This window comes from Chiloscyllium plagiosum, unplaced genomic scaffold, assembly GCF_037043375.1.
Source record: "Chiloscyllium plagiosum isolate Xiang-an unplaced genomic scaffold, Cpla_swu_hap1 HiC_scaffold_15, whole genome shotgun sequence".
Classification (NCBI taxonomy): domain Eukaryota; kingdom Metazoa; phylum Chordata; class Chondrichthyes; order Orectolobiformes; family Hemiscylliidae; genus Chiloscyllium; species Chiloscyllium plagiosum.
Window position 1 is genome coordinate 10639429 of NW_028270153.1, and position 144179 is coordinate 10783607.

General features: G+C 43.6%; 1 protein-coding gene across 1 annotated transcript; it reads left to right on the forward strand.

Moving 5' to 3' along the window:
• Positions 1-48796: 48796 nt before the first annotated feature.
• On the forward strand, positions 48797-73708 carry sdc4 (syndecan 4). The gene is made up of 5 exons (XM_043710859.2): positions 48797-49176; positions 66258-66387; positions 68134-68162; positions 68820-69000; positions 69884-73708. The coding sequence occupies exons 1-5, from the start codon at positions 49108-49110 to the stop codon at positions 70033-70035; spliced, it is 561 nt and encodes a 186-aa protein (XP_043566794.1). The 5' UTR covers positions 48797-49107; the 3' UTR covers positions 70036-73708.
• The last annotated feature ends 70471 nt before the right edge of the window (positions 73709-144179 follow it).

Here is a 144179-nt window from a genome sequence, read left to right on the forward strand (position 1 = left end):
TATTTACAGGAGCTGCTGGCTTCATATTCATTGCTTTTGAACAACATCTTATTGTCAATAGATGCTTCTGATTGGCTGGTCATGATGTAATCTGCAATGATATAATTGCCCACTTTTTCCTGTTCTAAAGGCAAGATGCCTGCCAAAAGATTAAAAGGCAGTCACAAGATCCAAAACTATTTTCTTATTTCTCAATAAAAAGGAACCATATACGAATCTTAGGAACAGGAGTAGGCTGCTCAGCCCCTCAATGACCTGTTCAATGAGGTCATGGCTAATTTGTGGCATTATTCCATGAACCTGCTTTTAGCCATTAATACCTTCGCTTAACAAAAATTTATCAATCACAGGATTAAAATTAACAACTGATCCGACATCTGCTGCCATTATTGAAGAGAGTTCCAAACATCTCCCAAGTGTTTTCTAACTTCTCTCCTGAACGGTCTGGCCCTAATTCTTAGACTACACCCCTACTTCTAAAATCCCCAACCATTGGAACGTTTTTCTTTATCTACCATGACTTTTCCTGTTAATATCTCAAGGCCTTGGTCAGGTCACCCTTTAACCTACTAAGTTTTACAGAAAAGGGGGCCTAATGTGTGCAATTTCTCCTCATAACTGAAGCCGAGGTATCATTCTATATTGTATGCCCTCCAAGGCCTATTTAACCTTCATAATATGGAGATAGACTATTGGACTGGGGTGTACAAAGTTAAAAATCACACAATACCAGGTTATAGTACAACAGGTTTAATTGGAAGCACTAGCTTTCAGAGCGCTGCTCTTTGGCAACCACCTGATGAAGGAGCAGCGCTCCGAAAACTAGTGCTTTCAATTAAGCCTGTTGCACTATAACCTGGTATTGTGTGATTTTTAACTTTATCCTTCCTAAGGTATGGTGCCCGGATCTGCTTACAGTATTCTAAGCTGAGGGGTGACCTTATAGAGGTTTATAAAATCAGGAGGGGCATGGATAGGGTGAATAGACAAGGTCTTTTCTCCAGGGCAGGGGAGTCCAAAATTAGAGAGCATAGGTTTAAGGTGAGAGGGGAAAGATTCATAAGGGACATAAGGGGCAACGTTTTCACACAGAGGGTGGTCTATGTATGGAATAAGCTGTCAGAGGAAATGATGGAGTCTGATACAATTACTGCATTTAAAAGACATCTGGATGGGTACATAAATATGAAGGGTTGAGAGGGATATAGGCAAAATACTGGCAAATGGGACTAGATTAGTTTAGAATATCTGGTTGGCATGGATGAGTTATACTGAAGGGTGTGTTTCCATGCTGTACAGCTCTATGACTTTATGATTCTATAACAGTGATAGGGAGATCTAGAACCACACCCTCCCCCCATGTTCTCAGTCAATAATAAACCTTTAATTAACATCAGTTAAAAAAAAAAATTGGTTATCATTATATTGCTGTCTGTGGGATCTTACTGTGTGGAAATCAGTTGTTGTGTTTTCCTGTATTGCAAAATGGACACTTCAAAATACTTCATTGGTTGTGAAACCATTTTGGGGTCTCAAGTTGTTATGAAAGGTGCTATTTAAATACAAGTTTTTTCTTTCTTCCTGATGCAATTGTTGTCTTCCCATTAGCTATGGTCACATTGGGATATCTGGTCGGTGCTAAGAGTTGGACCAAAATGTCTTTTTCTGTGCTGTATAACTCTATGACTCTAAGAGGGGACGGACCATTTAGTTTCACAGCTGGTGAAATTTTGGGCCCCCTTTAAATGTGAAGCCTTTTAGAATTTCATCTTTATTACCTGCTGTGGAGCATGAACCCTCATTTACAACAATAACAAGTCTTCACCAAAGGCAAACAAAGATTTATTGGATACCATGATTCTAGATGATCAAGGTCAGAGGCAAAAAAAACCTGCAGATGCTGGAATCCAAGGTAGCCAAGCAGGAGGCTGGAAGAACACAGCAAGCCAGATCCTGAAGAAGGGTTATTCCCAAAACATTGACTTCTCCACCTCCTGATGCAGCCTGACTCTTTATGATCTCAGCAATTTTTGAGAAAATTGCATGTTTCAGTCTCAGAAGGAATGGAAACTAACCCACAAATGAAGAGGGCCAATGCTCATTTTGACATCATGAGACACTGCCCTATGATCATTGGCCAAGCGGTTTCAGAAAATTGATTGACATGGCGTAAGCTACCTCCCCCTAGAAATAAAGGAAATCGACAGAGGAGTAGAGGAGGGCCCACATCAGGTAGCCCTTATAAGTAGTAGTCCATCAGGGAGCAGTCTTATCCAGATGGTAAGTGGAGCAGAAAAGTAGGAGAAAAACTCAAGGATGAGTTCCTTACCACATCAGCTAGAGAGTAGGATGTTGCTTTCACAACTTGTTGTCACAATTATATCGCTTCTTGTCCAATTAACTGATGTGCCCTATCTATACTGCTGCTTCCTACGCTGAACAATCTGAAAGTTGCTCACAAATGGTTGCTGATAGAAACATGGAAAATAGGAGCAGGATTAGGCCATTTGTCATTCAATATGATCATGGCTGGTCATCCAAGTCAATAGCCTATTCCTGCGTTTCTCCCATATTCTTTGATACATGTGGCTCCAAGTGTTATATTGAACTTCTTCGTGAAATCATGCAATGTTTTGACTTCCAAACAAAAAATTTGGAAGAACTGCAGATGCTGGAAATCAGAAACAAAGACAAAAAAATCAGAACTGAAGATGGGTCACTGGACCTGAAACATTAACATTGCTTTCTCGCCACGGATGCTGCCACAGCATTTAAAATTGGTCTATCGCATTCACTGTACCCATTGTAGCCTACTCTACATTGGAGAAACCAAACACAGGTTGGGCAACCGCTTTGCAGAAAACCCCCAGCCCATGCACTCACATGGCCCTGCCCTTCCCGTAGCCAGTCATTTTAACACAGTGTCCTGCTCGCATTCCCACGTGTCTGTCCTCAGCATGCTGCAATGTTCCAGGGAATCACGTTGCAAAGTGGAGGGACAACATCTCATCTTCAGACTAGGCACTTTACAACCTTCTGGACTTATTATCGAGTTCAACACCTTCAGATTGTGAACCCACTCCAATACCTTCCCTTTCTTTTAGCTTTACTTATTACATTCCCTGTCACCATGTCCTCTCTCCCCTCCCCCTACTCCAGTGGGATTTTCTGTTCTTTCCAGTCTGGCAGTGAGACACGCTATTGTTCTACCATTCTCACATTCCAATCACATAATCTGCTCTACCAACATCCCTCCCCTCCCACCCCACGACTATTGGATAGATATTGTTCTCTGCACACTTCACATCAGCTCTGATGAAGAGTCATCTCAATTCAAAACATTAGCTTGCTCTCTCTCCATGGATGTGGCCTGACCCGCTGGGATTTCCAGCATTTGTTGTTTGCAGTACAGATTCCAACATGTGCAGTTATCTGCTCCTACATTTAAAATTCCAAAAGGATTCAGTTTTAAAGGAGCCCCAAATTTTCACCAGTTTTAAATGCAACTTGTTAGACCCCTTACTGTTGAGTTTCTGATTTCCAATTTTGTTTCTGTTTCTGATTTCCAGCATGAGCAGCACAGTGGCCCAGTGGTTAGCACTGTTGCCTCACAGCGCCAGGGACCTGGGTTCGATTCTAGCCTTCAGTGACTGTACATTCTCCCTATGTCAATGTAGGTTTCATCTGGGTGCTCTGGTTTCCTCCCAATGGTATGTGAGTTAGCTGGATTGGCCATGGGGAAGGCAGGGTCACAGGGACAGTTTGGGTGGGATGCTCTTCAGAGGGTTAGTGTGAACTTGATGGGCCAAATGGTCTGTTTCCACACTGGAGGGGTTACGTGATTGTAAAGAGGCAAATCCTGCGAAACGTCTTTGGGCGGCACTGTGGCTCAGTGATTAGCACTGCTGCCTCACAGCACCAGGGTCCCAAGTTCAATTGAGGAGAAAGTGAGGTCTGCAGATGCTGGAGATCAGAGATGGAAATGTGTTGCTGGAAAAGCGCAGCAGGTCAGGCAGCATCTAGGGAACAGGAGAATCGACGTTTCGGGCATTAGCCCTTCTTCCTGAAGAAGGGCTAATGCCCGAAACGTCGATTCTCCTGTTCCCTAGATGCTGCCTGACCTGCTGCGCTTTTCCAGCAACACATTTCCATCCCAAGTTCAATTCCAGCCTTGGGTGACTGTCTGTGTGGAGTTTGCACATTCTCCCCGTGTCTGCGTGGATTTCCTCCGGGTGCTCCGGTTTCCTCCCACAGTCCAAAAATGTGCAAGTTAGGTGAATTGGTCATTCTAAAATTACCGATAGTGTTAAGTGCATTAGTTAGAGGGTAAATGGGGTCTGGGTGGGTTACTCTTCGGAGGGTCGGTGTGGACTGGTTAGGCCGAAGGGCCTGTTTCCACACTGTAGGGAATCTAATCTAATCAGCAATTGTATGGTCTGTTTTTGTTCAGTATTTAACTGCCACATCTTTTCCAGGTATACCCAATCTGATGACGTTTTGCTCTTCTTTCTGACAGAATTTCCGTTCTAATCATTTTTCTTGCTCACTGTCATTGCTGACTTTGTCGCTCCTGGTGTTTGACCAGATATTTACCAAAACTCGATTCCATAGCCGCATCATGTTCCTCGTGTCTGCCTCCAGCTCAGACTCACCCCACGTGGATTCCAACTCAAGCTTTGTCCTTCGTGTTTTGAATCCACCCAAGATCACAGTTACCTCTGTGATGTACAACGTTCCCAAGAGAGCTGTTCTCGTCACATCCTGAGATCCACACTCAGTGCCCACGTCCTGCCATTTGCACACTCTCACCCTCCCTCTCTCCATCAGCACTGCTTCATGCTGGCTCAGAGCTGCCCCGCTCTGTAGTTCCACTTTATCCTCCTGCTCAATCAACATTCTAACAAGAAACTCCTTTTCCTTGCAGTCATTGAGGCAAGATGCAAAAACTTAAGAGGTACCCATTATCCTCAGGAATCTTCCTCCCCCGCCCTTCCCAGCTGACTCCATCTCCTCTCCCAACCCCACCTCCTGTTGAGTGTTTTATTATCCCTCTCTCTGATATTGAATATTCTCTCCTCAGCAAAGGTCCTAGTTTTATCCACCCAATGAATTTTGGGCACATGATGTTGAGCTGTTTATCCGAAGCTTTGCATTTCTTTGGGCAAGAGTCTTCTCTCCGACCCACAGACCCCTTTGCCCATTTCCAACATGCTCCCTCCTTCCCTCTGGCCTTTTATCTGCACTCAATCTGTTCACTGAGAACTGTCGATGTGACATTGGTCACCTTAATTTCTCTGGCCCCCTCTGAATTTATCTCCCTCTGAGCTGACTGCACCCCCTGCTCTCAGGTCCAACCCTGACTTTCTCAACAAAGAGTCACTGTACCTCAATGTTTTCGAGTGCTTTCTGTGATTGCTAATTCCACAGGCTCACCATTCTGTGGGAGAAGAAATTTCTTCTGCTCACTGTCTCTATAGAATCCATCTACCAGGCCCGCTGACAAGGAAAGGCCGCCAGCATTCTTAAAGATCTATCCCACCCTGGCAATGTTTTTCTACAACCTCTACCATCGGGGAGAAGGTACAGAAGCCTGAACACATACACCAGCCGGTTTCGAAACAGTTTCCACCCTATTGTTGTTAGAATACTGAATGGACTCACAAACTCTTAACATTCGCCTGTACCAGTATTTTTGTTTTTTGCTGCTGTTAACCTATTATTTACTATCTATGCTACTTAACTCTGTGATCTGCCTGTATTGCTCGCAAAACAAAACTTCTTACTGTGCCTCGGTACATGTGACAATAAATCCAATTCAGTTCAATTCAAATTGTTTGCTCTGTATCTTTAGACTGTATCCCGTGGTCTTGGACTCCCCTGCCAGTGACAACATCCTTTCTCTGTCTAGTCTGTCAAGTCTATGCTCAGTAATTGTGGTCATGAACTCCACATTCTAACACAGCCAAGTAATGCATTGAGATTTAATTGATTTCATTTTGGCTCAGAATTCTCATCTCTGAGTCACTCTGAACCCCAAAAAATTGAGCTCAGATTTTTTTGTTGACTCACCCAGGGCAGCCCTGAGGGAGTGTTGCTCTGTCAGAGGTCCTGTCTTTTGGATGAAGTGTTAAACTCCATCCACCCTCTTGAATAAGTGTATAAAGAAAATCCCACAGCTGTTATTTTGAGGGTGACCACACCAGGTTATTCTAGGGTGGAAGAAGAACCTGGTGTGAAGCCCAGTAATTATTCCTCAACTACTGCATCTATCGCAGATTGCGCATGCTGCCCACAAATTGACAGCCATTACAATTCAACCGGGATTGAGTATTAAAAGAACACCCTTCCTGTGACTTTTGACAGAATCATAGAATCCCTACAGTGTGGAAGCAAGCCATTTGGCCCCTTGGGTTCACATTGATTCTCTGAAGAGCATCCCACCCTGACGCACCCACCAGCCCGATCCCCATAACCCTGCATTTCCCGTGGCCAGCTCACCTACCCTGCACATTCCCGGACACTATGAGAAATTAAGCATGGTCAATCTCCCCAGCCTGCACATCTTTGGACTGTGGGAGGAAACCGGACCACCGAGAGGACACCCACACAAACCCTGACTGGACATGTAAACTCCACACTTGTTCTGGATTGTTGTCAGATGCTATAGAAATGAATATTTTTTTTTTTCTCTTTCTTTTGTTAAATCAAAACAGATGCACAGGCATTTTTTAATAAAAAAGGTGAAAAATGGCTGTCCTGATTTCCTATGAAAAATGTAATGGTAGTCCAAGGGGTCAGCAACGTATGGTGTTCCTGTACAGATTTCACCAAAGATGCAGAGTTGGGAAATCAGCAGAGCCTCTGGTGAGATTCCAGGATGGCGGATTTTCCTGATCTGTTTGTTCCCTTTGAGGAGAGCTGTGAGTAAGCCTGGACTCAGGGAGCATGTGTCCAAATGGTCAACTGCGTGGATGGGGGAGAGTGAAGAGTCAGTTCAGGGGCCAATTTGTTTTAAGCACCATCTACACTGTTGCAATTGTCCTTTGTCCAAACACAGGAAGGAAACTATTGACCACACACACAGCCCAATGGGACGTGATCACTGGCAAACTAGAATGGGTGGTTCATGCTGACTTACACTTGAGAAAGTGGTGGTGGTGGTGGTGATGAGAGTGGCCCTTTCTCTTGTACTGAGGAAAGCCTTCAATGAGCTCAATGACTGAGCTTCTTCCTCCCTCTGGGATAAACAAAGTGGCTCAGTGGTTAGCACTGCAGCCTCACGCTGTCAGGGATCTGAGTTTGATTCCAGCCTTGAGTGACTGTCTGTGTGGAGTTTGCACATTCTCCCCATGTCTGCTAGAGTTTCCTCCAGGTGCTCCGGTTTCCTCCCACAGTCAAAAGATGGGGAGGTTAGGTGGATTGGCCATGGGAAACAAGGGATACATGGATAGGGTAGGCGGGAGAATCTGGGTGGGATGCTATTTGGAGGATCAGTGTGGACTTGATGGGCTGAATGCTCTGTTTCTGCACTGTCAGAAATTCTATGCCAACACAATTCTAAATGCTCCCAACTCTCTGTGTGAAAACATCTCTCCCCATCCAGTCCCGGGATCATCCAGTTGTATCAGTGGCAGTTCACTAGCCTCAAAATCACAAGGTTCTCCTTCAGGGCTGGAGAACAAATTTCAGTCTTGGCCCTTACAGTGTAGTACTGAGGGAAAGCTGCACTGTCAAAGCGCCATCTTTCAGATGAGACATTAAAGGAAGGTCCCATCTGAATAATGCAAGTGATTCTATTTCGAAGAAGAGCTGGGGAGCTTGTCCTGGGGGTTCATGGCCTATATTTGTGCTCCAAGTAACATAGCTAAACCGAACAGATTACCTTGTCATTGTCAAATCTCTGTTTGTGGGCACCTGCCCTATGCAAATTGACTGGTGTATTTACAACAGTGACCACATGAAATACCTCCACAGCGCCAATATCCATCACCAAGTCACCTTTCATTTAGCGAAGTCCTTGATGCAGATCCAGTTCCCTCCTGATGAAGGGCTCCTGCCTGAAACGTCGATTCTCCTGCTCCTCGGATGCTGCCTGACCTGCTGTGCTTTTCCAGCAACACTCTCTTGATTCAGCTCCCTCAGGCCCAGCTGTCAGAGCAAACTCAACCTCCGGCAGTCTTGTTTATATCTGTCAGTTACGGCCCCCTGATTAGACCAGATTAACTGCCCCAATCTTGGAACTCATATTCTGTGCAGTCCACCTGGCTGACTACACCACACTTATCAGCTTCAAAGCACTTTGAGACAACAGTTGTCATGAAAGGTGCTTTATAAATGTAACTATTTCTTTTCACAATGGTTGAATGGTATTTCATGTGGTCACTGTTGTAAATACACCAGTCAATTTGCATAGGGCAGGTGCCCACAAACAGAGATTTGACAATGACAAGGTAATCTGTTCGGTTTAGCTATGTTACTTGGAGCATGAGAGTATGACCCCTAAATGTAGAATCTCCAGACAGGGAAAATATCTCTCACCTCCACCCTTTCACCTTCTGAAACTTAACGGGTAAGAGAGTAGGGGATGCTTGTGGGACAAATGAATAGCTCTCTCAAGGAGATAATGCATCTGCCATTGGCTGTGCAGCATGAATCCTCGGTATTGACATGTTAACAATTGCCCCAAATTTTAAAAAGACATTTCGCATGATTTGCCTCTTTACAATCACATAACCCCTCCAGTGTGGAAACAGGCCATTCGGCCCATCAAGTTCACACTAACCCTCTGAAGAGCATCCCACCCAAACTGTCCCTGCCTTCCCCATGGCCACTCCAGCTAGCTCACATACCATTGGGAGGAAACCAGAGCACCCAGATGAAACCTAGACACAGGGAGAATGTACAGTCACCCAAGGCTAGAATCGAACCCAGGTCCCTGGCGCTGTGAGGCAACAGTGCTAACCATTGGGCCACTGTGCAGCTGACTCAGGTGCCCTGGTTGTGTGGAACTGCATTATAGAGTGTAGTGCCGACAAACATTTCCGCAAAATGCCTCAGTTTTCAGCTTCCATGTTGATTCTGCAGGAGCAGAGAGTAAGGTAAACTTGAATTGACTATACCTTACAGGTTTAAGCATTTAGCATATACCTGCTGCTCCTGTTTCTGCAACGCAGCTTGTGCCATTTTGCACCCAGAGCTGGCACAGTGATTGTTGCTTCCCCTCACATTTAGTGGAATGGTTGGCTCTTTTTACCTGCATTTGGCACTGTCTCTGCTGCTTTCCCTCACAGCTGTGCTATCTCTTTCTGCAATGGGGAATTATATTTCCAGGTAACAGGTGAAACTCCATCGGTGGGGGTGAGATGGCGAGAAAATGAGTGGCAGGAAGTTCAGAAGTCACATGACACCAGGTTATAGTGCAACTGGTTTGGAATGGAGAAGGTCATTGGCCTTCTTCCCCTGGTGCCGTCCATTCCTCCAGCTGAGATTGCACTGACCTGGGTGCAATCATGTGGCCTCCACTGTTGGCCCTTGGGGAAGTGAACGTCCCACATGAGCACCATCCATACCCAACATGACAACCTCGACATCCCTGCCTGCAAAGTGGGCTAAGGATTGGATCTATAGGCCCTCAGCACAGTCAAAGTAAGAGGTCTTCCCATTAGGGACTAGCTTTCGCAGCGCTGTTTCTTCACCAGGTGGTTGTGGAGTATAAGCCACCTGATGAAGGAGCAGCGCTCTGAAAGCTAGTCCTTCCAAATACACCTGTTGGACTATAACCTGGTGTTGTATGATTTTTTTAACTTTGTCCACCCCAGTCCAACACCAGCTCCTCCAAATCATTATTGAAACATGTAAAATACTGATGAGGATTGACAGGTTAGACGGGGAGAGGATGTTTTCCCAAGTGGGGAATCCAGAGCTAAGTGACACTGTTTCAAAATAAGGGGCCTCACATTTAAGATGGTAATGAACCTCTTCTGTGGTTAGTGTTCTACAAGGAGCAGTGGAGGTTGGAGCACTGACTAGATTCAAGACCGAGTTAAGAATCTTTGAGCCACAGAGAAGTGGCAGGGAAGTGGAGTTACACATCAGGTCCAGTCTTGATCTTCCTGACTGAGGGAGCAGGTAGGAGGACCCAAATGGCCACTCCTGTTTCTATCTCTTATGTCTCAATTGGTCTGCAGTTATGTCTGCAGTTGGTCTCGGAGGACCCCTGGGCTTATGCAGAAAGTTCTGATCACAATCCAATGGCCCATGGTAAAGACATGTCTCTGTGTCGCTGCTAAGAGCAGGATTAGGCTGGATTGTTTCCTGGGACGCATTGCTCATGCTCAAATGTACAGAACTGCTGCAAAGCGAGCATCTGCTGGTTATTTGTACTGAAGATAAGGAGGCTGACAACCAAGGAAGTGAAATAGTCACAGTTCCAAGTAAGAACATTGTCCAAGGTCTAGCCCAGTCAACCAAGACAGTAAGACATAGGAACAGAAATAGGCCCGTCAGCCCATTAATTCGGCCCAACCATTCAAAGAGATTGTGTCTGATCTGATAATCCTCATCACTTATTCCCATAACTGCTGATTGCTTTCCTGATTAAAAATGTATCTCAGCCTTGAATATACTTAATGACCCAACGTAGGCAGTCCTCTGTCATAAACAATTCCACAGATTCACTCCCCTCTGAGAGAAAACTTCCGTCCTCATCTCTGTCTTAAATCTACAAGCCCTGACTGTAAGATGGTGCTCTCTGGTCCTAGACTCTTCCACAAATGGTAACAACATCGCAGCATCTCGCCTGCCAAATCCACTCAGAACTTGACATGTTTCAATAAGGTCACCTGTCAATCCTCTCAGGTATATCACACCCACGTGGTACTGCCCCTTTAAGGGAGCAAGCTTCGAGTGAAGGGAATCATTTGTCTCATCTGAGCTGATTCACAAACAAAATGGATCAAGCAGGTTAAGAGCAGTTTCCATAAACTTTAATGATTAGTCATTAACTGTTCGGGAACTCAGCCAAGCTCGCTCAATGCCAAAGTTGGAGTTTAATCTGCTGACTGAATGTTGTTTGGCTTCCCAGACATGGCAAACTGTTAAAAAAACAATCCAGGGAACTGCTTATTGGCTTCAGATCAGGAATGCACCGACGATCCACGTTAGGTTGTGGGAGTAAGTGAATGAAAACTGTGACTCCCTGAGGGTATATTTGGTCACAACACAAACCGATCTCCCCTTGCAGCTCCTTTGTACAGCACCTACTCCGTCACTGAGCGGTGAAATCACCATAAACTGGTGCCTTTTTGTCTCTGTCTTTTATCCAATTCCTTTCGCTGCCAGGTCCCGAGGAAACCATGCTCTGCAGGTGTAAACAACTCGGTTAACACTCAATTCCTGATGAAGGGCTTTTGCCCGAAACGTCGATTTTACTGTTCCTCGGATGCAGCCTGACCTGCTGTGCTTTTCCAGCACCACTAATCCAGAATCTGGTTTCCAGCATCTGCAGTCATTGTTTTTACCTACCCTGCCCAACATCCCACCTTGATTTGGAGTGACTGGTGTTGGACTGGGGTGAACGAGGTCAGAAGTTACTGGGTTATAGTCCAACAGGTTTATTTTTTTTTCTAAATCCCCCTTTTTGTTTACACTGGGGAGTTTCAAATCTCCAGGTTATACTATTCTTCCTGAGGAGATTTTAATGTCCTGGTTTTTTATTTCCCTTCTAAACCCCCACACTGCCAGCTAATAGTGGTTGTGCTTATTTTCCCCAGCATTCAGCAGGTTTATTTGAGCTTTCAGAGTGTTGCTCCACTGCATCACTATAACTGCCAACTCGTCTCAGATACCTCACGCTATCTCTGCTACTGTACCCAGGTCCTGCCATCGATTGTCTTTTACCACTCTCACTATTGCTTGCAACACCTTCCTACACTCACTATAACCTCAACCCCATTATTTCTCATAGAATCACAGAATCCCTACAGCGTGGAAAAGGCCATTTGGCCCATACAGTCTATGCCAAACTTCTGAAGAGGATCCAACCCAGACCCATTGAACCCCATAATCCACCCAGCCTGCACATCCCTGGTCACTATGGGTGACTTAGCATGGCCAATCCATCTAATCTGCACACCTTTGAACTGTGGGAGGAAACCGGAGCACCCAAGAAGAAACTAACGCAGGCACGGGGAGAATGTGCAAACTGCACACAGGTAGTCACCCGAGGCTGGAATTGAACCCAAGTTCATGGTACTGTGAAGCACCAGTACTAGCTACTGAGCCACTGTGTCACCTATTGACCATCTGGGCTGCGAACCCATTCTTCCCAGATACCATCCTACTGCATCAACAGTAATCACTGTGCCACCCACTTTTATCTCCCCCCAATATCTGCCTGTCTCTCATTCCCGGAGGAAACCAGCCCACACTGGAGCAGAATGAGTCTCCATATCACAAATGTCCAGAGCATTGTGAGCAGTTGTAAAGTTATACAGCAAACAGTTCCCAGTCTGAACTTTTGCCTAATTGGTGATTGAACATCATCGAAGAAAGAATAAATACGATGCAGTAAATTTCAAAACTGAAAATGAGTCTTTTCAAAGCACAGAGTGACAAGTTCCCAATTGAAACTGAAACTTTACATTGTCAAGATAAAATTTCAACTAGATTCTATGGTGTCGTATTGTCAAAGTGGAAGTGATTGTGGGGAAGGTGATAACCTAGTGGCATTATAGCTGGACCTTTAATCCAGAGACCCAGGTAATGTTCTAGGGACCTGGGTTCAAGTCCTGTCACAGCAGATGGTGGAGTTTAAATTCAAGAAAGAGAAAGGAAATATCTGGAATTAAGAGGCTAGCAATGGTCATGAATCCATTGTCAGAAAAACCCACCTGAGTCACAAATGCCTTCCTTTAGAGAAGGAAACTGCCATCCTTACCTTATCTGGATTATATGTGACTCCAGACCCACAGCAATGTGGTTGACTCTTAACTGCCTCCTGGGCAATTAGGGATGGACAATAAATGCTGGCTCCTCCAAATCAGAATTGGCAGGCAACAGTCTCTCTCTCTCTCTCTCTCTCTCTCTCGGCTACCTCTCCACTTGTCACATACTCATTTACCCACCCCTCTCTTCAGCATATATACCGTATACCTTTTCCTAGCGACTATCACACTCCAAAGTACGGTTACTGGGCTCAAAACATTAACTCTGTTTCTGTCGTCACAGATGCTGTCGGAACTGCTGAGTTTGTCCAGCACTTTCTGAACATCACCCTGGGGTTCTGGAATACTAACTCAGTGACATCAAGAGGATGCCACTGCCTCCCCAGGGATACAATGAGTTTGGAAACAAGGATGAGAATTTTGAAACTGGAGGCTTGTTTGCTATGTGGCTATATTGACTTTCACTCTGATCCCTCACAGACAATTTTCAGAACTCACGGTCCGAAACAAATGTGTTTACAGTCTTGAATTCTCCACCAAGAATATTTTGCCGATAGGCAGCCCTTTTCTGAGTTACTATAATCTTTCATTCTTGGACAGTTTTGAAGGATTTAATTTTCCCTTTTCAAATGTTTATCCCATTGCCTTTCAAAAGTGACAATTGAATCTGTTTGTGCCCTCCTTTCAGACGTGTATTCAACATCAGTCACTATGTAAATAATTTTCCCCTCATATTCCCCCCAGCACTTTTTGTCAGGTAAAAAATTACACAGGTCCGACAGTGTTTTTTCCCAATTGTCTCACTGGGGGAAAAAAACCTGTATGCCGTAATTGGAAACAGAAGTAACACTGTTTTCTCTGAGACTTTCACTTTCTTATTTAGTGCCCGTTACCACGGTGACGTTTCTTTTTACGTAAGCCAAGGCCTCCCCAAAGGTTTCTGGTTCAGCCCAGTTCGAAAGTGACCGATTTCGAGGACTACAGAGATAGGAATGGAGGATAGGACCAGCTGGGTAACTCTTTCAGGAGCTGGTACTGGCACGATGGGTCAAATGGTCTCCTTCGATGCTGTAAAATTCTGCAATTCTGTGACAGTCTGTATAAGGCAAAACTGTAAGAAGTACTTTGAGGAAGTTTAATGTGAAAAGATATCATCTTAAAATAAGGGACTTTTATTTATGACATTTCTGCCTGATGTCACATTGACAAATTCTCAACTCAGGTGGTAATCACAAAGGTATTACTCAAGTTTCTCCAAATTCTTTCCTCTTACACATCACTAATTTCCATCGCTGTGTTTTTTAATCAGTCATGGGAGGCCAGCGTTTATCCCCATCCCCAGTGACTGTGTCCTCAGCTGCCTGGGTCCCAACCCCCAGACTTCTCTCCCTAAACCTCTCCGCGTCTCTGTGTTTATTTTCTCCTTTTAAGACATTCCTTAAACTCAACTTCTTTGAGAAATGTTTGGTCAATTGCCCTGATAACCCCTTAGAAATATAGAAACACATTACAAATTCAGGTCTCCTTCCTAACGGAAGGATGTTGCGAAACTTGAAAGGGTTCAGAAAAGATTTACAAGAATGTTGCCAGGGTTGGGGGATTTGAGCTACAGGGAGAGGTTGAATAGGCAAGAGCTGTTTTCCCTGCAGTGTCGGAGGCTGAGGGGTGACCTTATAGAGGTTTATAAAATTATGAGGGGCATAGATAGGGTAAATAGACAAGGTCTTTTCCCTGGTGTGGGGCAGCCCAGAACAAGAGGGCATAGGTTTAGGGTGAGAGGGGAAAGATATAAAAGATACCTAAGGGGCAACTTTTTCACACAGAGTATAGTACATGTATGGAATGGGCTGCCAGAGGAATTGATGGAGGCTCTTAGAATTGCAACTTTTAAAAAGCATCTGGATGGGTATATGAATAGGAAGGGTTCAGAGGGATATGGGCTGGGTGCTGGCAGGTGGGACTAGATTGGGTTGGGATATCTGGTTGGCATGGACGAGCTTGACTGAAGGATCTGTTTCGTGCTGTATGACTATCTCTATGACTATAACCCTTTCTAAATGAAGGGAGGAAAAGTGATTAACTGAAGTGTATAAAATTACAGGCCGTTTCGACAGAGTGGGTAGGAAAGATCTGTTTCTTCATTCACAGAGGTTGTACAGCAGGGACATGGATTTAAAGTTATTGGTAGAAGGATTAGAGGGGAATTGAGGCCTATTTTTAACTCAAAGGTGGGCAGAGGTGTAGAATGCACTGCCTGAAAAGATAGTAGAGGCAGAAACTGCATCTCAATTAAGAGAAACACATGCATATGTACTCAAGGTGGGATTCAGTTGAATCACTCTTTATTGGCTAGCATTGATACGATGGGCCAAATCTTCTCTTCTAATTAATTCATAGGATGTAGATATCACTGGCTCATGCCAGTGTTAATTGCCCAGAGGGCAGTTAAAGTCTGGAATCACATATTGGCCAGTTTCCTTTCTTTGAGAGAAAGTGAGGGCTGCAGATGCTGGAGATCAGAGCTGAAAATGTGTTGCTGGAAAAGCGCAGCAGGTCAGGCAGCATCCAAGGAACAGGAGAATCGACGTTTCAGGAATGAGGAAAGTGTGTCCAGCAGGCTAAGATAAAAGGTAAACACATTTTCAGCCAGTTTCCTGTCTTGGAGAACATTAGTGAACCAGAAGGGTTTTACCCCCAACAATGGTGACATGTTCCTCATTGGGTTTTTCATTCCAGAATTTCTGTCTGTACAGTGAGATCTGAACTCAGAGTGTTCTGGATGAATAGTCTGGTAATAGTTCCACTAGACCATCACCTGAGTGGGACTCTGGGCGATGGCACTGAGCAGGCGGCTGGCAGTGGGGTGAGCACAGGACCCGGCATCGGCTGAGAGGCCCAGCGATGAGAGATGGAACTAGAGGAACAGTGGATTCAATGCTGGTTGGGTCTGACGCTGCTGGTGGAAGTGTTATGGACTCTCTTTAAACTCATTCCTGATGAAGGGCCTTTGCCCAAAACACCGATTCTCCTGCTCCTCGGAAGCTGCTGACCTGCTGTGCTTTACCAGCACCACATTCTCGACTATATCTTTTTATTTATTCTTCTTAAACTATACAAAATGGTGCCAGATTGTAGCAACACTGGAAGCTTTTCACTTTATTTATTATTTTTGTTCACTGAAAAATACACTTGACAATAAAATCATTAATTCACCTCCTTCTGTGTTATAAATCTTTCTCTTGGTATGTTTCTCTGTTACTTGGGCACCCCTTACCTTTGTTTTGAGGAACAGGATGTTCCTGATGACCAGCAAGTCCAGAACCAGGGGTCCCAGTCTAAAGATACATGGTGGGCCATTTAGGACTGAGGTGAGGAGAAATCTCTTCATCCAGAGAGTGGGGACCCTGTGGAATTCTCTGCAACAGAAAACAATTGAAAACAAAGCACTTTAACAACAAGTTAGGATATAGTTATCATACAATCCCTACAGTGTGAAAACAGGCCATTTGGCCCAATAAGTTTACACCCACCCTCTGAAGAGCAATCTACCCTATTACTCTACATTTACCCCTGACTAATGCACATCACTGAACACTGTGGCTAATTCACCCGACCTGCACACCTTTGGACTTTGGAAAGAAACCACAGCACCTGGAGGAAACGCACACAGACACAGGGAGAATGTACAACCTCCACACAGGCAGTCGCCTGAGGCTGGAATTGAACGCAGGTCGCCAGCATTGTGAGGCAGCAGTGAGAACCACTGAGCCACTGCACCACTCCTAAAGTTCATAGGGCTAAAGGAATCAAAAGGCATGGGGAGAAAGCAGGAACAGGGGATTGAGTTGGATGGTCAGCCATGATACTATAACAGTGAATGGCATAGCAGGCTCAAAGAGTTGAATGGCCTACTCATATTTTCTATGTTTCTATAAAGGAAACGGTACAATGTTAGCATTCTTCCAGCACGACACCTGTTCATGGCATTAAATACTGTTTGGCTGCACTCCCATGATGCACAATGGGATTTTTACCAGACTTAAAGAGGCTACATAAAATCAACAACAATGACAATAGTACCAATAACAACTTGCATTTACATTTACAAAGTGAAGTTGGGATCCAAACGGATAAAGGTGCAGCTGGCAATAGCGTGTCAAAGAAAACCCAGGATACTAAAGAATGAGAGAAGTGTAGGTATCCTGGAGATTGGCAGGACTGGAGCCAGATAGGGAGGGAGTGAAACAAATCAATAAAAATAAGAATGACAACTTCTAAATCGAGGCATTGCCCCCAGATGGAGATCAATGTAGGTCAGCAATCACGGACTGCGAAGGGTTTCATACCAATTTAGACAGAGGCAGAGGAGCTTTGGATGAGCTGAAGTTTATGGAGTGTCTGAGGCTGCCAACTAGCCAGAATGACAATACTAAACCAAATGCATTGGTCTGACTAATCTGTCTTCGGCGACCAGTCCCAACATGCACAGGTTAGGCAGATTGGCCATGCTAAATTGTCTATTGTATCCAGGTTAGGTGGATTAGCCATGGGACATGCGGGGTTATGGGGATAGGGTAGAGGGGTTCGTCTGGATGGGATTCTCTTTGGAGAGTAGTCATGAACTTGATGAGCCAAATTACCTGCTTCCACATATAATATTATGAACATATTCATCAGATTAAACACTGTGATTCCATCAAATGATCCCAATCTTCACTCTGTCATTGACAGTTGATTTTATCTGCAGTACCTCGATAATTAACTCACTATCTGCACACACTTGGGAGTCAAAAAGCACAGCCAGTCAGGCAGCATCCAAAGATCAAGAGAGTTGACGTTTCAAAGATAAGCTCTTCAGCAGGAATGTTGGGGAGGGGGCAAGAGGGCTGAGAGATAAATTGGAGAGGGTTGGGGCTGGGGCAAAGGTAGCTAGGAAGATGATAGGTAGATGAAGGTGGATCGTGATGACGGTAGGTCAGAATGGAGGGTGAAGCAGATTGGTGAGAAGGAAGATGGTTAGGTAGGACAGTTCAAGAGGGCGGTGCCAAGTTGAAGGGTTGGATCTGGACTTGGAGGATGAATGGGCAAGCTGGTGGAATTGGCATTGATGTTGTGGGGTTGGAGGGTCCCAAGGTCGGAAGATGAGGCATTTCTTTCTCCAGACGTTGGGTGGTTAGGACTTGGCGATGGAGGAGGCCCAGGACATGCACGTCCTTGGTGGAGTGGGAGAGGGAATTGAAGCGTTTGGCCACAGGGTGTTAAGGTCGTTTAGTGCATGTGTCCCAGAGATGTTCTCTGAAATGTTCCACAAGTTGGTGTTCTGTCTCCCCAATGTAGAGGAGACCACATCAAGAGCAATGGACACAGTGGATGAGGTGTTTGGAGGTGCAGGAAAATCTCTGCTGGAAGTGGAAGGATCCTTTGGGGCCTTGGATGGAGGTGAGGGGGGGTAGGTGTGGGCACAGGTTTTACACTGCTTGCGGTGGCAAGGGAAGGTGCTGGGAGTGGATGGTGGGTCGGTGGGGAGCATGGACCTAACAAGGGAGTCATGGAAGGAATGGTCTCTGCAGAATGCTGAAAGGGGTGGGGAGGGAAATATGCCTCTGGTGGTGGGGTCTGACAGTAGGTGACAGAAATAGCGGAGAATGATGCAATGTATCTGGAGATTGGTGGGGTGGAAGGTGAGGACCAGGGGGTGTTCTGTCCTTATTGTGGTTGGAGAGGTGGGGTTCAAGGGCGGAGGTGCAGGAAGTTGAGGAGATGCACTGGAGGGCATCATCAACCATGTGGGAGGGGAAATTGTGGCCCTTGAAGTAGGAGGCCTGTTCTGGAGTGGAATTGCTCTTCCTGGGAGCAGATGAGGCGGAGGGTTTGGGAATAAGGGATAGTGTTTTTACAGGAGGCAGGGTGAGTGGAGGTGTAGTCCAGGTAGCTGTGGGAGTTGGTGGGTTTTGACGTAGACGTCCGTGTTGAGTCAGTCGCCAGAAATGGAGATGCTGAGGTCCGGGAAGAGGAGGGAGGTATCCAAGATGGTCCAGATGTTCAGGATGGAATGCATTGGTGAAGTTGATGAAAGTCAGGGAAGTTGGGAGCACCAGGTGGCGCCGATACAGTCATCAATGTAGCAGAGCAAAAGGTGGCAGATAGTGCTGGTATAACTGTGGAAGATGGACAGTTCCACTTATCCAATGAAGGGGGAACATAGCTGGGGCCCTTGTGGGTGCCCATCTCCTTTTCTGGTGACCGACTTAACACGGCCCTCTACGTCAAACCCACTGACTCCCACAGCTACCTGGAGTACACCTTCTCCCACCACCACCCCCACCTCGTAAAAATGCTATCCCTTATTCCCAATTCCTCCACCTCCGCCGCATCTGCTCCCAGGAAGAGCAATGCCCCTCCAGGACATCCCAGATAGCCTCCTACTTAAAGGACCACAATTTCTCCTCCCACATGGTCAACAATGTCGTCCAGCACATCTCCTCCCCTTCCCAACCCCAACCCTTGAACCCCAACCCTCCAAATGCAACAAGGATAGACCCCCCCAGCCCTCACCTTCCACTCCACAAATCTCTGGATACATCGCATAATCCTCTGCCATTTTTGCCACCTACAGTCAGACCCCACCATCAGGGATATATTTCCCTCCCCATCCCTTTCAGCATTCTGCAGAGACCATTCCCTCCGCAACTCTTTCGTTAGGTCCACGACCCCACCATCCTACCCTCCACTCTCGGCACCTCCTCCTGCCACTGCAAGAGGTGTAAAACCTGTACCCACACTTCCCCCCTCACCTCCATCCAAGGCCACAAAGGATCCTTCCACATCTGGCAGGAAACCAAACACCCTCATCGACTGTGTCCGTTACTCTTGATGTGGTCTCCTCTACATTGAGGAGACAGGATGACAACTTGTGGAACATTTCAGAGAACTTCTCTGGGGCTCACACACCAAATAAGCCCACTGCCCCATAGCCAACCACTTCAACTCCCCCTTGCACTTCACCAAGGTCATGCAAGTCCTGGGTCTCCTTCATAGCCTAATCTTAGCCACCCAATGACTCGAGGAAAAGCATCTTATCTTCCACCTTGGGACCCTCCAACCACACGGGATCAATGTCGATTTCACCAGTTTCCTCATCTCCCCTCCCCCCACCTTACCCCAGATCCAACTCTCCAATTTGGCACCGCCCTCTTGAACTGTCCTACCTGTCCATCTTCCTTCCCACCTATTTGCTCTGACTTATCATCATCACACTCCACCTTCATCTACCTATCGTCTTCTTAGTTACCTTTGCCTCATTTATCCCATTTATCTCTCAGCCTCTTTGGGCCCCATACACATTCCTGATGAAAAGTTTATGCTCAAAGCATCATTTTTCCTGCTTTTCGGATGCTGCCTGACCGGCTGTGCTTTTCCAGCAACACACTCTTCAACTCTTTCACCAGCGTCTGCAGTCCTCACTTTCTCTTAGTCACACATTTGGGACTTGGTGTCTCTCTCTCTCTCTCTCTCTCTCTCACTCTCTCTCCACCCAGGAATTACTTTTGTCTGGGTTCTGAGGAATAATCATTCAAATAGACAACCCTTAGCTCCCCACTGATGCTGCTGGAACTGTGGAATACTTCCAGCACTTTCTGATTTTATTTTGGGTTTCCAACTTCCCCCCCGTGTTAATTCCCTTTGTGCTTTTCTCTGGAATTCAATCAAAGCAGGATGTACTGGAAACACACCAGGATTTGCACACATTTTAGTGCATGCAGTCTCACCTCTGCACAGATCCTAATGGATCTGCTGTGTATTTGCAATATTTTCAGGGTTTTTTTTGTTATATTTACAACTGTGACTCAGTGGGTTGCAATTTCTTGCCTCAGTACATTATTAAGTTGTGGATTTGAGTTCCATTCCAGAGATTTGGAGGGCTAATAAGCATCATAGGACACTCCACTGCCATATATATTGTCCCTGGTTTGTGGGCACTGCTGTCATAATTGCCCAGAGGGTAGTTAAGGGTTAGCCATGCTGCTGTGGGTCTGGAGTCACATGTAAGCCTGACTGAGCTGGAATGGCAACTTCCCTTCCCAAAGTTCATCACTGAATCCAACGGGATTTTACAAAATTCGACAGTAGCTTCATACAAACAGGGAGGAAGAAGAGGCCTCTCGGCCCTTCAAGCCTGCTCTCCCATTGAATAAGATTGCGGTTGATCCGATTTTAACCTCAAATCTTCATTCCTGTACATCCCCAATGATTTTGCATCTGCGTGGCAATCAACAATCTATCTACGTATGCCTTAAAAAATCTAAAGATTTTACATCTACTGTCTTTGAGGAAGACAATTAACTGATGAGTTGTAAACTGTGTAAATATTTAGGAGTTATACAAACTTTTTAAGATGATTTGCCGGGGCACCTTTTGGCAACAATTGTGTTATATTGTTCAGAGATATTGTTACATACCACTTGGGCAGGTAGGAGTTGATGCACTCACCCTGATAGGGGTGATATAGAAGGCTTGTGCTCCTCAGTGTTTCTCAACCAAAAAAATCAATGGGAGAACTTTTCAGTCCAGAAATGGTTGATCAAGGGGAAGGAAGGATTTACTTGTGAGGAGAGGGGCGAGTCGGATGGGACTGTACTCTTTTGGAAGAAAAAGAAGAGACACCTTATTGAAACATAGGGAGAGGTTGTTTTCCCATTTGTGGCAAAGTCTAGGACCAGAGGGTATCATCTCAGAATTAGAGGTTGCACATTTAAGGTAGTGATGAGGAGGAGATTTTTCTGAGGTTCGGGTTAATCTGTGGAATTTTTTACTACAGAGAGCAGTGAGACTGGATCATTTACTATATTCAAGGCTGAGATAGACAGATTTCTAATCAGTTAGGGAATCAAGGAATATTGAGATATGGCAGGAATATGGAGTTAGGGATTATCAGATCAGCCATGGTCTTCTGGAATGATGGGAAAATGGCCTCCTGGTGCTCCTACATCTTAAAATAACACGTTCTATTCATTAAACATGCTTGATATTCGTGATACTGACATCTTCCTCTTCCGTATTATCTCTCTACCCTCTCCTGTGCCATCTCCCCCCTTCAACTGTACTGGTTACTCCCTCCCAGTACTATGTCTCCCCTTTAATGCCACTTTCTGTCTCCCTGCATACCATTTGCTATCTCCATCCCCAACAACAGGTCAGGTCTGTGTGTAGAATGAGCTGCCGGCGGAAGTGGCAGAGGCTGCTATAATTACAACATTTTAGATTAGATTAGATTCCCTACAGCATGGAAACAGGCCCTATACGGCCCAACAAATCCACACCGACCCTCTGAAGAGCAACCCACCCAGATCCATTCGCCCTGACTAATGCACCTAACACTATGGGCAATTTAGCATGGCCAATTCACCTGACCTGCACATCTTTGGACTGTGTGAGGAAACCGGAGGAAACCCACACAGACACGGGGAGAATGTGCAAACTCCACACAGCCAGTCACCCGAGGCTAGAATCAAACCTAGGATGCTGGTGCTGTGAGGTAGCAGTGCTAATCACTGAGCCACCATGCATTTGGGTGGGTACATGAATAGGAAGGGATTAGAGGGATTTGGGCCAAGTGCTGGCAAATGGGACTAGATTAATTTAGGATATCTGGTCAACATGGACAAGTTGGACTGAATGGTCTGTTTCCATGGCTGTACAGCTCGATGACTCTACAACAAGGACTGCAACCCTTAGAGAAAAACTGTTTCCTTATCTCTGCCATAAGTGGGTGTCCCCTTATTTATAAACCATGACCCCTCGTTCTAGATTGTCCCACATGAGGAAACATTCTTTCAACATCCACTTGGTCAAGAATCGTCAGGGATTCATGGTTGCCATAAAATTAGCTTTCATTCCAGATTTTTATTAAATTTGAAGTTCACTATCTGCCAATGGTAGGATTTGTAGTTATCTCCTCAGAATATTAGCCTTAAGTCCCGAAGTAAGGAGGTCAGTCAGCTGGACAGCTGGTTTGTGATGCATAACGATTCTAACAGTGTGCGTTCAATTCCTGCACGGGATGAGGTTACCATGAAGGACTTTGCTTCTCAACCTCTCCCCTTGCCTGAGGCACAGTGACCCTCAGAGAGAGAGGTGACTGGTGGTGGATTTTAACCTGAGGGTCACCCTGCCTCAGGTGAGGGGACAGGTTGAGAAGACAGGACCCTCATGGTGACCCACGGTAGGGACTGGTTAGCTCAGTTGGCTGGAGTTTCTGTTTTTGATTCCAGTTATCCTGCATGTTGTGACCTAGATTTATTCCTTAACCAACAGCTAGAGCTGATTATCTGATCATTATTGTTCGTGGGACGTTGCTAGGTACAAATTGGCCACCGAGTTTTCCCACATTGCAACAGTGATTGCACCTCAAACATTCCTTCATTAGGACACACTGAGGTTGCACACTGACTAAATGCAAACTCATCCTCTCCATGAATGGGATTTCCATTGACATCCAACCTGCCATTGACTGATATCCAATCCACAATAACAAGGAACCTTTCCAACTTTAGACCCACTCCTCTCCACAACCCTCACCATAGCCTTAGATGACTATAGGGTAGATCACTCATTTAGGGAGAAAGATGACTGATGGTAATTTACCCTGATGGTCACCACACCTCAGGTGGGTTGGGAAATCATTCAGGGTGACTTCACCTGGGAATCACTCTACATCACAAGCCAGCAATGGTCACCCACAGGTTAAACTCAACACCAGTCATCTCTCTTTAATGAGACACAGTCCTATTGTTCTCTGGGACTGCAGTGATTTTACCTCAACACTAACCCCACCCTCCACATCTGCAGTTATATTACTGCAGACGGGGAACTTCTGGTTGCCCTGCTATTGGAAGTATATTATTAAATTAGAAATAGTGCAGAAAAAACTTACAAGGGATTGGAGGTTTGAGTAATAAGGAGAACCTGCATAGGCTGGGACTTTTTTCACTGGAGCACCAGAGGCTGAGGGATGACCTTACAGAGGCTTATAAAATCATGACGGGCATGGATAGGGTGAATAAGTCTTATCCCCAGGGTGGGGGTATTCAAAACTAGGGGCCATAATTTTAAGGTCTGAGGAGAAAGATTTAAATGCGACCTGAAGGGCAGCTGTATTCACACAGAGGGTGGTTCGTATGTGGAATGAACCGCCAGAGGAAGTGGTAGGTGCAAGTACAGTTACAGCATTTAAAAGACATTTGGACAGATACATGAATTGGAAAGGTTTAAAAGGGACATGGGCCAAATGGAAGTAGGTTAGCTTGGGAATCCTGGTCGGTATGGACTGGTTAGACTAATGAGTCTGTATCTATGCTGTATGACTCTATGACTCTATAACTGAACATAAACCTAATCTCAGAGAGTCATAGAGCCCTACAGCATGGAATCAGGCCCTTTGGACCAAACTGGTCCACGCTGACCAAAATGTCTAACCAGGCTAACCTCATTTCCCTGCACTTGGCCCACATCCTTCTAATCCTTTCCTAACTTTGTGTTTGCCCAAATGTCATTTAAAATGTCGTTAATGTACTCATTTCAACCACTTCTGCTGGCAGCTCATTCTATAGGTGTACCACCCGCTGTGTAAAAACACTGTCCCTCAGGTTCCCTTTTATTCTTTCCCCTCTAACCTTAAACTGATGCCCTCTAGTCCTTGATTCCCCAACCCTGGGAAAAAGACTGAGTGCATTCACTCATGTCTCTGATGATCTTATACATTTCCATAAGATCCCACCTCAGTCTCCTACGCTCCAAAGAAAAGAGAGCTTGTCCAACCTCTCCCTATATCTCAGACTCTTGAGTCCTGGCAACATCCTTGTAAATTTCTTCTGCAGTCTTTTCAGTTTAATAATATCCTTCCTATAGTAAGGTGACCAAAACTGAACACACTACTCCAAATGCAGCATCACCAACATCCTGTATAACTGCAACTTAACTTCCAAACTTCTATACTCAGTGCCCTGACTGATGAAGGCCAGTGTGCCAAAAGCTTCCTTCACTGCTCTGTCTGCCTGTGACTCCACTTTCAGAGAACCATACACCTGAACTCCAGGTTATTCTGTGTGAGGCTTAACCAGCAATGGGGCCTCTCTGAGCTGCAGTCATGTGAACATTGAGAGGGCAGAGTGAAGAGGTAGGTAGGGGTGGCATGGTGGCTCAGTGGTTAGCACTACTGCCTCACAGCGCCGGGGACCTGGGTTCGATTCCAGCCATGGGCAACTGTCTGTGTGGAGTTTGCGCATTCTCGCCGTGCCTGTGTGGATTTGCTCCAATTACCTCCCACAGTCCAAAGATGTGCAGGTTTGGTGGATTAGCCATGCTAAATTGCCCAGAGAGTTAGGTGCATTAGTCAGGGGTAAATATGGGGAATGGGTCTGGGTGGGTTACTCTTCGGAGGATCGGTGTGGACATGTTGGGCTGAAGGGAATCTAATCTAATCATGCAATCCTCTCCTGTTTTAGTTTTGACCAACCTTTTGGAAGGGATGATCTCAAAGATTGCTAGACAACACGACAGGGGAGATGCTAAGAGGCATTTTCTGCTGCAGATGGTGAATGTGGAGTGTATACTGTCAGGGTGAGTAGCTGGCCATTTGGGAATGAGATGAAGAGAAATATCTTCACTCTGACTGATATATATCTTTGAAATTCTCGCCCTTGGGGATGCTGAATCATTGAGTTCATTCAATGTAAAGAATAGTGGGGTTTATGCCATTAAGAGAATCAATGGACTTTGCACAAAAGTGGCATTAATGTAGAGAGGTTCAGTTGCAATCCCATTTAAGTATAGAACAGGCTCAAGGGGCTAAATGACCTACTCTCACTCTCTTATCTACTAGTCTTAATGGTTTCACATCTGACAGAGAATAGAGAGTGGATTCTAGACCTGGTGCATGGAACTGATAAGAGTGCTGGCAGCAATGGATAGGAGCTGTTAACAGTGTGAACACTTTGCCTTCTTCAAAGGATGTGCCTGTCTGAGAAGGCACTCAGTGCAGGGCTGGATGGTCATTGCCCTACTTTCACTCAATTCTCTCCTGATTCACATTAAAAAAGGTTGTGGAAACTGAGAAATATACCGAAAGCTTCAGTTCCTCAGAATCGATGGCTGCAGCATTACCCTCAGAGACGGTGCTGATTTTCACAGCCACAGAGTCAGTATGGCACAGAGCAGCTGTTTAGCCCATCAAATCCATACTGGCTCTTTGCAGAGCAATCCTGTCAGTCCCATTGCACAATTTATTTCTCTCAAGTGTCGATCTAATTTCCATTTGAAATCATTAGCTGTCTTCTCTTTCGCTGCCCTCTTCAGCAGCAGGCTCCAGATCTTTAACACTTGCGACAGAAAAGCATTCTTCCTCATTTCTTGTTCCTAGCTAGTCTTTACAGGATTATTAACATGAACAGTCTCTCTTTGTCCACCTTACTGAACTGTGTCTTAACCTTGTACACGCTTTGCTCCAAGGCAATCAAGCCCAGCTTCTTAAACCTTGGGACTAATATTCCTGCTATACCTGGAACTAATCTGGTAAATCATGATTGCAGCTTCTCCCATCTGTGTTAAAGTGTTGTGACCAGGACCTTAGCTGTGGTTGAATCAAACCTTGTAAAGAAGGAGCAAACTTCCCTGATTTCTACTCAATACCTCTATTTATGAACTTGCATTATTCTGAACATTTATTTCTTTATTTTTCTAATTTATTATGATGATTTTGTCATTTGAAGGTCTACAATGCTGGACTTTATAGTTCATTATTTTTAAAGTATTTTTCCTAAGAGTTTGTACTCAAGAATCCGTACCTAGGTACCTTGGTACCAAATATGGCTCTGCAACTTGTTAACTTTTTGCTGTACCCGTGTCAGTAACTGTGACAATAAAGCTAATTCAATCCAACATCCCATATATTTTGCTAACCACTTTCCCTATATATGCTGCAATCTTCAAAACTCTTTGCACATATCCTCCCAGTTACCTCTGTCCCAGCAGATCTTTGTTTTAAGGATTGCATCATTTTCTCCCTCTTTCAAACTTCTACACCTTATGCTGATCTGTATCGAAGCTGAAGGACAAATTAGGTGAAATTAATTCCAGCTGCTGTTACGGCCAAGGGAATATTTCCCTGCGGTTTACAGTAACATTGCAGATAATTGACTCTGCTCCATTTTCAACGTCAGCTTCACGAAAAGACACGTTCAGGTTGATTTCGACCACCTTCAATTAGTGCGTAAGAGTCAAAACTTCTCCTCCTAAGGCGGTCTCTTGAATGGAATATAGGAATAGGAATAGGCCGTTCATCCCAATGAGACTGCCCCATTCTTCGAGAACATAGCTAATCACCTCTTCAATATATCTTCTGGCACTATCTCCACATCCCTTGACATCATTAGTCTCCAGAAAATTATTGATTCTTATCAATAGTAGAGCCTCCGTAGCTCTCTGGGTTAGAGAACTCTGAGCAAAGAAATCCCACCTCATGTCTATTTTAAAGGGTCTTCCCTTCTCCTGAGATTATCTCCCCTAGTTCTAAACTCATCAACCAGGAAGAACATCCCATCTACATTCATCTTGTCACACCCTGTAAGTATTTTCTAAGTTTAAGTTTTAAGTTAAAAACATTAAGGAATACAGACCCAATTTCCTCAATCTTTCCTCACAATCCCACCATCCCAGAGATTAAGTTGGTGTACCTCTTTCCCTACAGCAGGTATCTCCTCCTTTAGATAAGGAGACCAGAACTGTATATAACATACCAGGTGAGGTTAGACCATAAGACCAGAAGAAATAGGAACAGCAGTAGACCATTCAGCTCTTTGAGCCTGTTCTGACATTCATTAGGATCGTGGCTGATCCGGCATTCTCAAGTCTACTTTCCTGCCTCTTCTCTATAACCCTTGATGCCCTGACTGATCAAGAATCTATCAGTAGTTTGGACAAAGTTTCTAAACAATTGCAGCAAGGTGACATAATGCTCTCGTGGTACTATTTGCAGAGGATAGTATATGTATGGAATAAGCTGCCAGAGGAAGTGGTGGAGGTGCATTCAATTACAGTATTTACAAGGCATCTGGATGGGTATGTGAATAGGAAGGGTTTAGAGTGAGTCAAGAATGTGGTGCTGGAAAAGCACAACAGGTCAGGCAGCATCCGAGGAGCAGGGGAATCGACAGTTCGGGCAAGAACCCTTTCCTGATGAAGGGCTGCCTGACTGGCTGTGTTTTTCCAGCACAACACTCTCAACTCTGATCTCCAGCATCTGCAGTTCTCACTTTCTCCAGTGTTTAGAGGGATATGGGCCAAATGCTGGCAAATGGGACTTGATTGGTTTAGGATATCTGATTGGTGTGGATGAGTTGAATCAAAAGGTCTATTTCCTTGCTGTATAATTCTATGACTCTGTTGCTGGATGGTTAATCCAGAGCTCGAGAGAATCTGGAGAGGGGGGGTGACCTGGCGTGGCAGAGGGTGGAATTTGAATTCAACAAAAATCTGGGATTAGGAGTCTATTGGTGACCATGAATCCATTCTCAGTTGTTCGAAAAACCCATCTGGTTCATTAATATTACTTCAGGGAAGGAAACTGCTATCCTTCCCGGGTCTGGCCTACATGCAACTCCAGACCCACACCTTAACTGTCCTCTGGGCAATTAGGGAGTGGGCAATAAATGGTGACTCAGCCAGTGACGCCTTCATTCCGTGAATGAATTTAAAAAAAGCAAGACAGCCTCACTCCTGTACTCACAGCCCCTTGTGATGGAGGCCAATATCCCATTTGCCTTCCTAACCACTCATTGCACCTGCAAGCTAACTGTAAGTGACTCACGGACAGGGTCACCGATATCCCTTATGACATCCAGACTTCCCAACCTCTCACCATTTAAGAAATAACCCGCTTATTTGTCTATTTTTTTAACCAAAGGCAATAACACTCCCATTATATTCAGCTGTCAGTTTCTGGCCCCAATTCACTTCATCTCCTTGCATCTTACTCATAAATTACATTCCCACCCAATATGGTGCTGGCAGCACATTTAGAATGATTACAGCTGGTCTTCCAATCTGAATCATTGATATTGATTGTGGACCCCACTACTACTGGAGCATGGGGCGGCTGTCTTATTAGAGAGATGACTGGTGGGGGTTTCATAACCAGAGCATCACCACTCCTCAGGCAAGGGGCTAACTGAGAAGGAAAGCCCTTCATGGTACATTAATACTACATGAAGAACATAGAACAGTACAGCGCAGTACAGGCCCACTTTTACTAGTATCCTTACATACGGATGAGGAAGGACACCACTTCAACTGGGACAACACATCCAACCTAGGACAAGCCAAACAGAGACACGCACGAGAATTCCTAGATGCATGACATTCCAACCGGAACTCTATCAACAAACAGATTGACTTGGATTCCATTTCCTGAGAAAAATATCAGGAAGTGACACCACTATAGGAAATGACATCACCACAGGAAATGACATCACCAACCAGAGGAAACCCAAACATATAAATAGAAAGTGGGCTACACCACCAGTGCTTCATCAGGAGGCTTAATGAAGATGTTACCTAGTATGGTGATGAAGTGTCTGAAAATGAACATTCCAGCTCAGCGAGCAAACCTACATCCAGCAGTACAGGACCTTTGGCCCTCAATGTTGTGCCGACCTGTGAAACCAATCTGAAGCCCATCTAACTTATACTATTCCATTTTTGTTCAAATGCCTATGAGCTGGTGCAGGAATTGAACCCACACTGTTGGCATCACTCTGTGTCACAAACCAGGCATCCAGCTAACCAACTCCAACCCCACTAGTAACCTGAGAATGATCCATTTATCTTGACTCTCTGGTTGCTGCCAATTACTAACTTTTAATCCATTAATATGCTCCCAATCCCATGCATTGTACATTTTCTATCCTAACCTCATGTTTGGGAATTGCAATCCCTGAGTGTGAAAGGTCAGAGAGTTACTCCTGACTGAGCGTGACAAAAAACAATTGTGTCAGCTCCGCTGAAATTCATTTCAAGTAGGAAACGAATAACTGGTTTTCAGCAATTTCCTACATTAAGTTTTAAATGAATTGTAGAATCTGAGAAAACAATTTTTGTCAACGCTTGCAAATCAACACTTCGGGTGACGTTAAACAGCCTGATCTTTATCCTACGCATTGCAGCATTCTTTGACAAATAATCAGCTACTTTCTCAGTGAAACCAGGAGTTCACCTATCAAACAAAATTTACAGACTGATCATTATTCCAGACCTGTTGCTGTGCTTTCCTGGAACTTACAACTAGTTTAAAGTTCTGTTGATGAAATGTCAAGGGTTCAACCAAGCATGCACAGTTAGATCACAGAATAGCTTTGGGAACACAGACTCCATTTGATGAAGGGCTTTTGCCCGAAACATCGATTTTACTGCTCCTCAGATGCTGCCTGAACTGCGGTGCTTTTCCAGCACCACTCTAATCTAGACTCCATTTTTGTAAAGCTTTTCAGAATTTTTGTTCAGAATGTTTTGTCACGTTTCACAGCCAATGATGTAATTTGAAATGTAGTCACCAGTGAAGGGAAAACATGATGAGCCGTTGGACCTTGGGCAGCACCAAGAATCAAAGGAACTTTGCTATACATGTCCATTAAGTTAGCAGGACAGGCAGAGAAGGTGGTTAAGAAGACATACAGGATACTTGCCTTCATTGGCTGAGGCAGGAAATTTATACTGGCACTGTTTAAAACATTGGTTAGGCCACAGAGTATTGTGTGCAGTTCTGAAATCCACATTCTAGGAGGCATGTGATAGCACTGTGCAGAGGAGATTTACCAGGATGATGCCTGGGATGGAAAATTATGAAGAGATATTGGACTGACTGGGGTTGTTTTACTTGGAGTTGAGGAGATGGAGGAGGGAGGCATGACTGAGATGTATAAAATGATGAGAGGTGTGGACAGAGTAGACAAGAAGGAACTTTCTCCCTTGATGGAGAGACTGATGACCATAGATTTCAGGTTCAGGGCAGGAGGATTAGAGGATAAGTGAGGAAAATCTTTTCAGCCAGAGGGTGGTGGGAGTCTGGAACTCACTGCTGTAAGGGTGGGAGAGGCAGAAACCCTCATAACGTTTCAGAAGTATTCAGACATGCACTTGTGATGTCAAGGCATACAAGGCTATGGTTCTGGATTAGTGGTGCTGGAAGAGCACAGCAGTTCAGGCAGCATCCAAGGAGCAGCGAAATCGATGTTTCGAGCAAAAGCCCTTCATCAGGAAATGGGCCAAGTGCTGGAAAATAAGATCAGAAAATTGTGTATTTTTGACATACACAGACTTGATGGGCCAAAGGGCCTTTTGCTGTGCGAAAGATCACTACAACGCTATGACAGATCATTGGAACATTTTATCAATCTTCTTCTTGGTTAAGGAGCCCCTCAATAAACCATAAAATTCTTTGAAACCTCAATCCTCAGTCCCTCCTCCCCTCCGACCCTCTGAATGTTACAAAGCATAGCTGAAAACACAATAAAACGTGATTGAAAGAATGATCGGTTTTCATTAACTGTAAGACCTTCTTTCATAAAATGGAAACGTTTAATACAATTTTCAAGAGCACCGCCTCTTATGATGTTTGCTGAATTCTTGGTTCTGGAGAACTGAGAATGAAAAACATTGCACGGTTGTACTAATGGAAGCACCACAGCCATTTGCACACAGCAAGCTTCCAACAGCAGCAGTATGATCATTAATATTTGGTAGTGATGTCAGCCTGGACACTGAGGAGAGCTGCCCTGCTACTCTGCAAATCACAGTATTGTTATGGCATAAAAGGAGGCCATTTGGCCCATCATGCCTATTACCCAGTGCCAATGCCCTGTTTTTCCCCATATCCCTGCTCACCATTTCTATCCAAATAATGATCCAACACCTTTTTAAATGCCTCAGTTGAACTTGGCTCCACCACATTTCCAAGGCAAAAGTGAGCACTGCAGATGCGGGAAACCAGAGTTCAGATCAGAGTGGTGCTGGAAAAGCACAGCAGGTCAGGCAACATCCGAGGAGCAGGAAAATCGATGTTTCAGGCAAAAGCCCTTCATCAGGAATAGAGCTATACCTGATGAAGGGCTTTTGCCCGAAACGTCGATTTTCCTGCTCCTGGGATGCTGCCTGACCTGCTGTGCTTTTCCAGCACCACTCTGATCCACCACATTTCCAAGGCAATGCATTCCAGACCCTGAAGCCTTTTTCCTCACACCACCATTCATTCATTTGCACGTCACTTTAACGCTACACACATGCCTCCTTTTTTATTTTATGAGCGAGGAACAGCTTCTCCCATCTACTGCGTCCCACCGGCTCATGGTTTTCAAAACCTCTATCAAATTTCCTCTCAGCCTTCCTCTTACCAAGGAGAACTGTCCAAACTTCTTCAATCTGTCCTCGTAAATCAGAACAGTGCCTGAAGTGACAGCAGGCGGGGAATTGGCTCACACTTAATGGGAAAAATACAGCACTTTGGACGTGCTGGGTTTGGCCCTGGATGCTACCATTTCCAGCAAAGTTCTACAGAAACACTGGTGTTCGCACGCCTCTGGATTGCAGCCTGGTACACCCTCAGCCCTCTGACTCAGTGTACTGCTCGCTTGGCAACCCAACAGAACTGCAGCTCCACCCCCTGACAATCCCATAAGCAATGAGAAATCCCCTGAGATGCAGGCTGTTTAGAGATTGAGATTAATCCAGATTGTCACAGAACTCAATTTATCTCCATCTCCTGCCTTCCCATCGGTTTTTAATATTTTCTTTCATCTCCTTCACTCTTGATCCTTTAATTGGAAGCCACTCATGTATGCCATTCTAAAATATCTTGGCATGATGCGTTGCAGGCTAGATTTAATCATGTGTATAAAATTTGGATGGGTACAATCAAGTTAATTTATGTTATTTATTGCCTCCCATTGTTGTGTATTGTGTGTGTTCCTAAGCAGCTATTTTATCGTGGTTTTGCTGAAAGCTGCCCTTTCATCTTGTGCCCGTTCACCAATGGGTTTTTCCTGTTCCTGATTTATGAAGACTGCCAACCAGCACCATTGTCGGAGTTTGGCGCACACACACACACACATACACACACACACACACACACCCACACACACCCACACACACACAAACTGGTGAAGTCCAAGTTCATCCCCTGTGGTTGGAGGGTTCCCAGTCGGAAGATAAGACGCTCCTCCTCCGACCGTCGCGTTGTTGTGGTTTGGCGGTGGATGAGTCCAATGACCTGCATATCCTCGGTGGAGTGGGAGGGGGAGTTGAAATGCTGTGCTACAGGGTGGTTGGGTTGGTTCGTCCGGGTGGCCCAGAGGTGCTCTCTGAATCGCTCCGCAAGTAGGCGGCCTGTCTCCCCAATATAGAGGAGGCCACACCGGCTGCAGCGGATGCAGTAGATGATGTGGGTGGAGGTGCAGGTGAATCTGTGGCGGATATGGAAGTTTCCTTTGGGGCCTTGGAGAGAAGTGAGGGGGGAGGTGTGGGCGCAAATGTTGCACCTCCTGCGGTTGCAAGGGAAGGTGCCGGGAGTGGAGGTTGGGTCGGTGGGGGGTGTGGATCTGACAAGGGATCCACCTCCAAACAGACCCCAGCACCAAGGATATATTTCCCTCCCCTCCCCTATCAGCTTTCCGTAGAGACCACTCCCTCCGCGACTCCCTTGTCAGATCCACACATCGCGGAGCGATTCAGAGAGCACCTCTGGGCCACCCGGACGAACCAACCCAACCACCCTGTAGCACAGCATTTCAACTCCCCCTCCCACTCCACCGAGGATATGCAGGTCATTGGACTCATCCACCGCCAAACCACAACAACGCGACAGTCGGAGGAGGAGCGTCTTATCTTCCGACTGGGAACCCTCCAACCACAGGGGATGAACTTGGACTTCACCAGTTTCTTCATCCCCCCTCCCCCCACCTTGTCTCAGCCGAATCCCTCCAGCCCGGCACCGCCTTCCTGACCTGCAGTCTTCTTCTTGACCTCTCCGCCTCCATCCTACTCCGACCAATCACCCTCACCTTGACCTCTTTCCACCTATCACATTTCCAACGCCCCTCCTCCAAGTCCCTCCTCCCTACCTTTTATCTTCTCCTGCGAACACTCTCTGCTCATTCCTGAAGAAGGGCCTGTGCCCGAAACGTCGAATCTCCTGTTCCCTAGATGCTGCCTGACCTGCTGTGCTGTTCCAGCAATAAAGTTTCAACTTTGATCTCCAGCATCTGCAGACCTCACTTTCTCCTCCAATTTAGGAGCAGGAACAAGCCCAAAAACAATCACAAAATCTCTGCAATAACAACGATCTCTTTAAAAACTTTCCAAGCACTAAAGGAGGCATTCAATAATAAATGGTTTGTTTACTGAGTCACTGATTACCTAATGTTTGTGACAAATAGATCAATGACTGTCATTTTTTTGCTACTTTTATTCTGTTAGTTCTTCACGATGCATTGTCAAATGATATAGGAATAGCAAAACTTGATTTATTATTACTGTCGAACAGCATGACACAGAACAGCTACAAGTGACTCATCTCTCCCCCTAGAATCTAATCATTTATTCAATGGAAAGATTAGATTTCCTACAGTGTGGAAACAGGCCCTTCAGCCCAACAAGTCCACACTGACCCACCGAAGAACAATCTACCCAGAGCCACTTCCCTCTTACTAATGCATCTAACACTATGAGCAATTTACCATGGCCAATTCACCTGGCCTGCACATCTTTTGATTGTGGGAGGAAACCGGAGTGCTCGGAGGAAACCTACACAGACACAGGGAGAATGTGCAAACTCCACACAAACAGTCGCCCGAGGCTGGAATCAAACCCAGGTCCCTGGCGCTGTGAGGCAGCAGTACCAACCACTGAGCCACTGTACCACCCATGCTGGAAACTTAAGAGAACATTTCTCTCCTTTTTTAAGAAAAATAATCACAGTCAGGATGTGCACTAAGATATCAACACCTACATTTATTGCCCATTCCTAATGACCCTGGAGGAGAGATGTTTGTGAGCTCTCTTCTTGAACCATTACTGTCTTGAAGACCAATCAAGATCTTTACATAGAACATGTTGAATTTATTTTGACAAATATTAGCATCACTGACAAGGGCAACATTTAGACCAGAGGATATATGAGCAGAAGCCATTCAGCCATCAAATTTGCTCTGCCTTTCAAGCTTGGCTGATACGTTTCTCAACCTCATTCCTGCTTTCTCCCTGTAACCCTTGATCCTTTAATTGGAAATCATTCATGTATGCCATTCTAAAAACATCTTGGCATGCTGCATTTAATCCTCTTATTAATCAGGAATCTATCTATCTCTGTCTTAAATACACTCAATAATGTGGCCTTCATTCCCTCTGCAGCAAGTTCCACAGATTCCTCTCCCTCTGGCGAAAGAAGTTCCTCCTCATCTCAGTTCTAAAGAGTTGTCCCTTCACTCTGAGGTTGTGCCCTTGGATCCTAGTCTCTCCTACTAGTGGGAACATCTTCTCCACATCCACTCTAGCCAGGGCCCTCAGTATTTTGTCAGTTTCAATCAGATCTCCCTTCTTCTTTCTAAATGTTAGCCTTTATCACAAGAGGATTTGAGTACATGGGAGCGAAATCTTACTTTATACAGGAGTTTGTTTAAACTGTACCTGGAGTACGGCGTGCAATTTTAAATGAATGATCGCATTGCATTTTCCTTCCTAACTGCCAACTAAACATATTAACCTTAAGAGAATCCTGAATTAGGACTCCTGAATACATTTTTGCATTAAATTTCTGAAGGCTTTTCCCATTTAGAAAATAGTCTATGCCTATATTCTTCTTACCAGAGTGCATAACCTCACACTTTCCCACACTGTATTCAATCTAAAATATTTTTGTCCACTCTTCTAGCCTGTCCCTAGTCCTTCTGCAGCCTCCACTTTTCCTCAACAATATCTGCCCCTCCACCTATCTTTGTATCATCTGCAAACCTAGCGACAACACCCTCAGTTCCTTCATCCAGCTCGTTAATGTATAACATACATAGTAGTCTTCCCAACATGGAGCCCTGTGACTCCACTAGGCACCAGCTGTCATCCTGAAAAAAGATCCTTTTATCGCCATCCTCTGCCTCCTGCCAGTCAGCCAATCCTATATCCAGGCCACTATCTTCCCCCAACACCATGGTGTTTTACTGAGCAGCCTCCTATGTGGCACCTTGTCAAAGATGTTCTGAAAATCCAAATAGATAACATCTTCTAGCTTTCCTTTCTCTGACTTGCTTGATACCTCCTCAAAAAATTCCAACAGATTTGTCACTAATGATTGTTTCATCCTCCCCTTAGTATGTCTCTTCTTCCTTGGGATGAATCTCTGCTGTGCCTCCCAAATTACCCCCAGAAACCCCTGCCATTGCTGCTCCACCATCTTCCCTGCTCGGCTCCCTTTCCAATCAACTCTGGCCAGCTCCTCCTTCATGTCTGTGTAAGTCCCTTTACTCCATTGTAACATGGTTACATCTGATTCCAGTTTCTCCCTCTCAACCTGCAGAGTGAATTCTATCATATTATAGGCTTCCTTCACCTTCAGCTCCCTAATCAAGTCTGCCTCATTACACATCACCTAATCCAGAATTGCCTGTTCCCCAGTGGGGTCTACCACAAGCTGCTCAAAAAAAAACTCTCGACATTCCACAAATTCCTTTTCTTGATATCCAATAGCAACCTGATTTTCCCAGCCCACCTGCATATTGAAGTCCCCCACGATTATTGTAATATTGCCTTTCTTACACGCCTGTTCTATGTCCTGATTTATTTTCTGCTAACGCAGCACGGTGGCACAGTGGTTAGCACTGCTGCCTCACAGTGCCAGAGACCCGAGTTCAATTCCCGCCTCAGGCGACTGACTGTATAGAGTTTGCACATTCTCCCCGTGTCTGCGTGGGTTTCCTCCGGGTGCTCCGGTTTCCTCCCACAGTCCAAAGATGTGCAGGTTAGGTGAATTGGCTAGGCTAAATTGCCCGTAGTGTTAGGTAAGGGGTAAATGTAGGGTTATGGGTGGGTTGCGCTTCGGCGGGGCGGTGTGGACTTGTTGGGCCGAAGGGCCTGTTTCCACACTGTAAGTAATCTAATCTAATCTAACATCCTGATTATTGCTCGGAAGCCTGTACATAAATCCCATCTTGGTTGTATAAACTTTGCAGTTTCTCAATTCTACACACACAGATTCCACACCTTCTGACTATTTCAATTCTAGCATTGATTTAATTTCATTTCATGTTAACAAAGTAATCCTGCTTCCTCTGCCCCCACATATCTTGAGTATTTAGTTTCCAGTCCTGATCCCCTTGCAGCCATGTCTCTATCATACCAAAACATCATACCCACCAGTTTCAATCTGCATTACAAGCTCATTTCCCTAGTTTCATGTACTGCGTGCATTTGCATTCAACACCCTTAGTCCTGCATTGACTGCCCCCTCCTGAAAGTTGTCCCCTTATCTGCTGTGACTGAAGTTAGATTCCTGAGCCTTTCCATACTCTGTCCTGTAACTTGTTCTAGAAACTTTAATAACCTCTACTGAGCCCTCCTCCATGTAAATACCCCTGTCCCCCCACTATTTTGTTTATTGCCCATCTCTTATTGCCCTGGAGAAAGTGGCGGGGAGCTGCTGTGGTCAATAGGAACATAGCTACAGCTGCACAAGGGAATTCCAGAATTTTGACCCAGCAACACTGGAAGAGAACTTCCAGTAAGCTATGTTTCTAAATATCTGCTGCCTTTGTCCTTCCAGAAGGTAGAGGATGCAGAAAGATTTAGACAGTTTAGAGAGTGGTCAAGGAAATGGCTGATGAAATTCAACGTGAGCAAATGTGAGGTCTTGCACTTTGGAAAAAAGAAGATAGGCATGGACTATTTTCTAAATGGTGAGAAAATTCCTAAAGCCAAAGTACAAAGGGATCTGGGACTGCTTGTTCAGGATTCTCTAAAGATTAACTTGCAGGTGGAGTCCGTGATTAAGAAAGCGAATTGAATGTTGTCATTTATCTCAAAAGGGTTGCAATATAAAAGCAGCGATGTGCTACTGAGACTTTATAAGGCTCTAGTTAGGCCCCATGTAGAATACTATGTCCAGTTTTGAGCCCCTCACCTCAGGAAAGACATACTGTCACTGGAGTGTGTCCAGCAGAGATTCACACGGATGATCCCTGGAATGGCAGGCCTAACATATGATGAATGGCTGAGGATCCTGGGATTGTATTCATTAGAGTCTAGAAGGTAAGGGGAGATCTAATAGAAACTTATAAGATAATGCATGGCTTAGAAAGGGTGGATGCTGGGAAGTTGTTTCCGTTAGGTGGGGAAACTCGGATCCGTGGGTACAGCCTTAGAATTAGAAGGGGTTAATTTAGAATGGAAATGAGGAGACATTTCTTCTGCCAGAGAGTGGTGGGCCTGTAGAATTCATTGCCACGGAGTGCCGTGGTGGCCGGGACGTTAAATGTCTTCACGGCTGAGATCGATAAATTCTTAATCTTGCAAGGAATTAAGGTCTACAGAGAGGGTGTGGGTAAGTGGAATTGAAATGTCCATCAGCCATGATGAAATGGCAGAATGGACTCGATGGACTAAATGGCCTTACTTCTACTCCTACTTCTACTCTATGTGTTGTGGTCTTATGGTCTTATAGCTGCTGTTAAAGGAACCTTGGTAAGTTGCTTCAGTGCATCTTATAGATGGTTCACAATGTTACCACTGCATGTCCTGGATAATGTCAAGCGTTTTGAGTTTTGTTGATGCTGCACTCATTCAAGTAAGTGGATCACTCTATTGCACTCCTGACAAGTGCCTTGTGGATGGAGGCTTTGGGGAGTCAAGAGATAGGTTACGCAGCAGGACTCCTTGACTCTGAACAACTCTTGAGCAACAGTTTTTATTTGGGCTAGTGCAGTTCAATATTTGGTCAATAGTATACATCAGAATGTCAATAGTGGGGGATGATACCACATTGTTTATGGAATTGAACATCAAAGCACGATGGCTCGATTCTCTTTTGTTGTTTGACAAACTGCAGCTGAAAGAGGTTAAAGGGAAGGATTGGTCTGTCGCACAGTGTGGGCAGATAAACAGGATAAAAATAGATCTTGTTTAACCAAATGTGGAATGAGCAATAAATTTACTTGTGCTTCAGTGTCCAGTTTACAGAGAAACTCACAGCATAAATTACTACTGCAAACATTAGGAGGCTATGGCCAAACAAGCCACCCCATTCACTACACTGGTGAGGAGTAATAGTAAGTCTTTGTTCAAGTTTTAATTTATTTATTTCCAGGATGCGGGCATTACTGGCTGGGCCAACATTTTTTGTATATGCTTAATTTTCCTGGGGAAGATGATCATGAGCTGCTGCACTTCATGTGGTGTAGGTACACCCCCAGTCCTGTACACAGGTTGCACATGTGGATTTCAAACTAGGACATTTTTTACAATGCTTGGGAATTAAAGAAGCTAAAATATTGAACTGGTTGGTGAGAAGCTAGGAGATCTGGACATGGCTATGCAATCAGTGAAATTCAGGAAACTCTGACTGATTTACATGGAAGCACATAGCAATTGCACAATCCTCCCAATCCAATAAACCACACCAACGCAGATTCTGTTCTCTATACACATCATCCAAGATGGTTTGGATTAGATTACAACCTTGGACACACTCAGTACAATCTGTTATTATTTACAACATTATGCTCTGAGCACTCTCACTGGAGCACAGTCCAATGGTTATTCAAGGATGCTTCACCTGATTAGACATAGATTTTTCATTCACTTTTGCAGGTTGAACAGAATGAGAGGTAATCTCATTGCAATGTGTAAACATTTGGCTGAGAGAGTTTGGAGGGTCAGTGCTGAAAGGTTGCTTTCCCTTGTCTGCACAGCCTAGGGTCAGGGCTCAGAATCTCATGAGAATGGCACGTCCAGTTTGTGCGGAGATCACCAGAAATTTCTTCACTTGGCAAGCTGGGAACCGTTGGAGTTATCTATGCAGTTGTGAATTATATTCAAGATATGAGCTTGACAGGTCTTTGGGAATCAAGGTTTTGATTTATTAATTCATGGGGCTGCTGACAAGGACAGCATTTATTGCCCATCCTGAATTGCCCCTGAACTGAGTGGCTTGCTCGGCAATTTCAAAGAGTAGTTATGAATCAACTACATTGCCATAAGTCTGGAGTCACATGTAAGCCAGACCAGGTAAGGCTGGCTGATTTCCTTCACAAAGGGCATTAGTGAGCCAAATGGGTTTTACAACAATTGGTATTGGTACTATTGAGAGCCTAGCTTTATTTTCTAGATTTGTTAGCTGAATTGAAATCCCATCAGCTGCTCTGGTGCGATTTGAACCCACTTTCTCAGATCATGCACCTGGGTTTCTGGATGCCCGCTCTAATTATATTAGTACCATGTAACCCTGGGGGATCAGCAGGAAAGTGGCAATTGGCAATAAAAGATGGGCCAGAGTCTAATTGAATAGCAGAACAGGCTTGAGGGGCTGAATGACCTCCTCTATTTATGTTCTTTCCCTCTCTTTCCTGACATTTTACTGAACCAACAGCACCAATATCTCCCCAGTGCGGCAATGTGCTCATACGTTAGCCTAGACTGTGAGTGAGAGCACCCTGATCAAACAAGGAAAGACAGTATTGTGAATTCTGATCCATGCCTGTATTCGATCTGGGTGCGAGATGAGAGTCCAGAAGAGAAACTCCTGAACTAACAGGAATTTAATACTAACAGGAATGTAGGAGAGACTGCAGTCAGAGACTGGGATTTGAGCCAGGATCCCAATCAAAGTGATTCAGTAATAAATGTGACATTCTCTTTTTTTGACTGCGTCATTTAATTTGTTACATTGTTAGCAATTGCTTTATTAGTTGCTTTGCCTCTCTCTTTCTCTCTCTTTTGCTCTATACCCGACAATCCCAAAGTACATTATTCTGTAATTTCTGTGAAACAGTTATGCTTGCCAGTTCTCTGAAGATATGCAGACTATTTATGTGCACATTACATAATATGCTGTAAAGGATATGAGGCATGTTTCTGGTAGATAATTGATGCCAGAAGTAGGAAATGTTAAAATCATTTTATGGCCTCTGTGTTTGAAGATTATCCAGAATTCTTGTTTCAATCTCCCTCCCCATGGATTCTGTAGCTCTGTGTCATTAAGAAGATAATATTTGAACCTGTGTTTTTGAAAAAAAGCTCCATTTCCAAGAACTAACATCAACCGCAACAAAAAAGTAACAGTGTACAGGGTCAAATTAAAGCGATTGAAAGAAAAGGAAAGACCTACGTTTCTAGAGGGCTTTCATGATCTCAGAACATCCCAAAAGGCATCACAAGCCATATTTTCAATGTGTCACGTGATCATTTTGGACAGATGGAAGGAAATCTGTGCACAGAAAGATCCAACAAATAGCAGTCAACTACTGTGTATGCAAGGCCACAGTACAGACTGAAACATAAAAGTCCAGACTGATACTTGCAATGGAATGCTGAGAGACTGCTGTGCTGTTGGAGTGTTGTATTTTGCATGTAACATTAAATCAAATCCATGTTTTCCCTCTTAAATGGAGGTAAAAGAGTCCCTGGCACTATTTCACAGAAGAGTCCTCCAGGTGCTCAAGTTTCCTCCCACAATCCAAAGATGAGCATTATAGGTGAATTGGCCATGCTAAATTGACGAAAGTGTTAGGTGCATTAGTCAGGGGTAAATACAGGGTAGGGGGAATGGGTGTGGGTGGGTTACTCTTCGGAGGGTCGGTGTGGACTTGTTGGGCTGAAGGGCCTGTTTCCATACTGTAGGCAATCTAATCTAATCTAAAAAAGAGTCAGGAAATATCCCCCCACCTCCTCGTATCCAGGGCAATATCTGGGTAAAGTCATCATAGTCCCAGATTCCTACTCTGTTATCAGAAAAGGTGGGGGGAGCAGGGAATGGTTGGGGGGAGTGGGGGGGGGGGGGGGGAGGGAAGAGAGAGAGAGACTGAGAGAGAACTGGTGATGATTTAACCTGAGGGTCACTATGTCTCAGGTGAGGTGAGAGGTTGAGAAGGAGAACGTTTCATGGTAACCTCAGTTGATGCAGGAATTGATTCGATGCTGTTGACATCATTCTGGATTTGCAGACTAGTCAACTGAGCTAACCGATCACTCCCCCCCTCCATTCAATATTACAAAAATCAGAAAATGCTGATAACGTGCTGCAGGTCTGTCAGTGTCTGCAGCAAGAGGTACACCATTAACATTTCAATTTGATAATATCTCATCAAAGGCAGATTGTTTCCTTACCATCATATTGCCATGTATGGGGGCTTGCTGTGCTCAACAGTTTGCTGCTATGTTTCTGACATTGCAACAGGGATTATACTTCAAAACCATCTCAATTAAGTGATTTAGGATTGTTGACTGCTCCACATCAATGCAAGTCATTCTTTGCTCTATATGCAACTGACATTATTAAAATCATCAATTTTTCCCTGATATTGTTGTGGTTCTGTTCGCCGAGCTGAGAATTTGTGTTGCAGACGTTTCGTCCCCTGTCTAGGTGACATCCTCAGTGCTTGGGAGCCTCCTGTGAAGCGCTTCTGTGATGTTTCCTCCGGCATTTACAGTGGTTTGTCTCTGCCACTTCCGGTTGTCAGTTCCAGCTGTCTGTTGCAGTGGCCGATATATTGGGTCCAGGTCGATGTGCTTATTGATTGAATCTGTGGATGAGTGCCATGCCTCTAGGAATTCCCTGGCTGTTCTCTTTTTGGCTTGTTCTATAATAGTAGTGTTGTCCCAGTCGAATTCATGTTGCTTGTTATCTGTGTGTGTGGCTACTAAGGATAGCTGGTCGTGTCGTTTCGTGGCTAGTTGATGTTCATGGATGCGGATCGTTAGCTGTCTTCCTGTTTGTCCTGTGTAGTGTTTTGTGCAGTCCTTGCATGGGATTTTGTACACTACATTGGTTTTGCTCATGCTGGGTATCGGGTCCTTCGTCCTGGTGAGTTGTTGTCTGAGAGTGGCTGTTGGTTAATATTGACCTGGACCCAATATACCGACCACTGCAACGGACAGCTGGAACTGACAACCGGAAGCGGCAGAGACAAACCACTATAAATGCCAGAGGAAACATCACAGAAGCGCTTCACAGGAGGCTCCCAAGCACTGAGAATGTCACCTAGACAGGGGTCTGCAACACAAATTCCCAGCTCGGCGAACAGAACCACAACAACGACCACTCGAGCTACAAATCTTCTCACAAACTTTTCCCTGATATCTCATCTTCTTTACAATGGAGTTTATTTCTGCTGCTCTTCCTTCAGTACCGCTCACGATACTGCGGTGAAGGGGAGAATGTTAGGGAGAAGGGCAAGAGAATTCACAGACAGACTGTGTGATCACCTTGTGTGATCCGTTGTCTTCAAGTGTGACACTGGTCTCCCAAATGCACCATCTTGTTCCCAGGATAGCATTTCAGCTCTACAGCTGCCGCAATGTTTCAGCAAAGTCCAGTGAAAGCTGGAGTAACAGCACTGCATTTTCTACATAGACACTTAACAGCTGTCTGGACTCAACATTGAGTTCAACAACTTCAGACCATGAACTTTATCCTCCTAATTACACAGCTTTCCCATTCTCCCCACCCCAAGTACTGGACAGCGAAGAAGGTTACCTCAGAGTACGACAGGATCTTGATCAAATGGGCCAATGGGCTGAGGAGTGGCAGATGGAGTTTAATTTAGGTAAATATGAGGTGCTATATTTTGGAAAGGCAAATCAGGGCAGGATCTATACATTTAATGGTAAGGTGCTGGGGAGTGTTGCTGAACAAAAAGACCTTGGAGTGGAGGTTCATAGCTCCTTGACAGTGTTGTCCCAGGTGGACAGGGTAGTGAAGAGGGCGTTTGGTAAGCTTTGCTTTATTGGTCTGAGCATTGAGTGCAGGAGTTGGGAGGTCATGTTGCAGCTGTAGAGGACATTTGTTAGGCCACTTTTGGAATACTGTGTGCGATTCTGGTCTCCCTCCTATAGGAAAGATGTCGTGAAATTTGAAAGAGTTCAGAAAAGATTTACAAGAACATTGCCAGGGTTGGAGGATTTGAGATATAGGGAGAGGCTGAACAGGCTGGGGCTGTTTCTGTGGAGTGTCAGAGGCTGATAGGATAGGGTAAGTTGGCAAGGTCGTTACCCCGGGGTGGGGGAATCTAAAACCAGAGGGTATAGGTTTAAGGTGAGAGGGGAAAGATTTAAAAGGGACCTAAAGAGCAATCTTTTCACACAGAGGGTGCTGTGTGTATGGAATGAGTTGCCAGGGGAAGTGACGGAGACTGAAACAATCATAATGTTTAAAAGGCATCTGGATGGGTATATGAATAGGAAGGACTTAGAGGGGTCTAGGCCAAATGCTAGCAAATGAGCCTAGATTTATTTAGGATATCTGGTTGGCGTGGATGAGTTGGACCAAGAAGTCTGTTTACATGCTGTACAACTCTATGACTAGATGACTTTAAGTGACTTTTTTGCTCTCATTACAGCTTTCTATTTTCTGCTATTACACTTACCATTAACATCTGTTGTTTATCAATATCACTCGAGGAGAAAGTGAGGTCTGCAGATGCTGGAGATCAAAGTTGAAACTTTATTGCTGGAACAGCACAGCAGGTCAGGCAGCATCCAGGGAACAGGAGATTCGACGTTTCGGGCACAGGCCCTTCTTCAATATCACTCCTCTATTACCATTAGCACTGTCTTTGCATTTTGCTCTGGGCACCCCTATATTTTATCCATTTTCTCTTCCCACCCTTTATCAATAGCAAAAAAAAGCCTCATTTTCTCTCCAGTTCTGAAAAAGAGTTTTATTGAACTTAAAACATTGACCGTTCCTCTCTCCATGGATGTTGGAAGACCTGCTGAGCTTCTCCAGTACTTTCTGTTATCATACAAGAGAAAACCTGTCCCATTTTACCTATTTGAGTGCCACTGGCAATTTTGAGTTGGCAGACACTCTCAATCCACTTGTTGATGTCATCTTAACTTGTTTGTTATTAGGACTGAGTTTGACAGGTCTTTGATTAACAAGGGAGTCAAGGGTTATGGGAAACAGGCAGGAAAATGGAGCGAAGGCCACATCAGATGAGCTATGATCTTATTAGTGAAGGCCAGTCTTATTGACTGGTGAACCAAGCCTGGAGGACAGTGCTCCTATTTGTTATGTTCTGAACTGTTTACTTTCTATCAGTGCCATGACTGATTTGTCCTCAATATCAAGCCAGAGACCTGTGTACATTATTCAAAATAATAAAAAGCATGTAAATAAACTTGGGTATGCTTGTAAGTAATATCCCTTATTTATGAGAGGTGATGGTGTAGTGATGTTATTGCTGGACTCCAGAGACAAGAGGCACTGGAAAAGCACAGCCAGTCAGGCAGCATCCAAGCAGCAGGAGAGTCAGTGTTTCGGGCATAAGTCCTTCATCAGCAAGTGCCACACCTTTTGACTCTGATCCCCAGCGTTTTCAGTCCTCACTTTCTCCCTTTTTCTATTGGTCCAGAGATGCCAGTAGTGTTCTGAGGGTCTGCATTCAAATCCCGCCATGAAAAATCTGGAATTCAGAGTGTAACGATGACCATGTTGATTGTTGGAAAACTCACCTGGTTCACTAATGACTTTTAGGGAAGGAAACTGCTATCCTTATCTAGTCTGACTACATGTGACTCCAGACCAACAGCAATGTGGGTGACTCTTTCTGCCTTCCAGGTTGGGTAATAAATGCTGTCCTAGCTAGCAATGCCCTCATCTTATGAATGAATAAAAAATATATAAAAAGGAAGCAAGAGTCCTCTGTGCTCAGGCCCCTCAGAGAACAAGGTTAGGGAAATAATTAGGAGAACCAGGAAACAGCAGAGGAATAGAAGACACGGTAGAAAACCTGGAGCATTCCAAAGATACTAAATAATGAAACGACTAAAGGAGGTGTAAATAATTACAATATCTATCAATTGTGAAAAAGTGCAAGGGAAACTAAAGATCAATACATCCCCTGAAACTGATGAGATGCAGAGCTGAAAATGTGTTGCTGGAAAAGCGCAGCAGGTCAGGCAGCATCCAAGGAGCAGGAGAATCGACGTTTCGGGCATGAGCCCTTCTTCAGGAATCCCCGAAATGTCGATTCTCCTGCTCCTTGGACGCTGCCTGACCTGCTGCGCTTTTCCAGCAACACATTTTCAGCTCTGATCTCCAGCATCTGCAGTCCTCACTTTCTCCTCACTGATGAGATGCATCCTGGTATATTAAAAGAAGCAGCTATAGAGCACTGATAGTAATCCTTAGAGTCTGGAAAAGTCCCATATGACTGGAAATCTGCCAATGTAGCACCTTTATTTAGAAAAGGAAGAAAACCATTATTGGGAAATGTTCAAATCTATTACAAAGGATGCGCATTTAGAAATAATAGCAGAGCATTTAAAAATAAATAACATGATCAAGCAGGTAGAGTGTAGTTTCATGAAGGGGAAATCATGCCTGTGATATTTATGAAAATTCTCTGAGGAAATAAACGGAAAGAGATGGATGCAATATGTTTGGATTTTAAGAAGATATTTAATAACATACCACACATTTGGTTAGTGAATGATACAAGAACCTGTGGTTTTGGGGTTGATATATTAGCATAAACAGAACAGGACTGATGAAAGGCTTTTGCCCAAAACGTCGATTTTCCTACTCCTCGGTTGCTGCCTGACTGGCTGTGCTTTTCCAGCACCACTCTGATCTAAACTCTGATTTCCAGCTTCTGCAGTCGTCACTTTTGCCTATAAACAAAGGATTGGCTAACTAATAAACGACAGAGAGTTGGGATAAGGGAGGCATTTTCAGGACAGCAACATATAACTTGTGGAATGTCACAGGGTTCCTATTGCTGGGGTCACAATTATTGATAATATATATATTACTGATTTGGATGAAGAAAGTAAATGTACCACAGCTAAGCTTGCAGGTGATACAAAAAAGGGGAAAGACAAGCAGTGAGGAGGACAATACAAAAAATCTGCAGAGAAATATAGACTGGTTAAGTATGTCAGCAAAACCCTAGCAGATGGAATATAACACAGAAAAATATGAGGATATCTCTTCACCAGGTAGAGGTCCTGAATATTATTTAATCGGAGAAAAACTGCAGAATGGTGCAGCAGAGAGAGATTTGGGAGTCGTCGTGTATGAATCGTGAAAACGCTAGCATCCAAGTTCAGTTTGGGAAGGCAAACGGAAAGGGAATACATAATAAGGAAGTGTTGCTGGAACTATACAAGATACAAGCCAAACCACAGCTGGAATGCTGTGAATGGTTTTCGGCCCCTTCTCGAAGGAAAGATATACTAACATTGGAGGCAGTCCAAAGTAGGGTCATCAGGCTAATCCTGGGTATAGAGGGGCTGCCTTATGAGGAGAGGTTCAGTAGATTGGGCCTATACTCATTGAAACATACAAGGACAAGAGGCAGCAAGTGGTGGATGCAGGTACAGCTACAACATTTAAAGGTTACTCAGATAAGTAGATAAATAGGAATTTTGGAGGGATATGGGCCAGGAGTAGGCAGGTGGGACAAGATTAGTTTGGGATTATGTTTGGCATGGACTGGTTGGACCTAGAGGTCTGTTTCTGTGCTGAATGACTCTACAACCTGCTGTGTTTCTCCAGCAATTTCTGTTGCAAACTAACATTCAGTCTTAATGAAGGGCTTTTGCCCGAAACATCGATTTTCCTGCTCCTTGAATGTGCTGTGCTTTTCCAGCACCACTCTAATCTAGACTCTGACCTCCAGCATCTGCAGCCTTCACTTTTGCCTAACATTTTAACTCCGCCCATACTGTGCTATTTATGCACAGTGACCAGCAGCTCCATGGCGTCATCATCAGCATCCCAAAGCCTTTCGACAACACCAGGCACAGCAGAATTCAGGCGAATGGGTCAGGGTTGCATGTGTTGATGCAAATCTACTGAGCAACTGGAACATTTGAATCCTTCCTCCAAATGTTGCAGAGCCCTGTGCCCAGGAAACTACAAAACAGAATGACATGTACACACTTGTTGCTTTACGTCACTCTTCATGTACCAACAGGAAGTATTCCTAAACCATTAACAGATCCATGGTTTCCCAACTCCGGAGTGGGTGACATTCTAGGATTCGATCCAACTCGTGTGTTTTTTTTTAAAAAAACCCTGTTTTGCAGAATCCCCATAACCACTGAAACATCAACTCCACGTCTCTGTCTCCATCCAGACTTGCCGCCTGACCCTTTTCTAACAATACTAAATATTTATTTGGCAATCTCCTCCGTGTGGGGTTTGAGCGAACGTAGAAGGATGTGACGCTGGGAAACACAAGAGGTCATCGCAAACTTTCTGCGGGGGTGGGAAGTGCACAGTAAGCGTTAAGAGAAAACCTGGCAAAGTGAGATCACTCTGTCGCCTCTCCCCTGCTAATTTACAGCAAAACACGCAACTTTGTATGTCTATAAAAGGAACTTTCTCATCTTCCAGCTGCTCTGCTTTATTAGCTCTCATTGAGTTTAATTTTTGAGAGCCCTTCCTCTCCCCGCACTCCAAATAAAAAGGTAGAAGCTAAGACAGGAATTGGAAATAAACTCAGGACAAGGGGATTTTTTTTTCAAATGGGGTTTCCACGCAAGACGCTGACGTTCCAATCTCAATCTCCTGTCGTATTGAAATTACGTCGGACGGGGAGGGGACAGCCAAAAGGCAGAAGGATATAAAAGGCTCTCTTTGGGATTTGTTGCGCGAGTGTTTTGCTCTTAGAGTTTGCTGTGATTGTGTTAGCTGCTCAAGAGTGAAACGCACGAGGAAATTGACGGAGGAAGGTCGCTTGTCAGTTTCTGTCAAAGGGGTAACTCGGAGATCGTAAAGCGAGAGAGGGTAGGAAGGAGAATCAAAATAATAGAAACTCGGAGTAAATAAGAGAGAGAGAGAACTATCCCAAATAGCGTTTGGAGAGGACAAAACATCAAACAGTAAGGAAACTTCGAGAAGCAATACAAAATGTTCGGAATCAACTCTCTGGCGATCCTCTTTCTGATTTTCCTGGGCGGAATTTCTTCTGCCAACACGGTAAGAGTTGGGGTTTATAGACTCTTGTTTGCTTCCTCCTGACCATCTATTCTCAAACCTGGGAACAGGGTCCGAGCACTGAGTGCCTGCGAACTCCGATCGTTAGAGGTTCAGTGGGATTTTAATTTTGGGGTTTAAAAAATTGACGCTCGTGAGCCTGTTAAATTCCTCACGTAGCGACGGTTTGGGGGCAGGTCTCCGGCTGGCTCTTAACGCAGGGGCTGGGGGTGGTGTGTGTCTCCTTGGGGTTTCGTTAACTCGCTGGATTAATGTTGGTTCATTGGTTTCTCTTTATCCCTTCCCACCGTGTATCAATTTCAGGGAGAGCGTTGGAAACGTGATGAGGAGGGATTGGGGGGGGAAGCTTTCTATGGCGCTTCTATTTGGTCTCTTCCCTCTTCGATTCCCCCCCCCCAAAAAAAAACCCAGGAGTTAGTCACCATTCCAAACATGGAATGGGGGAGCAATGGTGTTAGCCTGCATTGGATAAGGGAGGGAGCAAGTGGGAGCAGATACCACTGTTTCTGTCTTCTCTACCTTTCTCTACCCACCCCCCGGAGTATCCCAATTTTTACCTTGGGATAAAGTGTGTGGGTCACTGCCCCCTTTGTGCTGGTTTGAATGGCAAATTATATTATATGTATGTTTATCATATTTGAATTAATATATATTTTGGTCTAAGTTTTACAAGTTGCTTCAGAAACATTTTTTGAATAGTTTTTGGTTCAATGGTAATTTTATGGATGTTTATCAATCTCTCTCGTTTCTCTTCAAGTGTTCACTCTTGTTCCAGTATCAATCGCATGTGTCTCATGCACTGAACTGAGCATGCAGGCAACTACAATGTTTCAATGTGTCGGATTAAGTTCACAGCGACCCCAGCATTTGCTGAAACTGTTTTCCTCTCTGGAGGATATTAACCTCCCCCCCCCCCCCCTCCCTTCAGTTTCACAACATCCAGATCAAAAGGAGACTAGAAAGAATGGTGCTTGTCGCATTTATAGTTCTATGGAACAGGAGCTCCTCATTCGGCCCATCTTTCCAATGCTGGCCCACTAGCAGAACTGACCAGTTAGCCCCATTTTCCCTGGCCTTTTCCCATAGCTGGTCATATCATTTTCAATGGAAAAAGATCACTGCCTCTGAATGTTGCAAGTTGCATTTTGCTGACTTCCTTGTGAATTGCAATGGTTAAACAGGTTGAAACTGTACTCTCTGGAGCTTAGAACAATAAGGGGATCATCTAGGGTTCTCCAAGGGCTTGGTAGGTTAAAAGCTGAGGGGATGTTCCCCCTCATGGAGATTGTAGGACGAGAAGGCACTGTCTCAGAATAAAGGGGTGCCAGTTTTCAAGACATGAGTAGGAATTTCAACTGAGGGTTAAGTCTTTGGAACTCCTTGCTGCAGAGCTTTGGAGCCTTGAGTATATAAGTTTGAGATCCTTGATCAGCAAGAGAATTCAGGGATGCAAATGGACTTGGGAATATCAGATCAACGATGGTCCTACTGAATGGTGGAGTAGAACAAAGGGGTTAAACTGCCTATTCCTATGCCTATTTGTTGTGGTCTTGCATTTAAGTTTACAGATGAGACTATAGATCCTGAATTAAGTTTATTGGTAATATTCCCATGTAATTTGTCACTGGCAATGAGATGTCACCTTCATAGATTAGAAGTTGATTCAAATCTATTTCAGAAACAGTGCAGTGGTTCCCAAAGATTGAGATGTTTCTATATTATGCAAAGGGATTATTGATGATATTGAGTTCTGCCCCCTCTTGCAAGTGGTATTTGTTTTGTCTCTGTTTGCATTGGTATTAAAACGCTCAGGTGTTGTTCAAAATGTGCTCACTCGCTTTGTCTCTCTCAACATGGGAGAGAATGTTTCCCATCCTATGAACCTCTTTCTTTTTAAAACTAACATCAAGATTTAGCATTCTCAACACTTCCACATTTAGAGTCTGAATCACTTTCTTTCAAACCTTGTTTTTGATAATCAGGAGATTTTGTTTTAGAGATTTAAACATATGAACCAAGTTATTTTTCATCAGTGAAAACTAAAACACAAAACTGCATTTCAAAGGTGACTGATGTAATTTGTTTCTTTTAACAATTTTATAATGTTGCTGAAAACATCATGTTTGACATTCCAGGAATTCCTACAGTTGACAAAGTTTAGGTCATGGTTGCCTGAGAGACCTCTGGGGAATGTTTTCTCCTTGGAAAAATTCTCCTACTAAAATGACTCCTCTAAACAAAGGCCTGAATTAAAAGGGATTCTCCCTCGCCCATTAAGCTGTGCACAAAGGAAAATGAGACATGGTGTGTTCTGTTGGAAGGCACAACGTAACTTTCACAATTTCCACATGCAAAAGATGTCATTTATTACCGGCCTGAACAGCAGTGCTTGGCAAACAGATTGGAAAACTTTATTTAAAATTTCTTTAATGAAGACTGATCCTCAGTTGCTTCCATAGCATTGGAACCAACTATTATCAATAAATCAGCAATGATTGTGGCCATTATGATAGCTTGTATGGAAATACTACAGAATATTTAATACAATTTACATGTTCCATCCCACCAGTCTGTTCTGCATTGGTTTACTTATCCATCCTGTGTTTTGAGGTGGATTAGTTAATTATTTCCTCTACTACTTGTGACTGAACGCTCAATGCTGCAGAGATTTGTTTGTCTGATTTTTGGGTTAAATATCACATGATGTGCAATGGTGAAATCACCAAGCAGGTTAGGTGACTAAAACTGTAGAGGTTCTTTGTGTAACTGGAGCTGTGTTTTTGTGGTTTTGTCCAATCCATGCTGGGGCGGAATTGTAAGTCTATCCCTAATGCCTTGGGCAAATCAGTGCTAACAAACCAGTGTTTTTCCTGTTAGTGTGAGGCTGAAAGAGTAACTTTTTTGTTTTGGATGGTGTGGAAATTCTAAAAGTGCTTCAGCACCAAGCCAAAACACTCCATTTGACAAACCTGCCAACAAACAATTTGTTTAAAAAATACCTTTTGCAGAGAAAAGTGATCCATGGAATCTTGCACATTCCTGGAGGAATATCTATTAGAGATGTCACTCGACGAAACAGTATGCTTATCCCCATAAAGTGTGGGACATTCATAAGAAGTCACTGGAGCTAAAGTAGTTCTAGGAAGCTTCATAATATATAAACTAAACTTTTATTCCCTCAAAGAGAATAAAGGGGTGATTGGATGGAGGCATTGTGGATGGTTTAAAAGCATTGATTTTAGAAAAGAGGAAAACAAACCATTTTGGGGGACCTGTCTGGGGGCAGAAAAAGTGGCAGTGAAATATGACTTTTAAGTTTGGAGCTGGAATATTTAATGATGAGTGGAAACTTAGAACTGTTCTGCTTTGAGGAAGGGGGAAATCAACTTCTGGGAAGAAAGGAAGATTTTCAGGGTCACCGAAACAGAAGTGGACAGGAGTTAAGATCATCCAAGGCAACTGAAATGTCGGACAGGTTCAAGGTGTGAAATGGTCTCTTGCTGTGTGAGAATTGAGAAGACTTCACTTGCAGAACCCATCAAATGTGTAATCCACAGATTACACCTGAGATTAATTTGCAGTCTGTCAACACAATCCAGTTCAGTGGAGTTATCTACTCAATGAGTTGCCGTGACAAGGTATGGAGTTTTATGGAAATAACTTTATCTTCCATATAACGCAGAATGGTGTTGAGGTCCACTACTAGGAGGATAGTTGATACTTCCCTATTGAATTTTGTTTTCAACATTTTTGGAATGAAACCAGTGGCAGTGAAGCAATATGATGTTCCTACTCAAATGGAGTGCATTTTGCCAAGAAAAACTTGCATTTATATAAGCACCTTCCATGACCTCTCGACATCCCAAAGTAGCATGCAGGCATTTGACTAATTGAAATGGTATCCACCCCCAGCTTGGGTACCCACAAACAGCAAGATGACCTGGCCACTCTTTTTTTCAGGCTGTTGCATATTGTGCAAGATGTTACAGCTAGCTCCCTAGACAAAGTGCTCTGGATTAGTATGTGGATGCCAGTGCAAGCTGTTCAATTTCTGTTTGATAATGTCACATTGGAAAGATGGCACCTCCTGGATGTTTGAGTTTCTGTATCCTCGCCCCAAGTGAGGAAAATGTTGATTTGCAACTTTGAGCCATTATCTTGGTGTTGAGTGAAACCAGGGACAACTCTCTTGCACCATCACTTCCAGTGTGATCTGATGCTAACTCTGCAAAGTGTGGAATCGGAGTGAAGTTTGTTTCAGTCTGCATACATGGTGGGAAAACAATTCACCTTGTCAAAACATAACCCTACGCAATGTATTAAATGGAATATTATAGGAGTACAGCAGGAGGGGGGGGGGGGGGGGCACTGAGCCTGTACTAGACCAAAGAGCAATCCAGTTAATCCCATTTCTTTAAAAAAAACGGAAAAGAGGATTTTAAAATCTTTGTGTATGAAATACTCTTTTTGGAAGTTGTAGAGTTTAACTGCAGAGTCAGTAGCGCAACTCTAGTTTCTCCACTCTGGGCAGCACAGTGGCTCAGTAGTTAGTACTGCCTCCCTCTCAGCATTAGAGACCCAGGTTTGAACCTCTAACTGTGCAAAGTCAACACACATCTTTCCCCCATGTCTGCATAGGCTCCTCTTGGTATTCCAGTTTCCTCCCAGAGTCTAAAGATGTGTAGGCTAGGTGGATTAGCCATGCTGAATTATCAGTGTCCAGAGGTGTGCAGGCTGCTTGGGTTAGCCATGGGAAATGCAAGGTTACAAGGATGGGGAAGGTGGGTCTGGGTGGCATACCCTTTGGAGGGTCAATCTGCACTTGATCGGTTTGATGTTTCTCAACTATAATTTCTCAGCATCTCTCCCTGTACCATCCACTGGAATACCTATTTTCTTAAGTTTGCCATCCCCAGAGTCAGTGTGCTTAAGTTTTTGTTTGATGCTTTAGCAAATTTTCCTGACTCTCATCACCTGCCTGTAAAGGTTGTGCATTATTGCCCAGAGATTCCACTCCCCCTCTGCACCCCTTTTAACATTGCATGATTTAGCTTATTACTGTCAAAGTATATACTTAATAGTTTCTAAGGATTCATGTGCTGCCTGTCTGTCATCTTTCTCAACAATTGCTACACTTTCCAAGTTTCACATCAGTTGTTGACAAATATTAAAATAGCCACTTATGTAACTTTGACTTACTAACAACATTATTGGTGCCTTCAGCTATCAACACCATATCCTCCCTCATTGCCTTTCCTTCAAAACTCCAATATATTTCATTCTGCTTTTGATCAACCATCTAAATGTTCTTGTACCTCTGTCAAGTGGTATTCCTAATTAAACCTCCAGTATATTTTTGATGTTAAGGGCACTACAGAAATGAAACTCAGTGAGAGTATGCAGTACTTTGTTGTAGACATGTTGGAAAAATTATAACCACTTGTCTATGTGCCTGTGAATTACTGAGAGTACCAGCATCACTTGTGCAAGTGCAAACATTTCTTCTTCAATGGAATCCAATCTGTGGCCATGCATGAACACATGAGCTGTCAATGTGCTGGTCATTTAGTACTGTAACATTAGCCGTATCGCAGAAATGCTTGTCCGTGCAAAACTTTCATGTGGTGTTTAATAGCCTGTCATAGATGTATTTTAGGTGTTGGTTGACCAAGTTGTAGTGCTCCAGGAGCCAGCAACCATTTGCAAGGTGAAAAGGAACTTTTTGGCTGAAGGGACAGGGTTAAGGTCAACTTGTTTTGTGCAGATCAAAATGAAAGGATGTAGCAATAACAGTTGGCCAATGGAACAGTGGGTCTGTGTACAGACAATGACTTTTGGGCAGGGTTGTGTGATATGACCTTGCTCTGGATGTTTTGCAGAGAAAGTTTGAATTCTATCTTGAAACATGAAGTTCTTTCCACTTCCTAGGGAGTTTTGTAGGCATTGTTTCTTTTGTTTTTCACTTGGTGAAATTGAACCTGGATATGGAGGGATCTGTATGACAACAGCAGAAAGGATTTAATGGCTTGGCCATAGATCTTGATCAGATATCTTCTAGTTCCCTCCTCTAGGCAACAAAGGTAATGAACAATAGAATTAGGAACAAGACTTTTTTTATATAGGTTGGTTTACAAATTAGGTCAGTGAGAAATCAAGCCGTAATAGAAATTGTAACAGGAATAGGAGACTGTTCAGCCTATCAAGCATGTTCTGCTCCACTGTTTGTATCTTAACTCCATTAACCTGCCCTGTTTCCAGATTCATGATACAGTTTTTAAACAAAAAAATTCCCTTTTGGGAAAAGCAAGAAGTTTGTAAAGCAACAAAGATGCCAGTGATCCAGGTGACCACCTCCCCTGTAGTCTTTTTTTAACAAAACCTAGCTCTGTCTTTGCCTGTTAAGTGTTTATCCACATCTGAGAGCCAGCAGCAAGATTCCAGGCTAACATCTTCTGCTCAACCACTTTGTGAAGTGCCACTTACATTTGAGTACAAGGTGACTTAACCCTTTTTGAGGTCACAGTGACTTGAGATGCATTTGATGTCATTGAGGCTTTCTGCTGCTCTGAGCACCTTGACCTGTTGATCATCTTTGGGATGCCCTAAAGTGGGGCAAAATCTTGTAAAGAAGAAGTTTACCTGATATTGATGTAGGGGAGAGGCTGTGACTCTGATCTACTTTCTTAACTTAAAAGAAATAATTTACATCAATACAATTTCTATCTCCTGAGCAGTTTGTAACCAGCTGAATATTTTGAATTAGAAGCAGAAAATGTTGGTCAATCAGACAGCATTTCTGCAGAGGATTTTGTTTTTAGTCTTTGCTAATGATCAAGCACTGCCCTCATGTAGGGTAATGTGACTACTGCATTGCACTGCATGATCCCACTAGTAAGTTATTGATTGAGGGCTAAATATTGATGTGGGCTCCAAGAATGCCTTTGTTTTTTTGTAAATCGTGATCCTAGCATCTAGCTATATGTGACAAGGCTCATCCTCCAGAATGGGCTATTCCTCTTCAGTACTGCACTGGAGTTCAAGCTGAAATCATGTGCTCAAGCATTTGTAGTGGAACCTGAACGCACAGTCTCTACCTCAGGTGAGAAACTGCAGTGGATATTTGCATTGTAGTTTTGCAGCTGTTTTGTCACTAAAAATTACTGAATTGCTTAGGACTGTTATTACATCTGGTTGTTTGTTACCACTTGCATGGTTTGTTCCAGACAAACACACTGCCCCATTGACCAGTTTGAGTGGGATCTTGTGGGAATGGGGAGTTGCTGTGGGAGAGCTGACTTATACCAATGGCCCCTCTTCTTTACTGGAAGCATTCCTGTGGAATGCTAGATTCTCAACATAAGATGCTTCATTGCCAGGTGGGTGGTGTGCCACATAGCAATAGGGGTTTGTAAAATCAATCTCAACCAGAGATTCTTCAGAAAGAGACCACACTACCAGATGTCACTTTTATAGATGAGCCAAAGTGTATAACATGTCTTTGTCCCATTTTCTCCTCCCCGCCCAGGAATTTATTTTTTTCTCTTGTGGACTCACTGACCTCCTTTCAAGCTGTTGCCATCAATGAGGTCTGGTGCTATTTACAGATCCAATGGAATGTAAACTCTCTAGATTAAACTGTGACCGTCTGCACTCTAAAGAGCTGTGTTTTCAGTTTGAAGGCTGGCTGGTGTTTAACTGTGCTGGTAAGCAATTTGAACAAAGAATCTTGGACCTGGAGGGAGATTGTAATGGTACTCTTTTTTGGAAGTTATATGTTGGGCTATCTGGGATTTGGTTTGTGTTGTGTTCTGCTGCCTATCAGTTACTACTCAACTAACATGTATCTTGACTGATCGTGCAAGATGGGTCCGATGGTGTGGTGTTCCTTCAAGAGTCTACAACAGGACAAAGCAGGAATGTTCCTTGATTTGTCACTTATTGGTGAGGCTACTTGTCTGCTTCCTGAATTTGCCGATTGTATGAAACCTTCTGTCCTGTGGCATTGTTCTAGAAGAAAATCACGCAATATTTTTTTCCTGGAGTGACAGTATTTTGGCACAGATTCCAGCTTCTCCTGTGTTGGGCCCTCAGGCATGAGTCTCTCTCCCTCCTGTGATCAGCCTTGACGTGTCCTTTGTCTTACTGGGTATCAATGTACCTCGTTTTTTAAAATCTGGCTGCAGAACATTCCTGGAACAGAATTCATTAAATTGTGTAGCAAATCCTTTTTTTTGAGCAATTGCATTGTTGTTCATCACTGTCTTTCTCCTCCACCCCCACCCCCCCCCCCCCCCCCCCCCCACCCCCCCACCTCCCTCCCAATAGGGACCATGCGCTCCAGCCCTAAATATTGGTTGTGTTGCTAATCAGGCCTGCTATATAATGGTGCCAGGTTTTGCCCATTGTTTTTGCTCATGGTTGCAATAATCAGTGTTATGTTGACCAGCAATGCAGTGCCTCTAATCTGTCTTTCTTTGCTTTCCATAATGAAAAGTAAACACTGCTGGTTTGCTTCGGTAACTTCCAAGTGCAATAGATTTTGCATAATCTTTAACACTTGTCAAATTAATAACCTCTGGACACATGGTTACATTACTGCCCCCCCCACCCACATCATGTGGAGACAATGCAAAAAACTTGTGACCTTTAGGATGCCCTAAGATCATCTTACAGTTAGTACAGTGATCACTAATGCAGCAGGGAATGGAGTCAGTTTTCCCACCAGTGTGAAATGAATGGCTAATCCCTTTGTAGCAGGAATGGTTGGCTGACCATTAGTCTGAAATAAACTGGGACTTCTGCATGTTAGAATTTTAGATTCTTGGTGCCTCAGGTGGTGTGGGGGAAGAGGCAGGGGGACGCTCCAATTTGGTGTCTGATTTTAACATAACCCAAGAAAAAACTTGCCTTTTTAAATTCTTGCTGTAAATGGGTAGAAGGGTCAGCATAGAAATGAAATCTTAGACAACCCCCACTCCTTTCCTCAGTCCCGCGCAGATGTGTTATAGCTTTTTCTCTCTCTGGGAGATGTTGTCTTTATTCCCTCCCATCCCCCAGCATTGTCCTCCAGTGTCATTTGTGAATAATATGAAAGTAGAAGCCATTGTTCTGCCTAACAAAGGCGATTGAAATGGCAGCCTGGTTTTATTTAGGAACAGTGATTTTGAGACCTTCTTGACCCTCTTGGCTACTAAAAGGCTATTGTAGTCTGAGGCGGCAGAGTTGTTTTCTCTTGATCTGAGGAGGAAAGAAGGCCACAGAGTAGCTTCAATACAGACTGAAAACTGGAATGTGAGTGAGAAATGCGAAGGATAAAAGGCCTCTAACATTAAGAGGAATGAGTTTGGAGCCTGTCCTCTTGGGTGAAGGCTGACTCACCCATATCACGTTTGAAAGATTAGGGGCTTCTCCCACTTTCTTTCCCATCTGGTATTCTTGCCCTTTTTTCTCTCTTCCTTGATCGCATCAGATTATCCATTCACTAGTACTGTTTGTGGGGGCTTCCTGTGCACATCGGCTGCTGCATTCATCCTATAACAACGTGTACATTTTGTTTGGGCATCGTGAGTACAATTCTTCATCCTTCCCAGTCTGCCAAGGAAGTTGTTGTAGAGTGTAAACACTCGACATCGCAACAGTGGTTCACCCCCCACCTTAAGGTTAACATTTTGAGGGAGGATGGTTACTACGCAGATTTACCATGAGTCAGTCACTAAAACTGTGGACTGATACTACATACTGCCCTCTTTCAGTGTCAGCTCACCTGGCAATTCCAAAGCCAGATCTTCTCACGTACATATGTCTTTTAGCTGGCATGAAGATATGCTACCTAATTTTTGTTCTTTATTGGAATGTGGCAGAGGACAGTGGCACAGAGACCAGAAGTTCTCAATCTGAGATCAAACTGCCAGATTCCTGACTGGCTTTCATTAGGAGCTCTCGACTCTATATATTGTTAAGTGTCTTGGTTATTGAAGGATTGCTTACAGATTGAGCATAATGGTGCTTTTGAGGACTTGGAGCCATTAATCCTCCTGTCATCTTCCACCTTGCTCTCATGCTGTAGATATTTTTAAGTCCATTCTGGTCAATTTCCAATAGGTATCTCATGATAGTTGAAGCAATGGGTATCTATGCTTTTCTTGGGATGCTAATCTGCTGTCCAAAAGATGACCACTTTCTCCTCTCAACCCAGAGACCATATTTTCACTCGTTTCTGGTGGGTGGGAATGAGAGTTACCGGGTTGGGGGGGGGGGGCGCGAGGAGAAGTTAAGAACAAAAACCTTAGCTCCTTTTTTTTTCTGAAAGTTTGCAGTGAAGTTGGTAACACCATTTCCATTTGATTTTTTTTCTTTAATAAAACCTCCTGATTTGGAGATGCCAGTGTTGGATCGGGATGTATGAAGTTTAAAAATCACACAACACCAGGTTATAGTCCAACAGGTTTATTTGGAAGCACTAGCTTTCAGAGTGCTGCTCCTTGTTCTTTTTATTTAACCAAGGAAATTTGCCATCCTTGCCTGGCCTACATCTGATTCCAGATACATAGGAATGAGGTTGATTTACTTCCCTCTGAGGAGGGCTAGCAAATGCTGGTTTTGTCAGTGAAGCCCATAAGCCTGTGAATTTAAGCTTTTTTAAAAAAAATCCCCCCCACCTTCCTGCTGCTTTGTGTATGAATTGGAGCCAAATGCCCATTCTTTCCTTCCTACTAGTTTTTGATTGGCTAAATAAAGCCAACTGGTTGCAGCACTCCTGTCATGCAGAACAATCCAAACTTGGTCATCCAGAGTTTGCAATTGTATTATGCTCATTATTTCAGGAACCAAAACATTCTGGCACAATAATAAACAGCTTAATTTTTTTTTATAGCACTTTTGTTTTTTAATTGACTTGTTTTTGAACAGATGACATTAGCCACTAATTGTTAGAAAAGCTACCAGAAGCTTTGGATTTTATTTTTAAAGGAGGCAGGATTTTAATGTAATGAAGGATGACTTCAGGGAGAGAATTCTGGAGCTTTGGTCTGACAGCTGAAAACATGAATGCCAATGGTGGAATATTGAACGTTGAGGGGCCTCTGGAGGCCAGGATTGCTGTAATAACTGTATTGCTCAGAATTGGGGATAAAGAGGGCGGATTGAGGCTGTGGAAAAATTTCTACTGGATGGGGTTTTCCAGTCCTGGAAATGTAATGCAATATAAACAGCTAATCTTAATTCAGAATTAGGGCTACCAGAATAGAGGACCTGGAATGCAAAGGCTTGTGGGAAGTTTTACCACAAATATCTGTTCAGAGTTAATTGAAGGCACTTTTAAGAGGCAGTTAGTGAGAGGAAAGTTATTAAAAGAAATGCAATTGAAATAAATGAACCAGCTACACCTAAATGACTCCCTCCATATTTAAAACCTGTCATTGTGGATGTTGTGTACAATTGCACCATTTCACCCCTGCACTGTTGGAAGTAAATCTTTTGTTCTTTGCTGAAAGATCTTCCTTCAGCTTACTCACTTAATCTTTAGACAACTCCCAGAAGATGCAAGTCCAGACTTGAGAAGGATCAGGAGATAGTGATGTGACCAAGTGATGAAACTGAATAGTGGAGTCACTCTCCATGTGCTTGGCTTGTTTTTGTTTCAGAAGAAATAAAGCACTCGAATTGTTGATCTATTTATATTTCCTTCAGTATTGTCCAAGGGCCTAGTGTGGAACCCATCCCACTTAACATTGTAGCTAACAAAGTAAAACAGGGAGTGGTTTGGAAAGCTGCCAGTCCATACCTTTCCCTGCTCTTCATAGTAAGAGAATAGGCTGGGCATTAGCAAGCTCAAAGTATTGACTTTGATCAGTATGAAAGTGGCTGAGTTGCTTGACTAGGAAAAGTAGTTGAATAACCTGTTATCCCTCTAGCATAGGTGAAAGCTATCTCCTTCTACATTGCCATTCTTGAAGGCACTAAAGGAGCCATCACCTGAGTCTGCAGGTCCCCCAACTCTACAAAAAATACACTTGTATCACCACTTCAATAAATCTAACAGTGACTCAGAACTGCCTCATGTTTAAGAACTCCTTTGTTCTGTGCAAAAAGTGTTCTTATTTACAATTGTCAGTTGATTGAGTAATCTTTAATCAAAACATAAAGGTTGAATATTTAAGCACTTGTGGTGCTTTCATGAATTTGTGCCTCTTATTGTAAATGTAGCCTTTGGCAATATCCAACCTGGCCAGTGTAATTGTAGTAAATCCTGATGGGTTTGGGAATTGGAACACAAATGTATCTTCAGCTGAAAGCTGACAGGATGACTTTTCTTAAGTTCTTTTGAACTCTGCTGCACTTCCCCTCTTGGAAATGTAAGTGAGAAACCAGGACTACTTGGAAACCTACCACCCATTTTGGGAGCTTAGTTTTGAAGTAGGAGTGTGACCAGTTTCTCCTTTTGCTATTTTTACTTAATTTACAAGTGCGATAGAAATATTTCTAATTATCCATGTAGTAGAGTATGTAGAAATGGCTTTCCTAACCACCTTTCAGTGTTCAGTGTATGATACTGCAGTGTCCCCACCCAGGGTGGGTTGTACAGGGCTCTTATCACTTGGTAAATGCAAATCTGACACCTGTTTAACTCCAAGTACTAATTCTTAAAAATGTAACTCTTTTGTGGAGACTTGTGACTTTTTTTCTCTCTCTCTATATGTAGGACAGTCCATTCAACTGAGTTGTCACAAATTGGCCACATTGCTTAAGCAAAGATTGTTTTAAATTAAAACTCAGGGCTCAAATGTTAGGCTTGGAAGAATGCAGCTGCAGTCCCCTCTCTGTACGGCCATGTAGTTTGGTTAGCTTGGAAGGAAGCTGTTGTGGTTGGGGGTTTGAGGGTGGTCCAAGAGCCAGTAACTTAACCCTGGTGATGCACAGTATTTGAGCACTCATGTCTCCAAGATGTTGGCTTGAAGTGGTTTGTGCTGATATCCTTACAAACCCATGAATAGTACGGTGCAGTTTGTCCCCTGAAATGCTGCTGACTCCAGTGACCTGGAATCTTTGGTGACATTTATGTGGAGGTGTCAGTGTTGGATTGGGGGGGGGGAAATAAAGGTTTAAAAATCACACCACATCAGGTAATAGTCCAACAGATCTTTTTTTTTTGAAGCGTTGCTGCTTTGTCAGGTATCTTCAGTATATTTAGACAGTGGTTTGCTATCCTAACCACATGGAGCAGTGCCATAGAAGGTCAGAGTTTAAAAGTTTACATTCTTTGTTTTGACTTTCATACCTCCACGTCAGAAACTCAGCAGGTCTGGCAGCAGAGAGAGGAAAAACAGTTAATGTTTTGGGTCCAGTGACCCTCCAGAACAGCTCTGAAGAAGAGTTACTTGGCCTGAAATGTTAATTCTGATTTCTCTCCACAGATGCTGCCGGTCCTGATTAGCTTTTTCCAGTATTTGCTGTTTTGTTTGATTTCTAGCATCTGCAGTTCTTGGGGTTACCCCTTTCCATGTCAGATATTGCTCAATTGCTGCAGAAATTCTGGGTAATGTTTTCTTTTGCTGCAAACAAACTCTAGGTGACCCTTTCCTGGCATTGATTGCAAAACGTGGGATTTTATTTCTTTCTCCTTACGTGATCCTGGCAGTTGACCAGATGGATGCCTCTTCTATGGCAACTGTTTTAACTGCAGATGGGGGGAATCTCCATCTTCAATGTCATTCTTTCCTTTCCTTTCCTTATCTTTATTTCTGGGAAGTTTCCCAGCTTCTTCGTTCACTTTTAACTGTCCAAGCCTCTTGATTAAAGCTGCAGCCTGCTCTGAGCTGTGACTGTGGTGCTTATTTTATTCTGCTTTATCATTGAACTGGTCACTTGCTGCATTTTTGCAGGAGTTTTCTGTTAATGTGGCAGGTTCTAATGAGCAGCTAATTCCTTCAGCTCACTGCTTTGTTTTTGGGTTACCACCTTGATAATGAACAATTTCATACCCTTACTTACAAAATGTACTAAAGCATCTGTGTTTTGCAGAAGCATTAACCAATACTTGGTGAGCCATGTAAGGAGCTATTGGAATAGGCGATCGCAATTGTGATCATGGGTGCATCTTAGAGGGGGAGGGGGTAAAGGATATGGTCACCTAGGCAGCTGAAGACTTGTTAAGAAGCACTTCAACATCAGGTGGTAGGCGATTGGGACCATCTGATGTTGAAGTGCTTCTTAACCAGCATCACTGGGAGTTCTTTCACCAGTGATGCTGGTTCAGTTGAATTTACATCTGTGGATAAACTCGTTAAGTGAGGGTTTTATGAGATATGGGCTAAAGGCAGGACTATGGAGTTATCAGTCAAGAATCAGTCATTAAGTGATAAAACTTGCCCCAGGAGCTGAATGGCCACCTCCTGTCACTTTGAAAAGCGGTGCTACAATTCTCATCTCTGCAACCAACACACGCAAAGCTAATTGGCTAGCACTTCTACCTATGTTCCGGGACCCTGCTCACTATTTACAACAGCAAGTGTTAGGACCTGATGCTGGTGTTGGCAAAAATCCCATTCTGACATCTCATTTGGAAAGAGAACTAGGCACAAGGGGAAAATATGACTTGTACAAATTATCATGAGTAAGGAAGTCATGTTGCAACTAAGTGACTCAATGTTCTAAACACATTGCAGTCACTGACACTTCATCAGTGAGTAAAGTCTGTTATCATAATGTAAAGATACATCCCTACATCTTCTGCAGTTAACTTCTGGTTGTTTGATGTTATATTGCCCAAAAGGGATCCTACAGTCACACTGGCCCACTGATCACTGGTTTTGATGCCTGCCTTATCTTGGCAGATAACCAGGGTTTGAGCTGCTCTGTAGAGATGATTATAGAGACCCTCTATTGATATCTCCGCTCAGCATTGAGGAAGTACTTCATGGTTGGAATCCTTTTAAAGTGCTTTTATGAAGAGCCAATCTATCCCATTCAGTAGGTGTGCTTTTTATTTAAGAGCACGCTGTTTCTAACTTTAAATTCTCCCTAACATCCTGGTCGCTGTTTAATCCTCCAACATAAAATAGATTAACTGACATTATTGTTTAGTAGGAGCTTATTCTCTGCAAATTGGCTCCCCTTCTATTGTTTGGTACAAAATATTTTGGTCAGAAAGCACTCTTTGGAATGTTTTTAAGATGCTGCAACTGAAAATATTTTTGTCCGAAACCTGTTCTTACTGTTTGGCTGTGACCTTGATAGATTATTTGAACTCCGTATAGAGCAAGAGGTGGACAGAAGCTCCCATTTTGAATGGGGTGGTGGAATGAATTCATGTTTTGAGATATGAGCATCGTTAATACCAAGTGTTAGATCTTAATGGTTTAAACACGCCTAGCCGTACCACCTGGTTAAGCTTCATGGAAAAGAAATAGGTTTGAGATTTTTGAAGCTTTATGCTTTGCACTCATAAGAACAGGTTGAGAAATATCAACACAAAGGGGATAACCAGATTTGGACAGAAGACCACACTGATTTGCTTAGCAAGTAGAGCAGTAGAAATTGGTGACTGAAGTGGTGCTTTAATATCCTCTTCTTGAAGAGCAGGTTTGGAACAGAAATTAACCATGGTTATGCACTTTTTTTTTGCATCCAGTTGCTTTTTAAGAAGCAGTTTGGAATCAAATTCCTGTTATAAGGGACTAATTTTGGCACATCTAGACTTTAAAAGTTAATCTCATGTAACACCATAGTTTAATGAATTATGAATCCATCAGGCTGGGTGTACAAGGAGTGCTTGTGAAAGGCAAATTCCTGTTTGCTTTTTCAAAGCTCTTTGCTGTCACTTGCTGATGGAATGTTACATGTGTGGCTGTCAGACTGTTGGGATGTAACTCTGTCCTCCATCTATTTTTAAATCTCCCTCTCTGCCTACCCAACACTTTTCTATCTAATGTTGAGTATTTGCTGCCATTGGGCTAGGACTCCTTGCCTGTGCTGTTTTTGTACCTTGTAACACTCACAGCTTCCTGCTTTAGGAAGCACTTTGGTGCTGATCTCAAATGGGAATCCTGGTTGATTTCCTCCACTTGGTAAACTGAACCCTAATTGTATCAGCCAGTTCTTTTAGTTTTGTCCATGATTTACCTTGTCCTATTTTCCAGACGGGATGTGAGTTTGTCCTTGATGTAATGATTTTGCAGGTTAATTTGAGTTCTTTGTGTTAACTTGGCATGTGTTATAAGCTCCAATTATTTGCCCTGAATGGGTTTTGCGTATAAGTTAATCAATTGGAAAACCAGTGGTGGCTAGTAGATCGGAAAACAACTCACGGGGGTGGAAATAAAGAAACACCCAGTTGGGGTGAACTGGAAACCATTCCAGCTTACAAATGGAAATCTGTACATATCGAGAGTTTCCTTAACTCTACATTAATCACAACTCCATACTTTGGTGTGTCAAGCCTCATCTCATTGAGAGCCAGGCTCTATTGCTATAGTGAGTTGAATGGTGCACACAAGTGGCAGGAGCCAAAATCCCATAGTTTCCCCTGTTTGGTACTTGAAGTGTTAATCTGGGCACGGTGGCTCGGTAAAATATTTGGGTCAATGGATTAGTTGATTATTGTGGTTCTGGTCACATTGTAAAGCAACTTTATTTTTAAAGTAACAAATTGTATTTGATTCAGATTCTGGCAGGGCAGAAAGACTGCCTCATGTTCTTCTCCAGTTGCATCAGTAACTAGGTATATATTTATAATGAGTTTCCTGTTTACTGCCTGATTGGAATGTTTCTGCTCTAAGCAGCAAGAATGTAGCACTTGTTTCACGTTTTAATGTGATTTTTGAGCTTGTTAGACTGACCTTGTTGGAAAGGAGAGAGCAGTAGGCAGAAAATATGAAAGAAAAGCCTCTCCTTTCCCAATTCCAACCATGAAAAATGAGTTTAATATAGTTTGAATGTGTGGGACTAAATTCCCCATGTTTTAAGCATTTACTGCAAGATCTAATTCCTCAATTTTTAAAACCTCTATTGATCTGTCACTTTGATTTTCTGCCAACTGACCTGTTCCCTTTTTGTATTTGATACAGCAAAAGCTTTCTGAAAGGAACCACTTTGATGATCTGGAGGGTTCAGGGCTGTCTAGTCTAAATAAACTTCATCCTCACTATGAACAAGAGGAAGGCTCTGGTTTCACCTCTGGAGATTACAGTGATCAAGGTAACTATCTTTTTATTTTTTGATTGTATACTTGTTTGTGCTCCAGGGGTTACTTTTTTTAAAAAAAACTTCTTTGAATAAGAGCAACTTTCATGCTGAGTTTAGGTTCTGGATGTTTCTTTTCGACAAACGCAGGGATGAAAACTTAATAGTTGAGAGCTAGGAGACCACTTCATTCCTCAGTTCTTAAAGCTTACTTGTATCACAATGGTCTTGGTTTTTTAAATTGCAACTTACCTCAAACTTTCCCAGAATTCTGTATAGCCAGTATGTTGGGTACAAGTTGTGTACAATTCCCTGGACTGAAGGATGAGCTGACTCCAAAAGTCCAACCACCACTCATACTACATGTCACCAAAAGCAATGTGATTGCATAAAGTAATGGATATTGTAACAGACCCAGTGTTTATATCCATCTGTAATAACCCAGGTTTCTTTCCAACCTGGTTTTTGAAGATTAAATATTAGACCTCAATTCGCAGCTGATCTGTTAAACCATTTCAATAGCTTTTAGAATTGTGGCAGAATTTGTAAATTATGGTTTTTGAACAGCTTGGTTTACACTGTTCTGTCATTTTGTTGATTTTGTTCCTTTGTCGCGTGTGTAAAATTCACCCAGAAATTTGACTCTGTTCCATTTCCAAACTGTGTCAAATCTTTAAGGGACCCCACTATAACTCTATATATTTTTAATTACATTTTCACACTTTCACCTAATGTAGGATTTTTAAAATGTTTGAGTAAAGTAGCTTTCCACAATGCTTCTGGTTTGAACCAGGGGGAGTTTTTGAGCTGTGGTTGCATGTCAGGACGCGGATGCGTTTGCAAGACTGTCATATCGTGGATTCTCCTTTTCTCAGAGCAGCTGATGGCAGAGGAAGTGGTTTCAGTGAGGCAGTGTGAAGTTTGCTGCTGAACCAAGGCTTACAACTTCCTGAGTTACTGTTAAAAACCTGTAACTGCGTGGGGTTTTCCATCCATCTCTCTAACACCACATTTCCCACCCCCGCCACTTATCATTACACTTACTCACACTCTCTCTCACATCAGCACACGGTGAAAATTCCAACCCATCTGTTGTCAGAAACTGCAGAGGCTCACTCACTATTGTCATCACTGGGAACTGAGGCTTAATTGTCTGGTGGGTGAGTCAGTACACAGGAAGGTTACTGTAAATCTTTAAATGCGCACTCTCCAAATATTCTCCTCTTTCCATTAAACACTGTTTCCAAATATTATTATTGAGACTCTAGTGCAATATCTAAAATAGTTCTGCAACTACTGCATCCTTCTGTGCTTGACTCCTGATTGTACTTGGGTGTAAAATGAAGGCCATTATATAAAGCCTGTAACAGACCCCAAAGCCCTCTTGACTGCACTTGAGTTTTCTGTTTTGTGTACTTGAAGTCTTGTTTACCATTTCAAACATTTGTGACACTTCTGAAAATTTGCTACCCAGTCACCCCTCTGCATTTCCATAGAGATGATAGAGCCCAGTCTCCTGAGTCAGAAATTGTTGGTTCAGGTTTCACTCCAGTGAACAACAAGCTGAAGTGTGAAGTGTTACTGACCTGGACAGACAGTGAATAATATTGTAATATGCTGAAACAGGTCCTTTTTTATAAAAGGACCTGTTTCAGAGTGCAGTAACTGTTGTGCCACTGAAATATGTTATTCATTGTACAGTTTGACATTGGCTCTCTGGGATTTGCAAATCTGGCTAACCTGTCAATTTTTCTCTTACAGATGGCGGTCAAGAGCGAATTGATGATGAGGTGAGATGTGCTCCATTCTCTAGTTGTCATTAGAATTGAACTTGTACTATGATTTTTACAGATGACCACATGAAGGCAAGGGCTCCAATAGTGGACTAATTCCTGTTGTCCCTTGAGTTTGGAGAATATTAGTATCTGTAAATGTCATTGAATCCCCACTGACCTTGGCTTGGTTTTAAGAGTTTGACAGCCAATGAAGCTGTGGCAGCTCTGAGCTAGAGTTGCACAAAGCCAATCCAACTGCCTGTCTGTTCCTGTGCTGTTTTTGTATTGAGCAGATGCTGCAGTGAGCAATGTATTGCCATTAGTAAAGCACAGCCTAACTAGAGCAGGTTTGGAGTTGTCCTGCATTTCCAGCTAAAAGTACCACCACTATCACTGAGCCACACTGCTCAGGAAGTGCCCATCACCAACCACACTAAGATCACAAGAAGTGGGACTGACAAAACTAGTCACTTCCTTCCAGACAGAGTGCCAACCTGTTGTGGCCTTGTAGCAATGCCTTCAGGGTAAGGGGTGGCGTATGACCCAGTGCATTGGGAGTAATGGTGTGAAATAGATGCCAAGTTAGTGGTCCCAGAATATAGAAGCTGGAACTTTCTGGGAGTGGGAAAGGATTAACTTTAACAAAATGGTTCTTTCTCCTTCTTATCTTAGGATGATGAAATGGACAACCAGATTGATGAGGATGTAACTTATGAAGTAGAAGATCCCATTATCAGTAATGAGGTGCTGCGGAGGAACAGTGCTGCACCAGAGGAAGACATCAGTAACCGGGTTGCTATGGCAAGTGCAAACGCCGGTGGCAGTGTGTTTGAAAGCACAGAGATGCTTGCAGGTATGGACTACTACCACAGTGTATGATGCAAACTGTCTAACCAACTGCCACATTGGGAAATGGAATATTTATGTCCTCCCATTCCGTCCAACTGTTCCTTGCTCTGCATGAGCCTTCACACTCCCTTCTCATCCTCATTATAAAGTTTTTGTTTTCTTGTAAACACTGGCCTCGTTTTGCATTACAAATCAGCCATCCAGCCAACTGAGCTAAATGACTTTCCTACTCACACAAGACAAGCCAGATGGAATCTGCTTTAGATGTTGATTTAAGGGGAAAATATATTGTTACTTGCCTTTGCCATTTCTTTCAACTTGTGAATTCCACATTCACTATTTTTAACAGTAAAGACCTTTCCCTCCTAAATGTATTTTTGGAGCTATTAATGGTGGTTGTATTGATGGTCCTGTAATTCTGGCTTCCCCTTTAATATCCATCTCATGTGTTTGCCTGACTAGATGCTTGCAACCTTTTAAGATTTGCTATCAGTCACCATTCCGTTTTAGGACAGAATATAGCTCCAATCCCTTAATCCCTGGATGGCTGATTTGTAATGCAGATTGAGGCCTACAGCATGTGTTCAATTCCTGCATGGTTACCAAAAAGGACTCTTTACAGCTCAGGTGAGAGGAGAAGTTGTGACCCTATCATTCATCTCTAGGAGAGCACAGCCCTAAGGTCTGATAAACCTATTATGACTAAATTATAGGTGCTTGGTTATGCAAATTGACTGTCAGACACCACATTACAGCAGTGACTGACCTTTCAGAAAAAGTGCTACATTGACTAAAATTATTTTGTTATCCTGAAGTGATCTGTGGTATAGACTGGTGTACGAGGCATGTTCAAAGCTACATTGACCACCTTTTTTTTTTGTTTATAGCAATGATTGCTGGTGGCACAATTGGCCTTCTGTTTGCCATCCTTCTCATCTTGCTGCTCGTTTATCGCATGAGGAAGAAGGACGAAGGCAGCTATGACCTGAGCAAAAAGCCAATTTACAAGAAAGCACCAACCACTGAGTTCTACGCATAAACTTCCTCAGTGCCTGAGCTTCTGAACCAACAGACTTTGTATTCCTTCCAAGAGCTTCCACCTTAGCAAGACAAAGACAAAAGTGGAGACAAATTCAACTATTTTAAAATCTATTTTTTTATATATATAAAACACATGGTAGTGCGTGCATTATGTATATAAAAAAAGTCCACGTTTTTAAATGCTGGAGAAATGTTGTGTAACCCAGATTTAAAGCATTTTCAAATGCAAGAGCCAAGATGTAAAAAGCAGCCTAGTCTGTTATTGCCCACAATGAATATTCTCAGCTATTATTTAAGGGGGCAAAGAAAGGTTTCACATTTCTGATCTTTGAAATTGTAGCTGTTTTTTTTTGGAACTGCTGTTCTTTTTGGGTACATGGGAAAATCCATGGGTTCTTCCAGAAATCCTTGGATAAACACTAATTGGCGATTTACCTTCAGCCTTTAAGAACCACAGATTATTTTCTACATTTAAAACAAAACAAATTCTGTTTTAATCAACAGATGTTTTGTATGCTTTCTTCCCTCCCCAGCCCCCACACCAATGCAGAATAGCTTTATTTTTCTCCTGTTTTTGTCCCCCCCCACCCCAAGCAGGTAAATTGGTCATTTATAAACAAGTTAGAGAGAGATTTAATCATTGTTACTTTTCTGTAGTATTTTATTAAAAATACATAGCTTACAATTTTGTTCCTATAAATATCACTGTAGAACTGGTTCTAACTAAAATCTCATGCTTTTTTAAAAAGAGAATAATTTATCTAAAAGTATTTTTAATTGTCATCTCTTGTTTCATTTATTATTTCAATGTGTGATTTTTTTTTTAAAATCTTGTTTAATTCTAGGGTGTACCTTTCTGCCATTTGTATATTGAACAATGACAATATTTACAGTTGAGTTTCATACTGGAACAGTCACTATTGTAGCAACATGTGCAATGCAGCATAATTTTGGGTTCTGCATTACATTACAGCAAATGTGAAAGGGGTAGATTAAAAGGTTTCCTGTTTTCTTTAAAGTTTTTCTGTGCTTCAATTTAACCCAGTTCCCGAAAATCTTTCTTTTTTCGCATCCTGGAGATGTCCAGGTGCTACATGCTGGTGATTTTGACCCTTTAAATCATCTTCCAATAACTTGGACCTCTGTCTGCATTGTTGCTAGCAGACTCTGGAGATACTTACAAGAAAGATGTAAAATGTCTAACACTTAGCAGTTCAAGTTCCTATTGCTGGGTACTTGAAATTTTATTTCGGATCTCTTTATTTGTACACTAATTCTGACAACTTGTGGATGCAATTCCAACTATGTGTAAACCATAGCACGGAGACCTCCAGCTTTGCAGTTTTATTTTTTAAGTCATTGCTGTAAATGAACTTGAGAATTCACTCCCTTCACATTTTGAATAATCTGATTTGTTTTGAAAGATGTTTTCAAGAAGTACTTCACACACCAAAAGTTTTTTGTGCTTTGCCATTAGGAGGGAAGAACATGAGCTATAGCCTAAACTAAAACTTTAGCTACATACAGTCACATTTTGTTTTTCTTCCAATGGGAGAGAAATTATGGATAAATTATCTTGTATCTAAAGCAACCATTTCTTGCATGTGTGCAACAGGTAGATCCTGTAATGCAAAAAGGGTTTCAATATTGGTGGTTTTCCTTGCTCTCACTGTCTTGTTCATAGTAACTTCATAGAAACACTAAAGTAGTTCCTTCAGATCTCCTGTGGTAATGAGCTGAGCTGATGTTCACTTGAGACCAAGAAATGCACTGAAGTGTGTTGATTGGTGCTAGCCCCCTGTTGAGGGATCATACTATTTTGTATAGCAGCAAAAAAACAATTAACTATAAAAGCCCCTCCTGAAACAATTTTTTGATTTAAAACTTGAGAAAGCCAAAGCTGACCCAGTAAGGAGATCAAGTATAGGATAAATTTGATGTTTTGTGGCTAATGTATATTTTGAAGGAAGATAAATTTGGGCAAGGATATTTGAGCTTGCAAAAGATAATAGGGTTTCTTAAAGCCTTAACCTGAGTTCTCATTTAACTAATGCAGTTAAGCTTTTGCCAAAAGATCTTCCAATCCATTCAAAGCCTACAGGATTTTCCCATGAGCTGCTGGGAAATATTCTGCAGACTATTCAGATTATGAATCTGAATCTTGCCAACGTGTTCCATCAGTTTCCGGGATGAACAACAAAGGAGGTGGTCAAAGGCTATGATGTCATTTTCAGGCAATGTCCTTTTCTCAATAAGGCCTCCATAGATCTGTTCCTTTGCAAAGGCAACCTATTAGAGGCAACCACCATTCTCAAATGTCACAAACCATCTTGTGTTGGGAATCATTTTGAAGGTTCATTTCAGTTGCTGTACAATGTGGCCAAACTTAATGCCATTCTTTCACTGATCAGCAGTAAATGGGATAGAAATCTAAGTTTTTTTTTCTTTTTAAAATAGCAGTCTGTCTCCTAAACTCATAACAAAAATAAGCCTTCATATACTGACTCCAGTATTTGAAAAGTGCACCCAGGTACAAGGCTCTAGAGTAAAGTATAAATAAAGTATAATGTTTTTTGGTTTTTCAATAAAACTATATTTTGGTACATAAAATTTCTTGGTTTCTTTGGATTATTAATGGTGTAAATACTAATATAAACATTTTAATGGTATCTTGATAGAGTGGGATTAGATGTTTAAAAGCAATGGAGTATATCAGAACACACTCCATCCCTTACTCTTGTATATTGTGGAGCCAATTGGTGGTTATTGACTTGCATATCCATTCTAGGTGCTACTTGTATGCAAATTGAATCTGTCAGAAAATCTAACTGGAGCAAGAGGTTCAAGCAATGGCTCTTTTTCAAGTTGAACTTTAGGTGAGGAATGAAGCTTCATTCCTCACCCGAGTTTCCATCTCCCTGCAGGGTACAAAGCCTCTGGGGAAAGAGGGATCTTCCTGCATTCCGTAGCAAGTCATTACCATTCATTTGAAGGTGTTTGAGTTGGGAAATGCTTTGTTTCCCTGTTGTATGTTGCTTGTGAGGCCATGTACACGAAGATCCTGCTATTGCAGGAGATAAACGAGGAAACCCTATAAGATTTAATGATACCACCACTTTTTTGATATTTATGGGATTAATGAGGGGGAGGAGAAGTAGCCACCATGTCTAGCTCATAACATTCCAAGTGTGATCTGTGCTGGAATTGGTACTGTTTGGAAGTTCTAATCACTGGTGGTTGCAATACAACGTCTAACTTCAGTGTTTGTACTCTCTGAATACCTCTTATACATGCAGAATCCACATTAGTCTACTTTTTCTAGTGTTCCACTTGGTAACTTCCATTGCATTTTGTATAGCAAAGGGGTCCATTTTAACCTAACTCACCTGAATGAGAGGGCACACCTGTTTCGCATCCCTCCTTAATCTTGCTCTCCATGGGCTTGAACAATGCTCCTGCTCCTGTTAATATTCTCACAGGCAAGTTGGTTTAAAATTACTCCCTGCAAAATGCTCCAAACTGTCTCCATACCAGTGGAAAACCTGTAATTTGTATTCCTGTTGACTATTTGTTTGCAGAAAGTAATTTGCTATTTTCAGATCTGTACATATTCATATGTTTTAATTTGTTCTGGATTTATTATGTATAAATAAAACATTATCTTTACAAAATCTGGTCATGGTTTTTTTTTCATCAGTACTTAGTGAAATGGAGAGCTTGCATTTGCACAGTGACTCTGTAGCAAAGTAACTCTCAGCCAATTACAATATTTCAAAAATAATTTATGTTTGGAAGGTAGAAATTGTAGCAGCTGTGTCGCCCAGCAAGAGTTCAAAGTAACATGATCATCAAGAGCTGCAGAAACTCAACAGGTTTAGCACAAAACGTGAAAGGATTCAGAAGACTTACAAGGATTGGATGGGTTGGATGGTTTAAGCTGTAGGGAGAGGCTGAATAGGCTGGGGCTGTTTTTCCCTGGAGCATCGGAGGCTGAGGGGTGACCTTTTAGAGGTTTACAAAATCATGAGGGGCATGGATAGGATTTAAAAAAAAAAGCCAAGGTCTTTACCCTGGAGGAAGAGAGTCCAGAACTAGAGGACGTAGGCTTAGGGTGAGAGGGGAAAGATCTAAGAGACCTCTGGCAATTTTTTCATGTGGAGGGTGTTTGGAATGAGCTGCCAGAGGAAGTGGTAGAGGCTGGTCCAATTACAGCATTTAAAAGGCATCTGGATAGATTTATGAATAGGAAGATTTGAGGGATATGGAACTAGATTAGGATATATGTTGGCAGGACTGGAGAGAGGCAAATGTAATTCCTCTCTTCAAGAAAGAAAATAGGGAAATCCCTGGCAATTACAGACCAGTAAGTCTCGCGTCTGTCGTCTGCAAGGTGTTCGAAAGGATTCTGAGGGATAGGATTTATGACCATCTGGAAGAGCTTGATTTAAATGCAGTCAACACGGCCTTGTGAGGGGCAGGTTATGCCTCACAAACCTTATCGAGCTCTTTGAGGATGTGACTAGAAAAGTTGAGGGTAGAGCTGTGGATGTGGTGTATATGGACTTCAGCAAGGCATTTGATCAGGTTCGCCATGGTAGGCTCATTCAGAAGGTCAGGAGGAATGGGATACAGGAGAACTTAGCTGTCTGGATACAGAATTGGCTGGACAACAGAAGACCGCGAGTGGTAGTAGAAGGAAAATATTCTGCTTGGAAGTCAGTGGTGAGTGGTGTTCCACAGGGCTCTGTCCTTGGGCCTCTACTGTTTGTAATTTTTATTAATGACTTGGATGAGGGGATTGAAGGATGGGTCAGCAAGTTTGCAGATGACACAAAGGTTGGAGGTGCCGTTGACAGTATAGAGGGCTGTTGTAGGCTGCAGCGGGACATTGACAGGATGCAGAGATGGGCTGAGAGGTGGCAGATGGAGTTCAACCTGGATAAATGCGAGGTGATGCATTTTGGAAGGTTGAACTTGAAAGCTGAGTACAGGATTAAGGATAGGATTCTTGGCAGTGTGGAGGAACAGAGGGATCTTGGTGTGCAAGTACATAGATCCTTTAAAATGGCCACCCAAGCGGACAGGGTTGTTAAGAAAGCATATGGTGTTTTGGCTTTCATTAATGGGGATTGAGTTTAAGAGTCGTGAGATCTTGTTGCAGCTCTATAAAGCTTTGGTTAGACCACACTTGGAATACTGCGTCCAGTCCTGGTCACCCTATTATAGGAAAGATGTGGATGCTTTGGATAGGGTTCAGAGGAGGTTTACCAGGATGCTGCCTGGACTGGAGGGCTTATCTTATGAAGAGAGGTTGACTGAGCTTGGACTTTTTTCATTGGAGAAAAGGAGGAGGAGAGGGGACCTAATTGAGGTATACAAGATAATGAGAGGCATAGATAGAGTTGATAGCCAGAGACTATTTCCCAGGGCAGAAATGACTAACATGAGGGGTCATAGTTTTAAGCTGGTTGGAGGAAAGTATAGAGGGGATGTCAGAGGCGGGTTCTTTACACAGCGTTGTGAGAGCATGGAATGAGTTGCCAGCAACAGTTGTGGAAGCAAGGTCATTGGGGACATTTAAGAAACTACTGGACATGCATATGGTCACAGAAATTTGAGGGTGTATACATGAGGATCAGTAGTCGGCACAACATCGTGGGCTGAAGGGCCTGTTCTGTGCTGTACTGTTCTATGTTCTATCTATGTTCTAGATGAATGGAGTCTAGATTAGAGTGGTGCTCGAAAAGCACAGCAGGTCAGTCAGCATCCAAGGAGCAGGACCACTCTAATCTAGACTCTGATTTCCAGCATCTGCAGTACCCACTTCTGCATGGATGAGTTGGACCCAGCTTCTGTGCTGTACACCTTATTGTGACCATCTGAAGGTGAAACTGTTAATGTTTTGAATCTGACTTTGGAGTTCTGTAATGTTAGCTCATACTTCTGCAGAGCTGCTGAATTTTCCCAGTCAAAAACAATTATAGGAGAAATCCTGTTTTCTCCAATTTCTTTTTCAGGTTTCCAATATCTGCCATTCATTGTTTTATTTGAGTTTCTCTAGCTCTTTGTTTTTTAATAGCAATATGATAATGACCAGGTAATACTTTTCATAGCAAGGGTTACAAGTTAGCCAGGCCATGGGAGAACGGTCTTTGAAATGGTGACCACAGGCGTCTTTTATCTGAATTTGAGTAAGTTGGACCCTGTGTTGAATATTTTCTGACAGGTGTCTCTGATGTGGTAGACCCCACTTTTCTAACCTCCTTCTAGTGCTTGCCCTCTGACCTATGGCATTCCTTGAGACACTTGGGGATAATACTTCATGGATGTGAGCCATTTCCTAAGTCCTTCAGAAAACCTTCAAAGGGAAGTGGTAGACACTTTCTCCCCAACTTGCTCCACCGCAACCCCAGGAGCAAAGCTGCTTTTTGCCAAGTAGCAGTAGGCATTCAGTATGCTCACGGCAGATTCAACGCTTCAGTACATTTCATCCTCCCCGTTCCCAATAACCTTGCATGCCACTGCTAATCCAAGAACCTATCCATCTTTACCATAAACATACTCAAAAGTCTCTGCTTTTGCAGCCCTTGGTGATTGAGAAGTCAAAAGTCCACAACTTTCTCAGCTTTTGAGAAACAAATTCTCACCTCAGACCCAAGTGACACCCCTTCTCCCTGAATTTTTAAATTCTACCCTGTGGTTTGTAGACTCCCTCACCAAGATAAACATCTTAGGTGCGTCTACTCTGTTTAAATATTTAGTGAGATCAGGCTGTTCTTTGAGACTTTTGAAAACAGCGCCAGTTTGTCGAATCTCTCAGTCCCTTCCCACCTGCCTAGGAACAAGTCTGGTTGTTATTCTAGGACTCTATGTTGTTACTCTATGACTTTCCAGAGATGAGACTAAAACTGCACGCAGTACTCCAGGTACAGACTAACCAAGCTCCTGTATAATGAAAGCAAGGTTTCACTCCCTGTACTCAAGTCCTCTTGTGAGAAAGGCTGTCCTTTAGAAGGAAGAGGGGCGATCTGATTGAAACTTGCAGAATACTGAGGGGCCTGGAGAGAGTGGATGTGGGAAAGATGTTTCCGGTAGTAGGAGAAACTAGGACCTAAGGGCATGGACTATGTGAAAGGATAACTCTTTCAACCTGAAATGAAGAGGAATTTCTTCAGCCAGACAGTGAAGAGTCTGTGAAGCTCATCGCCACAGAGAACTATGGAGGCCAAGTCAATGACTGTCTTTAAGACTGAGATAGATAAGTTCATGATTAGTAAGTGGATCAAGAGTTACAGGGAGAAGCCAGGAAAATGGGGCTGAGAAACATATCAGCCATGATCAAATAGTGGGGCAGAATCAATGAGCCAAATAGCCTAATTCTGCTTCTATATCTTATGGCCTAATGGTCTCACTTGTCTACTTCTGACTCATAAGATTCAAAACTCATTCCAAACCTTGAACAACAAAATTGAGCTTAACACTCCAGTATAGTAAAGAGGGAGTTGAGACCGTCCATGATCGCTCAGATGAGATGTTAAATTAAGGCCCAATGATGTAAATGATACCACTGCACTATTTGAAACTGACCAGAGGAGTTATCCTCAATGTATTTATCTGTCAATCAACATCATGAAAATAGATTTTCTGGTCACTGTCATGTTGCCTTTTGGGGGCTTGCTGTGGGCAAATTGGCTGCTTTTCCACAGAATACAATCTGTGGCAGTTCCTCAGGGTATGAGGGTCACCTGTTTCCACTGTAAGGGATCAGGAGTGGGGTGAGGTTTAGGAGTGATGGTGAGACCTGGAGGTTGGATGGGTTGGGGGGATTTGCTGCAGGGGTGAGGGAGTTTGAGTTCTAGAGTGGCTAAATATTTCCGTCCTGGAACTGCAGCATCTGCCCCCAGGGAGGTAGGTGGGGTTTGAGGAGGTTGGTGGGACACTGGGATTCTGTGCATGCTTTCCGCTGTTCACCCTTGGTCTCCTTGTGCTCCACTCAGTGACGCCCAAGGTGGTCGGTGCATTTGCGGAACATTCTCCTCCAGTTTGTGCTTTCTCGGGCAGGTGTTTCCCACATGTTGGTGGGGATGTTGTATTTGTTTAGGGAGACTTTCAGGATGTCCCTGTAGCGTTTCCTCTGGCGTCCTGGTGACCATTTCCCATTGCAGAGCTCGGACTACAGCTCTTGTTTAGGGATTCTTGGGATCCTGAAGAAGGGCTTATGCCCGAAACGTCAATTCTCCTGTTCCCTGGATGCTGCCTGACCTGCTGCGCTTTTCCAGCAACACAATTTCAGCTAGGGATTCTTGGGTCAGGCACATGGGCCGTGTTGCCCCACCCCAACTGGTGACCATTGGCTTGGAAGAAGACACTCAGTTGGTGAGTAATGCCAACAGTGTGGGTTCAATTCCCACACCAGCTGAGGTTACCATGAAGGACTCTCCTTCTCAACCTCGCCCCTCACCTGAGGACCTTCAAGTTAAACCACCAGTAGTCATCTCTCTCCAATGAGGGAGCAACCCTATGATCTGGTAAGGCTATTGCAACTTTCACCATTTCAAATGGCCATGAAGTAATCACTCTCAGTGTCAGAAGTGAATCCGTTTTGCCCCTATGATATATTTAGCACTGTCCATCTGCCCCTACCCCACCCCTTGGTGTTACTTGCAGCTGTGTTCTGGAGGTTAGCTTTAATTCGTGGAGAGTCCTTCAAGGAGATATAATTATAGTGAATCCTGTAATCATCAACTACACCCTGCATTCATTGCTTCACAAGTTGCTCTTAGAAATATTACCAAATAGCATGCACACACGCATGCACACACGCACGCACACACACACACATATATATATATAAAATTAAGGAAGATGTCCAAAGATTTGGTTCAAGACAGAGGTTTGAAAGAGTTATTTAAAGGCGGAAAGAGAGGTGGAGAGATTTGGAAAGGAAGTTCCAGAGTTGGGTATTCAGGCATCAGAAGATTCAGCCACCAATGATGGAGTCTCCTTTTCGAATATTATATGTTATTCACACAGTTTACAAAATAAATTACAAAACATGTCAACTTTAATTTTACACAATTCACAATAAAATTTCCTTGTCTCCATGCAGTGTGTTTAAAATGCTTGCTAGATTCACTATACACATTATAAAGGTGTGACGGGTGAAACATTACAATTTGGAAATTACCAGAAGTGCAAATGACATAAACTTTTCTCTCAACACGCAGGTATAACTTCCAGGTGTCAGACTGGAGGCCTGTGACCAGTGGAGTGCCACAAGGATCAGTGCTGGGCCCTCTACTTTTTACCATTTATATAAATGCGAGCATAAGAGGTACAGTTAGTAAGTTTGCAGATGACACCAAAATTGGAGGTGTAGTGGACAGCGAAGAGGGTTACCTCCGATTACAACAGGATCTGGACCAGATGGGCCAATGGGCTATGTGGCAGATGGAGTTTAATTCAGATAAATGTGAGCTGCTGCATTTTGGGAAAGCAAATCTTAGCAGGACTTGTACACTTAATGGTAAGGTCCTAGGGAGTGTTGCTAAACAAAGAGACCTTGGAGTGCAGGTTCATAGCTCCTTGAAAGTGCAGTCGCAAGTAGATAGGATAGTGAAGAAGGCGTTTGGTATGCTTTCCTTTATTGGTCGGAGTATTGAGTACAGGAGTTGGGAGGTCATGTTGCGGCTGTACAGGGCATTGGTTAGGCCACTGTTGGAATATTGGGTGCAATTCTGGTCTCCTTCCTATCAGAAAGATGTTGTGAAACTTGAAAGGTTCAGAAAAGATTTACAAGGATGTTGCCAGGGTTGGAGGATCTGAGCTATAGGGAGAGGCTGAACGGGCTGGGGCTGTTTTCCCTGGAGCGTCAGAGGCTGAGGGGTGACCTTATAGAGGTTTACAAAATAATTAGACAAAGTCTTTTCCCTGGGGTCGGGGTGTCCAGAACTAGAGGGCATAGGTTTAGGGTGAGAAGGGAAAGATATATAAGATACCTAAGGGGAAACTTTTTCACGCAGAGGGTGGTACATGTATGGAATGAGCTGCCAGAGGATGTGGTGGAGGCTGGTACAATTGCAACATTTAAAAGGCATTTGAATAGGTATATGAATAAGAAGAGTTTGGAGGGATATGGGCCGGGTGCTGGCGGGTGGGACTAGATTGGGTTGGGATATCTGGTTGTCATGGACAGGTTGGACCGAAGGGTCTGTTTCCATGCTGTACATCTCTTTGACTCTATGACTCTATAACTATAATTTCAGCGTTCTTGATGTGCATTCTTCCTAATGCACACAGTCCCAGGGGGTCCTGTAGCTTCTGAAAGGCAGCTGAAATGACAATGTAATAACTGGCACATTCCTCACTGTGCCTCTGCTGAGCTTGCTCCAAGCTTTAGTGCATCCCTCAGAATGCAGTCCCAGCCCTTGGACAGTGCTGGTGTGCAATACTAGATTAAGGACAATTCTCTGCATTGAAAGACCAGCAAAGTTTGGGCAGATCAAAGAGCTCCTTTCACCAAGGTGATGGTGGCTGATGCTTGTGTCACTATGTGTAGCAGGGAACAGCAGGTGGATCAGCAGTGATTAAAATCAGTGATACACAAGGAGCCAAGTCAGATAAACATAGAGTGCTCTCCAAGTATCGTTATCTTACGCCATGGTACTCATAATGCACATTATTCTTGGAATACAGTTTCAGGATTTCAAGAATGAAGTATTCTTGCTTTTTGTCCCTCTATCTTTTACAAAACTGATTGCTCAAAACGTTTCTGCACTTTTCTCATACAAATAATCGCTTCCCAGCAAGACTGAGTCAATCCGGGAATCAGCTGTCCTATCCGAGAAGGTGTCACAAAATCCGACCCAGGAGAGTGCACCAGTTCTCCGAGGGAGGTGGAGGGATTGGAGGATAACATGAGCTGAGCTGTAGCATTTATTGGTCTCTCATTGTCTTCCTGAGAAGGAAAGGGAGCCGTGCCAAATGCTGGTGCTGCCTGAGTCGAGCTAATATTGCAATGGGTGGGACTGAACGGATTCACACAGCACGGGAGAAATGAGTCATAGGTGAAGGCTTTGGTTAACAGCTGGGCCACGCACTTCGAGTAGCTTGTTCGAAACCGACATTACTCCCCAGTTCAGGCTGGGGGAGGTGGATGAGGGGCCGAGTGGTGGGAAAGATGGGGGAGAGCTGCTGTCATATGAATGAGCACACAATCTATTTACACCCTGCAGCATTACCGACTGGCATTGTGCCGGGGTCATGGGGAGGGGTAGGGGCACCGTGGACCATAAAATTATATCAGGGTGGGAGGGAGGAGATCCTAAGACATTCCCATACTCCCCCTGTCTCTCTCCCCACTGCGGCTTTTCTGTCAATTCTAACAGAGCCCAGGATTTTATGAGCATTGGCATCACGTGTGGAATGTGCCAGTTATTACATTGGCATCGTGTGTGGAATGTGCCAGTTATTAAATTGGCATCACATGTGGAATGTGCCAGTTATTACATTGGCATTGTGTGTGGAATGTGCTAGTTAATACATTGGGTTCACATGTGGAATACGCCAGTTATTACATTGGCATCACATGTGTAATATGCCAGTTATTACATTGGCATCGTGTGTGGAATGTGCGAGTTATTAAATTGGCATCACATGTGGAATGTGCCAGTTATTACATTGGCATTGTGTGTGGAATGTGCTAGTTAATACATTGGGTTCACATGTGGAATACGCCAGTTATTACATTGGCATCACATGTGTAATATGCCAGTTATTACATTGGCATCGTGTGTGGAATGTGCTAGTTATTACATTGGCATCACATGTGGAATATGCCAGTTATTACATTGGCATCGTGTGTGGAATGTGCCAGTTATTACATTGGCATCGTGTGTGGAATGTGCCAGTTATTACATTGGCATCACATGTGGAATACGCCAGTTATTATATTGGCATCGTTTGTGGAATGTGCCAGTTATTAAATTGGCATCACATGTGGAATACGCCAGTTATTACATTGCCATCGTGTGTGGAATGTGCCAGTTATTACATTGGCATCACATGTGGAATGTGCCAGTTATTACATTGGCATCACATGTGGAATATGCCAGTTATTACATTGGCATCACATGTGGAATACGCCAGTTATTACATTGGCATCACATGTGGAATATGCCAGTTATTACATTGGCATTGTGTGTGGAATGTGCCAGTTATTACATGGAGGCATCCCAGTGGTTCCTGCTGGGAGGAGATGAGCAGGGAGTGTCCTTCCTTTTCAGATGCTCTGTATCCCAGTGGAGAGGGTGCTATGGGGTTGGAGGATTGGATAGAGAGGTTGTTGAGGGTGAGGGCCCTTACCTACCCCTCGGGTCACTAAATTGATTCCCCCCATCCCTCGCACCCACTCCATCAAGCAGGGTTCCCTCCTGCAATTACTGCGCTCTCTGCTGAATCTGACATCTCAGTGTTTCTTTATGTGGTACCTTTCCATGGGCTCCTCAATATGGAGGAGGCCTGTGTGTCTTCACCCAGCCTCAGCGATGGCCATCTCTAGTAACGGTAATGTTGCCAAGGCGACCAGCTCTCTGGGTGAACTGGCAGCTTGGGTAGCCAGTCCGAGATCCCCTCTTTTGGACAGCAAGCCCAGAGCTGGCTCCTCAACTGTTCCCCATTCCGCCCCACCCCGCTAGTAAAATGGGCACTGTGACCCTAGCACCTACCCTCAGATGTTTGGGATTCCCATGTATCTGCTGCCCTTGCCCTTCTAGATGGGTTTTGGAAGGTGCTGTCTGAGAAGTATTGGTGAATTTCTGCAGTGTTTCTTGTAGGCGGTACTGAGTGTCAGTGGCAATGGAGTGAATGCTGAAGGTGGGGTTGGGAGGTGTAAATAAAGCATGCCACTTTGTCCTGGATGGTGTTGAGCTTCTAGCATGTTGTTGGAGCTGAACCCATCCAGGCCAGTGGGGAGTATTCCATCACACTCCTGACATCTGCTTTCTGGATGGTGGATGGGCTTTGGGAGACAGAAAGTGAGTCACTCACTTCAGAATTCCTAGTCTCTGACATGCTCTAACATCTGTTTCTTAAGAGGTGACTCAAATTGTGGACAGGGGATTATCTAAGGATGTTATTTAATGGACTTCAACAAGGCGTTTGATGAAGTCCTTCAGGGGAGACTGTTAGCTATACCTGTAGCTCAAGGAACTGAAGGCAAATTATTAAACATTTGGAAATTGGCTAATCAGATCTAAAGAGCAGTGATAACATATATGTTCTCGAACTGGCAGAATATTGATGCCTCACAAAGGATTATGTTGAGGCTTCAACCTCTCATCTTCATTCAGTGTGAACTCTAGCAGCCTGAGATTTGATAGCTATTTGGCCAGATCCAGTAATCAGCTGGCAAAACCTTTTGAGCTTCTCGGTTAAAGGAAACCAAAGACATATAACGAGGGTGAGACTAGCCCTTACTAGGAAGGAGAGTAAATATAACAATGTGTGCAAATATAATAACCATAAACTGGAACAAACTGTAACAACTGCATTGTACTGGTAGGATTCTCGCCACTGAGTCAGAGGTTGTGGGTTTCAAATCTCATTCTCTGATTCCACTGCACAATCTAAGCTTACATTCCAGTGCAAGGCTTACTGAGTGGTGCAAGAAACACATGCATTAGCTTTTCATTAACTGCTGCTTGTCAGATCTTCCTTTATGTAAATCAGCAGACTTGTACTCAGTTTAGATCAACCTCTGCACTCACTGATCTAAGTCGAACCTGGTCCGGAAATATCTTGACTTTAAACTCTCCTCTTCACTTTCAAAATTTCTCATCATTCTGCTTGTCACCACCCCCTCCCAAACTGTGTAACCTCCTCCAGACTAACGACCCTCTGAGACTTCAGCATCCTCGCATCTGGCCTCTTGCACATCTCTAACTGTCATTAGTCTACCCTTCCCCCCACACCCCCCAACCCCAACACCCTCCCATTTAACTCTCCACTCCCAAGGCTCCCAGTCTCATTCCTGATGAAGGGCTCCAGCCCGAAACATCTATTCTCCTGCTCCTCGGATGCTGCCTGACCTGCTGAGCTTTTCCAGCAATACACTCTCAACATCAGACTACCCTTGGTTAACATACCTGTATTGCTTCGGCTTTATGACAATACTGTGGCTTTAAGAGGTGTGTTCCGTCATGGTTTCTTTGAGACAGAGATTGAGGGACAGGCTTTGAGCAGTGTCTGACAAGATAAACAACTTGTGAGGCCTTGGAGTTTGTTTTTAAAGTTGAACAATAGAAGCAGCCCTACAGGGTGTGGTCAAACTCTCACAGGGCCAGGAATTTTAGTGAGCTTTCAGCAGCTGTTGCTGGGGTCTCAGCAGGGTTGGAAGGCAATGACTCTCTTCACACTCTCTCTCAGAATTATCTTTTGATGTTCTTTCCTCCTGGATTAGAGAGCTGTATATGAGACAAATCTGTTTCCTAAAGTTGCCTTATGGCCAAGGCTGCATTTGTGGGATATTACTATATTGGAACAGCTAATTAGTAATAGTTAGTGTATCTATTATTCTGTTAAGTTTTCTAATAGAGTTAAATTATTCCAAGTTCTTCTTTCTTTTCTGATATTTTAACTATGTCATAAAGTCATAGAGCTGGATACCGAAACACACACTTCAGTCCAACTTGTCTATGCTGACCAGGTATCCTAAATTAATCTAGTCCCATTTGACAGCACTTGGTCCATATCCCTCTAAACCATTCCTATTCATATTCCTATCCAGATGCCTTTTAAATGTTGTAATTGCGCCAGACTCCATCACTTCCTCTGGCAACTAATTCCATACACACACCACCCTCTACTTGAAAAAGGTGCACCTTAGCTCACTTTTATATCTTTCCTCTCTCACTTTAAACCTATGCCCTCTAGTTTTGGACCCTGCTACCCTGGAGAAAAGACCTTGGCTAATCACCCTATCCATGCCCTTCATGATTTTATAAACCTCTAGTTCCTTGTAAGTGGAGTCACAGGTAGATAGGATAGTGAAGAAGGCACTTGGTATGCTTTTCTTTATTGGACAAAGCATTGAGTATAGGAGTTGGGAGGTCTTGTTGTAGCTGTACAGGATATTGGTTAGGCCACCTTTGGAATATTGTGTGCAATTCTGGTCTCCATCCTATCGTAATGATGTTGCAAAACTTGAAAGGGTTCAGAAAAGAATTACAAGGATGTTGCCAGAGTTGGAGGATTTGAGCTACAAGGAGAGACTGAATAGGCTCGGCTGTTTTCCTCGGAGTGTCGGAGGCTGAGGGGTGATTTGTACAACGTTGTTGTATCAGACAATATTCTCCAGATTATCCCCTGTGTTAGACTCTATTGGTGAAGCACCAAGAATGGGAGAGCAACAACAAACAACCAAACAACTGAACAAAGCCTGCAGCCCAGATGACATTCCAGGTGAAGCCTTCAAAACTGGTGGACTCAAATCAAGATTCCAAGCACTCACTTTCTGGATTTAGGTGGAAAAATCCTTCACCTTCCCATTGACTTCCTGTAGATCCTGTTGAATTCTCTACCACAGAAAAGCTGTGGAGTTCAAAACACTGGATCCATCCAAGATAGATACAGATACATATTTAGATTTTAAAGACACTAGGAGTATGGGGAGAATGTGGGTGTGTGACAATGAGATGGAGGATCAGCCATGATCACAGTGAATGACAGCGGAGGCTCAAAGGGCCTACTCCTCCTTCTAGTTTCTATTTTTCAGGAATACAAGAATTATAATAGGGTTCAAAAAGGGGGAAATGATCACGAATTTCCCCCTGTTGTCCATAGTAGGGGAAAATCCTGACACACATTCTCTTAGTTGCATCCTTCCTGTGGGGCTGAGAAAGTCCTGCCACAGACTGGTATGGTTGCAGAGGGACTCCTGGCATGGGTCTTGGTCTGTGTGGGGGGGTAAAGTAAATTCAAGAAAGATGTTGAGATTAACACCACAGACTGCATCAATCTGACCAGAGCACTGCACTCAGTAAAGTGTGAGACTCTGTGATTATGCTCCAGAGCTATGAATGACCAAGTAACACCCTCACCATCCTGCAACTGTTTTGTGTTGATGTGACTGTCGCAGCTTTAAGTGGGAGATCTCAGACAGAAGCTTTCAAACTTTGGACCAGTCTGTGTTATAGGCAAAAGTGAGAACTGCAAACTAACTTTATATAGCCACCACCATAACGAGCACTGCTCAAACATTCCAGGAGGTTCCCCCGGCCTCTGGAACTGCTCGGATACCATTAGACATGAGGCTAGTACAGCTACCATCCCTACTGTGATTGATGATGTCACGTCCACCCCAGTCTGTGTTATAGCACCCCTGCCTCCCCCCCCCGTACTCTTTATAATCTACTTGGGGTGGTCATTCACCTCATCAAAGATCAACTGCTTTCTGATGTGAGCACTAATCACTGCCTAGGTGAAAACCTCAGTCATCTCCACACCAATCCTGAACTGACTGCCATGGATAAATATGATCTACAGGATGCTAATGAGTAAAGTGTTACTACCCACTCTGTACCAGATTTATGAGACATCCCAATGGGGGTGGTAACATAGAAAATAGGAATAGATGGATGCCATTCAGTCCTTTGAACCATTCATTCTAATCATGGATGATTATCCAACTCAATAGCCTGTTCACTTCTCCCCCAGATCCTTTGATTCCCTTTAGCCCCAGGTGCTACATCTAATTATTTCTTGAAATTGTACAAGGTTTTGATCTCAACTGCTTTCTGTGATAATGAATTCCACAGACTTGTCATTCTCTGGGTGAAGAAATTTCTCCTCCTCTCTGTCCTAAATGGTTTACCCTCTTCATCCAACCTTTTAGTTCCCCAACCCCATACCACCTGTTTCTACCACCAAACCATCATCTCCAAGACCATTGACAACCTCTTCACCTTGGGAGATCTCCCATCCATAGCCTCCAACCTTATAGTTCCCCAATCTTGACTTTCCAGCATCTGCAGTCCTCACTATCTCCCAGCTGCCATCCCAGGAATCAATCTGATAACCCTTCGTTGCACTCCCTCCATCACCAGAATATCCCTCCTCAGATAAGGAGACCAAAATTACACACAATGCACCAGGTGAGGTTTCACCAAGGCCCTGTATATTTACAGCAAGACATCCCTGCTCCTGTACTCAAATCCTCTCACTATGAGGCAAACATACTCTTGGAGAAAGTGAGGACTACAGATGCTGGAGCTCAGAGCTGAGAGTGTGATGCTGGAAAAGCACAGCAGGTCAGGCAACATCCGAGGAGCAGGAGAAATGACGTTTCAGGCATAAACCCTTCATCGGAGCTCCCCACCTGCATTTGTGACACCACCCATGCCCTTCACCTCCTCCAAGATTTTCATTTCCCCGGCCCCAAATGCCTCATCTTCACCATGGACATCCAATCCCTGTAACACATCTATCCGCCACGATGAATGTCTCCAAGCCTTCTGTTTCTTCTTCTCACGCCATCCCAACCAGTACCCTTCCACTGACATCCTCATCCGCCTGGCTAAACTGGTCTTCACTCTCAACAACCTCTCCTTCCAATCCTCCCACTTCCTCCAAACCAATGGGGTAGCTATGGGCACCCACATGGGACCCAGCTATGCCTGCCTGTTTGTCGGGCACGTGGAACAGTCCATCTTCTGCAGTTACACCGGCAGAACTCCTAACGTGTTCCTCCGCTACATGGATGACTACATCGGCACCGCCTCATGCTCCTATGAGGAGGTTGAACAGTTCATCAACTTTACCAACAAATCTACCCTTGCCTTCTTGACTGCCCCTACACGAATACCTTTAGCAACTGGTGTATGAGGACATGCAGATTTTATTGCACATTCCCCTCTCTCAATATACAGCCATCCAGATAATAACCCACCTTCCTGTATTTGTTACCCAAGTGAATGATCTCACATTTCTCCATATAAACTGTGTCTGCCACGCATTTGCCCACTCACTCAGTTTGTCTGTCTCTTTCAAAAGGCCACCATTGATGTGGACATCCAAGAGCAGATAAACTGCCCCAGTTCAATTTTCTACAAACAACACCAGCGAGTGTTTGACAAGAAAGATCTCTGCAAATCAACAAAAGTCCCCGTGAGCAGAGTAGTCATCCTTACCACACCCCTGTACTGCAGTGCGAACGGGACTATGGCCCAGCAACATGCATGTGCATGAAAGAAATTCCACGAGGAACGTAGGAAGTAGGCCATTCAGTCCCTTGGGCCTGTTTAATCATTCAATGAGATCATGGCAGATCTGTGGCCTGACTCTATAAACCAGCCTTTAGTCCATTTCCCATAATACCGTGGCTTAATAAAAAATTAGCTATCTCAGCTTTAAACTCGCAATGCCTCCATCACATTCTCCGATTCAATGGGACAACCATTGACCAAATGCTTGTGTTCCTGGAAACCAGCTCCGTGCACATTCAAGGAGAAGGAGAATCGATGTTTCGGGCATAAGCCCTTCTTCAGAGGCTTATGCCCGAAACGTCGATTCTCCTTCTCCTTTGATGCTGCCTGACCTGCTGCGCTTTTCCAGCAACACATTTTTTGAGCTCTGATCTCCAGCATCTGCAGTCCTCACTTTCTCCATGCACATTCAGCCAAGGCTCCTGACTGGATGGCCCCTGCTGGGTCCCAGGTCCTCAACTCTCAAACAATTCTCCAGGGGAGGGCAAAGGAAACGCAACAAAGAAACTCTGATATTTACTTTGAAGCACAACAACATTGATATTAATGACTGAGAGGAGATTGCTATTACTCATTCCATCTGTCCGTCCAACTGCAGCATGCTTTAGTCTGAACGCCTTGATAATGAGACACAGCAGTGAAGGTAAGGAAATGCAGCAAATCCTGCTGTCTGGATCCCATCACCTCAGAGGACATCCTGCTTGATAAGTCCAAAGATCGGCGAATTGAGAATCAGCCTGTTCAGTCACAAGTAGACTCACAGCAGAAACTTGAGATCTTGAGAAGACACCATCCTCAAATTGAGCGATAATTAACAAAGTGAGGCCTACATTCAAACAGTGATTGCAAACACAAGGAATATGTTCAGACCTCGAGTCTTATTTTCATTTACTCTGAAGGCCTCATTTCCTTCTTCCAGGCCAGCCCTCGGCTAATCAGAATTTTGTTTGACATGTAACTGCCCTCTGAGTGATTAAGGATGGGCAGGAAATGCTGGTCCAGGCCAGTAACACCCACAGCACGCAAATGCATGACATCAACACTGTGACTCTCCGCTACAACTCACCAAATGCTACCCAATGTCATGCTTTTCTTTTGCAGTACAAATCATTATCCACCCTCATGCGACTGCCTGTGGGGAGTGTGCACATTCTCCTTGTGTCTGCGTGGATTTCCTCTGGGTGTTCCGGTTTCCTCCCATAATCCATGGATTTGCCGACTAGGTGGATTGGCATGGGAAATGTAAGGTTACTGAGATGGGATAAGGAGGTGGGTCTGGGTGGGATAAGCTTCGGACGGTGGGTGTAGACTCACAGGGCCTAATTGCCTTCTTCTGTAATTCTATTATGATTGCTTAAAATTTTGATTTCTTGCCTTCGTCCTGATGTGTGCTTTGACTACAAGCCTACCCTTTCAGTCATGCACTAACTTGTACTTGAGAAGGCAGTTCACCACAGCAAGGCCAACTGGTGGGGACTGGCTGGAGATCCACAATCTCAAATGAAGTAAAGACCAGAACTGGATTGTTTGGGGGTGGAGTCCACAGAATATGGATTCCTTGAGACTCAGAGATGGGGTGCTACCACTGAACCAATCACTTGCTCCAATAAAGGCAGACCCGAAACAAACATAGAAAGTGCTGGAGAAACTCAGAGGGTCTGGCAGCATCGGTGAGAGAAATAGAGTTAATGTTTTGAGTTTGTGCTGAACTTGAATTGTTAACTCTGTTTCAATCTCCACAGATGGTGCCAGAACTACTGAGTTTCTCCAGCACTGTCTATGTTTGTTGCAATTGCTTACTCTGTTGGCAGTGATAAGAAATTACTCAGTGGAATCGCTGAGGTTAATCACAGGCTGTTTCAGATGTCCATCCATCTGTCATGGTGTGAAATGTCAGTAAAGGAGGAGCATACTGAAGCTCACTGTAGCTAAGCAACAATTCTAATAAAAAGGATTTCGGCATCAAATGTAAAAGACCAAACCTTTCCTACTCATTCATGGTGTGTAGAATTCCAATGAGCTTCGTCTCTTTGTGTGATTCACATTGTTCAGAATCCCAATGGACCAAAGTTCATTCCACTCCCATTATAGAGAATCTCAGTGGGTCAAATCTCCACCACCCCTGCCACACCCACCTCCATTCACTCCTATTGTACAGCGGTACACCATATCACAGACACAACTCATTCACCCTAGGTCTGTGGAATTTTTCAGCAAGCCATTAGCCTAATTTTGAGGCCTGCATCTGGTGAATTGTCACGGAGGGTTCCTGTGCTTTGATCATTTGTTCATGGGCTGTGGGTGTCGCCAGCTGGGCCAGCATTTACTGCCCATCCCTAATCACTCAGGGTGCAGTTAAGGGTTAAACACATTGCTGTAGGCCTGGAGTCACATGTAGGCCAGCCCGGGTAAGGATGGCAGATTTCCGTCCCTAAAGGAAATTGATAAACCGGATGGCATTTTACAACCACTGACAGAGGGGTATCCGGTCACCGTCAGACTAACATTCTATTCTGATTTTTCTTTAAATGAATTCAAATTTCATTACCTGCCATGGTGGAACATGAATCCATGTCCCCAGAGCAATACCTTGGGGTTCTGGATTACTTATCCAGTGTTGGCATAGAGTCACTTTCCTACCTTATTTAAACGGGTCAAAAGTACTATCTAGGGTTCGGGGATAATTGGTCTCCACAGCATCAAAACAAGAGGCCAATCAGAGCCAAAATAAGCCCCTCACATTATTATACAAGGTGACCTTTGGCAGCCCAGCTCCTGTCAGACATATAATTGCCTTCCTGACTTCTTGGGATCAACTCTGTTGTATAAAGCAATGGCTCTGAAAGAGCTTAATATTGAGATTATATTAGGCCACATCTGTTGGTGGAGAATCACTGAAGGACTTATGCTCGAAATGTTGATTCACCTGCTCCTGGCCAGCACCACACTCTTCGATGAAGAATTTATGAGACAAAGTCTAGATGGAGTAGCACGTGTCATCTCCACCTTAAGATATTCCCAATAGTTATGTCTAACTAGCAATTATTGCAATAAACTAGACCTTATTGATAAGACAAGAGCCTCATGGTGACTTGGGCATATTGGCAATGAATGGACTTTGATCCCTCAGGAGTCTATACAATGTGAGCAAATCAAAAGAGCTTTGCTACCTTATTCCTTTTTTTCATGGATTTGCTAAGCCTGCACTCATTGCCCATCCCCAAGTGCCCAGAGGGCAGTTAAGAGTCAATCACATTGCCATGGGTCTGGAGTTACATGTAGGCCAGACCAATTAAAGATGGCAGATTTCTTTCCTAAAGGACATTGGTGAATCTGATGTATTTTTGCCAAACAACAATCACAATGGTTACAATTAGACTCACTTTTAATTTGAGAATGTTACTGAATTCAAATTTCACCATGGTGGGATTTGAACCCATGACCCCAAGAAATTAACTTAAACATCTAGAGTCTAAACTATTACACTGGCACCATCCCACATTCTAACAACACTAACTGAATAGGAAAGGATTGGTCTTTCGCATTGGATGCTGCAGATCTGTTTAAAATCAGAAATATCTGTGGTGTGTGTGTATGTGTGTGCGTGCGTGTGTGCGTGCGTGTGTGGGTAGAGTTAATAAACTGAAACTGTTTCCCATGGGAATGGGATCAACTGAACCATTTGTTGAGAGAGCCATCACAGACTTGATGGACCAAATGGCCTCTCTCTGAACTTTACTATTCTGTGATTTAATGCACGCCGCACATCCTCTCAATGTTGTAGCCCCATTTAATAGAAGGAATACAACTCCCTTTGCTCAAAAACTATTGATAGAGTTATTCATGTGAGCAGGACTAGTATAGTTCCCAACCCCAGCAAAGTTCCCTTCATTTGTTAATGGGCTGGAGAAAGAATAATAGTGTTTTTGACTATATAAAAGCATTAATTAAGGCAAGAATCAATGTCAAATCAAATAAGAATGATCACATCCTGATGAACACGGTTTTAGAGTTGACTTACTTCTGTAGTCCCTCGGCAACTCTGGGGCCTCCAAATGACAACAATAGGGTTATCATCTAGTTGGCGACAGCTTGAAAGACGCTCATCCCCAGGTTTCCATAGCACCTGTCTATTTCAAAAGCAACCACTCACCTTTATATAGCACCTTTAATGTCACAAAATGTCCTGAGATGCTTCACAAACATTCATCATCAACAATAATGCGGACACTGGGACCCAGTATGAGATACGAGGGGAATGCAACCAAAAACCTTTTGACCTCCCTTTTAAGACAGGGAGATTTTTGTCCCCCCTCAGAGGATTATTTTTAGTGTGTGCAGTTCCTTTCCTTCAAAGGTCCTGAAGTCTTTATTTAAGAACGCATTTGATACGTTTTTGTGAGACAAGGGAGTCAGAGGTTATGGGGGTTACATGTGAAGGTTCAGCATTGAATCACAGAACAGTAAAGTTCCCAGCTACTCCTTGTCTATACAAGCAGATCAACGAGATCTCATTGAAGGGCTGAATGATCTACTGCTGTTCCTCAGTTCTCTACTTCGTGATCAAAGAAATAGGTTTTAAGGGGCAAGTTAATGGAGGATGGAGAGGCAGAAAGTTTAGAGAGGGAATTCCGATCTCATAAATAAGTAGTCCATGGACAAATGCAGCAAGATTGGACAACAGTCTAGTCTGGGCTGATAAATGGTAAGTAACGTTCATTCAACAGTGTGACGCAATGACCATCTCCACTAAGAGCTGGATCTGCCATCCAAATACAGGTACAAGTGTAGCCACATTTTGCAGTGAATAATTTGGAATCCTCAACCCCGTGTGACACAGGATTGTGATGGAATACTCCCCATTTTCCTGGATGAGAGCAGCCCAAATGCTCTCAGGAAGCTCAACACCATCCAGGACAAAGTGGCCCACCCATCAACATTCAACTCTTGCACCACTGATGGCAACAGTGTGAACCACACATAAGATGAACTGTAACAACTCACCAAGACTCTTAGACAGCACCTTCTAAAATTCACAATCTCTTCCATCTAGAAGGACAAGGGCAGCAGATATTTGTGAACCCCATCACCTGCAAGTTCCCCTCCAAACCACTCACCATCCTGATCCTGGAAATACATTGCTGTTCCTTCAGTGTCAAAATCCATGAAATTCCTCTTTAACAACATTGAGGCTGCACCTACACTGCAGAGGTTCAAGAAAGCAGCTCACCACCACCTTTTCCAGGGCAATTACAGACGGACAATAAATGTCGCTCATGCTGGTAACACCAACAATACATTGACAATTTCAAAAGAAAATCTTAACCAATGGACAGGTGATCCTAATCTCAGTCCATGGTTTGGAAACATGCCAAACGGCAGGAATGCACCAGGGAGACATCCCGGCATGGACTTCCCCATTTTCCCAGCCCCTCCTTTGTTTCATCTTCACACTTGCCACCACGGAGCAAAGGAACACCTGCTTCACAGGCTTTTGATACTCACACAAAAGGTAAAAGGATAGCAAGAAGATAGTCAAAGGACTGTGGACTCAATTAGGGAAGCAGAGAACATGACTGAAGCATGAAATTAGCTCATTGGTACTCAGTGGGAGATAATGATATAGTGTTAAACATATCACCAGATTAGTAAAGCCAGAACCATGGGCTATTGTCTTGAGGAATATGGGTTCAAATCTTGCCATGGCAGATAATTGAAATTTGAGTTTAAAGCAAGGTCTAGCCTAATGATAACCATGAATCTGTTGCTGATTGTCATAAAAGGCCCATCCGGTTCATAATATCCATTAAAGAGGGGAAATCTGTATACTTATGTTGTTTGGCCTACATGAGATTATAGAATGTGTCTGACTCTTAACTGTTTCTGGGCAACTTGGGATGGACAACAATATGCTGACCTGGTCACAACCCAAGAGTGAACATGCAGTGGTTCAATAAGGCAGCTCAACATCAGGAGCAGAGGGACCTGGGGTTATAAGCACCCATATCATTATAAGTTGCAGGGTAAATTGAGATTTTTTGGCATCTGGGATCATGGATATAAAGGCTTAGCAAGGAAGTTGTGGTAAATATTTACAAGATGGTTGAGTGCCGACTGATGAAGGGCTTATGCCCGGAACATTGACTGTCCTGCTCCTTGGATGCTGCCTGTCCTGTTGTGCTTTTCCAACACCATGCTTTTTGACACTGATCTCCAGCATCTGCAGATCTGACTTCCTTCTAGTTGGAACATCACGTCCAGTCTGGGCACGCTTTAGGAAGAATGTGAAGGGATCCGAGACAGTGATTTCAGGGAATGGTTCCATATATGGGGAAGTTCTATGGATAGAAACTGGAGCTGTTGTTCCTGAGAAGGGGGGAGGTTAGAGGAGTGTTGATGAAAGTATCCAAAACCAAGAAAGCCTTGGAAGAAAAGAGAAGGAGAAACTGTCCTTGTCAGTGGAAGATGAACTGTTTAGAATTTAGATTTAGAATTCATTGCTCTGAAACAATGAGCAAAATTTCAAAAAAGGAAAAGAATGCATGGTTTGACAAAGTTCAATCATGTCTTTCACATGAGACTGAAGAGCTTTGGGGAAAAGGTGTTGAGAGTGGGACTTAATGGTTATGATGGGCTGAATGGCCTTCTGCTGTGCTGTAACTGTTTGATGATTCTGACTTTCAGTTAATCCAACTCCAATACAAAACTGCAGCTGGTGAATTTTAGAAAGCAGATGTCTTTTTCTGATAGAATCTTCTTACACTCAGTGCTTATTGTTCCATTTAGTCAGTATTGCTGAGTGACTTATTGTGCAGTTGTATCAAGATTAAGCAAATCACCGTGTTAATTTCCCTGCAGAGTGCAGTGAGTCTGATCCATCTCAATCCTGACTCAAGCAGAATGTTGGTTGGCAAAGAGTCCACGTGTTTACCAGGACTAGACCCTACATGTTAAACTGTGTCAAACCTCCTTTAATCTGCATCGGTTTTCAAACACCAAATGTATTCTCAATTCATTTCCATGGTAGTCTCCTGTGTTAATTCGGCAGTTGCTATGGAGATTTTTGTAAAGAGTAAATAACACTCCTTGTAAAAAGAAACATTTGGGAGTGGCTTCATAATATTTCAAAATAAAAATTTACCAGGTAGATACAACCCTGAGTTACTGAAATACCAATGCCTAGACTTTGGTAGCACCTATCACTGTCAGTGATGGTGTGTGGGTGATGTATTGGTACTGTCCATGGAAACACCAATACATGTCTTCAGGAATGGTTGAACATGAAGATCTGAGAAAAGTTGGCACCAACAGCAATTGGCATTTCTAACTGTCTTTAGTTTAACAGGAATGCTCCAAGGTTCTTGATAGACAGTTAAAGAAGACCAGAGGAACTGATATTGAGTTGTATAGGGGACATTAGGGCAGATCAGAGAGAGTTAGGAGAAAGTGATGCCTGCAGATGCTGAAGATCAGAGTCGAGAGTGTGGTGCTGGAAAAGCACAGCAGGTTAGGTAGTATCCAAGGTTCGGGAGAATCGACGTTTTGGGCATATGCCCTTCATCAGGAATGATGAAAGAGATCAGAGAATTGTAGAGCCAAAATGGAAGGAGACTGTTCTGCCCATTTAATCCATTCTATAGAATAATCTAGTCAGTCCCATTCCTCCACACTTTCCACAACGCCCTACCAGCTTAGTTTCCTCAAATGCCCATCCAATTTCCTTTGAAATCATTCAGCACTCATTTCCACCGCCCTGAAAGAGTTCTGGGTCATTGCCACTTGTCATGTGAAAAACAGTCTCTTCCTCACCATATTTCTTGTATTGCTTACCCAGCATCTTAATTCTGAGATCCCTCATCCTTGGACCAGCAGCTAATGGGAACAGCATTCCTTTTTTGCTCTTCTAGCGGTTCTGAGATTTGTTTCATCAGTTCAGGGCTGGCTGGAGATAGATATAGTGGGACTTCCCTTCTTGAGGTTATGAGGTGGGATGCTGATGGACCTGCAGCTCAGGGATCCTGAGACACATGTGTGAGGGACAGCTTTTCTTTGTCTCTCTTCTCTAGACAATGTCTTCAGCCTAGGAGAAAGTGAGGACTGCAGATGCTGGAGATGAGAGTTGAGAGTGTGGTGCTGGAAAAGCACAGCAGGTCAGGCAGTGTCCGAGGAGCAGGAAAATCGACGTTTCGGGCAAGAGGCCTTCATCAGCCCTTTCCTGCTCCATTCTCCTGCTCCTCGGATGCTGCCTGACCTGCTGTGCTTTTCCAGCACCACACTCTCAACTAATGTCTTAAGCCTGCACACCTCTGTATCTACCTCAACCTTCAAGAAGGTGACGCGATAAAAAACTTTGTCAAAAATGTAGACTTTAAAGAGTAGGAGATGGAATGGTTTAAGGAGATGCTTCCAATGGCCAAAGCCTAGGCAGCTGAAGGTATGACTGCTGAGCCTGTAGAGGTAGATATTCACTGAAAGGAGTCATTGGGCATTGGTGAACACTGGAGACTTGAGAAGTGTGGGTTCTTCTTTTGACATGGTATTTAGTGCAACTGCTGACATCTCATGGCCTACTTTGACTGCAACTTTTAAAGCTAATTTACTCTGGGAACATATGAGAGCATAGAAAATAGGACCAAGAGTAGGCGTTTTGGACCTGGAGCCTCTTCCTCAATTTGATAAGATCATGGTTGATCCTATACCTCAAGTTGGGGTGGCACAGTGGCTCAGTGGTTAGCACTGCTGCCTCACAGCACCAGGGACCTAAATTCAATTCCAGCCTTGGGCAACTGTCTGTGTGGAATTTGCACATTCTCCCCGTGTCTGTGTGGGTTTCCTCTCCCAGTCCAAAGATGTGCAGGTTTGTTGAATTGGCCATGCTAAATTGCCCATTAGTCAGAGGGAAATGGGTCTGGGTGGATTTCTCTTCAGAGGGGTGGTGTGAACTTGTTGGGCCGAAGGGCCTGCTTCCACACTGTAGGGGAATCTAATGCATCAGTTGCTCTGTGCCTCACAATGTTTACAAGTTTACCTTCCCACCCTATCCCAAACTCCTTTATCCTGTTAGTTTACAAAAACTCTGTTGATCTCAGCCTTAGTTATACTTAACAAGTGGACATCCACAGTTCTCTGGGTGTGAGAATTCCAAAGCTTGACAACTCTTTGAGTAACAAAATGTCTCCTCACATCAATCTGAAATGGCTGTTGCCTTCTCCTGAGTCTGTGACCTAGTTACAGTAAGACAGCTATCAGTGAAGGTAATTTGTGATTGTAATGTCTTCAATATAATTTCACTGTACACAGCCCTTTCTCACCGGGAATTTAACACCAGGCTGGCAAATTGAAACCATTTATAAATCGCTGCCAAATTAATTCCAAGGCAAATTGTCCTTGTTCACAGAGCAGATGGGGGATGGGGGAGGAGGGTGTGGGGTGGGGATTACAAGAGCTAACGTGGTTACCTGCTTTAAGGGTGTGCTGATTTAATTATTTCGAACAAACATCATTTATTTTGAAAGAGCTTTAGGGTAAATATGCGTTCAACAAAGACAAAACCTGAGAACTGATGGCATTCTGATGAAGGGTCACGCCCACGTATGAACTCATTTCAATGCAGACAAACTCACTGTGCTTTAGGATCTTAGACTGAGCAGTGGCTCAGTGGGTAGCACACTTGATGCAGAAAGAATTGGCTTCACTACCCACTGGGTGCACAATCAAAGATCACACTCTCGTGTGGTGCGAAGGGAATGCTGTGCTATTTGAGGTGCTATCGTGAGATGTTAAGCTCGGTCTCAACCCTATTTGATAAAGCTGAGTTCTACCTGGTGACCCAAACATTATTGTTTCCCCTAACGACAGTTCCATTAATCAGATTACCACACCATTATCATGTTGCTGCTTGCTGGAGTTTGCTGTGGGCAAATTGGCTGTCACGGTTCCTAACTGACTATGATGACTACACATCAATTAGTACACCATAGAAATATAGAAACATAGAAGATAGGAGTAGACTATTCCACCTCTCGAGCCTGCTCCACCTTTCATTATGAGCATGGTTGAACATCAAGCTCAATACCCTAATCTTGCCCTCTCCCATATCCCTTTATCCTTTTAACCACAAAAGCTATCTACCTCCTATTTGAAAATACACAATGTTTTGATCTCAACTGTTTTCTGCAGTGGTGAATTCCACAGTCTCACCACACTCTGGGTGAAGACATTTCTCCTCATCTCAGTCCTAAAAGGCTGATAGCATATGCTTAGACTCTGCTATATGTTTGGATGTTCTGGACTCCTCCACCACTGGGAACATCCTTTCCACATCTAATCTGTCTAGACCCATTAGAATTACATCAGATCCTCCTTCATTTCTCTAAACTCAGTGAATACAATTCTAACCAACTCAATCTCTCCTTATACATCAGTCCTGCCATCCCAGGAATCAGTTAGGTAAATCTTCACTGTATTCCCTCAACAATAAGAACATCCTTTCTCAGATAAGGTGACCAAAACAGCATAATATTCCAGGTAAGATCTTATTAACATCCTGTATAATTGCAGCAAGACATCCTCATTTCTGGAAAATTGGTGCACTGAGAACAACCTAGCTCTTAATGCTGACAAAACCAAGGAACACTCGCCCCTCTCTCAATTTATAGCTATTCAAATAATAATCTGCCTTCCTACCTGCTTTTGCTACCAAAGTGGATAACCTCACATTTATCCACATTACACTGCATCCACCATATATTTGCCCACCCACTCTGCCTGTCCAAATCACACTGCAACATTTCTGCATCCTCCTCACAGTTCACCCTTCCACTCAACTCTGCATCATATGCAAAATTGCAATATTACATTTAGTTCCCTCATAGAAGTCATGAACACACATTGTGAATAGCTATAAAGATTGTAAAAGATTTTTACTTTCTTTGAGCATGATCCACGGCCGGAGCTTTAGTTGGGACATGCAATGTCTGGATTGAAACTGAGCCCAACAGACCAGGAAAAGATTCAAATTCATGAACAGACTTGCATCAAAATATTCCCCTCACAAAGTGCAGTTGCCTCTTGTAATGGACTCTAAATGGACTTTAACAAGAGAAAATCTCAACCTTAAACTAATAAGGTGGTGGTGGGGAGGGGGTGGACCCAGGGAGATAGTGAGGAAACAGATCAATCTGAGACTGGTACAGTTGAGAACAGAAGTGAGTCAGTCAGAGCAGGCAGGGGCAAGGTAGGACTAATAAATTAAACTGCATTTATTTCAATGCAATGGGCCTAACAGGGAAGGCAGATGAACTCAGGGTATGGTTAGGAATATGGGACTGGGATATCATAGCAATTACAGAAACATGGCTCAAGGATGGGCAGGACTGGCAGCTTAATGTTCCAGGATACAAATGCTACAGGAAGGATAGAAAGGCAGGCAAGAGAGGAGGGGGAGTAGTGTTTTTGATAAGGGATAGCATTACAGCTGTGCTGAGGGAGGATATTCCCGGAATACATCCAGGGAAGTAATTTGGGTGAGCTGAGAAATAAGAAAGGGATGATCACCTTATTAGGATTGTATTATAGACACCCTAATAGTCAGAGAGAAATTGAGAAGCAAACTTGTAAGGAGATCTCAGCTATCTGTAAGAATAATAGGGAGGTTATGGTAGGGGATTTTAACTTTCCCAACATAGACTGGGGCTGCCATAGTGTTAAGGGTTTAGATGGAGAGGAATTTGTTAAGTGTGTACAAGACAATTTTCTGATTCAGTATGTGGATGTACCTACTAGAGAAGGTGCAAAGCTTGACCTACTCTTGGAAAATAAGGCAGGGCAGGTGACTGAGGTGTCAATGGGGGAGCACTCTGGGACCAGCGACCATAATTCTATTAGTTTTAAAATAGTGATGGAAAAGGACAGACCAGATCTAAAAGTTGAAGTCCTAAATTGGAGAAAGGCCAATTTTGATGGCATTAGGCAGGTAAAGGGACGGCTGGAAAATGGGAAGCCTTCAGAAATGAGATAACGAGAATCCAGAGAAAGTATATTCCTGTCAGGGTGAAATAAAAGGCTGGTAGATATAGGGAATGCTGGATGACTAAAGAAATTGAGGGTTTGGTTAAGAAAAAGAAGGAAGCATATGTCAGGTATAGACAGGATAGATCGAGTGAATCCTTAGAAGAGTATAAAGGAAGTAGGAGTATACTTAAGAGGGAAATCAGGAGGGAAAAAAGGGGACATGAGATAGCTTTGGCAAATAGAATTAAGGAGAATCCAGAGAGTTTTTACAAATACATTTTGGACAAAAGGGTAACTAGGGAGAGAATAGGGCCCCTCAAAGATCAGCAAGGCGGCCTTTGTGTGGGGCCGCAGAAAATGGGGGAGATACTAAACGAGTATTTTGCATCAGTGTTTACTGTGGAAAAGGACATGGAAGATATAGAATGTAGGGAAATAGATGGTGACATCTTGAAAAATGTCCATGTTACAGAGGAGAAAGTGGTGGATGTCTTGAAACGCATAAAGGTGGATAAATCCCCAGGACCTGATCAGGTGTATCCAAGAATTCTGTGGAAAGCTAGGGAAATGATTGCTGGTCCCCTTGCTGAGATATTTGTATCATTGATAGTCACAGGTGAGGTGTTGGAAGACTGGAGGTTGGCTAACGTGGTGCCACTGTTAAAGAAGGGTGGTAAAGTCAAGTCAGGGAACTATAGACCAGTGAGCCTGATGTCGGTGGTGGGCAAGTTGTTGGAGAGAATCCTGAGGGACAGGATGTACATGTATTTGGAAAGGCAAGGACTGATTAGGGATAGCCAACATGGCTTTGTGCATAGACAATCATGTCTCACAAACTTGATTGCGTTTTTTGAAGAAGTTACAAAGACGATTGATGAGGGTAGAGTAGTAGGTGTGATCTATATGGACTTCAGTAAGGCGTTTGACAAGGTTCCCCATGGGAGACTGGTCAGCAAGGTTAGATCTCATGGAATACAGGGAGAAGTCGCCATTCGGATATAGAACTAACTCAAAGGTAGAAGACAGAGGGTGGTGGTGGAGGGTTGTTTGTCAGACTGGAGGCCTGTGACCAGTGGAGTGCCACAAGGATCGGTACTGGGTCCTCTACTTTTTGTCATTTACATAAATGATTTGGATGAGAGCATAAGAGGTACAGTTAGTAAGTTTGTAGATGACACCAAAATTGGTGGTGTAATGGACAGCAAAGAGGGTTACCTCAGATTACAACAGGATCTTGATCAGATGGGCCAATGGGCTGAGAACTGGCAGATGGAATTTAATTCAGATAAATGAAGGTGCTGCGTTTTGGGAAAGCAAATCTTAGCAGGATTTATATACTTAATGGTAAGGTCCTAGGGAGTGTTGCTGAACAAAGAGACCTTGGAGTGCAGATTCATAGCTCTTTGAAAGTGGAGTCGTAGGTAGGTAGTTGAGTGAAGAAGGCGTTTTTTGCGTCTTTTTCCTCCAACACCACCTATCCCTATGTTCAGCCACATTTTATAAATTGTTACATTTCTAACATCTCCCAGTTCTGATGGTAGACAATTGACCTGAAACTTTAATTGTGTTTCTTTCTCCACAGATGCGGGTTAACATATTTGAAGCATTTTGGGTGTTTACTGTGGGTTTGCAACATCTGCAGAAGCTTACTTGTTGAGACAAAGCGACAGTTGGATTGGAGAGGAAGAGGATTCAAGATGAGCAGTTGACATCCTTCTTATGATGCTCGAAATGTGTTGCTGGAAAAGCACAGCAGGTCAGGCAGCATTCAGGGAACAGGAGAATCGACGTTTCGGGCATAAGCCCTTCTTCAGGAATGAGGAAGGACTTATGCCCGAAACGTCGATTCTCCTGTTCCCTGGATGCTGCCTGACCTGCTGTGCTTTTCCAGCAACACATTTCCAGCTCTGATCTCCAGCATCTGCAGACCTCACTTTCTCCTCAAATCCTTCTTATGATCTCATGTGTACGTTGGCCTTGCGTTTCTGTTGGAACTGAAATTGGGTTCTTTACCTGTTTTCCGATTGCAATTTCCCACTCAGTTGGGGCTCTCTCACTGAAGGGGAAGGCAATGGCCTAGTGGTATTATTGCTAGACTATTAATCCAGAGACAAAGAGTGTGGTGTTGGAAAAGCACAGCCGAGGAGCAAGAGAATCGACGTTTTAGGCGTAAGCCCTTCATCAGGAATGAAGCTTGAGGGCTAAGAGGGTGGAGAGATAAATGGCAGGGGGATGGGATTGGGGGGAAGATAGCTGCAAAGGCGGTAAGGTAGATGAAGGTGGGGGGGTAAAAATGATAGGTCGGGGGGGTGGAGCAGATAGGTGGGAAGGAAGATGGACAGGTCAAAAAAGTGTCCAGAGACACAGGTAATCTTCTAGGGACCTAGGTTCAATTCCCATGGGTGGTGGACGTTGAATTCATTCCAAAAAAGGAAATCTGGAATTAAGGGTCCAATGATGACCATGAAACTGTTGCCCATTTTTGGGTGGAAACCCATCTGGTTTACAAATGCCCTTTAGGGAAGGCTGGCCTATACGTGACTCCAGACCCTCAGATTGACTCCTGACTGCCCCTTGGCCATGAAGGAATGAGCAATAAATGCTGGTCTAGCCAGTGACATCCACATCCTAGGAATTAATATACAGTCAGTTCTGCTAAAACGCGGTAGTTCCATGTGTATTAACGTGTAATAGCAGCACCGTTTAAACTAATGGGGCTGTAATCACGTTATGACCAATATAGGATTTAGAATTTTACACTTTAGAAACAGGGTCCCCAATTCGTTGATCACGTTATCGGGAGTTCGCAATAATGGAACACGTGTTATAGCAGAATGATCTGTAAAGAAAGCTCAGGAATGTGCGCTCTCTACTCTTTAAGTGAAGTAAAGGTGATGTGAGAGAAAACATTTCCACATTGCAGGTAGTTGGTGTGTAGAATGCACTGTCCAGAAATGTGGTGTAGGTAGTTTCAATTCAAGATGGCATTGGGAAGTAATGGAGTTTAGGGATGTGGGAAAAAAGCAGGAGATTAGCATTAGATAATAGAGCAGGTTGAGGCAGGATGGGTAAAATGGCCTCCTCCTGTAATAATTCCAAGATTCTGGGACGTGCACTTGCTGCATATCATAGTACCTCTCCTGTCACGGAAAAATGAGGAACCAATTCAACAAATATTAATTTCTCACAATGTGGATTGTGATGCAAATCAATAAGCCAAATGAGGATTTGTTTAACACAGCTAACTCTGCTTTGGAAGAGATATCAAATAAATTAGAAGGATAGCAAGGATGACAAGTTTCTGTTACAATGGGAAAGTGGGGGAAAGTGAGATTCTTCTTAGAGGGCAGCAGGTTAAGAGCAGATTTGAGAGAGATGTTTGTGAGAGATTTTGATCATGTAAGACAGGTGAGATTGGATTGAACATGGTCTGTTCCAGTGGGAAACTTGATGCCTAGGTCCATGTCATGGCAGAAGAGGTCACAGGTCAGTCTCCCAGCAGAAGTGAAACCTTTCAAATCAGTTGCAAAAGGAACTGAAATGGGAATCTCAGCTGCCATAAACAAAATGTCCATTAGGCTCATTAATGAACCAACCAGCACCCATCAGGCCTAAACCCACCACAATAAAATGGTAGCTGAGGGATTATCAGGAGCTCCAATGGGTTTCCCTTGCCCCAGGGATGTCATGCAGCCAATCCTGTTGGGCTTCACTGTTTATGATCTGTGTTCAATCGAGAAATTTGACACCAAGAGACTGAGAATGTCTGTGCCAAGTTTGCTTCCAAACCCTCCCTCCCTTCCTTGTTAACCCCTAGCCTATAGTGCCTCAGCCTGGGATCCCTCATCAACCTTGGGCCTTGGGTGAGTGCATTGCCACCAGTAGAAGCCCACTTCCATCGGTGCTGCCATCTATGAGGAACTGCTGGCCTCTGATTGGAATGGCGGCGGCAATGTTAGTGGCTGAAGGTGACTTCTTTCAGGGTCCCCTCAGTGAACAGACGGGATGAATTTCCACTAGCTTCCTGACACAATGAGAGCTGTATATCCCGACCCCTGTTTCTCATGGCAGCATGAGGGTAACCAGAGGTCACTGATTCAAAATAATTAACAAAAGCAAAACAGAAGTGACAGCAGAAGAATGGAACAGATCACATCATCTCAGAGTGCCCGGGGACCTTGTTCAGATGGGCCAATGGGCCAAGGAGTGGCAGATGGAGTTTAATTGAGAGAAATGTGAGGTGTTGAATTTTGGTTCTGAGGAAGGATCACTCACCCGAAACATTAACTCTGATTTCTCTCCACAGATGTTGTCAGACCTGCTGAACCTTTCCAGAAATTTCTGTTTTTGTTTCTGATTTACAAAACATCCGCGGTTCTTTCAGTTTATGTACTTAATGGTAGATGGAAATGTGTTGCTGGAAAAGCGCAGCAGGTCAGGCAGCATCTAGGGAACAGGAGTATCGACGTTTCGGGCATTAGCCCTTCTTCAGGAATGAGGAAAGTTGGTCCAGCAGGCTAAGATAAAAGATAGGGAGGAGGGACTTGGGGGAGGGGCGTCGGAAATGTGATAGGTGGAAAGAGGTCAAGGTGAGGGTGATAGGTCAGACTGGGATGGGGGCGGAGAGGTCGGGAAGAAGATTGCAGGTTGGGAAGGCGGTGCTGAATTTGATGGATTTGACTGAGACAGGCTGGGGGGAGGGGAAATGAGGAAACTAGTGAAATCCGAGTTCATCCCTTGTGGTTGGAGGGTTCCTAGCCGGAAGATGAGGCGTTCTTCCTCCAACCGTCGTTTCGCTGTGGTCTGACAATGGAGGAGTCCAAACACCATCTACTACAAACCAACCGACTCCCACAGCTACCTGGACTACACCTCCTCCCATCCTGCCCCCTGTAAAAACGCCATCCCATTCTCCCAATTCCTTCGACTCCGCCGCATCTGCTCCCAGGAGGACCAGTTCCAAAAACGCACATCCCAGATGGCCTCCTTCTTCAAGGACCGCAATTTCCCCCCCGACGTGGTCAACGATGCCCTCCACCGCATCTCTTCCACTTCCCGATCCTCCGCCCTTGAACCCCGCCCCTCCAACCGCCACCAGGACAGAACCCCACTGGTCCTCACCTACCACCCCACCAATCTCCATGTACAGCGCATCATCCGCCGCCATTTCCGCCACCTCCAAACGGACCCCACCACCAAGGATATATTTCCCTCCCCTCCCCTATCAGCATTCCGTAAAGACCACTCCCTCCGTGACTCCCTCGTCAGATCCACACCCCCCACCAACCCAACCTCCACTCCCGGCACCTTCCCCTGCAACCGCAGGAGGTGCAAGACTTGCGCCCACACCTCCCCCCTCACCTCCCTCCAAGGCCCCAAAGGAAACTTCCATATCCGCCACAGATTCACCTGTACCTCCACACATATCATCTATTGCATCCTTTGCACCCGATGTGGCCTCCTCTATATTGGGGAGACGGGCCGCCTACTTGCAGAGCGTTTCAGGGAACACCTCTGGGACACCCGGACCAACCAACCCAACCACCCTGTAGCTCAACATTTCAATTCCCCCTCCCACTCCACCAAGGATATGCAGGTCTTTGGACTCCTCCATCGTCAGACCACAGCGAAACGACGGTTGGAGGAAGAACGCCTCATCTTCCGGCTAGGAACCCTCCAACCACAAAGGATGAACTCGGATTTCACCAGTTTCCTCATTTCCCCTCCCCCCAGCCTGTCTCAGTCAAATCCATCAAATTCAGCACCGCCTTCCTAACCTGCAATCTTCTTCCCGACCTCTCCGCCCCCACCCCAGTCTGACCTATCACCCTCACCTTGACCTCTTTCCACCTATTACATTTTCGACGCCCCTCCCCCAAGTCCCTCCTCCCTATCTTTTATCTTAGCCTGCTGGACCAACTTTCCTCATTCCTGAAGAAGGGCTAATGCCCGAAACGTCGATTCTCCTGTTCCCTAGATGCTGCCTGACCTGCTGCGCTTTTCCAGCAACACATTTCCATCTCTGATCTCCAGCATCTGCAGACCTCACTTTCTCCTACTTAATGGTAGAGCCCTGGGGAGTGCTGTCGAAGAAAGAGACTGAGGAATGCAGGTGCATAGTTCCTTGAAAGTAGAATTGCAGGTAGACAGGGTGATGAGGAAGGCGTTTGGAATGCTTGTCTTTGATGGTCAGTGCATTGAGTATAGGAGTTGGGTCATCATGTTGCACACTATTTCTATCCAAATAATCATCCAACACACTCTTGAATGACTCAGTTTGAACCTGCCTCCACCACATTTCCAAGCAGTGCATTCCTGACCTTAACTACGCACTAAGTGAAAAGGTATTTTTCTAATATCACCCTTGCCTCCTTTGCATATCACTTTCAATCTACGCCCTCTCATTCTTGTTCCTTTTATGAGCAGAAACAGTTTCTCCCTATCTGCTCTACCCAGCCTGGTCATGATTTTGAAAACCTCTATCAAATCTCCCTCCAGCATTCCTCTCTCCAAAGGGAAAAAGTCCCAGCTTCTTCAATCTATCCGCATTATTGACATTTCTCATTCCTGGAACCATTTTTGTTAATCGCTTCTGCACTCGCTCCAATCATGTGGCACCCAGAAATGTACACAATTGGTTACTCACCCTTCTGGCAACAGAAGCAATTTCTCTTGATCAAAACCATTCATAATTTTCAAAACAAGCATTACACTGATTGACTGAGTATGTTAGGGGAGACCATCAGCCAGACAGCCTTTACTGACACAGGAATAGAATAGTATGCAAACACAATCAATAAGACAGCAATCAGAGGCTGAATGGTTGTCTTCAGTATTGTAAAGATTCATAATTTATGAAATAACACTACAGAGATTGGAATCCCATCATCAAGTCACGCTTTATTTACTTTTAGCAATCCTTGACTGTAGTACTGCCTCATGAGAGTCAGTCAGCAGACTGTCAGTATCTCTGACACTCAACCTTTTTATGTTATGATGCAACTATACAAAACGCTAGTGCGGCCGGACTTGAAATATTGTGTTTAGTTCAAGTCGCCATATTTTGGGAAGGATGTGGAAGCATTGGAAAAGGTGCAGAGGAGATTTACCAGGATGTTGCTTGATCTGGAGGGAAGGTCTTATGAAGAAAGGCTGAGAGACTTGGGTCTGTTCTCATTGGAAAGAAGGCAGCTAAGAGGGGATTTGATAGAGACATACAAGATGATCAGAGGATTAGATAGGGTAGACAGTGAAAGTCTTTTTCCTAGGATGATGACGTCAGCTTGTATGAGTGGGCATAACTACAAATTGCAGGGTGATAGATTTAAGACAGATGTCAGAGGCAGGTTCTTTACACAGAGAGTGGTAAGGGTGTGGAATGCCCTACCTGCCAATGTAGTCAACTCAGCCACATTAGGGAGATTTAAACAATCCTTAGATAAGCACATGGATGATGATGGGATAGTGTAGGGGGATGAACTGAGAATAGTTCACAGGTCGGCACAACATTGAGGGCCGAAGGGCCTGTTCTGCTCTGTATTGTTCTTTGTTCTATGTTCTATGTAGAGGTGCAGGTGTTGGACTGGGGGTGGACAAAGTCAAAAGTCAGACAACACCAGCTTATAGTCGAAAAGTGTGGAACTGGAAAAGCACAGCAGGTAAGGCAGCATCCGGGGAGCAGGAGAGTCAATGTTTCGGGCATAAGCCCTTCATTCCTGACTCTCCAGCATCTGCAGTCCTCACTTTCTCTCAGACACCAGGTTATAATCCAACAGGTTTATTTAAAATCACAAGCTTTTAGAGCGCTGCTCATTTCTCAGGTGAAGTGATTTCCCCTGACGGAGCAGTGGTCCAAAGCTTGTGATTTCAAATAAACCTGTTGGACTATAACCTGGTGTCATGTGACTTTTGACAGTTTATGTCAGCCAGGGTTCCCTGATTGCCCCAGATTGACAGGGAACTCAATTCAATAAGGTCCAGCTGGGTGACCTGTTCTAATCACTGCAGTCTGCAAGAAAGGGAACGAACTACATTGCAATAGCACCTTTCAAAATCTTCGGGCATCCCAAAGCACTTTGCAGTTAGCAAATTATTTTATATGTTGTCACTTTGCCACTAATTTGTTCACCAGATAATCAGTCTTTGTAGGTGTTTGGTGTGGAATAAGTATTCACCAGGGCACAATGGGAGACATTCCTCTTCGATTCTTTTGGAATTGCAACCATAGGATCTTCTACATCCACTGGAGCTGACCTTGGTTTAACATTTCAGCTGAAGTACTGTGTCCCTTCCAGTGTAATACTCCCTCAGCAGTGGCACTGGGAGTGAAGGCCTTGATACATCGGATTCAACTTTCTAGTGTGGGATTTGAAAGTACTGTCTTCTGTCAAAATCTGCAATTAACTGAAACAACCGCAAAAAATGCACTGGCAATGTTCAATTCTAACGAGCAGGCTTGCTACTAAAGACTTGAAAAGGTACCAATGCCTCTGGCATTTTAATACAAGACTTCAGAAAGTCAGAGGGGAAAATTTGGCAAACAGCAAATAAATTTTTGAGAAAAGCAATAAGACTGCTGTCATTGACTGAAGAGGCAAGCTTGTTTGAGCTAGTGTCTCCTTACATGTCTCAGAGTCAAATATTGCCTGTGAACTTGCTTGGGAAGCATCTTAGGACATTTCACAACTTTAAAGGTGCTACATAAATGCACTTTGTTATGATGAATGAGCATCTTTGAGTAATCAAAGCTTTAATTTGTGTGCCAGCAGTGTCTTAGTGGGTAGTCTGCTAATCACTGAATCCAACCGTTGTGGGTTCAAGTCCCACTCCAGAGAGCTGAGGCGATGAATCAAGGCTGACTAACTCTCTGGGCGGTGCTGATGGAGTGCTGCACTGTCGCAGGTGTTGTCCTTTTTGAGGAGACTTTCCCATTCGGAAGCCCAGCACAAACTCCCAGCCTCGAGGTGAAGCTCAGTGTAGACCCCCTGCTTTAGAAAGACTGTAATGCTGATCTTTTACCTTTATTTCTTTAGTTTTCTAATTCATACCTAAGATTTTATATCTGGGTTCCTTTGTACCGAAGATGGCGTTGGAAATGGCAACTTTGTATACTTTTCACTGCACTTGAGTAGACATGACAATAAACCTATTTTTAATTCTAATTATTTCAATTATATCTCTTTATTGCTAAGCTATTTAAAATGGTGTCAGATTGTGGTGAGAGCTGAAGCTTTTTCCTGTATTTTACAGCATTATTCTCTGTAAACTGCAAGTGACAATAAATCATTCAATTCAAGTGAACATAGAAGATCACTTGGCACCGAAGAAGAACAGGGAGTTTGCATAGAATTTCCACAGTGCAGAAAGTGGCCATTCAGCCCATCGAATCTGCACCGAACAGTTATTATCATACTCCCGTTTGTGAGAGCTTGCTGAGCACAGATTGGCTGCTGCGTTTCCCAAAATACAATGGTGACTTTATTTCAAAAGTACTTCAGTGGCTGAGCCATTTTCTGTACGTAATAGTTGCTAAAGAAATGCAGGTTTTTAAAAAATCATTCTTCAGAGAACTCTTTGCAAAAACCTCTGACATTGTAAGCAAAAGCATAGCCAACAGAGTTTGCTGCTGAATTCATGGTCCCCTCATCGATGTGTATGTCCTCTCATTGACCTCTCAGATATGATGGTCTGGAGTCATGTTGGGCCACAATGTCATGTTTGATGAGGAATATTCATTGGTCCTCCAACTTAGAACTGATAAGATAAATGGGAAAGATTGCCATTAAAACAATATTGTTCCACTTTAAATAACCACTTCATCATTTCTGTCACAATTTATTATCAAATTTTATGCCAAATGACACGAGGTTTGCTGTTATTTCTCATCATTGACGATGTTAACATTTTCTAAAGATTGATTTAAAACTATGCTCCAGTCAATTCTTCTTGGCATTCTCATGTTGTGGTTGCTTGGGTAAGACCTTGTTTGTCCTTGAGAAGGAGGGTGTGAGTTGTTTCCTTAACACCCCCACAGTCACTATGGTCATGTCAGGATGTAGCAATGTAAAGGGATATGTCCAGAATGTATCTCAGGTCTGGTGGGGGTTGGGGGGGTGTGGTTGTCGATGTTGACAGTGGTCCTTGAATTTGTTGTGGGATTGTTCCATCAGACTTTCCCGCACCTTCCCCTGCTCTACATTCATGGTAATGTCGCCTCTGTCCTGGGGTTGACTTTGTCCCAGAATTGAAATGCCTGCCATTTACAAAGTCTTCCATTAATAGCCAGCACCTCTCGTATCACTCCCTCCACCCTCAGCATGCTACCCCTCCACCTCCCTGAATCGCCGCTCTCCCATCCCCTGCTCCCTCAAACTACTCCCCGACCACCCCCCCCCCCCCCCCACGCTTGTAACCCACTTGAATTGAAGCAATTTTGCGTGGATGGTCTGAAATGTGAAACGAGCACAGAGAATGCTGGAGAAACTCAGTGGGTCTGGCTGCATCTGTGGACAGAGAAACAGAGTCAATGTTTTGAATCTGATATGAGTCTTCTTCAGAGCTGCTGTTTCTATATCTTCAGGATCCACAGAGGCTGTAAGACCTCCTGAGTGTCCCCAGCATTCTCTGTGTTTGCTTCGATTGGTCACTTTCTTTCCCTGTCTTGGGTGAAGTGTTAAATTGAGGCCCATCTGCCTGGTTAGGTGAAAATATTCCTTTGAATTTTTTTGAAACACACCTACAAGAGCTACAGAGCAGATTCAAGGTTCAAGCCTACAGAAGCTAAGAATACTGTGGTGAGTGACTCACTTGCTCTCTCCCCAAACCCTGCCCACCATCTACAAGACACAACTCAGGAGTGTAATGGAATAATCCCCATTTGCCTGGATGGGTGCAGCTTCATCAACACTCAAGAAGCTTGACTCCATCCAGGACAAAGTAGCCCACTTGATTGACACCACAACCTCAACCATCCACTCCCTTCACCGCCAACGCTCAGTAGCAGCAGTGAGTACTATCGTTAAGATGCCTTGCAGAAATTCACCAAAGATCCTTAGACAGCACCTTTTAAACCGGCAACCACTCAATCTGGAAGGACAAGAGAGCAGCAGATAAATGGGAACACCACCACCTGCAAGTTCCCCTCCAAGCCACCCATCATTCTGACTTGGAAATACAGTAGAACCCCCTGTATCCGCGGATTCGGTTTCCACAGTTCCAGTTATCTGCGGTTTACAACGGTCTGAAAATATTACATGGAACATTCCAGAGCCAGGGACCAGGGGCTGCTCAGGAGGTAAATTTCCCATCTAAATGATAGGGTTCGCTACTAGCTGCAGTTTCAGGCATCTTATGTAGGTCTTGAATGTATCACCCGTGGTTAGGGGGGGCTACTGTATATTGCCATTCCTTCGATGTTGCTGGGTCAAAGTCCTGGAATTCCCCTCCTTAGGGCATTGGAGTCTACCTACAACACGTGGACTATAGCGTTTTAAGGAGGGAGCTCATCACCAGTTTCTCAAGGGGCAACTAGGGGTGAGCAATAAAAACACTGGCCCAGTCAATGACGCCCATGTCTCACATGTAAATTGAAGAAATGGTCAGTGGGATTCTCCTGAACATCATTTAACAGTACTGAAAAAGAAAACAGTTTTTCTTCATGGGATGTGGATGTTTCTGGCCAGGCCAGCATTTATTGCCCATCCTGAATTGCCCAGAGAGTAGGTAAGAGACAACCACGTTGCTGTGGGTCTGGATTCACATGTAGGCTGGACCAGGTAAGGACAGTAGTTTCCTTCCCGACAGGATGTTAGTGAAACAGATATGTTTTTCCAGCAACTGGTAATGGTTCCATGGTCATCAGTAGATGCCCAATTTTTTTTAAAAAGTGAATTGAGCCCAAGACCCCAGAGCATTTACCATGTCTCTGGATTAATAGTCTAGTGGTAAGGGTATGGAATACTTTGCCTGCAACGGTAGTAGATTCACCAAGTTTAAGTGCATTTAAGTCGTCATTGGACAGGCAAATGGACATATATGGAATAGTGTAGGTGGGATGGGCTTCAGATTAGTATGACAGGGCGGCTCAACATCGAGGGCCGAAGGGCCTGTACTGCGCTGTAATGTTCTATGTTTTATGTTCTATGTTCTATAATATTACAAAAGCTATTACCTCCTCCACTTGGTCGATACCATGCTGTTGTTGTGGGAGCTTTCTATGCTCAGCCTAGCTGTTGCTGCTTTGCTGTATTAATGGAGGGAGTACACTTCAAAAGGAAATCCAGGGGCTGGAAAGCACCTTTGAGATATCCTGAGGTCACCCCGCAGAATTCAGGGAAATGAAAGTTATAAATTAAAGTCTGTTTCAACTAAATGCAAACAGTGCAGATAATAGCTTAATTAGTCAGGCATTTGTGAAAGTTTCAATTTTAATGCTTGTGGTAAAATGTTCTCATAAAAATTTGATTCCCTGTCTCCGTTGTAATTGATTTTAATTGAATTAATTCAAAGGAAAAAAGAATTTATTGGTGAAAAATAAGGACCTCGTCCCTTTTACAGGGCCAAATACCTTAATTGGTGCAATCCAGGTGGTGGGGTAATTATGAAGGGCGCAGTGCCAAATGGTATAGAACTGGCACTGCGTTGGTCTCACAACACTCCTGTTGCTTGGAAACTCAACTGAGGAGTGTGTGCTTTGAAATAAATGTGGTCTAAATTAACTTATTAGAACTGGCACAGTGCCCTAACAATTACCCAAACACCTGAATTGTACCAACCGTGCAGAGTGATGTGTGTGTGTGGCTTGTAATCCTTTATCAATATAAATGCGGTGGATAACACACCAGCCAGCACCTGTATTAGTTAAATTGTCAAAATCTACAAAAGTGACAACAGCAAATTACATTGAGGTGGCACCTTTTGCATATGCACCATCCCAATGTGCCTCAGAAGACTACTGACATAAGAAATAGAGCAGGAATAGGCCATTCAGCTCTTGAAGGAGGAGAAAGTGAGGACTGCAGATGCTGGAGGTCAGGGTCGAGAGTCTATCCATGCCCCTCATGGTTTTATAAACCTCTATAAGGTCACCCCTCAGCCTCCGACGCTCCAGGGAAAACAGCTCCAGCCTATTCAGCCTCTCCCTATAGTTCAAATCCTCCAACCCTGGCAACATCCTTGTCAAGCTTTTCTGAACCCTTGCAACTTTCACAACATCCCTCTGATAAGAAGGACACTAGAATTTGTAATGTGTTTCTATATTTCTAAGGAATTATCAGGGCTGGACTAATGCTCCAAAGGCATGGGTTCAAATCCCACCCTGGGAGCTGGTGAAATTCAAATTCAATTAGTGAAGATCTGGAATTGAAAGGCAGACTCAGTAATGGTGATCATGCAACCATTGTTAGTTGTTGCAAAGACTCATCTTGTTCACTAATGCCCTTAAGGGAAGAAAACCTGTCATCCTTACCTGGCCTGGTTACTTCAGACCCACAGCAATATGGTTGACTCTCAAATAGCTCTAGTGAGGAATGGACAATAAATACTGATCTTCTCAGCAATGTCCACAACCAACGATTGGGTAAAAGGAGAAGCATCACACTCTCCAACCTTATGGCAATAGATATGACTTTTATACAGAATATCTAGCTCAGAAAGGGCCATTTGGCCCCAAGACCCTGAAGGGCATTTTGAGGAAGCATGTCTATGGAAAACACAAGTCTCCTCCATTTCACCTTCCTCTTTGTAAGCCTTTCAGCCTATCTTTCTCTGCTCTTTTCTCAAGTGACTGATTCCGTTTCCTATTGAGAACATCTAATCTATTTGTGTCAGCCATTTCTTTAAGTGATAGCAAATTTCACATCCTAACCACACTCAGATAAGAAATATCTCCTCATCACCTCATTGCTTTGATTTAGTAACTCGCTTGTATTAATCATTAACATTTTTGAGCTCTCTCACAAAGGGAAACACATGGTCTCCACATCTACTCTGCCCAACACATTCATAACTTTTCAAAAACTTCAATCTGCTTTTCTCAGTTTTCTTTCTAAGTAATAAAAAAAATCACAACGTGTTCAATCTTTCTCAGCAATTGTAGTTTGGGGATCATTCTTGTAAATCTTATTTGTACTTCCCATGTGCCGCTATGTCCTTTTTCTCGGATATAGACCAGAAGCTTACACAACATTCCAGGTACGGTCTGACTAGGATCAGACACAAATTTAACAGGACTTCATTACTTTTGAATTCAACACTCCCCAGAGACATAGCAATTTAATTTCCTTGTGGACTTGCAAAACTGTTGACTTGCATCTCTGGATTCTTTTTGCTCTTTCACCCTGTTTAGCTTCTTAGGAGATGTTGCACAGAGTGATGCTTCACATTTATCTATGTCAAAGTTTGTTTGTCATTTAAGCGCACAGTTTGCATGGTTTTGATCTGATCGTGCAGATAGATGCTAAGGACTGATTAATCAAAGTGGCGTATTAATTCTCCCCAAAGCCATTGGTGGCGTATGCTTCTATTTTTGTAATCTTGTGCTCAGGAAACCTTCAAACCCCTCAATCATCCACAACTCTCTTTAACCTCCAAGGAAGCACCACATCTACAGATCCTCTGCCCTGTCAAAGACAAGACATTGTAAATTAAAGGTGCTATATAAAGGCAAGCACTCTAGCATGATATATGGCTGACATGTAACTCCTCTGGTCATCTCACCCTAACCCAAATATCTTGCAAACAATTGCAGTACAAACAGCTAGCTTCAGAGAAACTCATAAAAACCCTTACCTCAAAAAGGCGGAGAAACCTCAGGACCAATATTTTTAAACTTTGTTTAGGATTGAGAAATCCTTGGTAAGCCACTAAGTCATGACAGTTTTGTTACATCCCCAAGCATGCAATTCTTTGATCTATATTGTTGACTGTTTTCTCATTAGCTCACAGCTGGACAGGTCACGCCATTGTTTCTGCAGACAGCCAGCACAGTGCTATCAAAGCCAGAGGCACATCCATCTGTGTCCTCACCACCACCTTCAACATTCACTCCACTTACACACTGGCAGCTAGTGGGGATCATCTACAGGCTTCACTGCAGCACCTCACCCTGGCTCATTTGACCCTACTCCCTACTCAACAAATCCAGCAGATATTTGGGATGACCACAACTTACAAATTGCCTTCTAATTCACGCACCATCCTGACTTGGAACTATGTGTTCATGATGACCAGAACCAGGGATCACAACTTGAGGATAAGGGGCAGCCCATTTAGGACTGAAATGAAGAGAAATAGGTTACCCAGAAACTGGTGAGCCTGTGGAATTCTCTACCACGGAAAGCGGTTGAGGCCAAAACACTGAATGTTTTCAAGAAGGAGATCAATATTTTTCTTAGGGCTAACGGCTTCAAAGGGTATGGGGAGAAAGTGGGAATAGGGGACTGAGTTGGATGATTAGCCTTGACCATATTTAATAACAAAGCAGGCAACATTTTTTATGTTGTGGTTCTATCACTGCTGACCCTTTACTGTCAGAGAATCCCTACAGTGTGCAAACAGGCCCTTCAGCCCAACAAGTCCACACTGACCCTCCAAAGAGTAACCCACCCAGAACCATTCCTCTACCCTATTACTCTACATTACCCTAACTAATGCACCTAACTTATACATCCCTGAACCCTACGGGCAATTTAGCATGGCCAATACACCTAACCTGCACATCTTTGGATTGTGTGAGGAAACCAGAGCACCCGGAGGAAACCCACGCAGACATGGGGAGAATGTGCAAACTCCATACAGTCGCTTGAGGCTGGAATCAAACCCAGGTCCCTGGCGCTGTGAGGCAGCAGTGCTAACCACTGAGCCATATGCCACCATTGTCATTGGTTCAAATCCTGGAGCTCCCTTCCTGACAACTCTGTGACTACATTGGTTCTATAGGCTGCTCACTACCACTTTCTTAAATACAATCAATGATCAGAAATAAATGCCAGGCATAGCTGTGTATCAATAAATACATTCAAAACTGTGCATGTACAGATCTTGATTCGTCTGTTCTGACCATATCCCTGTTGTACCTGGTGAGGCCATTTCTGATGGATATCCACAGCACATTCAAAACAACGATGGAGCAATCAAAGAGATACCCTCTGGGTCCAGAAACACATTCACACTTCCATTAGAACATAGGAAATGGGAGCTGCCGTTAAACCATTTAGCCTCTCAATCTGTACCGCCCATCAATAAAATCCAGGATGATCTTTGCATTCCAGTTCAACGTTCCGTGTTATCCACGTATCCATGGATACTCTCAGTATCTAAAATTATATCAGTTTTGGTCTTGAATTTACGCAATGACAAGGCATCCACAAACTTGCAGGCAAAGAATCCTGACGTTTGAGTGAAGAAATTTCTCCTTTTCTCCATTCCAGCTGATCCATTGGAAACAGCGATTTCGAGGCAGAGGATCAACTCTGGAGAAGTCTGGAATCGGCTGATTGGGCCGTGTTCAAACAATCCGCAGGTACCTTGGACGAGGACGCTACCACCTTCATAGACTATATCAGCAAGTGCGTGGAGGACTGCATACCGAGGAAGTCAATCCGGGTGTTCCCCAACAGGAAACCCTCGATGAATCAGGACATACAGAACCTGCTAAAAACCAGGCATGAGGCCTTCAGCTTAGGAGACCCACTCAAATATAAGGAATCCAAGTATGACCTTCACAGAGCCATTAAGACAGCCAAGGACCAACACCAATCCAAACTAGAGAGCCAGACAGACACCTGGGGACTATGGCAAGGACTGAATGACATCACAGGTTATAAAAAGCGACAGTGCAAGATAGCAGACAATGACACATCCCTCCCAAATCGTCTCAACGCCTTCTATGCTTGCTTTGAGCTGAATTTTGGCGGAGAGGTAACATCTATTCCAACAAGTCCTGACGAACCTATACGAATAGTCACTGCATCAGAGGGCAGGTCAGTTTTCCATCATGTGAATCCAAAGAAAGTGATGGGACCAGACAGAGTACCAGACAGTGCACTCAGAGCATGTGCAGATCAATTGCAGAGGTCTTCTCGGACATCTTCACCCTCTCCCTGCAGCAGGCCACTGTCCCTGCCTGTTTCAGGAGGGCCAACATCATCCCTGTGCCTAAGGAGGCTCATGCAGCATGTCTCAATGACTACCGCCCAGTGGTCCTAACTTCAGTGGTCATGAAGTGCTTTGAAAGGCTGGTCATGGCATTAACCAACTCTAGTCTCTGCACTACTCTTGACCCACTCCAATTTGCCTATCATACCAACAGATCCACGTCAGGCCCTTCACTCCTCCCTAGAATACCTTGACACCAAGAACAGCTACGCAAGAATCCTACTCATTAACTACAGTTCAGCCTTCAACTCCATTATCCCTGCGAGACTAATTACTACACTTAGTGATCTCAGTCTAAGTCCCACTCTCTGCAACTGGATCCTCAGTTTCATGACCCACAGGCCACAATCAGTGAAAACTGGGGACAATATTTCATCCTCACTGACACTCAACACTGAAGCCCCCCAGGGCTATGTACTCAGCCCCCTACTGTACTCACTGTATACCCATGACTGCATCACCAAATACCAGACTAATGCCATTTACAAGTTCGCTGATGACACCACCATAGTCGTTCAAATATCAGATGGTGATGAAACAGACTACAGACAGGAGGTGGAAAATAGTGCACTAAGAACAACCTAGCTCTCAATACCGGCAAAACCAAGGAACTCATAAGTGACTTTTGGCTGGATGTTACTCATGCCCCCACCTACACATTAACAGTAAAGAGGTGTTACGAGTGGAGAGTGTCAAGCTCCTGGGAGTGTTCATCCACAATAAGCTTTCTTGGACTCTTCAATTGGACACACTGGTTACAAACGCCCAACATCTCTTCTTCTTCAGGCAGCTGAGGAAATTTGGCATGATGACAAACTTGCCAACTTTTATAGGTTGGCAACTGTACCATTCAAGATCGGAGACGGTTACAGAGAGTGGTGAACTTGGCCCGGACAATCACAAAGGCCAACCTTCCATCTATAGATTCCATCTACCAGGCCCACTGTCAAGGAAAAGCCGCCAGCATTCTCAAAGATCCATTCCACCCTGGCAATGTTTTTCTATAACCTCTACCATCGGGGAGAAGGTACAGAAGCCTGAACACACACACACCAGCCGGTTTTGTAACAGTTTCTACCGTATTGTTGTTAGAATACTGAATGGATTCGCAAACTCTTAACATTTGCCTGTACCTGTGTTTTTGTTTTTGCCGTTTTTACCTATTATTTACTTATCTATGCTAGTTAGCTCTGTGATCTGCTGTATTGCTCACAAGACGCAGCTTTTCACTGTGCCTCGATACATGTGACAATAAATTCAATTCAATTCAATTCAATTTGGGGACGAAACCTCCCTGATACTGAATGATGTCGGTGTTGGTGGAAATCTTGGGAAGATTGTGGGTGATGGTCAGTGAGGAGCTTCTCGATGTTAAACACAAAATCTTTCATTTTCCAGCCAAGTATTGACAAGCGAGATGAATTTCTCTCTAGTGAGCAGCGAGAGGCCTATTTGCATGTAGTAATCTCTCGTTATTTCATAATCTCGCCTCATTATGTTGCAGTTACCCATTCTTCCACCCACTGGATAGAACCAGACAACTCCAATCCTTGGCCTGAAAGTCAGGAAGGTTACTTGGTGACTCCAATTCATTGCTTGCTCCAGCTTGGACTGCAATCACCAATATTTCAATGCATGGTCCATGCGCAGTGACTGTGCATGCCCCACATCCACAGATGTTGGCATCTTATGCTTACCAGCCTCCCTGCACCCTCCTGGCACATCTCCATTTCAATTCTGCAGTCAATGATGCAATTTGGAATTCGTGGAAAAATCTACCATTACAATGGTGCTGAAAGGGCATTTTGTGTGCAGGGACAGGCACTTTTCTAATGGATTTGTCCAGGCTGCATTGCAGGGCTCCTTGTCTAGCCACTGTTTGCTCTCAGCATCCCTGCCTTACCCTGCCTTCAGCCTCAGTTGCCTTTCATATTGAAGGGGCTGGTAATTGCACAATGCAAATGGAAAATGGTTGTGACCACACCCGGAGTGGACAGAACGCATTATCTTTAGTCTCCATATGTGGCTCTACTTGTGGGCGATATGTGTACCTTTGATTGCATTAATCAGGCACTTGCACAGGATGTGTTGAAGTCATCTGCAATTGTAGTGTACTCTGCACATGAAAGGTGTGCATTGTCTAACTGTGTGCGTGTAAATACTGGTCACAGCAATCTTGACCATGTTACTGGTCATTGCAAATTGAGGATAGCCATCTCTGTGAAGGGATGGTGGATAAAGGTGTTACCTGCAGGCTGCAATTCCCGATGACAATCCCACTGGCTCACAAGAGCTGGTTTCCTCTCACCTTGGATTGTAACGATTCACCAACCTGCTCTGATATAGAAGGCTGCCTTTCTTACATGATGTGGGGGAGCAAGGTCGCAATAATCATTCAGCACTTACAACCTTCAACTGGATTTACACAACATGACTGTAGTATTTTTTGGAATAAGGTTCCTGTGTCAAAGATCCATATTGAGGCATTCCACAACCTTCCTTATTGGAATACTTCATCTCTGACTGTATGGAGAAGCATACTGCACTGTCACTTGTGAGTAAATCTGAATGCTGACTACATAGCTTACTCATATTACATCACATCACGTCACGCCATGTCACGTCACATTACATCACATCACGTCACGCCATGTCACATCACAGCACGCCACATCGCATCATGTCATGTCACATCACATCACATTGCATCACGTCACATCCTGTCACATCAAGTCATGTCACGTCACGTTTCTGATATTCTGTTTCTGATATTTCCCACGAGATTTATTGGCAATGGGGCCAGTGGATCCAGCCACAGCAAGGGTATTGTCGTTGTTGCTGTGAAATGAACAAGCTACAGAGAAATGGAGGAGGGTCAGATGCTCCAGCAGCAACCTCCAATGAAGAGGTCACAGCTGAAGGTGCCCTCAGGAGGTACCAGCGGCCCATAGCCTCCAGTCCTCATTGCCATTTCTTCTTGATGAACGGTGTTGCTGCAGGCTGAGGGATTCCCAGGACATGGAGCCAGACCTGTGACCTGAAGGGATGGCTAGTTATCCTATCCCAGTAGCCTGCTAGGTGACGCTACACTGTCACTCATTGGCTTCTTCCAAGGATCCACTGGGGATGTGTGTGGGATCTCACAACCCTCGAGGTGCAACATGTCCCAGATCACACACAATGTTTCACCTCATTTCCCCATGACAAGGTCAATGCTGCAGATTTCTCCAGTTTCCTCATTTCCCCTCCCCCCACCTTGTCTCAGCCCCAACCCTCGGACTCAGCACCGCCTTCTTGACCTGCAAACTTCTTCCTGACCTCTCCGCCCCACCCCCTCTCTGGCCTATCACCCTCACCTTAACCTCCTTCCACCTATTGCATTCCCAACACCCCTCCCCCAAATCCCTCCTCCCTACCTTTTACCTTAGCCTGCTTGGCACACCCTCCTCATTCCTGAAGAAGGGCTTATGCCCACAACGTTGATTCTCCTGCTTCTTGGATGCTGCCTAACCTGCTGCGCTTTTCCAGCCATGCATTTTTCAGTTCTGATCTCCAGCATCTGCAGTCCTCACTTTCTCCAAGGTCAATGCTGCAACGTGGCCAATAAAGCTGTATTCTCTCAGAGACAGGGTGCATACCCCACACTGGGGCAGCCATATTGCACCGCAGCTCAGCTCATCAATAGAAAAGGGTTCCATTCTATCAATGTGAAGGTGCCCTGTGATCATCACGTGATACCATATCGCAGAAGTCTGCTTCTGCTACTCTAGGAGTTTTCATCCTTGAGAACTCTCAAGTGCTGCTCTCTGGAACCATTCTTCAATCAGAGCCATTGTTGAGCAGACGATAGATGAGGTTCCAATGTTTCCAGTTGCCTGGATACATCTTGCTAAACAGAGTGCTGCCAAATGCCTGCATACTGTGCTCTGCAAAGGGGGGAGGTGATGAACTCTGAAGAGCAGGGAGAGCAGCAGCAGTTTTCTGAGGAGGAGGAGGATTGAACAAGAGGAACATCACCTTCTGCCTGACAGAGCATTGCAGTGTCAAACACAACAAGCCAAACAGGACTCAATTAACATACAGTTCCGCCGGATGACAGCTGGATGATCACTCAGTGACTGTAAATTTGTTGGTGTTTGAAAGACAAGCACTCCCTTTCTGTTCCCAGAGACAGATGCAGCACCTGTCTAGTTTTTTCGTTCACTTTTATTGTTGCTCAATAAAGGCAAATGCTTTAAACTGTTTGAAGTCTTTCCGGTATTTGATGGTTGGTCCTATATTGAATGATGAGTAGACGCTGAGCTAAATTAGGCTAAGAGTAACACCCCTTTAGACAGGTTGTAAAATGGGATGTGGCTAAGGACAGGTAAACTGTGTGGCTTGTTCTGAAACCATGTGCTCTGAGAAGTGCTGGTTTATGCTTGCTCTCCCACTCAGTGTATGGTAAAGTGTAACTCCGCACTGCTGGTGCTTAACTGAGGTTGTAATGTTGATGAGTTTAGATCAGAGTGGTGCTGGAAAAGCACAGCAGGTCAGGCAGCATCTGAGGAGCAGGAAAATCGACGTTTCGGGCAAAAGCCCTTCATCAGGAATGTTGATGTCAGCAACAGAGATACCTGTGTATCCCAGCAGTGGTGAATATTTCCACCTATTGCAAGTGGGAAAATACAACAAGCAGCATTGTCCACAGTTCATGGGAAAAAGTGAGGACTGCAGATGCTGGAGATCAGAGCTGAAAATGTGTTGCTGGAAAAGCGCAGCAGGTCAGGCAGCATCCAAGGAGCAGGAGAATCGTCATTTCGAGCATGAACCCTTCTTCAGGAATGAGGAGGGTGTGCCAAGCAGGCTAAGATAAAAGGTAGGGAGGAGGGACTTGGGGGAGGGGCGTTGGAAATGTGATAGGTGGAAGGAGGTTAAGGTGAGGGTGATAGGCCGGAGTGGGGGTGGGGGCGGAGAAGTCAGGAAGAAGATTGCAGGTCAAGAAGGCGGTGCTGAGTTCGAGGGTTGGGACTGAGACAAGGTGGGGGGAGGGGTAATGAGGAAACTGGAGAAATCTGAGATGAGACTGTTCAGAATTTTTGAAGGATGTGGGGTTGGGTGTCATAAAATGAATTTGGGAAAGAATTTTAAAAGGTTGGAGGATTCCTAGGCGGAAGATGAGGCGCTCTTCCTCCAGCCGTCGTGTTGCTATGGTCTGGCAATGGAGGAGTCCAAGGACCTGCATGTCCTTGGTGGAGTGGGAGGGGGAGTTGAAGTGTTGAGCCACGGGGCGGTTGGGTTGGTTGGTTGGTCCGGGTGTCCTCTCCGCCCCCACCTCTCCGCGCCCACCCCCACTCCGGCCTATCACCCTCACCTTAACCTCCTTCCATCTATCGCATTTCCAACGCCCCTCCCCCAAGTCCCTCCTCCCTACCTTTTATCTTAGCCTGCTTGGCACACTTTCCTCATTCCTGAAGAAGGGCTCATGCCCAAAACATCGATTCTCCTGCTCCTTGGATGCTGCCTGACCTGCTGCACTTTTCCAGCAACACATTTTCAGCACAGTTCATGGGACAATAACATGAAAGGCCCTGCAGGGAGAAACTGGCACTTAGTCAAGTTCTGGTAAGGTTCCAACCTTGGGTTTTGTGGAAATGGCATCTCCAGTCTGCACTAACAACTTATCAGATCATCAGCTGGTCTACACTTCAACGCCCCTTACCTACACTTAGGCATAGAATAGAATTCCCTACAGTGTGGAAGCAGGTCATTCAGCCCACACCGACCCAATCCCATCCTTGTAACTCTGCATTTCCCATGGCCAATCCACCTGATGTGCACACCTTTGGACAGTGGGAGGAAACCAGAGCACCCAGAGGAAACCTGCACAGACACAGGGAGAACGTGAAAACTCACCACAGATAGTTGCTCAAGGCTGGAATCAAACCAGGGTCCCTGGTACTGTGAGGCAGCAGTGCCAGCCATTGAGCCACTGTGCCTCCTGTTAAAAATAGCTTGATCCAGGGAGCTGAAACAAAAGCTGTCTCTCAAGAACTATTCATAAAAAAAGACATGGAGCACTTTATAAAGGAGCAAAGCGAATATTGAACAAAAGAGAGGACAGATGTGTTGGAAAGATGAGACTGTTCAAAATTTTTGAAGGATGTGGGGTTGGGTGTCATAAAATGATTTTGGGAAAGAATTTTAAAAGGATGGAGTCACTGCGGAGTGGCTAAATCTTTCTGAAATGAATAAACAACAGACAGTATGCAGCATCATGAAGGCTTCTTAAAGTACATGTTCCAAACCCAAACCCATTTCCATCTGGAAGGACAAGGGCAGCAGATAAATGGGAACACCACCTCCAGCAAGTTCTCCTCCAAACCACTCACCATCCTGACTTGGAAATATATCGCCATTCCTTCAGTGATGTTGGGTTAAAATCCTGGAATTCCCTCCCAAAGAGCATTGTAGGTCTAAAAATAGCGTATGGACTGCAGCAGTTCAAGAAAGTAGCTATTCTCAACATTTTTTACAAACCCTACGGTTAGTCATGCATTGTTTCAGTAATTGGTGGGCCGTTCAGAGAATGAACAACCACATTGGAAAACCCCAGAAAGCACCAAGCGCTGTGAAACTTACAAAACTCTTTCACAGCAACCTCGCAGAGATCTGAAGAAATGATCTGTCAGCTCAAAAATGTGCACATTTAGATTTAATTCCCCACTCCTGCTCTTCATTTTAGCTGATGTTAATATTCTATACATTTATCAGTCTCTATGTAACCACAGTCTTTAGTGGAACATTTCTCAATTACAGTAAAGGCTTGTGCTAGTCCCTTCTACACTTAGAGTAAAAGGTAACCAACCTGTGCAGATGTGGTATGGTGCATATTGGCGCAGGTAGGACTTGAACCTGAAGCTACTCACTCTATTGTTATTATATCAGTCGTGTAGGAACACATTCAATTTGATCGCTGTATGTGATAATCAGTGAATCCCACATTGTCAACATCCTGCGGGGTTGCCATTGACCAGAAACTCAACTGAATTATCTATATAAGTACAATGACTACAACAGCAGGTCACAAGCTAGGATCCTGCAGCAAGTAACTCACCTCCTGACGCCCCAAAGCCTGTCCACCATCTACAAGGCACAAGTCAGGAGTGTGATGGAATACTCCCCAGCAGCCTGGATAAGTGCAGCTCCAACAACACTCAAGAATCTTGACACTATCTGGAACAAACCAGCCCATTTGATTGGTAACTCACCCACAAGCATCCAGTCCCTTCGCCACTAATGCTCAGTAGCAGCAGTGTGTACAGTATTAACCACAAGAGGTATTGCAGAAATTCACCAAGACACCTTTGACAGCATCTTCCTAATCCATAATCATGATCACCTGGAAGGGCAGCATATAGGTAGGAGCATCAGCAAGTTCCTCTCCAAGCCACTCACCAACCAGACTTTGAAATATATCACTGGTTATTCAGTGTCATTGGATCAAAATCCTGGAACTCCTTCCTAACAACCTTGTGTGATTACCTACAGCACATGGACTACAGCAGTTCAAGAAGGCAGTTCATCATCACCTTCTCAAAGGCAATTTCGATCAGGCAATAGATGCTGGCCCAGCCAGTGACACCCACACCCCATGATTGAATTAAAATACTATGACATAACAGTGTTACTACAGAGGTAAAACATGTTTGACATAGGCATGTGAGTGGAGGGTTCCTAGGAGGAAGTTGAGGCACTCTTCATCCAACCCTCAGACTCAGCACCGCCTTCTCGACCTGCAATCTTCTTGCCGACCTCTCCGCCCCCACCCCCTCTCCGGCCTATCACCCTCACCTTAACCTCCTTCCACCTATCGCATTCCCAACGCCCCTCCCCCAAGTCCCTCCTCCCTACCTTTTATCTTAGCCTGCTTGGCACACCCTCCTCATTCCTGAGGAAGGGCTTATGCCCGAAACGTCGATTCTCCTGTTCCTTTGATGCTGCCTGACCTGCTGCACTTTTCCAGCAACACATTTTTAAGCTCTGATCTCCAGCATCTGCAGTCCTCACTTTCTCCATAGGCATGTGAGTGTTTGGGATAGTGTACGGGATTAACACTTTAGCATGCATATTCTAACATACACCAAGTTCCATTAGCTGACCCACGATGGATTTAAACATCTTCAGCTTTTACATGGGCTAGCCACTCCCTGAATTGATAACACCCTTTGACCTTCCCAACCCCTCCAAGATCTCAGCGCTCCTCCAGTTCTGGTCCCTTGAACATCCCGAGTACTTTGTGTTCAGAACTAACAAGCATTAGAACTACCTCTGCTGAATTTGTGCAAAAGTTAGAATTCACTCTTCCCTGTCTTTGTAAGATCTTCCAGTTTGACAAACCACTGAGTGCTCAGTGTTCCTGCAGTTCTGACCCTGTGTGCTACCCCAGCTTACCTCTCCTCACCCCCTGTGTCAGTGACTATACACCACAAACTTGTAAGCTTTCATCTGCACAAAGAAAGTCAGGCTGCAGGATGATGTTGGCAACAATTTTAGAAATAATTAGCAGTAAGCTAATGGTTTTTACTGCTGCTTATGCAAAGCACAATACGGTAACTTCAGGGAAGGGACATGAAGCTCAAATATCCAAAGGTTGCTGCCCAAGACACATGATTGCACTGAGTAAACAGGGGGTTACTGATTGTCTCATCTTTACAATGCACTGGATCCTGTGAAGTTGCTTGGTTTGCACGTTACATCCAAACCAATCTCACCACAGCAAATCAAATCAGTAATCTTCACTCTCAATACCCTTTATCAATGTTATAAAAATATGCAAATAGGAGCAAGAGTAGGCCATTCGGCCTCTCAAGCCTGTCTGCTATTCGATAGTATCATGGTTGATCTGTCTTTGGCCTCAATTCATCTTTCATGTCGGATACTCACAGTCTGGTGTTTCAAAAATTTGCCCACCACCTCCTCAAATACTTTCATAGATTCCCTACAGTGGGGAAACAGGTCATTTGGCCCAACAAGTCCACACCAACCCTCCAAAGAGTAGCCCACCCACACCTATTGCCCTACCTGTACCTCTGACTAATGCACCTCGTCCACATATCGCAGAATTCTATGGGCAATTTAGCTTGGCCAATTCACCTAACCGACCTGTATTCCTGATGAAGGGCTTTTGCCCGAAACGTCGATTTTACTGCTCCTCGATTGCTGCCGGAACTGCTGTGCTTTTCCAGCACCACACTAATCTCAATTCACTTAACCTGCACACCTTTGGATTGTGAGAGGAAACCCACACAGACACAGGGAGAATATACAAACTCCACACACTAGTCACCCAAAGCTGGGATTGAACCTGGGTCCCTGGCGCTGTGAGGCTGCAGCACTAACCACTGAGCCACCATGCCACCGATCTCAGTGATCTAGATCCCACAACTCCCTGGGGTAGAGAATTACAGACATTCAATACCCTCTGAGAGGAGAAATTCCTTTCTTTCTCAGTTTTAAATGAGTGTTCCCTTATTCTGTAGCTGTATCCCCAAGTTTAGGAATCCCCACTCCCACTCATAGAGTGGCACGATGGCTCAGTGGTTGGCACTGCTGCCTCACAGCACTAGGCTCCCAGGTTTGATTCCAGCCTCAGGTGACTGTCTGTGTGGAGTTTGCACATTCTCCCCGTGTCTGTGTGGGTTTCCTCCGGTTTCCTCCCACAGTCCAAAGATGTGCAGGTCAGGTGAATTGGCCATGCTAAATTGCCCCATAGTGTTAAGTCAATTAGTCAGAGAGAAATGGGTCTGGGTGGGTTACTCTTCGGAGGGTTGGTGTGGACTGGTTGGGCCGAAGGGTCTGTTTCCACACTGTAGGGAATCTAATCTATAGAAACATTTTCTCAACATCCACCCTGTCAAACCCACTCTGAACCTGACATGTTTCAAGAGGATCATTCATTCTTTTAAATTGTAATGAATAATGGCCTAATACATCTAAGCATTCTTGATAAGTAACTCTTTCATCCCAGGAATCAGTGTCATGAATATGTTTTGAACTACCCCTAATGCAATTTTATGACTTCTTTTTTAAAATACAGGAACCAAATAGACAGTACACCAAGTGCGGCTTCACCGGCATCCTGAAGTTGTAACAAGACTTCACTATTTTCAAACTGCAGCAGTGTAGCAATAAAGGCCAAAATTTTATCTGCCTTTTTAAGTTGCATGTGAACATTGTCTGGTTCATGCACAAGGACACTCAGATCACTCTGCAATCCACCTCTTTACTACTGACATTTAGTTATTATAAATGTGGAGTCTCACCTCTTTAGTTGTTAATTGTTATTGGGGATTTTAGGAAAGGACAATTTGAAGTTCCTTTACCCAATCTTTCATTCCTCTCATTATTCATCTTTACCATAAGGTTTGACATATTATTGTGTTCCTTCTCCCTCTTAGTCCCAGTGTTTTTAAGCTCATAATTCTTCAATCTAATTAAGTTTATTTATGCCAATCATTCAAACTATCTCCCTCAATGCATTGCTACCAGCTTACATTCTCAGCAACGTGGTCATACCAATATTTCTAAAGAAGGAAGGTGTTATGACACGAGGTAAACCCTCCTGCTTAATTTAAACCAGCAACACAGAAAGATTTACCCCATGCAGTAATCGAGAGGCCAAGAACTATTTAAAGTAAAAATTAACAACTGTATTTCTTCAAATATAGAGAAAACTTAACTAACAACTATATACAACTCCTTCCTCTAACCTATCTTTTACTTTCCCTTCTACAATATTAGTCCAATAAAACCCCCAATTAAGATTTATTGAAAAATTCAAATTTCAAATTTGGCCAGCTATCGAATCTTGTCTTTGCAGATTTGCTCTCCAGGTCAGTGTTGATGTTATTCTCTGTGCAAGCTCCTTCTCTAGACAGGTACCTCTCAGACAGTTCTGTCTAGGAGCCTACATCTGCTGGTCTTGTGGCAGTTCTCCTCCCAACTTTTCAATTTTCACCAGTCTTATTACTCCCAAAGCATCGGATTGTGTCATTGGCTTTTAAGATTGTCAATATACTAAATTCAAACTTGATTGGAATTTTATATATTTTGGGGTATAATTTAAAGTTATTGGCCTAATTCAAATCTGTTTTTGTCTCCAAGCAACCAGCTACATTAACTGCTGGACCACATGCGACATTGTATCTTGTTGAGAACACTTGGTGCTGTCCAATGGTTCTGCTAGTTTTTAACTTGCTTAAAGGTACAGTACACCCACATCTTTATAACAAAGGGTAAGGCTAACTATTGGCAAATGCAGCTGGATGTCCTGCAATAGCAAAGCCTGGCAATGGTTAGTGGAGCCGGAATTTGGCCATTATATGTTTATAGTTGCTGTTTCATTCAAACACATCCACGTTTGATGCTCCTGTCACTGGCCACCCATTCCAACACATTCCAAACCTGGTTACCATTCCCAGTAATGTCATTCACTTTCACCTCTGTCAGGTCTAATGGATGTTAATTTGTGAAAATTCAATGCCCATTCAACAGCAAACAAATAGGATTTATCGAGGTAGATTTATAGATGCATTAATTTAGCAAAGCAAAATATCCCATGCAGTTTCAGAGAAGCATAATGAGACAAATATTGACACTGAGCCAAAACAGATGATAATTGGTCAGATGACCAAAAGTGGTCAAAGAGGTAGGTTTTAAGCAGAGGATGTGTTAGAGAGAAATGGAGAGGCAGTGATTTAGGCAAAAAATTGCCCTGTTTGGAGCGTAGACACCTGAAGGCATAGCAACCAGTGGTGGAGCAGAGGGAGAGCTGAGGATATGTGAGAGGGCTGAATTGGAGAAACAGAGTGGCCTTGGATGATAGGAGAGCTGCCATTTATTACCAGAAAAAGGCAGGGTTAGTGTTGATGACCATCTAAACTAAACTCACCTCATGCAGCGAGATTTACTGGTTCTGAAAATGGGGAAACCAGCTGAAGAAATACGTTAGAGAAGTCCCATGACAGGATCTCTTTCTAACAAAGAGGGACTCTTGTTAAATAATCATAGAGGAAGATATGCAGTTCACCAACTTGCCTTAAGCAGGAAGCCTGATGACCTACGATAGAAGTTTGAAATAAAAACAGAAATTGCTGGCAAAACTCAGCAGGTCAGTCAGTATCTGTGGGAAGAAAGCAGAGTTAATGTTTTGAGTCCAATGATTCTTCTGGGGCTTGGTTAGCTCAGTTGGCTAAAGTGTGGTATAGAAAGGTGTTAATGGCACTACTTCCTTGCCCCATTGTGATGACACGACATAGGCCATGATTAGTAAGCTTTAAATAGTGAGGATACCTCAGAGTGAGAGAAGTAAATGGAGGTAGCAACTCGGAGGTTAATGAATATTTGGCAATGGAAAACAAAGTAACTACCTCCTTGGTCGTTGGAAATTGCATTATCATGAAACTGATCATCAACAGTAATTTTTAGAAGAACTCATAGGGGACAATCTTGGGATTTTTTTCTGATGCCAGAAGCTGATAATCTATGTTTGTGGGTCAGACTAAATGCAGGGGAATTTTTAAGGGTTCTGTAAAAGACAAGTTTTGTGCCATTTGATTTAATGCCACACTTTGAGACAGACCAATTGAGGATTGAGTGAAGTTGAGGATGGTCTACAAGGTTAGACTTCTAAGTACCACTATTTATTATTCATTAATACTAGATACTGCTGTACATGGTAATCATAAACATGTTAGGCTCTGACTTCCAGTTGCTTCAGGTAAGGACTAAACCATCTTCTATTTGTGTTAATGTTTATGTGTTCTTGTGAGTCTCCCAGTCTTCCTTTACTCTCACCTGTTCTCACCTCTTTTGTTCTGTATTCCTTCCATTCTAACTAACTCAACCCATACTGTGTTATTTATACCCAGCAAGGAGTAGCTCCATGACCTCATTACAAGGTTGCTACAAGGTGCTAAAGCTCTTCCATTATAGCATAAGGCCATAAGAATTGGGAACAGGAATAGGCCATTTGGTCCCTCAATACGATCAATCCATTCAAGAGTGTCATGGCTGATCCGAAATTCCTCACAACCACTTTCCTGTCTTTTACCAATGGGCCATGATTCCTGACTGATCAGGAATCCATCTATCTCAGCTTTAATTATACACAAGGACTCTGCTCCCACAGCTCTATCTGTGGCAAGGAGTTCCAAAGACTCCCAACCCTCTGAGAGAAGAAATTCCTCCTCATTTCACTCCTAAATTGGTGTCCCTTTATTTTAGATGCTTCCCTTTGATCCTTGACTCTCCCATGAAAGGAAACATCCTCTCAGCATTTATCCTGTCAACCCCCCTACGAATTCTATACATTTCAATGAGATCACCTGTCATTCTTCGAAACTCAATGAGTACAGTCACAACCTGTTTAGCCTTTGCTCATAAGACAGTCCCTCCATCCCAGGGTTAATCCTAGTGAACCTCCCTGAACTGCCTCCAATGAAATGATACCTTTCCTTAATAGGGAACCAAACCTGCTCATAGTACTCCTGATGTGGTCTCTCCAGCACCTTGTACAGTTACAGTAAGACTTCCCTACTCTCATACTCCAACCCCTTTGAAATAAGGGCCAACATTTCATTAGCCTTCCTGATTACCTGCTGCCCCTGTGTACTAGCTTTCTGTGTTTTGTGCACAAGTTGCCCCAAGTGCCTTTGTGTTTTTCCCATAGTTTTCTGCAGTTTCTCTCCATTTGTATAACATTCTGTTCTTTTGATCTCCTTTCCAAAATGAGTAACTTCATATTTTCCCACATTAATCTCCACTGCCAATGTTTTGCCCACTGACTTAACCCATCAATATCTCTGTAAAATGTTTGCATCCCTCTTACAATATACCTTTCCACCTTTTTTTTGTATCATCTGCAAACTTGGTTGCAGTATATTTGTTTCCTTCCTTGAGTCATTAATATATATCGTAAGCAGTTGCAGTCTCAGCACTGATTGCTGTGGAACTCACTGGTCACGGGTCACCAACCTGAAAAAGAACCCTTTGTGCCCATTTGCTGTTTCCTGCCCATGAGCCAATTCTCTATCTCATGCCAGTATAGGACCTCCAAGGGCTCTTATGATTAAACAGAGCTGAATGACCAAAGAAGTAAATCTTAAAGAATAGTAACTCCTGAAAGGAAGTACCTTGGAGTTAAAATACTTACCCCAGAGAGAGTGGAAATGTGAATCATTAAGAATACATTCTCCAGGAGTTAGTTAAAAATCATGCAACACCAGGTTATAGTCCAACAGGTTTATTTGGAAGCATTAGCTTTCAGAGTGCTGCTCCTTCATCAGGTAGCTAGTGGGGCAGGATCTAAGACACAGAATTTATAGTAAAAGATCAAAGTGTTATACAACTGATGCGATGTATTGAACAAACCTAGGTTGCTATCAAGTCTTTAATCACTTAGAATGGGGATGCAGGTTTCCATTGGAGTGGGGAAATGAAGTGCAGTGTATTCATGGTGGAGGATGGAAGGGAAAGGAGACAGTATTGTAAGGCCACTGGGTCTCAGACTGTTAGAAGGGTCTGTGAAATTAATTTCCAAAGTTTGTCATTCACTGCCAAATAGCTGTGAAGGCTGACATGCTGAAGTAAAAGTAACTATGTGGAATATTGCTGTGATCAGCACAGGCTCAAAGGTATTATCATTTCTAAGGTAGTATTTTTAAAACAGACACAACAGTTTTAAAAGGCTGACATCATATCAGGTGCCTTTGACATTAATTCCAGACAGCCCTGGAACTCAACTAAATAACTAATTTAAATAAGGACAACCACAACCATTTGTGAAATTCACAAATCTCTTTGTTAAAGATGAACTGTCACAGAACTGCACTATCACTTATCAACTGACTTGTCTCTCGACTTCACTGGACCATGGAACTATCAACCCTCAATATCTTTTCCTGAAAGGCAATTAGATGGGTAATTTTGCATTTCATTACAGAGAAGCAGACTGACTCAGATCCCTCCATGTGTGAAAATCCATTGTTTCAGTCCAATCTGCTTGGAAAGTGACTGGGGATTCGTAATAGGTCACATTGTTAAGGCTGCCACGTTCGGAAGGTGCAGTAAAAGTTCTTCAGAAACTTCCAGAGAGATGTCATCTGCAACATCAGCCGTAAGGCCACCATACCAGTCGTGTCAACTCCACAGACAAGGGGAAACAACTCAACACTGAAAGTGGACAAAGACTTGAAATAATTCCACAGAGGCTGCTTTCTGTCAGCAAGTCACCCTGTATTTAAACGTGGAGGATCTTTGACACTGATCCAGCTCCCTCAGAGCCAGCTCTCAGAGTGAACAGAATCTCTGACACTGCTGTTTATATCTGTAAGCCAGGGCTCCCTTATTGCAGCCCCAATCAAGGAACTCATATTTTATGAGGCTAATCTTGTTACAGTCATTACATAACCAATCCTTCAAATACACCAGACACAAATATTCCTGGAAATTCATCTGCAAGGAACCACTCAGCTTACTGAGAATTCTCCACTTATACAAGGCTTCCACTCCAGCTAAACTATTAATTCCTTTAAGAAACTATATCAGATGAGACTAAAATCATTAAAACCTGTAGTAGTATTGTTTATATTCCTACCTGCAGGTAATCTTTGTGTCTTTGAAATAGTATGTGTGTGAAATTTGTGTGTTAAAACCTCCAGTGAAGGTGTGTAGTCACAATTAATCTTTACTTTTAAATTCACAGAAGCTTGTTGCTAGTTACATTTAAATTGGAAGAAACCATTCCAAGAATAAGAAATTACACTTACTTCACAGAAAAAAGAATCTTTTGGTCACCAGACAAGATAAAACAAATATAAACGCTGACATTGACAACACTTTGTAGTTATACAAGCTTAAACATTGCCAAATTTGGAGCAAGGGTTCATTTATCTAATTCCTGTGGTGAAAGGGTTATCTTATTATAAAAGCTTGGGCCTATATGCTTTGGAGCTTAGAGAAACGAGAAGTGATCACTTATTAAAACATATAAAATCTGAGGGGGTGTTGAGAGGATGTTTCCCGTTGTTGGGAATTGCTCCCCATACACCCAAAATAGGGGGTTTCCCACCCTTTATGGATGAATATAAGGGGAAATTTATTCTCTTGCACACACAAAATAAGGGTCACTCGACCTGAAACATTAACCCTGATTTCTGTCCACAGATGCTGCCAGACCTGCTGACGTTTCCAGTAATTTCTGTTTTTGTTTCTGATCCACAGCATCTACAGTTCATTTGGTTTTTATTTCACCTTTCAGATGCTCGAGAAAAGTTGGAATTCCCCTCACAGAAAACAGTGGAGGCTGGGTTTGAATACATTCAAGGCTGAGTTAGACAGATCGACAAAGGGAGTCAAGGGGGTGGGGGGGGGGGGGGGAAGTTGGAAATTATAGCTGAAAGAATATCAGATCAGCTATGATTTTATTGAATGGTGGAGCAGGCTCGATGGACTCCTCTAGCTCCTACCTCTTCTGATCTTATGAAATCTAACACTGCAATATTATAGAGCCCTATAGCATGGAAACACACTCTTCAATCCAACCAGTCCATGCTAACCAGAATCTCAAACTAAACTAGTCCCACCTGCTTTTACTTGGCCCATATCCTTCCATGGAGAAAGTGAGGACTGCAGGTGCTGGAGATCAGAGTCCAAAGGTGTAGCACTGGAAAAGCACAGCAGGCCAGATAGCATCCGAAGAGGAGGAGAATCAATGTTTCGGGCATAAACCCTTCATCATGAATTGCTGATGAAGAGCTTATGCCCAAAACGTTGACTGTCCTGTTCCTCGGATGCTGCCTGACTTGCTGTACTTTTCCAGCACCACCCTTTTCGGCCCATATGCCTCCAAACCTTACCTATGCATGAACTTATCCAAATGTCTTTTAAATGTTGTAACTGTATCCACGTCCACCACTTCCTCTGGAAGTTCATTCCACTTATGAAAAACCTTCCCCCGGTGTCTTTTTTTTAAATCTCTCTCCTCTCACCTTAAAAATATGCTCTCTATTTTTGAACTTCTCTACCATAAGGAAGGGACCTTTGCTATTCATCTAATCTATCCCCCTCATGATTTATAAACCTTTATAAGGTCACCCCTTAACCTCCTAAACTGCAGTGAAAACAGTCCCAGCTTATCCAGCCTTTTTGTATACCTCAAACGTTCCATTCCCAGCAACATTCTGGTAAATCTTTTCTGAACCCTCTTCAATTTAATAATATCCTTCCTATAACAGAGCGACGAGGACTGGACACAGTACTCCAGAAGAGGCATCACCGATTCAACACTGCCTGTATGTGTAAGGGCTCTAACTCCAACTCTTTCGCAAATCAATCGTGCAACCCATTACATTTTTTTTCTTTAATGAAAACACATTTTCCTCTGATAAAGTACTAAGCCAATGTTCTGAGTCGGTGTTAACATTTTAGCAACTACATAAAGAGTAATAGGTGCCTTGGGAGATATTTGAGAGTTTGCACTGCAATGGGAAAGTTCCATTAGTTTCTGTATACGGCATTGTATATAACTATTAGAGTTCAGGAGAACTAGCTCTAAATCCTGGTCAGAATAATTACATTAGAAGCATAGACAGACGAAGACAATTCTATTCATGCGAAATCTTTGAACAAGCCTTTGGTCACCTACCGTTGTAACTTCTTATGCAGCTCCATGCCTAAATTTATCTAATAATACCTCTGCAAAACAGCTTGGGATCTTTTATGGACGCAACAGCACCACATGAATCGAACTGGTGAATTGATTTTAATTTGCAATGTGTTGCTTGAAAGCAGATTCATTAATAACATTCAAAAGGTTATTGGATATAAACTTTAAAAAGAAAGATAAGACTGTACGACATAGCAGCAGAAGTAGATCAAGTCCGTTCTGCCATTCAGCTGATATGATAATCCTCAACTCCGCTTACCACCCTTTGCCCCATATCTGTTGATTCCCTTGTGATTAAAAATCTGTCTACCTCAGCCTTGAATAGATACAGCCTTCATGATAAATAATTCCACAGAATGGATGTGATCGACCGAATGGCCTCATTCTGTGCCCTATGGTTCTATGAGTTTCAAAATCAGTTCCTGCTGCCTGAAGGGATGGTGTATACTATACACTGTCTGTCCTATCCTCCACAAATCATTTGTTGCTAACTGGATTAATTTGAAAAAAAATTGGCACCAGTCATTAATCTGACAGTCTGCTCAATGGGTCTTTGATGTGCCTTTGTCTCAGGTGTGCAAATAATTATTTGTAGATACGAAAATTAAACATTGCTGCAGCAGAGACTTTGGGAAAAATGTTCCCTTCCTTAGTTTGGCATGAGCTGTATCAAGAAAGGTGGAAAACACAATTAAAAAAAAAATCATACTCTCAAAATCAAGGCGAACTCTTGTGATTTTCCCCTCAAGTTTTAAATGGTCTCTTCAGAATCTCAGCATTGAGCTTTGTATCTCAATGAAGTCCCAAGGTGCTTTGTTTCTATGTCTCTTACGATTCTCCTCCGCTTTTCCCAGGGATCACATGGCACAGAGTCACAGCAGGAAACTAGAAAATTGGGAAAACTTTAAAGGTCAACAGAAAGTCACAAAAAGAGCTATAAAGACAGGTAGCAAAGGTTTCTATAAATATATAAAACTAAAAAGAGTAGCTCAAGTAAACGTTGTTCCCTTAGAGGATGAGAACGGGCATTTAGCAATGGGATATGATAAATGGCTGAGGCATTGAACAGGTATTTTGTGTCGGTCTGCACAGTGGAGGACACTAATACAGGCCAGTAATTGACCAAGAGACGAAGGTAGGTGAGGACCTTAAAACAATCATTATCACAAAAGAGGTAGTGTTGGGCAAGGTAATGGAGTTAAGGATAGACAAATCTCTTGTTTCTGATGGAATGTATCCCAGGTACTAAAAGAGATGGCAGGAGAAATAGCAAGAGCACTTGTGGTAATTTTCCAAAATTCACTGAACTCTGGGACAGTTCCAGCAGATTGAAAAACAGCAAATGTGATGCCACTGTTTAAAAAGGGAAGTAGAGAAATTATAGACCAGATAGCTTAATCTCTGCAGTAGGGAAGATACTTGAGTTTATTATCAAGGAAGAAATAGCCAGGCATCGAGATAAAAATTGTCTCATTGGGCAGACGCAGCATGGATTCATGAAAGACAGGTCATGCTTAACTAATCTACTGGAATTCTATGAAGACATTATGAGCACAGTGGATAATGGGGACTCAGTAGATGTGGTGTACCTAGATTTCCAAAAGGCCTTTGACAAGGTGCCACACAAGAGGCTGCTATGTAAGATAAAGATGCATGGCGTTACAGATAAAGTGTTAGCATGAATAGAGGATTAGTTGACTAACAGGAAACAAAGAGTGGGGATAATTGAGTGCTATTCTGGTTGGCAATCAGTAACTAGTGGTGGGCCTCAGGGATCAGTATTGGGACCGCAATTATTCATAATTCACATAGATGACTTGGAGTTGGGGACCACATGTATGTTGTCAACGTTTGCAAATGACACTAAGATGGGTGGCAGAGCAAAGTGTGCAGAGGACCGTGAAACTTTGCAGAGGAACATTCATACTTTAAGTGAGTGGGCAAAGGTCTGGCAGATGGAATAAAATATCAATAAATGTGAAGTCATCCATTCTGGTAGTAATAACAGTAAAAAGGGCTATTACTTGAATTGTAAAAAGTTGCAGCATGCTGCAATGCAGAAGAATCTGGGTATCCTTGTGCATGAATCACAGAAGGTTGGTCTGCAGGTACAACAAGTAATTAAAAAGGCAAATGGAATTTTGTCCTTCATTGCTAAAGAGATTGAGTTTAAAAGCAGGGAAGTTATGTTGCAGCTGTACAGGCTGCTGGGGAAGCCACACCTGCAGTACAGGGTGCAGTTTTGGTCTCCTTACCTAAGAAAGGATGTCCTGGCACTGGATGGAATGCGGAGGAGGCTCACAAGGTTGATTCTGGAATTGAGGAGAACAGACTGGGTAGACTGGGATTATATTCACTAGAATTTAGAAGAATAAAGGAATTAAGGAATATGGTGAGAGGGCGGGTGAGTGGAGCTGAGGCCACGAAAAGATCAGCCATGATCTTATTGAATGGCAGAGCAGACTCGAAGGGGCCGATAGCCTACTCCTGCTCCTGGTTCTGACGCTCTTATGAATGTTAGAATGGTACCTGGAAACTCACCAGCGTTAGAGTTCGGGGTTCGGCTTAGTGTTTGGGTTTAGGACTTGGGGCTAGGATTAGGGTTAGGCTTAGGGTTAGGGTCATGGTCAGGGTTAGGATCAGGTTTAGGACTACGGATAGGGTTCGGGTTAAGATCAGGGTTAGGATTAGTGCTAGCATTACGGGTTAGGGTCAGAGTTAGGATTAGGGTTAGGGTGAGGTTTGGGTTTAGGGCTAGTATTAGGCTTAGAGTTAGGATCAGCAGCAAGTCAGGGTTAGGGTTGGGTTGGGATTAGAGCTAGGGTTAAGGTTAGGGTTGGGATTAGAGCTAGGATTAGGGTTACGGTTAGCATTAGGGTTTGGGTTAGGGTTAGGGTTAGGCTTTGGGTTAGGGTTAGGGTTAGGTTTAGGATTAGCGTTAGGGTTAGGGTTAGGGTTAGAGTTAGAATTAGGGTTAGCATTAGGGATAAGGTTAACGTTAGCGTTAGGGTTAGGGTTAGGGCTAGGGCTAGGGTTAGGTTTAGGATTAGGGCTTGGATTGTCTTGCCCATTATCCAACTGCTTCTGTACAACAACCTTCCTGCCTCTTCAACGGACTCCTGCTGAATCCTTCCTCTGCACATTTCAGCAATGGTAAACTATCCCCTTCATCACCTCATCCTGTCTGCTCTTTGCTCAGTTCGACACCACTTCAGCCCCTCATCCCTTTACCATTGTGTTCAGGGATATTTGTGACTCACAGACTTTGCTTTAGTGTGGACACAATATCTCATGGACCTGCACAGGATCCAAGTTCTGGCTCCTGGCCTGCTTTCTTAGCATTTTCTTACACTTTGAGCTTCCTGGCACACACCGACCAACATTAGCACTGATTTATGGATTATCCCCTCGAGGTGGTTTCTACTGCTGTATTAGCACAAAGGGAGGTGCAGGAAGATTGTGAGGGTGCGGGAGCATAATCGGTCAAGAAGATTGATAGGTCTCTGTGCAACACCCTGGTGTAACAATATCACACCCTGCACCATGTGCCCGAGATTTACACACTGCATTGGCTTCAAGCAAATGACCATGTGTGGACGTCAGGGGGAGCAGTCCTTTGTGGAGTGAATGGGATTATGTGAGTTGGGGGTATGGCTGCAGTTAGTCGAGGGTCTCATTTCATTCCAGTCTGGACGGTTGGCCACAGCGACTCACTGGGATTATTTTATGAAGGGAGACTGGGGAAATTGGGTCTGCGACCTCCAGTGTTTAGAAGAATTAGAAACAATCTTATTGAGAGTTATAAAATACGACAGGACATGACAGCATGGATATAGATGGGATGTGTCTCCTTCACTGATGTTTCTAGAACCCGGAGGGGGCAGGGGGAACATAATCTCACGACAACAGGTAAACCATCTGAGACAGAAGGGGAGGAATTTCTTGGTTCATGAAATGGTAAATCTTCGCAATTCTCTATTCCAGAGGTCTGCATAGCATGAATCATCAAGCAGGTTGAAAAAAGAAGCCAGTAGTTCTCTGGAGAAAATGTCATTATGGGATACGGAGGTTGAGTTGGAAAATGGTATCAGGAAGATGATCAGTCATGATCTAGAATGGTAGAGCAGGCACGATGGGCTGAATGGCCTACTCCTGTTCCAGCCATACCTATGTAATTAGCATCTTATTTTACAAGGGATGTTGAATTGAAGTCTCTCTCTCTCTCTCTCTCTCGCCCTGTTCCATGCTGTGGGAACTTGATTATTGTATTTAAAAATATCCAACATTATATTGCTCCTAACTATCTTGGTAATGATTAACAGGCCATGGAACAAAGTATAATTTTTTTTAAAGCCAAACAATTCCAGATATTGTCGGAATGCAGGTTTTCGTTGGTTTTACATTACTGCCTATCTGTATATGGAACAAATAAGCACTGAGGGAACAAAAGCGTCTCTCAGTAAAAGGGACAGGGTGCCTTTGATTAGTATACACAGGACGCAGTTTAAAATCCACCAGCAATCAGCCCCCAAAACCCTGAGTGTATAAGCATTCTCTCTCCAAGGTCAAGGCAGCTGCATTGATTTTAAAGGAGTTTCAAAGCTTTCAGGCAAAATGCCCGTGAATTCTTTAAAATGAAAGATGTTTCAACTGATAGCTGGAACCATTCTAACACCTCTCAAGTACAGTTACAATAGCTCCATGTTTCATGTGATTTCTTGAGTATAATTGGAAATTTCTCCATCTTTAATTGTCCACCCGGGGATTTTCACAGGAGCTCTAGATTGCGTGCAGTTGAAGGTTAGATTAAATTGAAATAAAACTTCAACAGATTTTGCTTAAATGAGTCCTTGGAGGGCCTAAGGATTGAGTTGCTTGGGAGTTTGATCCACCTTTTTATTGTTCTTGGTGGAAAAAGGACATAGCAAGGGAAGTACTTTGGTATACGTACAGTTGGAATTGTTGATTGCGAACTCTTTCAACTTGGTGACCTTTGAGCTTCATGTATTGCTTAGACGTTTTAATTGCCAGTTTAAAATTTGATTGAGGCACGACCAGACTCCTCAGAATCTTATACATTGCAGAACGAGACCATTCGTCGCTCATCACAGCAAGGGGAAAGTCACCACAATCCCAGAGGACCATAGGGCTATGCTCTCACAGAGACAGAGAGAGAGAGAGAAAGAGAGAGAGAAAGAGAGAGAGGATTGGTGGTGAGTTTAACCTGAGGGTCACCACACCACAGGTGAGGGGAGAGATTGAGAAAACAGGACTTTCATGATGACCTCAGCCAGTGCCGGAGTTGAATCTTCACAGTTGACGGCAATCCAAACGAGCCAACCTCCTTCATCATCATGTAACCTCCTCAATCTAGGAAACAAATCTGCTGAAGCTTTGCTGTGCCACCTCTAAATACAACCACTTCCGTCTTTGATTCAGAAACCAACCTGACATAGTATTCCAGTTGCAGTCTGAACAAAGGCCTATATAATGATAACAAGATTCCCTTACGCCTGTATTCCAATCCACTTGCAATGACAGCTAATATGAAACTTGCCTTCCTAACCTTGAGAGACAAAAAAACTGCTGATGCTGGTAGACAGGCAGGAGGCTGGCAGATCTTTGACAGTGGCACGGTGGTTAGCACTGCTGTCTAACAGCACCTGGGACCCAGGTTCAATTCCAGCCTCAGGTGACTGAATGTGTGGAGTTCATACATTCTCCCTCTGGGTGGTCTGGTTTGGTCCCATAGCAGAAAGATGTGCAGGCTCGCTTGCCCATTTTGTCTAGGGACACTAGATGGATTATGGGAAATGAAGAGTTACAGGGATAGGGTGGGGAGGGGGTCGGTCTGGGTGGGATTCAATGGGCTGAATGGCCTGCTTCCGCACTATAGGGATTCTAATTGCTTGCTTTATGTCTGTGCTAACATCCTGTGTTCCATGTACTTGCACACTCAGAACTGTCATTGAACAATGGCAGTTGCAGGATTCATACCTTTCAATAAAATATTTAGCTCTTTTTATTCTCCCTACCAAAGCGAATGATCTCATTTTGTGGAAGATACTCTATAAATGCTCGGCTTTCTTTATTGTATTAAGAGAATCAAGCCCAAACATGAGACCTTCACAGTGAATTAAGTTTTATGCTGTAAATTTTGGGGCCCTGAGAATATGAGCTGAAATTGCCCCAGGATGTTTATAGTTACGAGGAGGTGAGGAGGTATCCATCCAGAAAAATCGTGAGCTGCAAACAGACCATAAACAGCAAAGTGATAACAACCTGATAATCTGCTCCACACAGCTTTGGCTGATTCATAAACTGGAAAACCTCAATCTGCTCCACACAGCTTTGGCTGATTCATAAACTGTGAAAACCTCCCTGCTCTTCTCTCACATAGTGTCACGGGATTGTTGATGTTCGTCTGAGAGGACAAATATGGCCACGGTTTCAACTCTCGTCTGAAAGAAACTGTCCCACCGACAATGTTGGATTCCCTCAGCCCTGCAGTGCGAGTTACAACCAGGAACATGTGTTCAACTATCTGAAGTTGGACTTGAAGCCAGTATCTTATGACATGCAATTACATGTTACCAGATATAAGGGTTCTAATTACAAGTAAATAATGCTAAACCAACCTGTGTAAGTCACATTAGATTAACTATTAGTTCCTGAACTAAGGTGTACAATAGGCCATTAAACTGTATGTTAGTCTGCTGCTAGGTGCCATTAAAAGCCACTAAGCACTCCAGTGTTCCTAGTCATCGCTGGAGGTTGATTTAATGACTCATTGTCCTGTTACACACCAGCCTTCACTAACATGTAGGAGCAAATTACTGCCAATGCCAGAATCTGCACTGAAAACAAAAAAAAATACTGGAGATCACAGCGGGTCAGGCAGCATGCATGGAGAGAGAGCAAGCGAATTGTTTTGAGTTCAGATGACTCTTTGTCAGAGCACCTAAAATGTGTCATTCAATATGTGAGAGGAGGGAGACTTGCATTCCCCATAAGCAGGCAAAGTGTTACATCTTTAAATGTAAAATTAAACGTGCATTTTTTTCAATTTTCTTTATTGGCTTGAGGTTCAAACAGCACATTCACCTTAACTTAGCTCAGCATTTGTTTCCTAAATGCTAAGCATTTTAAGATAAAACAGTAACAGGGGACCATATGATCCTTTGACCCCATTCTGCAACCATTCATCAAAATCACCTCGGCTGATCTCCTGGAAGAGGCCAGGTATCCCCAAAGGGGTTATTGCTTTTCTGGATGTTCCGGGGCCTGCAGCAATGGCTGTCCTGATCTAAAGCAAAACAAAGATGCTGAAGATCTGAAACAAAAACAGATATTGCCTGAGAAACTCAGCAGGTCTGACAACATTTGTGAGAGAGGAAGCAGAGTAAATGCTTCAGTGTCCAGTGTGTAGTTCTGAAGTAGGGTCACTGGACTTGAAACGTGAACTCTGCTTTCTCTCCACAGATACTGCCAGAGTCATGCATTTCACCAGCAATTTATGATTTCCCGATCTATTGCTCTCTTCTTGATGGTGAAGATTTTGCAGCAATTTTAATCGATTGCACCAGGCAGGAATAGCAAATCTGACCTTGGAGTAATCTTGCGATAATGTCAAGGAGCTGTGCATCATAGAACATAAAGAGTACAGAATGGGCGGAGTTAGAGCACTATGAATAGCACGGACTGGTGGGCCCTTTCTGTAGATATTTATGACTCTATGACTAAACTACACTCCACTGCAGTCTAGACTGAGAGAGTTTGTGAGCACATGGATGTGAAACTACAAAGAAGTTAAGTTACCAAATGTAACTAGAAGTTAGAGCCTGCTATATTAATGAGTATCATTGTATAGCAATATGTAATATTAATGTATAATAAATAACGTTGCTTTGAAGTCTAAAGGTGAACACAGTTCTTGACATTGCCTTTGCCTCAACCAGTCTGTCCTGAACCCAAGCTTCACATAGCATCAAGTCACACGATGAAATAATTTCCACCTGCCATCAACCCCCTAACCGTGTCTTTTCCAAATGCTTCCTGTGTGGCTGTCCATTACTGGCAGGAACTTTATAAACATATGTGAATTAAGGCCATATGGAATCCATATAAACCCTCATTGGATTTTAACTCAATGTGATCACTCAGCTCACTGAAGTCTGGGAGAATCTGAGAATCCAGTGCAATGACAGACAATGGATTCTGTAGCAGCCAAAGAAAAAAACATATCCCATTAAAGTTTACAAGATTAATCTTCTTATATTTCTGCATGAATAGGGGCCTCAGCATGCTCTTTTTCAGCAGCACTCACCTGAGACTGCTTTGTAGCTGTGCCCAGGTAGAAGTTAATTCATATTTGATCAGAGTCCAAGACTAATAGACACCTCGGTTTCTCTTTCATGTTTAGTTTTCAGTTGAGCTGGCTGGCCACATCTTAGTGTTAGCCAAAACTTCACAGTTGCCTGACATGGTCAGGTCTGAACTCTAACAATGTTCCAGAACTCTGATCAGTTTCTGCAGAGGAACTTGCATCATTATTGTTCGAAGGCTTCATTCCCATTAATTGGCTTCCCCTGTCCGGTCATAACAATGGAGTGTTCTTGGACCATTCCCAATAATCCTGCTCCATTGCTACTTGCTGGCTCTGCTTCCCAGTTTTGTTTTGAAGGTCTATGCTGAATGAGTAGGTCACCTGCGTCCACCGCCCCATCCTCCTCTTCCCTGCTGCCATTTCAGAATCACCCCTAGCCCCTAATATGCCTCTCTTGGTCAATAGGTTTACTTTATTAAAAGATATTGAACCTTGACAATGTTGTTGACATATACAGTGTCTGTTGTAAGCTACACATTACTGGGCGTGATGAATCTGAGGTTTTATGAGATCTGGGAGTTATGCCAAATGCGATTGGCAGGGACAGTGGTTTATCCAATTGGGGTTCTGGGACCCACCAACACTGGGGTGATTTACTGGATTTATTAATGCTGTCAAAGACT

What these genes read in the sequence shown, in the direction of transcription:
- sdc4 (XM_043710859.2), top strand. Translation starts at nt 49,108, where the DNA reads ATGTTCGGAATCAACTCTCTGGCGATCCTCTTTCTGATTTTCCTGGGC. An exon ending in GAATTTCTTCTGCCAACACG is followed by an intron (nt 49,177 to 66,257) that starts GTAAGAGTTGGG and finishes TATTTGATACAG; the next exon opens with CAAAAGCTTTCTGAAAGGAA. An exon ending in AAGCACAGAGATGCTTGCAG is followed by an intron (nt 69,001 to 69,883) that starts GTATGGACTACT and finishes TTTTGTTTATAG; the next exon opens with CAATGATTGCTGGTGGCACA.